Source organism: Theropithecus gelada, chromosome 6, assembly GCF_003255815.1.
Source record: "Theropithecus gelada isolate Dixy chromosome 6, Tgel_1.0, whole genome shotgun sequence".
NCBI classification, from domain to species: Eukaryota; Metazoa; Chordata; class Mammalia; order Primates; family Cercopithecidae; genus Theropithecus; species Theropithecus gelada.
This window is the reverse complement of record NC_037673.1, coordinates 154,348,571-154,492,749: the sequence shown is the minus strand read 5'-3', so window position 1 is coordinate 154,492,749 and position 144,179 is coordinate 154,348,571. Positions and strand designations below refer to the sequence as shown.

At 41.3% G+C, this 144,179-nt stretch overlaps 1 protein-coding gene, 1 non-coding gene and 1 pseudogene across 4 annotated transcripts; 2 read left to right on the top strand and 1 right to left on the bottom strand.

The window, feature by feature from the left end:
• Positions 1–1,761: 1,761 nt before the first annotated feature.
• Positions 1,762–2,115, top strand: LOC112626919 (annotated as a pseudogene).
• Positions 2,116–66,134: 64,019 nt separating this feature from the next.
• On the top strand, positions 66,135–140,508 carry CLINT1 (clathrin interactor 1). 3 transcript variants are annotated; one of them, XM_025387892.1, is made up of 12 exons: positions 66,135–66,357; positions 108,493–108,597; positions 109,209–109,305; positions 111,729–111,837; positions 112,798–112,962; positions 116,678–116,855; positions 120,346–120,592; positions 122,402–122,471; positions 131,422–131,496; positions 134,768–135,060; positions 137,214–137,418; positions 138,801–140,508. In XM_025387892.1, the coding sequence occupies exons 2-12, from the start codon at positions 108,506–108,508 to the stop codon at positions 139,145–139,147; spliced, it is 1,878 nt and encodes a 625-aa protein (XP_025243677.1). In that variant the 5' UTR covers positions 66,135–66,357; positions 108,493–108,505; the 3' UTR covers positions 139,148–140,508. The 3 variants fall into 3 exon arrangements, with proteins under 3 accessions (XP_025243677.1, XP_025243674.1, XP_025243675.1); XM_025387889.1 differs by having other exon boundaries at positions 66,135–66,380; XM_025387890.1 differs by having other exon boundaries at positions 66,135–66,380; positions 137,268–137,418; positions 138,801–140,497.
• Positions 117,284–117,390, bottom strand: LOC112627175. The gene has a single exon (XR_003120042.1). It is a non-coding gene; the product is annotated as a U6 spliceosomal RNA (small nuclear RNA).
• Positions 140,509–144,179: the final 3,671 nt, after the last annotated feature.

The following is a 144,179-nucleotide window of genomic DNA, read 5'->3' as shown; positions in this document are numbered from 1 at the left end:
GCTAATTGATCGCTCTTTGTTCCAGAACCCAGATGTGGTCTAAAAAGTTTTCTCTATGCATCAGTAAACTGTTACCAACAGATTGGGATGGGTACATAAGACAAAACCTGTTTTGCCACCCTGGTTCTAGCCCGGTATTTCATATTTAGAAGAAGAAATGAAGGGCCAGGTCGAGACTGTGACTTAACACAGGAACATACAGCAAGTTAGTTGTAAAGCCACAGCTCAAAAGCAGCCTCCTGCTGCCCAACCTAATGCTTCTTCCAGGGCATGACTATGTCCCGCTTCTTCCGCCACCACCAGAGGTGGCCCCTCATAGAACAGAATATGTGATAAGGTCCCTTACAAAGAGTAAATTATACATAAAAACATTTTAGTCACAACATATATGTCAACAGCATCCTAAGAGGGTTAAAGCTGGGTTAGGAAGGGGCCTTGTTGGGCAATCAATGGGAACACTAATCTGTAAGGGGCCCTGAAACACACTGACAAACATGAGGAAGTGGAGAACTTGTCTCAGGGAAAGCTCTGTATGGAATTAAGTGAAATATGGAATAAAGTGGTTGCAGAAGGAGTGAGGAAGAAGAGTTGCCTCAAGGAGCAGGTCCAGTACCAACACAGAGTCACTAAGCTGCTTGTCTGATGAACTTTTTTTTTTGGAGAGTGGAACAATAATACGTTATTGGGGGCCAGAAGCAGTGGCTCACACCTGCAATCCCAATACTTTGAGAGGCTGAGGCGGGAGGATCCCTTGAGGCCAGGAGTTTGAGACCAGCCCCGGAAACATTGTGAGACCCCCTCTCTACAAAAATTTTAAAAATTAGCTGGAAATAGTGACGCATGCCAGTAGTCATAGCTACTTGGGAACCTGAGGACTGCTTGATCCCAGGAGCTTGAGTTTACAGTGATCACAGCTTGAGCTGTGCACTGCAATGCACTCTAGCCTGGGTGACAGCATGAGACTCTGTCTCTTAAAAAATTAAATAAATAATTGGGAATAATAAAAGAGAAACTAAAGGTTGACAAAAGCTAGCCTCCTCCTTCATCCTTCCCCATGCTTGTACCACTTCTCCTCTAAACTAACAGTGACAAGTATCTAAGGACTATCAATTTAGAGTATCACCACATTATTAACCTACTCTGAGCACCAAATTGCTAGTTCTCAGAGGCACTGGCATGTCTCCAGCCAGCTTTATTTACTCCCACCCTAAACCCTTCCATCTTGTCTCCTCTAAAAAGGCTTCCTGCCTAGCGCTGTGGCTCACGCCTGTAATCCCAGCACTTTGGGAGGCCAAGGCGGGCAGATCACGAGGTCAGGAGTTCGAGACCAGCCTGGGCAACATAGTGAAACCCCGTCTCTACTAAAAATACAAAAGTTAGCCGGGTGTGGTGGTGCATGCCTGTAGTCCCAGCTACTCAGGAGGCTGAGGCAGTAGAATTGCTTGAACCCGGGGAGGCGGAGGTTACAGTGAGCCGAGATTGCGCCATTGCACTCCAGCCTAGGCGACAGAACGAAGCTCCGTCTCAGAAAAAAATAAAAATAAAAATAAAAATAAAGGCTTCCTGGGCCTGGCTGGGTGGCTCACACCTGTAATCCCAGCACTTCGGGAGGCCAAGGTGGGCAGATCACCTTAGGTCAGGAGTTCGAGACCAGCCTGGCCAACATGGTGAAACCCCATTTCTACTAAAAATACAAATATTGCTTTTCCTCCCTGACCACCGCCGAGGTCGCACGCATGAGGCCTCTCCACCGCCGCTGCAATGCAATACATTGCCTCCTACTTGCTGGCTGCCCTCGGGGTGGGGGGGGGGTAACCCCTCCCCAGCAACAAGGACATCAAGAAGATCCTGAACAGCGTGGGCATCGAGATAGACAACGACCAGCTCAGCAAGGTTATTAGTGAGCTGAATGGAAAAAACATTGAAGACGTCATTGCCCAGAGTGTTGGCAAGCTTGCCAGTGTACCTGCCAGTGGGGCTGTAGCCGTCTCTGCTGCCCCACGCTCTAAAGACGCCGCTGCTGATTCCACTCCCGCTGCAGCAGAGGAGAAACATGAGAAGAAGGAGGAGTCTGAAGAGTCAGACAAAGACAGGGGATTTGGCCTCTTTGATTAAATTCCTGCTCGCCTCCAAATAAAGCCTCTTACACATCTCTCAAGTTAAAAAAAAAAAAAAGCCCAGCATATAGCAGGTGCCTGTAATCCCGGCTACTCAGGAGGCTGAGTGGGGAGAATCACTTGAACCTGGGAGGCGGAGGTTGCAGTGAGCCGAGATCACGCCATTGCACTCCAGCCTGGGAGACAGAGGGAGACTCCGTCTCAAAAAAAAAAAAAAAGGCTTCCTGGACAGCTGCCCTGCCCTGCCCATGCTACCGATTTCTTTTCTTGCTTATCATCTGCACCCTGACTAGGCCCTGGGAACATGCCAGCTGTTATTGGCAAGCATCTCTCAATGGAAGTACAACCTCCTTCTTCACAGTCATAAACTGTGCCTTTTCCTCTTTCATATGTTACGCAGCACCTGGTTAACACAATCTTGCTCAAAAAGTATTCATTTATTAAATGGCAGAAAGAATATTATGGCAACTTATGGGCTTGACTTTCAAAGGATCCATGGAGACCTTGGAAGCAAGCTTCAAGGCCTATCTCATTGGCTCCTCTATTATCCATACAAGGATTCTGCTTAGAGAGGCGTTTTTTTGTTTTTTTGTCGCCCAAGCTAGAGTGCAGTGGGGCACTCTCAGCTCACTGCAATCTCTGCCTCCCAGGTTCAGGTGATTCTCATACCTCAGCCTCCCAAGTAGCTGTGATTATAGGCACACACCACCACGCCCAGCTAATTTTTATATTTTTTCGTAGAGACGGGGTTTCACCAGTGCTGGCGGGGCTGGTCTCGAACTCCTGACCTCAAGCCATTTGCCTGCCTCGGCCTCCCAAAGTGCTAGGATTACAGGCGTGAGCCACCACGCCCACGCAAGAGGCATCATTTTGAATTGCTGCTATGGTTTGACTGTGTTCCTCAAAGCTCATGTTTTAGAAACTAAATCCCCATTGCAGCAGTGCTGACAGGTGGAGACTTAGAGGTAATTAGATCATGAGAGCCCCTCATTAATGAATTAATGCTGATATTGTGGGAGTGGTTTCCTGATAAAAGGGTGAGTTTAGCCCCTTCCCCCCCCATGTCTCTCTCCCTATCATCTCCCTCCCTCTCCCTCCCTTCTTTCCCCCTCCCTCCCTCTCTTGCTCTTCTGCCACATGCCATGGAATGATGCCACAAGAAGAACCTCATCAGATGCCTGCACCTTGCTATTAGACTTCCCAGCCTTCAGAACTGAGAGATTTTTTTTTTTTTTTTTTTTGCCGAGACAGGGTCTCCTTCTGTCACCCAGCCTGGAATAACGTAGCGGGGCAATCATGGCTCACTGCAGCCTCAAGCTCCTGGGCTCAACTGATCTGCCCACCTCAGTCTCCTGAGCAGCTGGGAATACAGGCGTGTGCCACCATGCCCACCTAATTTTTGTATTTTTTTGTAGAGAGGGTGTTTCGCCATGTTGCCCAGATTGGTCTCAAACTCCTGGGCTCAAGTGATCCACCCCCTCAGCCTCTCAAAGTGCTGGGACTACAGGTGAGAGCCACCCCATGAAGAAATTTCATTTTTCTTTTTTTTTTTTTTGGAGACAGAGTCTTGCTCTGTCGCTCAGGCTGGAGTCCAGTGGCGCGATCTCGGCTCACTGCATCCTCCGCCTCCTGGATTCACATCATTCTCCTGCCTCGGCCTCCAGAGTAGCTGGGACTACAGGTGTCCGCCACCACGGCTGGTTAATTTTTTTGCATTTTTAGTAGAGACGGGGTTTCACCGTGTTAGCCAGGATGGTCTCGATCTCCTGACCTCGTGATCCGCCCACCTCGGCCTCCCAAAATGCTGGGATTACAGGCATGAGCCACCCCACACCAGGCCGAGAAATTTCTTTATAAATTATGCAGTCAGTGGTACTCTGCTGTAGCAACAAAAAATGCAGTAAAACAATCGCCTTAGTTGTTTTTATTTTGCAACTGATTCCCATTTAATCACAGGGTTATCGATATGTAACATGTACTTCTACCTCCCGTCATGCCTAAGGCTCACAGCAATTTGTGGTGAGGCCCACATGGAATTTATTTATCTTCTATCTTGAAGGTTGAAATAGGTGAGAAAGGTAGGAAAGAAAGAAAAGTGGGGCAGAAATAAGGGAAGGATGTGGTGAATGCTGATGTGAGTTCACTGATAGATGCTAAACTTTATTTAGAAGAGTGGCTCTGGCCAGGCAGTGGCTCATGCCTGTAATTCCAGCACTTTGGGAGGCCAAGGCAAATGGATCACAAGGTCAGGAGATCAAGACCATCCTAGCTAACACGGTGAAACCCTGTCTCTACTAAAAATACAAAAAATTAGCCAGGCATGGTGGCAGGCACCTGTAGTCCCAGCTACTCGAGAGGCTGAGGCAGGAGAATGGTGTGAACCTGGGAGGCGGAGCTTGCAGTGAGCTGAGATCGCGCCACTGCACTCCATCCTGGGCGACAGAGCAATACTCTGTCTCAAAAAAAAAAAAAAAAAAAGAGTGGCTCTTAACTGTGAGGAGATTTTGCACCCCCAAGTAGGTTGCCAAATTATAGGTAGTATACCCAGTTACATTGACACATACTAAAGATTGTTCAGGCTGGGCGCAGTGGCTCATGCCTGTAATTCCAGCACTTCAGGAGGCCAAGGCAGACAGATAACTTGAGGTCAGGAGTTCGAGACCAGCCTGGCCAACCTGTTGAAACCCCATCTCTACTAAAAATACAAAAATTAGCCGGGTGTGGTAGTGCACATCTGTAATACCAGCTACTAGGGAGGCTGAGGAAGGAGAATCGCTTGAACCCAGGAGGCGGAGGTTGCAGTGAGCGGAGATCACATCACTGCACTCCAGCATGGGAGATAGAGTGAGACTGTCTCAAAATTAAAAAAAAAAAAGTACTCATTATATCTCTAAAATTCAAATTTAAGTAGGCATCTTGAATTTTTATTTGCTAAATCTGGCAACCCTAACCCAGGGGACATGTGCCAATTTCTGAAGACATTATTTATTGTCACAACTTGGGAGTGCTGCTGGTATCTAGGAGGTAGAGGCCAAGAATGCCGCTAAACATTCTCCAATGCACAGGGCAGGCCCCTCACAACAAAGAATTATCTGGTCTAAAATGCTAATAGTGCCAGCATTTGACTTAGCCTGACTTATAGCCTCATTTAGAAGGATAACTTTATCACTACAAAGAACTTATTATCACTAAAATATCACAGAAGGAAAACAGTACACATGTATATATGTAGGCACATATATTCCCCCACCCCGCCCCCCGAAAACATGTTTTGTAAGTTTCTGTCTTTTAAATCTACAAGCTACTATGAATTGGAGTTTTATAACGGTTATTTCCACAACCCCAGGGAGATATGACAAAATTCAGATCACGTCTTGGGGGGAAAGAAACTCAGAAATATTAAGTGATTTTCCAGGATCCCACAGAGCCCTGAGGAAAATAGAATTAAAACTCACAACTGCTAAACACATTGCTCATTCCAATAAAGCCAGCCTGTCTGCACCTCCACTGCTCAGCTCTCACCACGCTTGGAATAGGGCAACTGCAAAAGGTTTTAGTTTTCAAGAGGAGATCAAAAGTTTTCACAACTGATTAGCATCCAGAAAGCACAGCCTCCTTTAACCTTGAGATGCAAATAGCCCAAGATTGTCAAGGGATCTGAGAGCTGGAGGATTTGATGGAAGATCAAATTCCTGACATTTCCAGGGCAATTAGTTTCACATGCAAAGTCACAGGAAGGTGCTGCCCATTCTCCACAAGCAGTAAAGCTGTAATAAGACTCAGCTTTACAAATTTGGACTAATTGGCCTGCACCCACCCAGCAGAGTTCATTATCATCATCCCCATTTCGTAGAACAGAGAAGGTGGGTAGAAATCTGTTTATTCCACTACTAGGCACAGGCCACTTTAATATTTCCCATTTCAGAGTCCTATACATAAATTCCAGGTACAGAAGGTTGGGATAACTCTGCTAATTATTCAGACCAGTGGGAAGGAAAGGTCTGGAATTAAGTCAAATCTCTTTGCTGGCGCCCCTTAAAATTTCACTTGAAGGTGAGTCTTGGCTTCAAAAAGGTTTAAAAAGGCTCAGCACTTTTATCTGATGGGTAAGGAAACCAGGGAGGAAGTTGCTGTCAATTCCAGCCAGGACTTTGGAGTCTGAGCTAAATTGATTTGGAAAGATTTGATCGCTGAACCACTTTTCTCTCACTGGCAGCCCAGGCTGGAGCCACGGCTGACTTCTCCGGACGTGCCATGGAGGTCAAATTCCAGCCAGGTGGCCAAGTGCATTTGGTAACTCAAATGTAGCCTGTTGTCACAATGGATTTTCTACTTGCAAGTATACAGTTGTACGTGTCTTTTGTCATTGCCCCAGCTCTCTGAAGGACACCACGTCAGCATCCTCTGGAGTCATTCAATGGCTTGGGACTCTTCCATCCGTCGGGAGGCTCTGTTTGACTGACAAGGTGTATGACAACCCCAGACTCTCCAGGGCTTTTGTCAGAGGCATTCGAACCAGAGTGACTCCATCTTGAATAGGGGCTGGGTAAAATAAGACTGAGACCTACTGGGCCACCTTCCCAGGAGGTCAGGCATTCTAAGTCACAGGGTAAGATACAGATTACAAAGACCTTGCTGACAAAACAATAAAACATGGTAAAGAAGCCAGCCAAAACCCACCAAAACCAAGATGGCAACGAAAGTGACCTCTGATCGTCCTCACTGCTCATTATACACTAATTATAATGCATTAGCATGCTAAAGGACTCCCACCAGTGCCATGACAGTTTACAGAAGCCATGGCAACATCAAGAAGTTACCCTATATGGTCAAAAAAGGGGAGGAACCCTCAGTTCCAGGAATTGCCCAGTCTTTTCCAGGAAAATTCATAAATAATCCACCCCTTATTTGGCATATAATCAAGAAATAAACGTAAAAATGGGCAACCAGCAGCCCTTGTGGCTGCTCTGCCTATAGAGTAGCCATTCTTTTCTTCCTTTACTTTCTTTTCTTTTTCTTTTTCTTTTTTTTTTTTTTTTGAGACGGACTCTCACTCTGTTGCCCAGGCTGGAGTGCAGTGGCACAAACTCAGCTCACTGCAACCTCCGGCTCCCGGGTTCAAGCGATTTTCCTGCCTCAGCCTCCTGAGTAGCTGGGACTACAGGCACCCGCCACCTCACCCAGCTAATTTTTGTGTTTTCTTAGTAGAGACAGGGTTTCACCACATTGGTCAGGCAGGTCTTGAACCCCTTACCTCATGATCCACCCACCTTGGCCTCCCAAAGTGCTGGTATTACAGGCGTCAGCCACTGCGCCCGGCCCTTACTTTCTTAATAAACTTGCTTTCACTTTACTCTATGGACTTGCCCCAAATTCTTTCTTGTGCCAGGTTCAAGAACCCTCTCTTTGGGTCCAGATCTGGACCCCTTTCCCATAACTTTCACCTTGATATTCCTCATTCTCTGGCACTGAGGAGGCTTTTTATTATGTGAACTGATAGCCTGCTTTGTCAAAGTGGGCGAAGGATACTGGTTGCAAAGCCTTGCCCTGAGGGAATGTGACCAGCTCAAGATGCTGGTGAAATCCTTGCCGGCAGGACCAGCTCCTGACAGAACAGCTCTGCACTGGGCTTCCCCACCCTTTTGGCCTTTCTCTAACCTTTCCTGGAAAAGGTGGGGCTGATAACAGGTAGTCCAAGCCCTACAAAGCTCTCTGCCCCCGTTTAAGTCTCTGGAGTCCTTGTAACAATAAGGTGTGGTGGTTGAGAATAAAGCTCTAGTCTCTGCCACTTTACTAGCTTTGTGTCCTCTCACAAAGTTATTTTTTAACCCCAGTTTCCTCATCTATGAAGGTGGGATCATGATACTTAGTGCAGAGTTGCAAGAAGCAATAAATGAGCCACTGGGACATGGTAAGGGATCAATAAATATGATACTTCAAAAGCAGTAGTGGTGTGGTTTCTCAAAAGCAGTTTCTCAAAGTCATGGGTGAATTCAAGCCCTCAGGCCTACTCTATGACACCCACAAAAATAAATACAAAAACAAAAAGAAAAGGAAATGATGAAAAAACAAACTGCAAATTGCCTCATTCTCTTATTTGCCCTTGGTTGCGTTCTAAAACCTCTATCTCCAGCAGGTTTCAGTGTCCTTTTGCTGCCCTGTTTTTATCAGAAATCTACACTATCCCATTGACCTTGGCTCAGAAGGCCCTCCCACATGCACCCTGGCACACAGCATTTAAATCCTGCCTCCCATTACATGAAACTCCCACTGTCTCTGTGGCTTTGGTCAGCAGACACATTGGACCGGCCCTGGGCACTGGCGGATCACACTGCTACCTTCAAAGGATGATTTGAGGAGGGCAAGAAGAACATGCACTTCCAAGGATCTCCCCCACTGGTCTGCTACAGAGCCTTTCTTTTGTCCTTACTGGCCTAAAATGCCCAGTGTGAAACCTCCAGTTCAAGCAACATTGTCCCCCATAAGCTACTATAGAGATGTTCATTTATCACATGGACAGCAAAGGAAAGCCACTTCCCTTACTAGGGAACCAGTAAGCCATCAATTCCCCAAAATTGGTCAGACTGGTGCATTGAAAAGGGAGCCAGGTGAAGGAACTGAGCTTTGGGATGGGGAAGTTTTGATGGGACCCCAGGGAGAAAACATTTTACTGCATGAAAATCAAGCAGCTCTCCAACCATAACTAGAGGGGGAAGAATGAGGGCTCAACAGCTAGGAGCTTAGAAAGTAAGATGCCCAAAGTTGTAGGGCAGAGCCAGGGAAGGTCAACTTCTCCCACTTCCCCTTCGTATTGCCCAGGCCCTGCCTTGCAGAACCAGAAGGCAGCAGCTGTCTGGCTGGATATGCATATTCATGGTTGCTGCAGACAGAAAGGCGTGAATATTTTAAACCTATGTTTTCTGTTTCTGTCATGAGCTTGAAATCTTTTGCAGCCACATTGTAGAAGGCAGGAAGTTCGAATGGAAAAATCATTACCTTCTTGGGCTTAAAGAGTCATAAACTTTTTTCATCTGCAGGGACTGTGGGGTAACTGATATCCAGGGAAAGGGGTAGGGAATACTCCAAGTGAGGTTTTTGTCATGCCCCTGTGGTGGGTCACCTTATATGGAAAAAGAAATAAGGGTAGAAAGAACAATAGTAAATGCAGACAGAACAGAACGACACAGGCTTTAAAAATTTTTCCAGTTCGTATATGTGTCTATGTATGTATATATGTGTGTGTGTGTGTGTGTATATATATATATATAAAATTTTTTTTTTTGAGATGGAGTCTTGCCCTTGTCACCCAGGCTGGAGTGCAGTGGCATGATCTCGGCTCACTGCAACCTCCATCTCCCAGGTTCAAGCGATTCTGCTGCCTCAGCCTCCTGAGTAGCTGGGATTACAGGCACCCGCCACCACGCCTAGCTAATGTTTGTACTTTTAGTAGAGACGAGGTTTCACCATGTTGGCCAGGCTGGTCTCAAACTCCTGACCTCAGGTGATCTGCCTACCTCGGCCTCCCAAAGTGCTGGGACTACAGGCATAAGCCACCGTGCCCGGCCTAAAGTTTCTCCAGTTCTAAAGTCATTACTTTATGTTAGCTGAAGCACTTGAATTATCAAACATAATTTTTATCGACTTCCACAAATGCCATTAACATTTGGCATATTCCTCCCCAATGCTTCCACACCTAAAAATAAAAAGAAAATAAGGCAGGTAGATATATTAGGATAACAACCCTCCTCAACTCCCAAAATCTCAGTGGCTTGAGAGATAAAAGTACCTCTGAAGGAAACTAAAATATTTTACCCCATCCGGACACGATGGCTCCTGCCTGTAATCTCAGCACTTTGGGAGGCTGAGGCAGAAGGATCACTTGAGCACAGGATTTCAAGACCAGACTGGGTAACATAGTGAGACCCCCGTCTCTACGAAAATATGTATATATAAGAAAAAACATTTTATGCCCAATTATATGTCTTTATTTTCTTTTGAGACAAAGTCTCGCTCTTGTCCCCCAGGCTGGAGTGCGATGGCATGATCTCGGCTCACTGCAACTTCCCCTTCCTGGGTTCAAGTGATTCTGCTGCCTCGGCCCTCCCAAATAGCTGGGATTACAGGCACCTGCCACCATGCCCAGCTAATTTTTGTATTTTTAGTAGAGATAGGGTTTCACCATGTTGGCCAGGCTGGTCTAGAACTCCTGACCTCAGGTGATCCACCTGCCTCGGCCTCCCAAAGTACTGGGATTACAGGTGTGAGCCACCACGCCTGGCCACCCAATTATATTTCTATGACATATTTTGAAATGGCTGTGGCTTGGCCATCCTGACAGAAGTGGCCTTTAAAAGCTGTCTTAAGTGGGGAAATTTTGAATCTGTATGGAGTCTCCAAGAATGAAGCCCATCCTCCCCTTTCTATCTGGATCTGGATCCCCAGATCCAGAAGAGATTGAGAGTCTGACACCTTTAAAGTCTAAAAGAAACCTTTACCATCTATTCTCTCTGAAGGAGGCTTCACTTGCATAGCAAGGCCACCTTTGCTAGCCAAGCCTCTACTCCCCCTCCTATAAACATTTTTTATCAGAACCTAAGCCCTTATTATTTCTGTAATCTCAAAATGGTATCTATGTTTCTGAAACTCATTGCAAACTTGGGTCTTCATTCTGAAGGCTCCTGTGTATACACATTAAATAAATTTGTATGCCTCTTCTCCTATTAACCAATCCACCTCATATCAGTGATTTTTACCAAACCTTTAGAGGGCCAAGAACCTATGGCTCCCACACTTCTCATTTCATCCAAGTCCAAGCGGGATGCCATCACTCCGGTGCTTGTATCCTTCCAGCAGATTCTCTATATGGAACCAGCCAATAAGGGAGAAAGAGGGAGCATAAAGAAGGCTCTTCTGCACTTAACCAGCTGTGACTCAACATTGAAACCACCTGAATAAAAATTACACCAGTGAGAGAATTATAGCGGGGTAGGGGGGGCTGTCATGTAGCCAAGTCCCCTCTTGCCTTTAGCCTTCAAGCTGCCCTTAATTATTCCTGGATTTAAGCCAACCTGACTTTGGGAGACATTTCATTTATAGTTTAAATGATAATAGCCCTTCCCCAAAACTCAACTGCCTTTGTAAAGTTAATGAGAGACTACCAGGCTAGGAGGATGCAGGAGCTTGAATTCTGCTAAGGTGTAAACATAAATGATTGCTGCTATTATTCCAGAGGTGAAAAGATAGGCAACTTCCCCAATTACTCCTGCAAATAACATCACTATTGTAGAACCTAAAATGGGACTTTTGAGATGTCTTTTCCAGGCCAGGTCCAGTGGTTCACTCTTGTAATCCCAGCATTTTGGGAGGCCGAGGCAAGGAGGATCATGAGGTCAGGAGTTTGAGACTCAGCCCAGCCAGCATGGTGAAACCCCATCTCTACTAAAAATAGCTGTCGTGGGAGGTAGAGGTTGCAGTGAGCTGAGACCACACCATTGCACCCCAACCTGGGTGTGGGACTCCCTTTCAAAAAAAGGAAAAGAACAAATGTCTTTTCCGGTTTTTTACATGTCTCACATCGATGGCTCCATCTGGATCTGCCAACCACTCCTGTGGCCCCACCCCAAAAGCAGCTCCGCACACAGGAGGACAATTTTCCACACCCCAATGATTGGATCCCCAATCAATCAGCAGCAAGCCCCAGTTGTCTAGTCACCCCCACCCCTTTCCCCAAACCACCTTTGAAAAACCTCTAACCTGGCAGAGAGTGGTGCCTCACGCCGGTGAAATCCCAGCACTTTGGGAGGCCGAGGCGGGTGGATCACCTGAGGTAAGGAGTTGAAGACCAGCCTGGCCAACATAGTGAAACCCCGTCTCTATTAAAAATATAAAAATTAGCCAGGAATGATGGCAGGTGCCTGTAATCCCAGCTACTCAGGAGGCTGAGGCGGGAGAATCACTTGAACCTTGGAGGTGGAAGTTGTAGTGAGACGAGATCGCGCCACTGCACTCCAGCCTGAGCGACTGAGCAAAACTCCGTCTCAAAAAAAGAAAAAGAAAAACCCCTAACCTCCAAACATTGGAGGAGACTGATTTGAATAATAATAAAACCTTGGTCTCCTGTTCAGCCAGCTCTGCATGAATTAAACTCTTTGTCCGTTGCAATTTCCCTGCCTTGATAAATCAGCTCCATCTGGGCAGCGGGCAAGAGGAACCCACTGAGCTGTTACATCATCATTGCAGCTTACATTACACTGTGGGTAACTGTGGCCCAAACTTAATGCAAAGGGGCTGGAAAAACATAATCCAGCTGTGTGCTGAAAATGGATTGGTGAAAAGAAAATGGATTGGCAAGCACCTAGTCTCTCCCACAGCAAGTGACATTAACTTTGGCAGCTAGTCAGTTTCACATTTGGTTTTTCTCTTCATTGGCACAATATATAATGCAGACATGGCTGGATTGAGCAAGATTGATGTTCGCAGAAGCCAGATAAATCATCTTCCTCTAGATTGACAGATATTTGGCAGTTGGCTGTCACTTCTTATTTCCTGACCATAGCAGTTACAGCTAATTAATCGTGACACTCCTTCCCTATAACTGCAGTCACAGTCACATAACCCTTCTCAGTATAGAGCTATGGACAGTCAGAACCAATGGATCAAAGTCAGCATACAATACAAACCTATTGGCATCTCGATTCTCTTTACCCCTTACACTTTATAGGTGAGGAAACTGAAACCTAAGGAAGTAAAATAATTTTATTATTGACAAAGTTATAGAGAGTTCCTACTATACACTAGACACTCTGCTATGCTCAGGCAATGTTACTTTAAACAAGATACAGGCCTTCCTTCAGGAAGTTAAGGGAGAGAAGGAAGTCAGATTGTTAGAGTAGGCAGTTAGGCAGATATGAGCAGGGCAGGAGAGTGCCCAGCCCCTCAACCATCACCACCAGGTGATGGCAGTTGTTAAACTGTTTCGCTAATGTCGTCATTAGTTGCAACTGGTGGCAGGGAACAGCAGTCTTGCAATACATAGAAAACACCTGAAGCTGGTGATCAGCAGCTTCCCCTGATAAGATCTCAGGAATTGGGTGAGTGGGCTCAAGTGTGTGCACTAAGAGGCAAAAGGGTGGAGTTTAACAGGTGTATGACCTTCCTCTAGCAACACTGGACTAGTAAGGAAGAATGCCCCAAGTGAGGAAGTACACCACTTCAGTAAACACACTGAGCATGCGGCCCCTCCCAAGTGCTGGCAGGCCACTGTGGATGCGGACAGCCCACCCCTGGGGAAGAATCAAAGAGACACAAGACCCCAGAAGCATGCCAGTATATAAAACCCCACGTCAAAGGTCAAACCATGGACTTGACTCCCTCAAGTCACTCGCTTGGCCCTCTTCCACGTGTACTTCACTTCCTTTTGTTCCTGCTCTAAAATTTTTTAATACGCTTTCATTCCTGTTCTAAAACTTGCCTCAGTTTCTCCCTCTGCCTTGTGCCCCTTGGTCAAATTCTGTCTTCTGAGGTATAGATTTGCTGCTGCTGACAAGATGCGTGGACAGGAAATTACAATACAGCATAACAAGTGGAAAGAAGAGATGAAGGTAAGATGCCACGAGAGAACCTTGAAACCGCCTTTGCGAAAATTGTAACGGTGAGAATATTATGACAGTCACAGAGATCTGACCTAACTGACTCCATCTTGCCTCTAATCGCCAAGCTGTCCTTGTTCATTCCTGGGCATGAACTTAGTTTATAGTTTAACTCTGAAACAAACATGATAATGGCCCTTTTCTGAAACAAACCCTCTTCTTGCCTGGGGACCAGACTGCCTTTGTAGGACAAACAAATTAGCCACAAGATTAGAAATTATGGTTTAGGAATTACGCAGCCAGAGGCCACAACATTCCAAACCTCCCTAATTGCTCCCAGGGATAACAGCACTATTGTAAAACCTAAGATCAGGGCTCTAGATACTTTTCAGACCCTGCATTTTGATGCAGCAGATGGCACCACCCAGACCAGTAAACCGACTCCTCTGGTCTTATGGCCTCTACTCAAAAACTGACTCAGCACAAGAGGACAGCCTCGACTTCCTATGAGTTTCTCTCCCACCCAAACAATCAGCGCTCCCCACTCCCTGGCTCCCTACCCACCACATTATCCTTTAAAATCCCCAGTCTCTGAATTGTCAGGGAGACTGATTTGAGTAATAATAAAACTCTGATCTCCCATTCAACCAGCTCTGTGTGAATTAAACTCTTTCTATATTGCAATTCCTGTCTTGATAAATTGTCTGTATCTGTCCAGTGGCAAATTAACCTGTTGGGTGGCTACGTGACAGTGGTAAATGAAAAGAATTATTTTGATCCTGATAAGGAACACTTTATTCAAAAGACTACTGTAATGGGGTTTTGCAGTAGGGGAGGGAGATTGGGCACAACTCCAAATACGACAAAAACAAAAGTGGCGATTTTGGCCAAGAAGCAGGGCAGAGGCATGAATGGATGGGAAATCACTAAGAGGGTAGGATAAGTCTTGCTAAATTAACCTAATGGGATTCTTGCTAAAGGCAGGCCAGGGTGATCAGATATCGAGGGTGAGGATTCTCTATAAACTTACTGTCTTAGTTCGTTTTGTGTTACTATAACAGAATACCACAGACTGGGTAAGTTATAAAGAAAAGAAATAGCTGGGTGCAGTGGCTCACACTTATAATCCCAGCACTTTGGGAAGCTGAGGCAGGAGGATTGCTTGAGCCTAAGAGTTCAAGATTAGCCTGGGCAACATAGTGGGACCTTGTCTCTACTAAAAATAAAAAATTAGCCAGGCATTGTGGCACACACCTGTGGTCCCAGCTACTCAGGGAGCTGAGGCAGGAGGATCGCTTGAGCCCAGGAGGTCAAGGCTGCAGTGAGCCATGATTATCCCACTGCACTCCAGCCTGGGTGACAGAGCAAGACCCTGTCTCAAAAAAATGTAAAAAAGAAAAGAAAATAAATATTTCTTACAGCACTGGAGGCTGGGAAGTCCAAGGTCAAGAGGTCCACATCTGGTGAGGGTCTTCTTGCTGCATCATCCCATGGCAGAAGGTGAAAAGGTAAGAGAAGAGGCTAAGCTCAATGTTTTTTTTTTTTTTGAGCCAGAGTCTTGCTCTGTCACCCAGGCTGGAGTACAGTAGTGCGATCGTGGCTCACTGCAACCTCCTCCTTCTGGGTTCAAGAAATTAACCTGCCTCGGCCTCTTGAGTAGCTGGGACTAGAGGCGCATACGGCCATGCCTGGCTAATTTGTGTGTGTGTGTGTGTGTGTGTATTTTAGTAGAGATGGGGTTTCACCATGTTGCCCAGGCTGGCCTGGAACTCCTGAGCTCAGGCAAACTGCCCACCTCAGCCTCCCAAAGTGCTAGGATTACAGGCATGAGCCACTGTACCCAGCCTGAGCTCACTTTTTAAATAAATTCATTCTCATGATAACAAAAGCACTCCTGTGATAACAGCATTAATCCATTCATGAGGGTGGAGCCCTCATGACAAAATCACCTCTTATTAGTCCCCATCTCCCAGCACTGCTGCATTGGGGATTAAGTGTTTCCAGCACATTAGCTTTTGAGGACACATTCAAACCACTGCACTGACTTAACAAGATTCTTGCTAAAACTCAGTGATGTGAGTCCAACAAAGATGGACTCTGAAGCTCAAGGCCTCCAGGATTTAGAGGAGCCTGACTAGAGTTAGGTCCAGGAGGGATCTTTTGCCAGTAGTGACAGCTAACCGAGTCATGATGAGAGAGAAGCAAAACTTGCTGGGAGAAGCAAAACACATCTATGCCAAATCATGAAACATGGATACACTTTAGCCAAGCAGAGTGTAAAATTGGAAGATAAGAGCATCTCAGCCAGAGGAACCCACCTGTTCAAAGGCCAAAAGTAAAAATAAGGATGGCACACACAGAAAACAGCAAGAGATATAGTCTGGCTAGAGCCCACGGTGTACAAAGATGGAATTAAGGGTGTACCAATTAGCTATTGCTGTATAACAATCCATGGCAAAACTCAGTGGCTTGAAATAATAATAGCATTATTGTTGCTCGTGAGTCTATGGGTCAGTTGAGCAGTTCTTATTTCAGTCAGGCTCATTCATGTATTGGCAGTCGGCTGAGAGCTGGGCAGGCGGCTCTCTCTTGCATGCCTAGGCATCAGCTAGCTGTAGACTGGTCTAGGATAGCCTTGGCTGTGACGACTGGGCTGTCTTCCAAATAAGCTCCCATTCTCCAGCAGACTAGCCTGGCATGTCCACATGGTGGTGGCAGGGTTCCAAGAGAGAGCAGAAGTACTCCAGACCTCTTGAGACCTAGGCCCAGAATTGACACAGGGCCACTTCCAGTGTATTAAAATCCAAAGCAAGTCACATAGCCAGCCTAGAGTCAAGGGGCAAGGAAATAGACTCCACCCCTTGATGAGAGAAGCTGCACAACCATTTTGCAAATCATGTGAACACAAGGAGGGAGAATTTGGTCTTTTTTTTTTTTTTTTTTTTGGTGCCTCCAAATCAATCTACTGTAGAGAGAGAGGAGTGGCAACAAGTCAACCAAGAGAGACGGACAGGCTCAAATCATGAAAAGTCTTGTTTGCCAGACTCAGGAGTTGGAGAGGAAATGGGGAGCCATGAAAGAGTGACATGATCAAATATGAACTCTAGACAGGTGTTGCTTTAACCCAAAAGGTAGTTGACCAGCTTGAACAACATAGTAAGATACCATCTCAATAAAAAATATAAATTAAAAAAATAGCCAGATGTGGTGGTGTGTACCAGTAATCCCAGCTACTCAGGATGCCAAAGCAAGGTAGGAGGATTGCTTGAGCCCAAGAGTTCGAGGTTGTAGCAAGCTAGTTAGTGCCACTGCATTTCAGTCTGGGTGACAGAACAAGACCTTGTCTCTAAAATAAAAAATAAAGACAGTTGATAAAGCCCTGGATAATGACAGGAGAGATGGAATTCAGTCATTAGATTCAAGAGAACCACAGATGTACTACCTGCTGTGAGGGTGAAATAGGGGAAACACCTAAGGTTGCATAGCTGGTGAGTAGCAGAGGGAGAGTAAAGCAAAGCTTAGCCGGGTGTGGTGGCACGCGCCTGTAATCCCAGCTACTTGGGAGGCTGAGGCAGGAGAATTGCTTGAACTTGGGAGACGGAGGTTGCAGTGAGCCGAGATTGTGCCATTGCACTGCAGCCTAGGCAACAAGAGCGAAACTCTATCTCTAAAATAAACAAAATAAAATAATAAAGCAGGCCGGGCGCGGTGGCTCAAGCCTGTAATCCCAGCACTTTGGGAGGCTGAGACGGGTGGATCACGAGGTCAGGAGTTCGAGACCATCCTGGCTAACACGGTGAAACCCCGTCTCTACTAAAAAATACAAAAAGCTAGCTGGGCGAGGTGGCTGGTGCCTGTAGTCCCAGCTACTCGGGAGGCTGAGGCAGGAGAATGGTGTAAACCCGGGAGGTGGAGCTTGCAGTGAGCTGAGATCCGGCCACTGCACTCCAGCTCGGGCGACAGAGCAAGACTCCGTCTCAAAAAATAATAATAATAATAATAATAATAAAGCAAAATCTTCTACATCCCAATCTGATATCACTGCCATTCCTCTTCTGGGTGCAGTATTTTAAGTTCAGGGATTTCTCCATCCCTCTCCTATCAGTTGCAGTGTTCCCTTGGCCATTGTCTGAATCTGTCACCCGGAAACAGACACACCAAGGCCATTCTAAGACATAAACCTCATGGAGATATAAAGTTCAGTTTATCACAGCTAACAGTCAGAGACCTAATGCCTTTAGAGATAAGGAAATAACAATAAACACTAATAACTAGCATGTCTACCTGGTGCGGCTTGGAGAATCATTAACCATTGTTAGATAAACAAATCTTGGCTGTTACCCACCTAGATCTATGCTTCTCAGGGTTGTTTATGTGAGAAGCAGCTCAGTTGCAAATCAACACCTGTCATTAGGAGCATCCATTCTTTGACTTTCAATTTGGGCCTCGTATTTGAGGCCAGTTTGTTCACTCTGCCCACAGCATCTTAATCCTTTGGCACCTCCTCCCAGCCAGCCAGCTGTGCGCCTCGGTTCAATTTCAACTGCTCTACTGAATGACTTCTCCAGAGTTCTTCACAGTGAATCGCATGTTTGCCAAATAAATATTGCCTGTGTTCTATCTGATCATTGCAAACACACCTTCCAAATCAGATTAAATCTACCTAATTGATTTTACACATCATGATGACAAACAAAAACTACTTCTGTTTATAGTAGAAATTTGTACCTCCACCTTAACTGCACAGCACTTTTCTGTAAAGTGGCTCAAAACACTTCGTGAACATTATTTCACTTAATATTACACCTTTGGAGCTAGGCACGAGCCAGATTTCACTACTCCTTTTTATTCAGGTCCAGTGTGTTAACTGATTTGCAAAGCTGGCCTCAGTAATTCCACGCAGCCCGAGTATATACACAGGCAGAATTTGTTTCCCCACCTCGTGAATCTGGCTTGGCCTCATCACCTGCTTGAAGCGATAGAATACGCCATAAGTGACATTGGGCAACTCAATAGGCTTTGCAGCTTCTGGTGTGGCTCCTCTGGAGCTGCTGCTGTGTTAATTAATGAGAACCTGCCAGACATCAATAACAGCCTGTCAAGCCGGCCTTCTGGAAAATTAAGTAAGAATGTGCCTGCTAAGCACCCGGCACATAGTAGGTGTTAGTTGCTTGCCTCACTTTCTGTAGCAATCATTTTTATCTAGAGAAGGCTGGAACTAAATTAATAACTTTTGTATATTTTTTTAAAGAGTAAGAGAATAGTTTTTTCCTTTTCTTTGCTCAGAAATTTAGAACCTGGTGTGATGATGGCCAGTTGAAGTGTGTCAAATATGATTACCATCTGAAGGACAGCAGCAGGGTTCTTCAAAAACCCTCTGCCCCTTACTGGGAGAAAGGGTTCACTTTGTAATACATTCGCAAGCAATGAGAACAGAGAGTACTTTGAGTTCTGAATACTAAGTATAGTTCAAAAATTCAACTCATTGGAAAGGAGAAAGGAAAATCACAGGTTTTACAACAAAGTCACTTTTCAGGTTCTCAGAATCACTTGAAAAGACCTATTTTACTGTTTGCCTGCCAAACTCGAGTTTTTTGTCCTATGGCTGCTAACCACATAGGTCTCCATGGGTCACCAGGGCCTCAGAAGCAGAGGGACTGTGTTGCCTTAGCAGGAAAAACCAGTCAAGCTGGTGGAGGGCAGTGCAGCAGGTGGCAACTTGCTTCCTCCTTGGAGTTTTTTGAGGCTTACAAGGAGAAACGGGTGTGATAGGTGGATGGGGTCGTGCAAAGGGTGCAGTGACATTCTCTTGTGAAGACTGGGTGTGTGACAGTAGCAGCAGCAGAGTTGATAACAGCCAAAAGTCTGGATAGCCATTAATAGAAACAGATATGGTGCCTGCTAAAACATCCGGACCACCATCAGGAAATGCAATCATCCAGGCTCAGCAGCCTTTCAAAGGCACCCAACCGAGACTCTCCTTTGTGTGTTCCATTCTCTGGGACCCTGCCAGTACATAGGGTACTCTCGGTACTAGGGACTGAGCGTAGACAAAGAAGGAAGTGACAAAGTCGGTAACACCCACAATCAGGTGTTTCAGCTAGGGCAGTGGGGTGGGGAAGGTTACTCCTATGCCAGTTTTCTTTGGCATATGACTAGGAGCTTGCCAATACTTGCACTATAATTTATAAATTGAAGTCTATATGAAAGTTACTTTAATGAGTAGGTGACTCAATACTTCAGGTTTGAGCAAGGTCATATGCTTTTATTTATTTATTTATTTATTTGAGACAGAGTTTCACTCTTGTCGCCCAGGCTGGAGTGCAGTGGCACCATCTCGGCTCACTGCAACCTCCGCCTCCCGGGTTCAAGTGATTCTCCTGTCTCTGCCTCCCGAGTGGCTGGGATTACAGGCACAAGCCACCATGCCCAGGTAATTTTCGTATTTTTTACTAGAGATGGAGTTTCACCATGTTGGCCAGGCTGGTCTTGAACTCCTGACCTCAGGTGATTCACTTGCCTCGGCCTCCCAAATTGCTGGGATTACAGGTGTGAGCCATCACACCTGGCTCTTTTTTTTTTTTCAGATGGAGTTTCACTTTTGTTGCCCAGGCTGGAGTGCAATGGCAGGATCTCGGCTCACTGCCATCTCCGTCTCCCAGGTTCAAGCGATTCTCTTGCCTCAGCCTCCCAAAGAGTTGGGACTGCAAGCTCCCACCACCATGCCCAGATAATTATTGTATTTTTAGTAGAGACAGGTTTTCACCATGTTGGCCAGGCTGGTCACGAACTCCTGACCTCAAATGATCTGCCCACTTCAGCCTCCCAAAGTGCTGGGATTACAGGTGGGAGCCACCGTGCCCGGCCCATGTTTTTATTTTTCTAAATCTACCTTACAGCCCCACACACTGAGGTCAGTGAGAATTGCTACCATGCTAATTGCTACCATGTCTGTGACTTTCTCTTTGAGCATGGGTGCTGATGCAGTCCGGGAGAAATGGAAGCGAGAGTTCTAGTCATCTGTCCCTCACTGTCATTACTATCACCACTGCTCCTTCTAACTCACACACCACGGTTGAGAGCTGCTCCCTCCATGTCTTGGTGCTGGCTGCTCTGTGTTCTCCTTCAGCCTTCCTCTCCCTAGTTCCTAGGCCACAGGAGCAACGACATTTTTCCCAAGTGTGCCATCTACACCACTGCCCTCTAGCCAAGGGACTGAAATGCTCTGTATGAGAAGCAGCCTAGATTTCGAACACCCTACAAAGAAATGCACTATCTCTATCCCTTCCCAGTATCTAGGAACGGACTTCAATACAGCCTTCCTCCTCTCATCTGCAAAATGAAGAAAATTGTTGGCCAGGCGCAGTGGCTCATGTCTGTAATCCCAACACTTTGGGAGGCGGAGGTAGACAAATCACTTGAAGCCAGGAGATCGAGACCAGCTTGGCCAATGATGAAACCCTGTATCTACCAAAAATATAAAAATTAGCCAGGCATGGTGGCATGCACCTATAATCCCAGCTACTTGGGAGGCTGAGGCACAAGAATCGCTTGAACCCAGGAGGCAGAAGTTGCAATGAGCTGAGATTGTCCCACTGCACTTCAGCCTGGGTGACAGAGCAAAGCCGTTTCAAAAAATAAAAGAAAGTCTCACACCTATAATCCCAGCACTTTGGGAGGCTGAGGCAGGTGGATCACGAGGTCAGGAGTTCAAGATCAGCCTGACTAACCTGACCATCTCTACTAAAAATACAAAAATTAGCCAGGCATTGTGGCATGCGCCTGTTATCCCAGCTACTCAGGGATACGCTGAGGCAGGCGAATCACTTGAACCCAGGAGGCGGAGGTTGCAGTGAGCCAAGATCACGCCACTGCACTCCAGCCTGGGTGACAGAGCAAGACTCTGTCTCAAAAAAAAAAAAAGAAAAAGAAAGTTGTTGGCCAGGCGTGGTGGGTCACACCTGTAATCCCAGCACTTTGGGAGGCTGAGGCAGGCAGATCACCTGAGGTCAGGAGTTCAAGACCAGCCTGACCAACATGGTGAAACCCATCTCTACTAAAAATACAAAAATCAGTCGGGCGTGATGGCACATGCCTGTAATCCCAGCTACTATGGAGGCTGAGGCAGGAGAATCACTTGAACCTGGGAGGCAGAGGTTGCAGTGAGCCAAGATCACGCCATTGCACTCCAACCTGGGCAATAGAGTGAGACTCTGTCTCAAAAAAAAAAAAAAAAAAAACACCCAAAAAAGTTGTCAATGTGTCATGCACCTATGGAGCAGAGGAACCCAAAACTCAAGGTTGCCTGCCCTACCTTAGAAATGGAAAATTTACCTATTTGTGCCTTGGTCCTGATTCTACCACAACGAGTAAAGCAAAGCAAAGCATAGGTTAAATAATTATTGACAGTCTGCCAGTCTGCCAGATACAGAAACATGGCTGTCTCTCCCTCCTTCCATATATTTGTCTGTTCTCACATCCCTATAACGACATATCCAAGACTGGGTAATTTTTAAAGAGAGATTTAATTGGCTCACAGTTCAGTATGGCTGGGGAGGCCTCAGGAAACTTACAGTCAGTGCAGAAGGCAAAAGAGAAGCAAGCACCTTCTTCACAAGGCAGCAGGAGGGAGAATGAATGCAGGAGGAACTATTAATGCCAAACAGTTATAAAACCATCAGATCTCATGAGAATTCACCTGGTATCAGGAGAACAGCATGGGGGAAACTGCCCCCCGTGATTCAATTTCCTCCACCTGGTCTCTCCCTTGACGTGTGGGGATTATGGGGCTTACAATTCAAGATGAGATTTTGGGTAGGGACACAGCTAAACCATATCATCCCACTTTTGGTAAATAACAGTAAATCTTTGTTGATAGGCATAGAAATGCAAAGTCGCTTACACAAGTTGTTCATGCTTTCTTTGCCCATGCCAACATGGCCTCTAAAATAGTAAATTCTCAAGGAATCACCATCACGTTTACTTTTTAGTATAATTACAATATGATACAAAGATAGGCTGTTGTTTATAATAACTAGTAACTATCATCATCATCTTATATTACCATTTATTGAGAGCCTATTTTGCAGTAAGCATTGTATCAAGATCTGTGCATGCGTTACCTTATTTATTCTCAACAACCCATCGAAGTAGGCATTTTTATCCCCATTTCCCAGTTGTAGACATACAATTCAGAGAGATTAAATTGCTCAAGATCATTAGCTAATATGTAAAAGAACTGGGGTCAAGAACATGTTGTCTGGCCAGCACAGTGGCTCATGCCTACAATCCAAGCACTTTGGGAGGCCAAGGCAGGTGGATCACCTGAGGTCATGAGTTCAAGACCAGCCTGGCCAACCTGGTGAAACCCCATTTCTACTAATAATTACAAAAATTAGCCAGGTGTGGTGGCAAAAATTACTAGTAATTACAAAAATAATTACAACAATTAGCCAGGTGTGGTGGCAAAAATTACTAGTAATTACAAAAATAATTACAAAAATTAGCTGAGCATGGTGGCACACACCTGTAATCCCAGCTACTCTGGAGGCTGAGGCAGAAGAATCACTTGATCCCAGGGAGGGGGAGGTGGCAGTGAACCAAGATCACGCCATTGCACTCCAGCCTGGGTAACAAGAGCAAAATTCCGTCTTAAAAAAAAAAAACATGTCCGATTCCAAAGCCCAAGCTTGGAACTTCTATGATACATAACACAGTCTTCCTGCCACATATAGGAGGTATCCAAATGTTCCTTACTAGGACCTAAGGGATCTAGCCCCTCCCGACCTCTGCAGACTATGTACTGTCACACATCATAGATGAGGTCCATCAAAGAACTTACAATGCCCTGAACATGCCCTGCTGTTTTACACCGCAGAGCCTTAGCATGTAGAGTCCCTCTACCATGATCACCTGTTCCCTACCCCTTTTGCTATGCAAATTATTCCCCTCACACAAATCAGCTGAGCCACGAGCTTCCCTAGGAAAGCTCCCCAATCCTTTCCCCAGGCTGCGTTTGTGTCCTCACTCTGTGGCCCCCTTGTACCCTAGGCATTCTTCAGTCATTGTCCTTACCACATTTTATTGTAGCATTATATTTCTTGTTTATTTATCTGTCCTCCTAGACTTTGAGAGCCTTCAAACACAAAATCACACACACACACATATATACATATACATATATATATAATCTCCAGCCCTTAGTATATCAAATGCATCACTATTACATGTTATCTACTCAATAAATACTTGCTGACTTGCATTACCGATGATGTGAAATATGTTTCCAATGTTTATGCTTATCTAAAAGTATCATCCACTGCTTTCAAACCATAGGTAAAAATGGTCACCATTTGACTTAACCAATATTTACTACCAAGTCACTAAGGGAGCAAGAAGGACACTTAGAGAAAATTTAGTTGATGAAGTATATAGATGAAAAACTTTGGGCCGGGCGCAGTGGCTCAAGCCTGTAATCCTAGCACTTTGGGAGGCCGAGACGGGCGGATCACTAGGTCAGAAGATCGAGACCATCCTGGCTAACACGGTGAAACCCCGTCTCTACTAAAAAATACAAAAAAAAACTAGCCGGGCAAGGTGGCGGGCGCCTGTAGTCCCAGCTACTCGGGAGGCTGAGGCAGGAGAATGGCGTAAACCCGGAAGGCGGAGCTTGCAGTGAGCTGAGATCGCGCCACTGCACTCCAGCCCGGGCGACAGAGCCAGACTCCGTCTCAAAAAAAAAAAAAAACCTTTGGATTGGGAAGCAAGGATCGGAGTTCAAGTCCCTCTTGGCTACTTTCCAGCTCAGGCAAACCTCCTGGTCTCTCCATGCTTTCTCTGGTTGGTTCATCTGTGAAACAGGGTTCATCATGTCTTTTCTACTACAAATGTTTAGTGTGAAGTTCGATTGAGATGATGTTTATGGATATTCTTTGCATACTGAAAACGTTATAAAAATAAATTTTTTTTCTTTTTGCTTTTCATAGAGTCTGGGACATAGTAAATGTTCAATAATTGCCATTAATATAAATTTATGATTATACTCTTCATTTCCTGGTTGAGCTATTGGAGAGCTGATTAAGTAACTTGCTTAAGATTCCTTATAACCATAAGACCCCAGTTAGCAAAAATTTTAATTTTTTTTTTTTTAGAGATGGGGTCTTACTATGTTGGCCAGTTTGGTCTTGAACTCCTGGCCTCAACCCATCATCCCATCTTGGCTTCCCAAAGTGCTAGGATTATAGGCATGAGCCACCATGCCCAGCCTTAAGCAAAAGCTTTTAATCCCCAGCACCAAACACAATGCCTGGCTCATGGTAGGTGCCCCATGAGTGTTTGTGGAAGGAAGAAAGCGATGGAGGGAAGAAAGAATATCATACATCTGGAAGTGATCGAAAGCCCAGGGTGCTGATTTCCTTGTCATAGGTTTTTCCTATGATCTCTGCATTTGGTGCTGTAGGTCAGTGGTTCTCAAAGTACGGTCCTGAACCAGCAGCAGCAGCATCACTTGGAAATTTGTTAGAGATGCAAATTCCAAGGCCTCACTCCAGATCTATTGAATCAGAAACTCTGGGGTGGAGCCCAGCAAGCAATATGTATTTTAATCAGACCCTAGTTGATTCTGATGAATGCAAAAGTTTGACAATTTTGCAGGAGGAGAAACTCTTCATTCTCTGCTTATATTTGATAATAAATGGACAGAAAAAATGTGAACTTATTAATAGCTTTTAAATAATTTATTACAAAAACCTAAAATATGTTAATTAGATTGTCATTTCCTGCTAACTCAAACGTTTATGATACAAGGGGGATACATTTCTGTAAAGATTGCCTCAATAATGCAGTATATTTTTGGTTAAAAAATAATATTTACTGAATTGTTTCCTAGGGATAGAAGACTACATTACATGTTCATTGCTAATAATATGGATAATACTAGAAATTTTAATGATACTTATATTGTGTGTACTATGTGCCTGGCACACTATTTTAGCACTTTTCCTGTTTTGTTTTTTTTGTGTGTGTTTTTTTTTTAGACTGAGTCTCACTCTATCATCCAGGCTGGAGTGATGTGGCACAATCTCAGCTCACTGCAACCTCTGCCTCCCGGGTTCCAGCAATTCTCATGTCTCAGCCTCCCAAGTAGGATTACAGGTGCCCACCAGCTGTCTAATTTTTGTATTTTTAGCAGAGATGGGGTTTCAGCATGTTGCCCAGGCTGGTCTCAAACTCCTTGACCTCAGGTGATCTGCCCACCTGGGCCTCCCAAAGTGCTGGGATTACAGGCATGAGCCACCACGCCTGGCCAGTTTTTCTGTTTGTTTGTTTGTTTGTTTGTTTTTTGAGACGGAGTCTGGCTCAGTCGCCCAGGCTGGAGTGCAGTGGTGCGATCTCGGCTCACTGCAAGCTCCGCCTCCCGGGTTCACATCATTCTCCTGCCTCAGCTGGGACTACAGGTGCCTGCTGCCACGCCCGGCTAATTTTTTGCATTTTTAGTAGAGACGGGGTTTCACCATGTTAGCCAGGATGGTCTCGATCTCCTGACCTTGTGATCTGCCCGCCTCGGCCTCCCAAAGTGCTGGGATTACAGGCGTGAGCCACCGCGCCCGGCCTCAGTTTTTCTGTTTTAACTAACTTATTACTCAAAACAATTCCAGAAGGTGGGTACAATTTTTTTTTTTTAGACAGAATTTCCCTCGTTGCCCAGGCTGGAGTGCAATGGCGTGATCTCGGCTCACTGCAACCTCCTCTCCCGAGTTCAAGAGATTCTCCTGCCCCAACCTCCTGAGTAGCTGGGATTACAGTCAGGCACCACCACACCTGGCTAATTTTGTATTTGTAGTAGAGATGGGGTTTCTCCATGTTGGTCAGGCTGATCTCGAACTCCTGACCTCAGGTGATCTGCCTGTCTCGGCCTCCCAAAATGCTGGGATTACAGGCAAAAGCCACCATGACTGGCCATGGTAGGTACAATTTTTGTCATCCCCATTGTGCAGAGAGGAAATTGAGGTATGTAGAGGTTATGAAATTTGAAAAAGGTCACAGAGCCAGCAAATGGTAGAACCAAGATTTGTATCCATGCAGGCCAGCTCCAGAGTCCTAAAGATAAACACTGATTACTATTATTTATGGAAAATTTATATTTTCTTTCATGTTGGTAAATATATACATATATAAACTATACGCTGGTAATTATTTTTATTTTCAATTTATTTATTTTAGGATGGTAATGGTGCCTCACACCTATAATCCCAGCACTTTGGGAGGTTAAGGCAGGGGGACTGCTTGAGCCCAGGAGTTCAAGACCAGCCTAGGCAATATAGCGAGACCCCCATCTCTAGCCATCCCCCTAAAAAACACACACACACAATGTATTTATTTTAGCGACAGGGTCTCATTCTGTCACCTAGGCTGGAATGCAATCACATGATCATAGCTCGCTGCAGCCTCCAACTTCTGGGCTTAAATGGTGCTCCTACCTCAGCCTCATGCGTAGCTGGGACTACAGACATGCACCACCGCACCCAGCTAATTTTTAAAATGTTTTGTAGAAACGCAGTCTCACTATGCTTCCTGAGCTGGTTTCAAACTCCTGGGCTCAAGTGATCCTCCAGCCTCAGCCTCCCAGAATGTTATGATTACAGGCGTGAACCACAGCACCTGGTCCACATGTAAATAATTTTTATACGGTTTTTACATTTTTACATATTTCTAACAAATATATTTATTTTTTATTATTTATTTGTATGATTTATTTATTTATTTATTTATTTATTTATTTATTTATTTATTGAGACAGAGTCGCCCTCTGTCACCCAGGCTGGAGTGTGGTAGAACGATCTCAGCTCACTGCAACCTCCGCCTCCGGAGGTCAAGCAATTCTTCTGCCTCAGCCTCTCGAGTAGCTGGGACTACAGGCGAGTGCCACCACGCCTGGCTAATTTTTGTATTTTTAGTAGAGACGAGGTTTCACCATATTGTCCAGGATGGTCTTGAACTCCTGACCTCGTGATCCGCCTGTCTCGGCCTCCCAAAGTGCTGGGATTACAGGCGTGAGCCACTGAGCCCAGCTATTTATAATTTTAAAAAGGAAATTGAATCATATGCTGCTGTAACTTAATTCTTTTATTTAATAATATAAGCCCATTCTAATATTATTGCAACTCTAAAATAATTGTAATAGCTCTAATGAATTCTCTTCTAATTTATTTAATCAGTTCTCTATTCAGATCATATTTAATTTTTTGCTTGGCAAATACCACCGTAATGAATATCTCTAAACTTAAAGTGTGCTTATTATGCACTTCATTTTTTTTTTTTTTAATTTTACTTTAAGTTCTAGGATACACGCGCAGAACATGCAGGTTTGGTACGTAGGTATACATGTGCCAAAGGTATACCTATACCTAAATAGGTGTTTGCTGCACCTATCAACCCATCATCTAGGTTTTAAGCCTCGCATGCATTAGGTATCTGTCCTAATGCTCTCCCTCCCCGTGCCCTCCACCCACTTTGCGCTTCATTTTTTGTTTTTGTTTTTGTTTCTGTTTTGAGACGGAGTTTCACTTTTGTCACCCAGGCTGGAGTGCAATGGCGTGATCTCGGCTCACTGCAGCCTTTACCTCCGGGGTTCAAGCAATTGTCCTGCCTCAGTCTCCCTAGTAGCTGGGATTACAGGCACCTACCACCACACCCAGCTAATTTTTTTGTATATTTAGTAGAGACGGGGTTTCACCATGTTGGCCAGGCTGGTCTCCAACTCCTGACCTCACGTAATCCACCCACGTCAGTTTCCCAAAGTGCTGGGATTACAGGTGTGAGCCACCACACCCGGCCTCATTTTTTAAACTCTCCATCATTTCTTAATATGGGCCAGCCAGACTCGATGGCTCATGCCTATAATCCCAGCACTTCGGGAGGCTGAGGCAGGACGATCACATGAGGCCAGGAGTTTGACAACAGCCTGGGCCATGCAGGGAGAACCCATCTCTAAAAATTTTTTTTTTTTTAATTACCTGGGGATGCTGGCATGCACCTGTAGTCCTAGCTACTTGGGAGGCTGAGGCGGGAGGATTGTTTGAGCCTGGAAGGTCAAGACATCAGTGAGCCGTGATTGTGCACTGCACTCTAGCCTGGGCAACAGAACAAGACCTCATCTAGAAAAATAAAAATAAAAAAAATAAAAGCCCACACAAGTAATGAAAAGTAATTCTTTCCAGATAGAACATGCAGGGTATAAACTTTCTCACTTCAATACTTTATGACAACGAAACCAAATTATACCCCACTGCCCAACAGCAGTGCTATCTTATAATTACACAGGTCATTTAAAAATGCTTTGACAATTTTATTAGCTTCATATTAAGGAAACCACTGGTACTATATTATCAGAGATTCAGAGATGTAGCAATGGAAGAACTGACTAGCAATAAAATGTCAAAATATTTATGAAGGAAAGCAAAAGCTCTCCTTGAATGCAGATTCATCTCATGGGCTAGACAGTATCTAGAACGTTGCAAATGTCCTGTGAGTGAATGACTATCCAGGCCCAGATAAACAGATAAAAGATAAACAGGTAAATGACTATTCAGGCCCAGAGAAACAGATAAAAATGTGAGGGAAACCAGGGAAAGGGAGAAAAAGGCTCTTTTCTAACTTTGCTGAAAAAGGCTATTCATTCCATTGTGGCAAATAACTTGAATATGATTCACATATTAACACTAGAGAGAAGAAATAGCAGAGTAATTTATTTGTACACTACCACATTCCTGAAGCAGCCTTCCAGGTGCCTTAGCATGTTTGGATCTGGCCTGTGTGTCTCCTAAATACATCTCCTGGAGAACTTAGTGGAAACCAAAATGTCTACGCCAAATTGGAGGGGCCCATGATGTCCGCAGTAAACTAAAAACAATAGGATCTCTGTGTCCATACCCATCACAGTGGGAAGCAGAGGTGTGACTCTAATACTCCAGACCCAACCAGAGTGTCAGTGCTTGGAAAAATGTTTGAGGGAGGAGATGGGTTGGTGGTGCCAAAAATTTCAAGCAACGCCCTCTTTCTCTGTGTGCTGTGTATATGGGGAATCTGGAAAATGACCCACCCAACAACTCCGAAAGCCAAAAGACACTACAGTACCTAAGTGGGGTCTTATATTCTGCATCGATGTTATACACGAAATTGGAGAAGAAAAAAATAATTGTTAAAATAGATGTATACTCCTGGGAGCAACCAGGTCCTTTTAAGTCAGGATCTAAGGAGAATTCTTGCCGTAATTATCTCATTCCCTTTCTTGCCAAAAGAAGATTTCATATTGCAGAGACAGATTCTTCTGGCATAACTAATCCTTCTGGATTCTGTAACTAAACTGAAAGGCATTTAAGTTGACTTAAATGCTTGAGAAGCCTAAGGTGCTGAAGTTGAAAGGACTTTAAGGCTTAAAAAATCTTACTCTAGTATTTCTCAGTCGAGGAGATTAAGGCCCAAAGAGATGAAGTGATTTTCCAGAATCTCCAGAGCAAGTTAGCAAGTTAGTGGCAAAGCCAGGACAGGGGCCACAGTCTCGGATTCTCACCCCTGCCCTCCAGCCATCCCTGTCTAGTGAATGGCACTGCCTAGACCTGCTGTCCCATGTCTGTGGCCTCATCTGCAGTAAAATTGTCTCCTTCAGACATTAGCCAACAAATATTATTTTACTCAAATGCTGCTAAATTCTTTAATTGAATTTAATTTATTTAGTTTTTGTAAAGACAAGGTCTCACTATATTGCCCAGGTATTGCTGGTATTGCAGGTATTTTGCTGGTCTCCAATCCCTGGGCTCAAGGGATGCTCCTGCTCGGCCTCTGAAAGTGCTGAGATTACAGGCATGAGCTACCATGCCCAGCTTTAATTGCTTTCCATTCCTTTACTTAACATGTATTTTGCTGGGCACTCTCTACCTGTCAATATTCTAAACACAGGTAAGAAAGTAATTAGCAAGATAGGTGCTTGCCTTCAGGGAGGAGAGGGTGAAGGTCAGGGGGAGAACAGCCTTGAAGCAAGAAACACACATACAAGATAAATTCAAGTAGTGCTGGATGCTGTGAAGGCAATACAACAGCATGATGTAGCAAGGAGTGTGTGGGTTTAAGAAGGCCACTTTAAGGAGGGCGGTCAAGAAAGGATTCTCCGGGCAGGTGACATTTGAGGTAAAACTTGAAATATGAGTAGGAGTTTGACAATCAATGATCTATGTGAAAATTATTTCAAGCCGGGAAGAAAATAAGTGCAAAATCCCTGAGGCAGCAGTTCCTGTTCCAGGTAAGACCGTGTAAGCACATTCCATCCTGTCTCTCCCCATGAATGTAACTATAAAACCTAGGCAGAAAGCATGGAGCTTTCTTTTTTTTTTTTTTTTTTTTTTTTTTTTTGGGGGGTGAGACGGAGTCTCGCTGTGTCACCCAGGCTGGAGTGCAGTGGCGCGATCTCGGCTCACTGCAAGCTCCGCCTCCCGGGTTTATGCCATTCTCCTGCCTCAGCCTCCGAGTAGCTGGGACTACAGGCGCCCACCACCACGCCCGGCTAGTTTTTTGTATTTTTAGTAGAGACGGGGTTTCACCATGTTAGCCAGGATGGTCTTGATCTCCTGACCTCGTGATCCACCCGCCTCGGCCTCCCAAAGTGCTGGGATTACAGGGTTGAGCCACCGCGCCCGGCCAAGCATGGAGCTTTCTTAATTTAAGCACCAGAAGGCAGATTGGAGAAGACCGTAACCTGAAATACCACTGAACCAGCTGTGGATTTCCCTTTTTTTTTGTTGTTCTGATTTCAAGACATCCTGATGGCCAGAGTTGGGCACTGGGCACTCAGAGGCAGGAGAGCCCCTCTAGTTTCAGCTTCAGGAGAGAGAAAGGAATGCCTAATGCTAAGTAGAATTAAGATTCTTCTTTTCATGACTGGGCGCAGTGGCTGATATCTGTAATCCCAGCACTTTCAAAGGCCAAGGTGGGTGGATCATGAGGGCAGGAGTTCAGGACCAGCTAGCTAACATGGTGAAACCCTGTCTCTACTAAAAATACAAAAATTAGCCGGGTGAGGTGGCACGCACTTGTAATTCCAGCTACTTGGGATGCTGAGGCAGGAGGATCACTTGAGCCCAGGAGGCATAGGTTGCAGTGCGCTGAGATTGTTCCACTGCCCTCCAGCCTGGATGACACAGCGAGACTCCGTCTCAAAAAAAAAAAAAAAAAAAAAAGATTTGTCTTTTCTTTTCTCTGTTCTCTCATATGCCAGCCCAAGGCAACCCGATGGTCACAACAGTTGCAATGATAGCCACAGTAACAGCAGCAGAGGCGCCCGGGGCCTAACCTTCTGAAGAGGTGAACCGCCCTCTCCAATCAGAGGGGCTGTAGTCCCAACAACGTGGGGAGAACACCCGCTGCTTTTGTTTATCTTGCTGTGCTCCCACCACCTGGTCTGCGAGGACAATAGCACAGTTGCAGGAAGTACACAGCTGAGTGTTGTTCTAAAGGCCTAAGGACTGAACAGGATGGCAGCAGGGACCTGAGAGGCCTGGAGATCACAGAAAGGAGCAGCCAGGAAAGGCGTCCACCACAGTTGTTAATGATGGACCCCAGTTTGCTGATCATTCACAAAGAAAGAGCTAAATATAGAGAAAAGACCAACCCTATAGCAAAATAGATGAGAGACAAGAACACAGGTTATAAAAAAGAGAAATGTGAATGACTTTTTTTTTTTTTTTTTTTTTTTTTGAGACGGAGTCTCGCTCTGTCGCCCGGGCTGGAGTGCAGTGGCCGGATCTCAGCTCACTGCAAGCTCCGCCTCCCGGGTTCACGCCATTCTCCTGCCTCAGCCTCCCAAGTAGCTGGGACTACAGGCGCCGCCACCTCGCCCGGCTAGTTTTTTGTACTTTTTAGTAGAGACGGGGTTTCACTGTGTTAGCCAGGATGGTCTCGATCTCCTGACCTCGTGATCCGCCCGTCTCGGCCTCCCAAAGTGCTGGGATTACAGGCTTGAGCCACCGCGCCCGGCCGTGAATGACTTTTAAACACATGAAAAAATCAATCTTGCTCATAAGGAGAGAAATGTGGTGTGAAGCCATGATAAGATACCATTTCTCATCTATTGGATGGCCAAAAAAAATCCAAAAGATTGATAACATGTTCTGTGGTGGCATTCTGAAAGAGATCTTTTCATTTGTCGATGGCAGGAAGGCAAAAGGGTACAATTCCTATAGAAGATAATTGGCAAGATTTGTAAGTTTCCTTTGCAGCTGGGTGTGGTGGTTCACACCTGTAACCTAGCACTTTGGGAGGGCAAGGTGGGCAGATCAATTGTGACCAGAAATTTGAGACCATTCTGGCCAAAATGATGAAACCCTGTCTCTACTAAAAATACAAAAATTAGCTGGACACGGTAAAACCCCATCTCTACTAAAAATAAAAGAATTAGCTGGGCATGGTGGCACATGCCTGTAGTCCCAGCTATTCAGGAGGCTGAGGCACAAGAATCTCTTGAACCTGGGAGGGACTCCAGCCTGGGTAACACGGTGAGACTCAAAAAAAAAAAAAAAAAAAAAAAAAAAAAAAAAGTTTTTTCCTTTGCATTTTTTCTTTGACCCAGAAACCCACGTATCTGTCCCCAAAATACACTTACAGAAATATGAAAAGCTGCACATATACTATGCCAAGTATAAGCTGGCATTAATAAGAATAGCAAAAGACTGGAAACTGTATAAACTTGACTGAATAAATAATAGCACATGCCTGCAATGGAGTTGTAAAAATGCTGTGAAGTGATATCTAAGGTATAACAACGAATGAGAAAGCAAAGCAGAGACAAATATTTTAATAAGCTACTGTTTAGATACATATGCACTTGGCAGGGCGTGGTGGATCATGCCTGTAATCCCAGCACTTTGAAAGGCCAAGATGGGCAGATCACCTGAGGTCAGAAGCTCAAGACTAGCCTGGCCAGCATGGTGAAACCTCATCTCTACTAAAAATACAAAAATTAGCTGAGTGCAGCGGCACATGTCTGTAATCCTAGTTACTTTGGAGGCTGAGACAGGAGAATCACTTTAATCTGGGAGGTGGAAGTTGCAGTGAGATGAGATCACACCTTTGCACTCCAGCCTGGGCAACAAGAGTGAAACTGTCTCAAAAAAAAAAAAAAAAAAAAAAAAGATATGCTTGCAAATATGTACGTACTTGTAAGTATTTTACATGAACCTACACACACATGTGTATAATATGCTTATATATATTTGAAACAGAGTTTTACTCATTGAGGAAGAAGGGATAAGTTTTACTCATTGAGGTAGAAGGGATAAGGTGAGAAACTAGTCTTCTTAATATAACTTATTTCATAGATTTGACTTTCAACCGTATTGTTTAAGTGATTAGCTAATAAATATAGAAGTACTCCCTTTTATTTCACAAAACTATTAGTTTACAAAAACTAACAGCACTTTGAAAGGAATTATTTCACATGGCTTTAGTAATCTGACTACATATCCCAGTGGAATATCTCAAAGGAGAGAAAAAACTACAAAAATAATCTTAAACTATTTTCAGTAATTACATTGTTAGGAGTAATTTTGCTATTATTATTCTGAAGCTGTTATGCTCATTGTAGGATAAAGCAAGTATGTCATTTTTGTTTGTTTGTTTTCTGGGTTTAAAAAAATTTTTTTTGCTCTGTTGTCTAGGCTGGAGTTCAGTGGCTTGATCATAGTTCACTGCAACCTCCCCCTCTCAGGCTCAAATGATTTTCCCATCTCAGCCACCCAAGTAGCTGCCACTACAGGTGTGCACCACCATACCCAGCTAATTTTTGTATGTTTTGTAGAGAAGGAGTCTTGTCATGTTACCCAGGCTAGTCTCGAACTCCTGTGCTCAAGCGATCCTCCCCGTTCAGGCTCCAAAAGTGCTGAGATTACAGGTGTGAGCCACTGTGCCCAGCCATAAGCCACTGTTAATATTAAGAATCAAGATTTTCAGAATAGGAGAAAAAAATACAAATAAAAAATCAAAGAATTAATACCCTGTAATGATAAATTTTGAATTATTACAAACTCTTGCCTTTCCTCTTAAAAATAAAAAGTATTTCCAAGCTCCGTCAATGAAAAAGTCCTAGAAGTAATACTAAACCCAATGGAAATGAGCACTGCTAATACTCAGATTGTGGCATTTAAATACGATTTCCTTAGAGAAATTTTTGACTCAGCCGGGTGTGGTGGCTCATACCTGTAATTCCAGCACTTTGGGAGGCTGAGGGGGGCGGATCACCCGAGGTCAGTAGTTTGAGACCAGCCTGGCCAACATGGTGAAACTCCCACTAAAAATACAAAAATTAAGGCCAGACGCTGTGGCTCATGCCTGTAATCCCAGCACTTTGGGAGGCCGAGGCAGGAGGGTTACCTGAGGTCAGGAGTTTGAGACCAGCCTGGGCAACATAGTGAAATCCCAGCTACTCGGGAGGCTGAGGCAAGAGAATTGCTTGAACCTGGGAGGCAGAGGTTGCAGTGAGCCAAGATGGTGCCACTGCACTCTAGCCTGGGCAACAGAGTGAGATTCCATCTCAAAAAAAAAAACAAACAAACAAAATGTAAACAAAAATTAGCCAGGTGTGGCAGTGTGCACCTGTAGTCCCAGCTACTCAGGAGGCTGAGGCAGAAGAATTGCTTGAACCTGGGGGGCGGAGATTGCAGCGAGCCAAGATTGCACCATTGCACCATTGCACTACAGCTTGCACAAAAGAGCAAGAATCTGTCTCAAGAAAAAAAAAGAAGATTGACTAATGTTGGGGCCTGCCCAAAATGAAGATAACCCTGGATATCATGTTGTAATAAAAAGCAAGGAAGCCATATATATATATGTATATATATGTTGCTGTTGTTTGTTTGTTTGTTTTGAGACAGAGTTTCACTCTTGTTGCCCAGGTTGGAGTGAAATAGTGAGATCTAGGCTCACCGAAACCTCTGTCTCCTAGGTTCAAGCGATTCTCCCGCCTCAGCCTCCCAAGCAGCTGGGATTACAGGCATGTGCTACCAAGCCCAGCTAATTTTGCATTTTTACCAGAGACAGGGTTTCTGCATGTTGGTCAGGTTGGTCTTGAACTCCTGACCTCAGGTGATCCACCCATCTCAGCCTCCCAAAGTGCTGGGATTACAGGCGTGAGCCACCCGCCTGGTCTAAGGAAGCAGTATTAAAGAAGACTTGTGTTGTATCAGAAGAACTTAGCAGCTATGGTGAAAAAGCTCCCATGGCAAAAACTGGGATAATGTAAATATCAAAAAGAGCAATAACTAATTGATTGAAACAGGTCAAATGTATTAAACATCATGAGTTCATTAAAAAAAAAAAAAACAACACTACTCACTTTTGAAAGATACTAGGGAACCAACTCATTATTCTGAATACCTGTAAATAGACAGAATCAAGTATTTATCCTTGTTCTCAGAATTTCTAAATAATTGATGATGGAAAAAATCATCTTTAGAAAAGAATTCCAGTTAAAAGATATGAAAAGGAATGATAGATTTAGAGCATGACCGGCCGGGCATAGTGGCTGATGCCTGTGGTCCCAGCACTTTGGGAGGCTGAGGCAGGCCAATCACTGGAGCCCAGGAGTTTAAGACCAGCCTGGCCAGCACGGCAAAACTCCATCTCTATCAAAAATAAAAAAATTAGCCAGGGACCGTGGCATGTGCCTGTAGTCCCAGCTACTCCAGAGGCTGAGGTGGGAGAATCGCTTGAGTCCAAAAGGCAGAGGTTGCAGTGAGCTGAGATCAGGCCACTGCACTCCAGCCTGGGTAACAGAGTGAGACTTTGTCTCAAAAAATGTATATTATAATAATAATAATAGAATTAGAACCTGACCACTTTTGCAAACTCCAAATGAGATAATGGATCTAGGAAACAATGATCAATGGCAGCTAATATTACCATAGAAAGAGACATCCCACACTACGTGCCTCCTAATGGACATTCCCATCACCACCTGTACTAGTTTCTAGGGCTGCTGTAACACAGTGCCACAGACTGGGTGGCTTAAACAACAGAAATTCATTTTCTCCAGTTCTAGACGCTAAAAGTCCAAGATCAAGGCACAGGCAGGGTTGATTTCTTCTGAGGCCTCTGCCCTTGGCTTACAGATGGTCATCTTCTCTCTGTGTCTTCATGCGGCCTTTCCTTTGTAACTGTCTGTGTCCAGATTTCCTCTTCTGAAAAGCACACCAGTCATATGGGAGTAGGACCTATCCTAATGACTACATTTTAATCAAATTACCTCTTAAAAAACCTCATCTTCAAATACAGTCACAGTCCAAGGTACTGTGGGATAGAACCTCTACATATGAATTTTGCAGGGGTACAATTCAGCCCATAACACCACCCACAAAATAGTCTTGTCAAAAACTAGAATGTGAGGCCGGGTGCGGTGGCTCAGGCCTGTAATCCTAGCACTTTGGGAGGCCGAGGTGGGTGGATCATGAGGTCAGGAGTTCGAGACCAGCCTGGCCAACATGATGAAATCCCGTCTCTACTAAAAATACAAAAGTTAGCCGGGTGTGGTGGTGGGTACCTGTAATACCAGCTAGTCAGGAGGCTGAGGCAGGAGAATCACTTGAACCCAGGAGGCGGAGGTTGCAATGAGCCAAGATCCTGCCATTGCACTCCAGCCTGGATGACAAGAGCAAGCCTCTGTCTCAAAAAATAAAAATAAAATAAAAAACTAGAATGTGAGGCCGGGTATGGTGGCTCTTGCCTGTAATCCCAGCACTTTGGGAGGCTGAGGCAGGCAGATTGCCTGAGGTCGGGAGTTTGAGACCAGCATGGCCAACATGGTGAAACCCCCTCTCTACTAAAAATACAAAAATTAGCCAGGCATAATGGCGGGCGCCGGTATTCCAGCTGCTCAGGAGACTGAGGCGGGAGAATCACTTGAACTGGGGAGGTGGAGGTTGCAGTGAGCCAAGACTGTGCAATAGCACTCTAGCCTGGGTAACAGAATGAGATTCTGTCAAAAAAAGCAAACAAACAAAACCAAGAGTGTGAATCAAATCAAGCATTCAGAACTAAATACCAGTTTACAGAGAATATAGAGGGAAGAAAAACATGTTAAACAACACAAAGGGAATGCAATCAGCAAAATTCAGAATTTGAAAAACTCTTCCTGACAATTGACCTTTTTCTATAAAAAGTAAACTGCAAGGACAGAAAAAAAGGGCCAGGCATGGTGGCTCACGCCTGTAATCCCAGCACTTTGGCAGGCAGAGGTGGATGGATCATTTGAGGCCAAGAATTTGAGACCAGCCTGGCCAACATGGTGAAACCCTGTCTCTACTAAAAATACAAAAATTAGCTGGACTTGGTCATGCATGCCTGTAATCCCAGCTACTCTGGAGGCTGAGGCAAGAGAATCGCTTGAACCCAAGAGGTGGAGGTTGCAGTGAGCCAAGATGGCACCACCGCACTCCAGCCTAGGTGATGAGGTTAAACTGTGAAAGAAACAAAGAAAGAAAGAGAGAGAGAGGGGGAGAGAGAGAGAGAGAGAGAGAAAGGGAGGGAAGAAAGAGAGAGAGAGAGAGAAAGAAAGAGAAAGAAAGAAAGAAAGAAAGAAAGAGAGAGAGAGAGAAAGAGAAAGAAGAAAAGAGAGGTCGGAGGGTGCCTGTAGATCACCAGAGATTTAAGAACTATATAAACCAAATGCTAGATGTGGGCCTTGTGCGAATCCCAATTAAAACAAATACTTTTTTTTTTTTTTTTGGACAGTTTTTTTTTTTTTTTTTTTTTTTTTTGAGGCATAGTTTTGCTCTTGTTGCCCGGGCTAAAGTGCAATGGTGTGATCTCGGCTGACCGCAACCTCCGCCTCCGAGGTTCAAGCGATTCTCCTGCCTCAGCCTCCCAAGTAGCTGGGATTACAAGCCTGCACCACCACACCTGGCTTTTTTTTTTTTTTTTTTTTTGAGACGGAGTTTTGCTCTTGTTGCCCAGGCTGGAGTGCAATGGTGCCATCTCGGCTCACTGCAACCTCCGCCTCCCGGGTTCAAGCGATTCTTCTGCCTCAGCCTCCCGAGTAGCTGGGATTACAGGCATGCGCCACTATGCCCGGATAATTCTTTTTTTTTGCATTTTTAGTAGAGATGGGGTTTCTCCATATTGGTCAGGCTGGTCTTGAACTCCCGACCTCAGGTGATCCGCCTGTCTCAGCCTCCCAAAGTGCTGGGATTACAGGCGTGAGCCACCACACCCGGAAAAACAAATACTTTTTAAAAAGATACGCTATGAGACAATTGGGAAATCTGAGCGTTAACCGATTCTGAATTGTTTTACAATACTAAGGAATTATTGTTATTTTTAGATTGATAATGGCATTGTGGTTACGTTTTTTAAACCAGTCGTGGTCTTTTAGAGATACATATTGATACATTTACATGGATGATTTGATGTCTGGAATCTATTTCAAAGTAATTCAGTACGGGAGGAGACAGAGGGAGTATAGGTGAAATAAAAGCAGCAATGAGTCAGTGGTTGTATCTGGGTGATGGGTACCTCGGGGTCTGTTATACCATTCTCTCTACCTTTATGTTTATGTAAAATTTTCCACGATAAAATGGTTATAAATGAATAAATGAACAGAAGGATAGATGGATGATTATGTCATGCATCCCTTTGGGCAAAGGCAAAAACATTGAGATGAAAATAGGGAAGACTAATGTACTAAAGGAGCAAAATTGGAAATAAAGCATGGCTAACAAGTAATAGAAGTTACCCTTTGTAGAGAACCAGCGAGGTTCCAGGGCGGGCCCTAGGCAACATTATCCGTCTATATTTATAGTTAAAAATCTCTATTGCATTTCATTTTTATAACTTTCCTGGAGCAGGGGAAAATGGGTCATCCACATTTTACATATAGGAAATCTAAGACTCAGATGCCTAAAACTACAAGCTGGTGAGGACCTGAGATAGACCAGCACCTAAGATTTTGGTCTACAACGTGTATGTCCTTTCCCTTACCCCTTTCTGCATCTGGAGCCCAAAAAAGAATGAAATAATGGCAGATCCTTGAGTCAAGAGACAGCCTCAATCTGGAAAAAAACCTCCAGTTTTCTTTCTTTGTTTTAGTAGCTTACTTTGCCTTGTCTTCTGTTAGTGCTTTATTTATTTATTTATTTAATTTTTTATTTATTTGAGGCGGGGTCTCATTCTATCACCCAGGTTGGAGTGGAGTAGTCTGATCTCCACTCACTGCAACCTCTGCCTCCCAGGCTCAAGCAATCCTCACATCTCAGTCTCCCAACGAGTAGCTGGGTCCACAGGTGTGAGCCTCTCGACTCACTGCTACCTTCACCTCACCTCCTAGGTTCAAGTGATCCTCGTACCTCAGCCTCCTGAATAGCTGGGATAATAGGCATGCACCACCACAACTGGCTAATTTTTTGGGGTATATTTTGTAGAGACTGGGTTTGGCCATGTTGCCTAGGCTCGTCTTGAACTCCTGAGTTCAAGCTATCTGCCCACCTCAACCTCCCAAAGTCCTAGGATTACAAGTGTGAGCCCTGGCCGGTGCTCTTTATTTTTGAAAGACAAAAAACAAAAACAAAAACAAAAAACAACAAACAAACAAAAAAACCCACTTAAGAATGGCCCTCATCCAATAGAAGTGTTTACAGTCACATTTATTCTGCAGGTTTGTTTTTATAGCAATGAATACTAAACCTTCTCTATCCTCAAGATGACAAATGTTGAGTTATGATACTGACATGAAAATATGAAGGAAGCACAGAGCGGGAAAATATGTGTGCATTCTTACCTTTCGCTTTGTTTCTAGATGCTCCTCTACGTCAAATGAAACTACTCAGACATGATTCACCTGCACATGGTATCTCGAATAGAATATCAATCGTTTTCATTTGGAGAGTATGCTTTGGTTCTGTTTTTTTATTTTCACTACGCTCTTTTTAATAATACAGGGAAGTAGCTCCATTTTAGAAAGATTTCCATCAAAACAGATAAAAATGAAAGCTTCAGTCCAGGAAACTCAAGTTCAGCTCTCCTGAAATATTCCACAACCAGGCATTACTCAAACTACTAGAATGTCAGTATTTCTACCCCTCCAGATTGTTACCTTCCTCATGAATATTAGGAAAGGAGTTTGCCCTTTCCAGAATCATCTTGACACTGCCCCTTCAAGCTGCTTATTCTCTGGCCACTCCTCCATCTACAAATGTGGTGTGGAGGGGTCTGAGGAGTAGGGCCTCTGATTTCCCTTTATCAATCTGTGTGGAGGGGTGCAAAAGAGTTTCGGCCAGAAGCAGTGGCTCACACCTGTAATTCCAGCACTTTGGGAGGTCGAGGTGAGTGGCATGCACATGTAGTTCCAGCTACTCAGGAGGCTGAGGTGGGAGGATCCCTTAAGCCCAGGAGTTCTAGGCTGTGGTGAGCTATGATTGTTCCCCTGAAATCCAGCCTGGGCAACAGAGAGAGACTCTGTCTCAGAAAACAAACAAACAAACAAACAAACAAACACAAAACAAAAAAAACATGCAACTAATTCATGAAAAGACTAAAAAGTTCCCTTTAAAGTTATTTCCAAGCTGGGTGCAGGGGCTCATGCCTGTAATCTCAACACTTTGGGAGGCCGAGAAGGCGAATCACTTGAGGTCAGGAGTTCAAGACTAGCCTGGTTAGTATGATGAAACCCCATCTCTACTAAAAATACAAAAATTAGCTGGTCATGGTGGCGCACACCTGTAACCCCAGCTACTCCGGAGGCTAAGGCAGGAGAATTGCTTGAACCCAGGAGGCAGAGGTTGCAGTGAGCAGAGATCATGCCACTGCACTCCAACCTGGGTGATAGAGTGAGACTCCATCTCAGAAATAATAAAAATAATAATAAATTTAAAACAAATAAATGAATAAAAAAAAAAGTTATTTCCAAAGGAGGTCATATACAAAGATAGAAAGCCTGACAGAACTGGAAGATGTTGATGTTTAGCTTTAAGGTTGTATCTAATCCCTGAGCTACAGTGTTCAGAGTACGCAATTTGTATGCTGTGTAAATACCCTGCAAATAGCACAGTTTTATTTATTGCTTGTATCTTTTTGTGTTGCAAAGTATTAATTTGCTATATGTAAATTTTTTTTTTTTTTTTTTTTTTTTTTAAGCTCTGTCACCAGGCTGGAGTGCAGTGGTGCAATCTTGGCTCACTGCAACCTCCGCCTCCCCGGTTCAAGTGATTGTCCTGCCTCAGCCTCCTGAGTAGCTGGGACTACAGGCGCATGCCACAGCACCCAGATAATTTTTGTATTTTGAGTAGAGACAGGGTTTCACCATGTTGGCCAGGATGGTCTCGATCTCTTGACCTCATGATTCGCCCACCTCAGCCTTCCAAAGTGCTGGGATTATAGGCGTGAGCCACTAAGCCTGGCCTATGTAAATATTTTTAAAGCATACCACAATATTTTGAAGTCTTATTTTGTAATTTCCTTATTTTTTCTTACAAGTAGCCTCAAAAAATGAAAGTGGCCCTGGCTTCTCTCAATATCTGAAAGGCCTTGAGGAAGATACCCGAAGATAGCTCAATATCGGAAAGACCTTCCTGAAGAGGAAGAAGAGGAGAAGGTGTTGTGGTTAACAGCTGCAACAACAGTTAGCACACACTGAGCACTTCTCTGTGCCAGGCACCGGCAAGTGTCCTAACTTAATTCACATTTATTAGCATATTTAACATGCAGTAATTCATCAAATCCTCAGGACAACCTTATTTAGGCAGGAGAATAAAGGGTCTGGAGGCAGGGAACCTAAGGCCTATTCGAACTGACTTCCTAGAACTGAATCAAAAGGAAAACCCCACCTTTCTTCATCTAAGAATCCTCATATTCTGATATGAGAGCACTGCCTTCCTCTCTGCAAAATTCCACCCTTCTTCACAAGAGATTTTCTTGCCCCAGGCCAGCCCTCTTCCTCCACCAGGTGAAATGTGTTCCCCACAGGGGAAAAATAGCCAAGTGTGAGTTAGTCTAGAATAGCACTGAGAAAACTGGCAGCGGGAATTGTTGGTATTCCAGTTGTCCGGTCCTCTTTGGTGTCTCTCTAACATGGTAGTCTCAAGTCACAAAAGGATCAGAGGCTACTCCTTTTGCACTGCCTTGCAGATGAAAAATGGAAAGTACCTCTGACTGGTCCCCTCCTGCAACCAATCAGACTGGTTGCAGGTCCAGTCTTCATTTGCGTAGGGGTGTAACTTTGTAACTGCAATTCAGCCTCTGATGATCACTTTCCACAAACCATCAGACTGCTCACAGGCCAGTACTTCATTTACACTGGGTATAAACCAAGTAACCAGTGGGAAACCTCTAGAGGGTATTTAAACCCCAGAAAATTCTGTAATCAGTGCTCTTGAGCTGCTAGATCATTCCCACTCAGTGCAGTGTACTTTCATTTCAATAAATCTGTGTTTCCATTGCTTCATTCTTTGTTCTGTTTGTGCATTTTGTTCAATTCTTTGTTCAAAATGCCAAGAACCTGGATGATGACTTGTAGTCAAAACCCTCCACTGGTAACACTATGAAGAAGATATCTCCAGTTTACAGATAAAGAAACTGGAAACTGAGGCACAGCTAGTAAGCAGCTGTGTATCACATTTTACTGAGAGGTTGTTGGAGGAAATTAAGGGGAATTGCAGACTATGGGGAAATACTTTAAAACTATATAGAAAGTATAACTTTACAGGGAAAGCACCTAAAAGTTTAAACAAAGGGAGTTTCCTTTTGGGGGCTCTAAGATCTTAACCTTATTTCTTGATCCTCATATTCTTTTATTTATTTATTTCATTTTCTCTCCTTTTTTTTTTTTTGAGACGGAGTTTCACTCTTGTTGCCCAGGATGGAGTGCAATGGCTCGATCTCGGTTCACTGCAACCTCTGCCTCCCAGGTTCAAGTGATTCTCCTGCCTCAGCCTCTTGAGTAGCTGGGATTAGAGGCATGTGCCACCCACGCCCAGCTAATTTTATATTTTTAGTAGAGACAGGGTTTCTTCATGTTGGTCAGGCTGGCCTCGAACTCCCGACCTCAAGTGATTCACCCGCCTCGGCCTCCTAAAGTGCTGGAATTACAGGCATGAGCCAGCCACTGTGCCCAGCAATCCTCATATTCTGATATGAGAGCACTGCCTTCCTCTCTGCAAAATTCCACCCTTCTTCACAAGAGATTTTCTTGCCCCAGGCCAGCCCTCTTCCTCCACCAGGTGAAATGTGTTCCCCACAGGGGAAAAATAGCCGGGTGTGAGTTAGTCTAGAATAGCACTGAGAAAATTGGCAGCGGGAATTGTTGGTATTCCAGTTGTCCGGTCCTCTTTGGTGTCTCTCTAACATGGTGGGTGACAGTTAAAGATCTTTATTCTATCATGGCCTGTCAATATTTGTTGGGTCATACTTGCATCTCCCAAATATTAATTGTCAGAGGCAGTTTCGTCTTAACCAACCCACAAGGATGTCAAGAAAGGTCCTTAAATACTTCATAATTTGCAAATGTATCTTCCTCAACAATGGAGTAGGTGCCATGGACTACTATGGTTAGTTTATTTGATTCACTGTCCTCTTCCCTTCAAATTAGGATTCCCTTGAGCAGACTGTCTTCCTCCCCATGACTGCCTGGGGTGGGAGGTGGGGTGGTCTTCCAACTCCACCACCATGTGAATAAGGTCATCTGAGATAATTTTTTTCTAACATACTTTCTCTACATTGTAACTGACCAATAAAAGAAAGACTCTGGTTAATATTCTTCCTGGTCACATTCTATCCCAGCACCAAAACTATTTATTAATAGAGAGTTCCCTGAGGGCCTGGTTGTTATTAAACCCTGCATAAATACTTTATTTGAGCCAAGTATCAGGCTCTGGTCCTTACCCAGGTAAAAGGTGAAAAATTTCATGTTAATGTTTTATTGTGGTAAACATTACTTGGGACTGGCCCCAAGGAAAGTAATCAATCCAGCACTATAAACAATTCAAAGGCAATTTTTAGAATGAAAGCAAGCAATTCTCTATGAATCCTTTACAATGCCCAGAATAACAAGTTAAGTGTTCCAAACCACTTTTACACCTACTACATTGCTTCAATCTCACAATAACCCAGAAAGGTCATTAGACTTGGCATCATTACCTACATTAAATAGACCAGGAAATTGAGACTGGGAGAGTTTCAGTGATTACACAAGGTTACCCAGCTAATTAATCACAAAGCAAAGCTTGCTTTCGACATCCTAGTCCAACTTTTGCCAAAGCATTGAAGTTTGCCTTCTTTATATCTGTAAAACATTTTACAATTATTCCCTCTAATGCATAGTTCTATTGACAACCTTTTAAATTCCTTTAGTCCTCACAACCACCCGGTGGGCAAGTATTCTTTTTTTTTTTTTTGAGATGGAGTCTCGCTCTTGTTGCCCAGGCTGGAATGCAATGGCACAATCTCGGCTCACTGCAACCTCTGCCTCCCAGGTTCAAGCGATTCTCCTGTATCAGCCTCCCAAGTAGCTGAGAATATAGGTGCATGCCACCATGCCCAGCTAATTTTTGTATGTTTAGTAGAGACAGGGTTTTATCATATTGGTCAAGCTGGTCTTGAACTCCCGACCTCAGGTGATCCTCCCACCTTGATCTCCCAATGTGCTGGGATTACAGGTGTGAGCTACCATGCCCAGCCAAGTATTCTTATTATCCCCATTTTATAGATTAGGAAAGCTTACAAAGTTATTCACCCACACACCCTTATATAATCACACTTGGAGTGCCCTTCTGGCACCTTAGGGTGTTCAGTGTTGTGTTAATCAAGATTACAAATTTGAGATCCTGGAATGATCTCTGAAACAAATGTGCTCGAAGGGAAAGGAGCAAAGGTTCTTAATATAAACCAGGAGCCAGCAAAAATTCTAGTGATTATTATTAACATTAGGAATAACTCCTGAGAGTTATCAATTACTTTTTAACCAAGTACCAAAATAATTCATTGGAAAAAGAATAGTCTACTCAAGGGCCGGGCGCGGTGGCTCAAGCCTGTAATCCCAGCACTTTGGGAGGCCGAGGCGGGCGGATCACGAGGTCAGGAGATGGAGACCATCCTGGCTAACACGGTGAAACCCCGTCTCTACTAAAAAAAAATACAAAAAACTAGCCGGGCGCGGTGGCGGGCGCCTGTAGTCCCAGATACACAGGAGGCTGAGGCAGGAGAATGGCGTGAACCCGGGAGGCGGAGCTTGCAGTGAGCTGAGATCCGGCCACTGCACTCCAGCCTGGGCGGCAGAGCGAGACTCCGTCTCAAAAAAAAAAAAAAAAAAAAAAGAATAGTCTACTCAAGAAGTGGTGCAGGAACAACTGGATGTCTACATGCAAAAGAATGGAGTTGGGTCCCTACTTCACAGCATATATAAATATTAGTTCAAAATGGATCAAAGAACTTAATATAAGAACTAAAACTACAAAACTCTTAAAAGAAATGTAGGGCCGGGCGCAGTGGTTCACGCCTGTAATCTTAGCACTTTGAGAGACCAAGGCAGATGGATTGCCTGAGCTCAGGAGTCCAAGACCAGCCTGGCCAACTTAGTGAAACCCCGTCTTTACTGAAAATACAAAAATTTGCTGGGTGTGGTGGTGTCCATCTGTAGTTTCAGCTACTTGGGAAGCTGAGGCAGAAGAATTGCTTGAACTCGGGAGGCAGAGGTTGCAGTGAGCCAAGATCTCATCACTGCACTCCAGGCTGGGCAAAAGAGCAGGACTCTGTCTCATAAATATATGAATAAATAAATAAGGCAGGGTGCATGATGGCTCATGCCTGTAATTCCTGCACTTTGGGAGGCTGAGGCGGTCAGATCACCTGAGGTTGGGAGTTTGAGACCAACCTGACCAAAATGGAGAAACCCCATCTCTACTAAAAATATAAAATTAGCTGGGCATCGTGGTGGGCGCCTGTAATCCCAGCTTCTTGAGGGGCTGAGGCAGGAGAATCACTTGAACCTGGGAGGCAGAGGTTGCGGTGAGCTGAGATCACACCATTGCACTCCAGTCTAGGCAACAAGAGCAGGGAAAAAAAAAAAAAAAGTACAAATGGCAAATAAGCACACAAAAAGATATTCAACATCACTAACCATCAGGGAAACATGAAAACCACAATGAGATACTACTTCATATCTACCAATAAAAAAGACAGATGATAGTAAGTTCTCTTTTCTCTTTTTTTTTTTTTTTTTTTTTTTTAACCTCATGATGCAACAGTAGATAATATGTTGTAACCAGGATGTGGAGAAATTAAAACCCTCATACGTTACTGGGAAGAATGTAAAATGTTAATGCCACTTTGTAAATCAGTCTGGCAGCTACTCAAAAACTTAAATATAGACTCCAGAGGCTGAGGTAGGAGGATTGCTTGAACCCAGGAGTTTGAGGCCAGCCTGGACAACATAGCAAGCCCTTGTCTCTAAAACACAAACAAGCAAAAACACAGAGTTACCATGTGACCTATCCGTTCCATTTGTAGGTATACACTCAAGAGAACTGAAACCATTTCTGCAGAAAAATTTGTACACAAATGTTCAGAGAAGCATTATTCATAGTAGCCAAAAAGTAGAACCCAAAAGTATATCAATGGCTGCATGGGCTGGGTATGGTGGCTCGTGCCTATAATCCCAGCACTTGGGAGGCTGAGGCAAGAGGATTGCTTGAGGTCAGGAGTTCAAGACCAGCTTAGGCAACATAGCTAGAATATTTTTTAGAGATCTTGTTTCTTTCTTTTTTTTTTTTTTTTTTTTTTTTTGAGATGGAGTCTCGCTCTGTCCTCCAGGCTGGAGTGCAGTGGCCGGATCTCAGCTCACTGCAAGCTCCGCCTCCCGGGTTCACGCCATTCTCCTGCCTCAGCCTCCTGTGTATCTGGGACTACAGGCGCCCGGCTAATTTTTGTATTTTTTTAGTAGAGACGGGGTTTCACCATGTTAGCCAGGATTGTTTCGATCTCCTGACCTCGTGATCCGCCCGTCTCGGCCTCCCAAAGTGCTGGGAGTACAGGCTTGAGCCACCGCACCCGGCCTAGAGATCTTGTTTCTAAAAAAAAAAAAAAAAAAAAAAAATTTTACTTAGCCAGGTGTGGTGGTGGTGTGGGCCTGTAGTCCTAGGAGTACTGGGAAGTTGAGGTGGCAGGATTGCTTGAGTCCAGGATTTTGAAGCTGCAGTGAGCTATGATTGCACCACTTACTCCAGCCTGGGTGACAGAGCTAGACCTTGTCTCTAAAAAAATTTTTTTAATGAAATAAAATAAACACTGATGCATGGGACAGGGCACAGTGGCTCATGCCTATAATCCCAACACTTTGGGAGGTCAAGGTGGTAGATCACTTGAGATCAGGAGTTTGAGACCAGGCTGGGCAACACGGCAAAACCCTGTCTCTACTACAAATACCAAAAAATAAAAAAATTAACCGGGCACAGTGGCACAGGTCTGTAGTCCCAGCTACTTGGGAGGCTGAGGCAGGAGAGTTGCTTGAACCCAGGAGGTGGAGTCTGCAGTGAGCCGAGACTGCACCACTGCACTGCAGCCTGGGTGATGGAGTGAGACTCCATCTCAAAAAAAAAAAAAAAAAAGATTCACGGATTAAACAAAGTATGGATTTCATACAATGGAATAATAATAATCATACACAAAAGAGAAATGAAGCACTGATACACACTACAGCATGCATGAATCTTGAAAACATCACCCTTAGTGAAAGCCAGCCACAAAATACCACATATTATATAATTCCATTTATATAAACTGTCCAGAATAGGCACATCTATAGAGATAGAAAGTATACTAATGGTTGCTAGGTGTTGGGGGGAAAAGGGAAGGGAGGTAACTGCTAATGGATATTGGTTTTGAAGGGAAGGTCATGATAATGTTCTGGAATTAGATAATGAAGTGGTTTCATACCTCGTGAATACACTAAAAAACAATCACGGAATTGTCACAAGAGTGAATTTTATCATATGTGAATTATGTCTCAATTTCTGTAAAAGTAATTTCTGGCTTCTCACAGGTGCTACATTAAGGAAAACAAATCATTAATTCAGGGCATCTAAGCTCATCATCAGAGACCCAAGTAAGGAAAGAACAATGCTCAGCAAATCATCAGGGAGACCAGATTGGTTCTTTCAACTCTAGAAGCATTCTAATAGCATCCATGCCAATCTCTAGTGAGTACGCATTTACACTTTATACAATGACTAGCCCCAAAGTGACACTGTGGCTGAAATCTAGCTTCAGGACCAACCAATTCTCTTCCTCACTAATCTTCCTACTTCAGTCTTTCAGGCATTTCCTCTGCAGCATCAGAAAGAAGAAAGGTCAAGTTTATGATTCATTCACAGATAAGTGAACTTAATTCTGCATATTTTACTATTTTACTGAGCACTTGGGAAGTGCTGGACATTTGCTAGACACTAGGGAATCAGCTGTAATCAGCATGGTCATGCCTTTGCCTTCAAGGAGCTTATATTCTTATATGAAAGACAAAAACTATAGTAGGCTGGGCACAGTGGCTAGTGTCTGTAATCCCAGCACTTTGGGAGGCTGAGGCAGCTGGGTCGTTTGAGTCCAGAAGTTCAAGACCAGCCTAGGCAACATGGCAAAACCCAGTCTCTACAAAAAATACAAAAAATTAGCTGGGCATGGTGGTGCGTGCCTGTAGTCCCAGTTCCTCAGGAGGCTGAGGTGGGAGGAGCACTTGAGCCTAGGAGGTGAAGGTTGCATAAGGCCTAGCCAGGTATTTGTTTTTCAAAGTCATTAGGTTTTGGGATGGTCTCTTTCACAACAATAGATAACTGAAACAGGAGGTAATGGCATCACAAGTGCCTCCACATCCTTGATAATACCCTTAACCCTAACCTTGCCTCCACAAATAGTTCCTTCCCTTCATTCTGTTCAATAAAACCCTTTTGAGTTCTGTTTTCTGCTGTGGCCCTGCCTAATATAAGCAAATTAATAAATTAATTATATAATCACAGATATCTGTTGGTACCAGGATGAAAATACACTAGGCTACTGTGACAGGGAATGACAGAGAAAACCAACCTCAGGCAGAATAGCTAGGGAAGACCTTTCTGATTCACTCTGTCAGAGCCAGTTTACATCTACAGCAAAGAGGCAGACGGAAACACAGTGCTAGAGTGAGCAAGGTGGTGGCAATCTCACTGGAGGAACCCACTTGCGATGTAAGTCACTCTTTTTCTTTTTGGTGTCTCTGCCACGGGCCACTAAACTAGGGTCTGCGACTGCTTTCGGATCTCTGGGTGTATCATTCATTTCATTCTATTAGGCAAAGTATTTGAAGCAGAAGAAAAACAATGGGAATGACTCCTTCCCTGGATGCCTGCCTTCCATCTCCCAGTGCACCTAAAAGTGCAGTTTCGACAGGTCTGAGCTATCCTGACCAAGAAGAAATAGAACTGAAAAACAGGAGCGATATTAAAAGGGATTTCTACAGAAGGCATAAAAACACAGGTTTGCCTCAACTATAAACACTTTGAAATCAAAGCAACTTATTTTTATCAATCCAGTTGGCAAGCATTCCAAAGAGCAATGGCATCCAGTGCTCGTGAGGATGTGACAAAACAGGCTCTTCAATGTGTTGCTTGCTGAGAGTGAGAACTGCCCTATTACTTCTCTGGTATACGCTCTGCCAATATCCAATTAAATAAACACAAATCTTCCCCATACCCTCTTTCAAGAATCTATTCTAAATACCATACGTAAAGATGAAAGTAGAAACATCCTTTTTTTTTTTTTTTTTTTTTGAGATGGAGTCTCATTCTGTCGCTCAGGCTGGAGTGCGGTGGTGCGATCTCGGCTCACTGCAACCTCCACCTCCCAGGTTCAAGCCATTCTCCTTCCTCAGTCTCCTGAAGTAGCTGTGATTACAGGCATGTGGCACCATGCCCAGATAATTTTTGTATTTTTAGTAGGGACAGTGTTTCACCATGTTGCCCAGGCTGGTCTTGAATCCCTGACCTCAGATGATCCACCCATCTTGGCCTCCCAAAGTGCTGGGATTACAGGTGTGAGCCATTGCAACTGGCCAAGAAATATTTATTTTATTGCAACATTATTTACCATAGCAAAGCCAAAAAATAGAAATAATCTGACGTGGCCAGGCAAGGGTACTCATACCTGTAATCCCAGCACTTTGGGAGGCCTGGGTGGGCAGATCACCTAAGCCCAGGAATTCGAGACAAACATAGCAAGACTCCATCTCTATTTTTTTCATTTTTAATAAATAAATACATGATCTGACTATCCATTAATAGGAGAATTGTTCAATAAATTATGGTACATTCATATTAAGGTATTACACCATTATTGAGATATGAGAAAAAGAATGAGTTACATCTATATTTATCAAACTGGCGGCAGATCCATGATAAACTATCAAGTTTTTTTTTTTTTTTTTTTTGAGACGGAGTCTCGCTCTGTCACCAGGCTGGAGTGCAGTGGCACCATCTTGGCTCACTGCAAGCTCCGCCTCCTGGGTTCATGCCATTCTCCTGCCTCAGCCTCCGAGTAGCTGGGACTACAGGCGCCCGCCACCTCGCCCAGCTAATTTTTTGTATTTTTGGTAGAGACGGGGTTTCACCGTGTTAGCTAGGATGGTCTCGATCTCCTGACCTCGTGATCCACCCGCCTCGGCCTCCCAAAGTGCTGGGATTACAGGCGTGAGCCACCGCGCCCGGCAACTATCAAGTATTTTTAAAAGCAAACACCATAACCTGATCCCAAAACAAAATTTACATATGTGCATGTATTATTGTTTATATCTGTCTGAGCATGGATGGAGTGTGAAAAAAAAATACTGAGATTTTAACAAAATTACCATATTAAATTTTTCTTTATACAGCTTTGGATTGTTTCGCTGTTAAAATGGATGTATATTACTTCTATTTATTTGTTTATTTTTGAGACAGGATTCCACTATGTTGTTCAGGCTGGTCTCAAACTCCCAGGCTTAAGAAATCCTCCTGCCTCAGCCTCCCAAGTAGCTAAGACTACAGGCTCATGCCACTATTCCTGCTCTACTTTTACTTTTTTTTTTTGAGACGAAGTCTCGCTCTGTAGCCCAGGCTGGAGTGTAGTCGCGTAATCTCAGCTCACTGCAACCTCCATCTCCCAGGTTCAAGTGATTTTCCTGCCTTTCCCCCCTGAATAGCTGGGACTACAGGTGCATGCCACCACGCCCAGCTAATTTTTGTATTTTTAGTAGAGATGGGGTTTCACCACGTTGACCAGGCTGGTCTTGAACTCCTGACCTCAGGTGATCTGCCCACCTAGGCCTCCCCAAGTGCTGGGATTACAGGCATGAGCCACCGCACCCAGCCTACTTTTAATTCTCTTGTTCTCACTGCTCCATCTATCTCAAGCAAACATGGTTGTAATTTTTTTTTTTTTTTTTTTTACCTTGCATTGGTTTTTCCAGTTCTAGAATTGTACATAACTGGAGCCATAGCTTTTTGTGTCCAACTCTTTGCTCACTTTTTTTTTTTTTTTTTTGAGATGGAGTCTGTCTTTTGTTGCCCAGGCTGGAGTGCAGTGGCTCGATCTCATTGCTACCTCCACCTCCCAGGTTCAAGTGATTCTCCTGCCTCAGTCTCCCAAGTAGCTGGGATTACAGGCCTGCCACCACACCCGGCTAATTTTTGGTTTTAGTTTGTTTGTTTGTTTGTTCTCGTTGTTGTTGTTTTGAGACAGAGTCTTGCTCTGTCACCAAGGCTGGAGTGCAGTGGCGCAGTCTCAGCTCACTGCAACCTCCGCCTCCTAGGTTCAAGTGATTCTCATGCCTGGGGGCCTCCTGAGTGGCTAGGGTTACAGGTGCATGTACCACAATGCCCAGCTAATTTTTGTATTTTTGTAGAGATGGGGTTTCACCATGTTGGCCAGGCTGGTTTTGTACTCCTGACCTCAAGTGATCCGCCCACCTCAGCCCCCAAAGTGCTAGGATGACAGAGCCACCACACCCAGCTTCTTTACTCACTTTTATCTGTGAGATTCATCCAGGTTGTGGTATATATCAGTCATTCATTCCTTTTTGTTGGTGAGTCATATTCCATTCCATTGATATTCCACAAAATTTGTTTATCCATACCCTGTTGATGGACATTTGGATCATTTCTGGTTTTTGGCTATTGTGAAAAAAACTGCTGTGGAACATTCTTACATGAGAATTTTGATATAGCTTTTTATTTCTCTTGGATAAATACCTAAGGGTTGAATTGCTACATCAAAGGGTAGATAGACGAGGATGTATGACCATATTTTATTTTTGTAATTAAAAAAACTAATAAAAACATTTCAAAGAAAAAATTTGAAGAAACTGAATAAATCTGTTTTAAAAATGATACCACTACTACTTGCTATCTTGCTTTCCACTCCCTCCCCTCCCCATAGGTATTTGAATCTGTCAGATGTTGGATTTCAATCAGTGACCCACCACTTTTCAGGATGAATCATCAAAAACGGGGAAATTCTAATAAACCTTCCCAAGAGGAACTAGGTTTGAATACTACCCACCAGAGGCCATAAGACGCAAGTGATAATCCCAGAGAACTGCCAGCACACAGGAAAATCAGTTTCCAGGGGCAGGCACCACTTGCAAACAAAGCAAAACAAAAGTCATGACACTTGTATTCTCTAATAACAGGGTGTCACCAGAACAGATACGTAGCATTAAAAAGAAGAAAAAAGTATGTTCTGAAATTAGTCAAATTAACACAGCAAAGAATGAGAATATCAAGAAGTAAGCTCACTGCAGGGAGGGCTTGTAAACGAATTGTGAACCAAACCTTGGTGACTTCCAAATCTAAACAGAAAGTCTAAAGTGCTACAAAAATTCCGTCAATACCCTGAAGACCGATTCTCAGGAAGGATTGGCTAGAACATAAATATGATATAAAAGAGAATGTACAGAAGTCCCTTCTTATCCACAGTTTTGCTTTCCATACTTTCAGTTACCCACGCTCAACTGCACTCTGAAAATATTAAATGGGAAATTCCGGAAAGAAGCAATACATAAATTTTAAATTGCTCAATGTTCCGAGCAGCCATTCTGAGTAGCATGATGAAATCTCCTGCCATCCAGTTCCATCCCGCCTGGAATGTGAATCGTTCCTTTGGCCAGTGGATCCACATTGTCTACCACTGCCCATTAGTCGTGGAGAGTGTCTGCTCCTGACATCCAACCATGGATATTGTCGTGGCTGGATGATCCAGGATCACCTGAAACAGACACTCCTCCTTCTGATGATTCATCAGAAGGTCAGTACTAGCCTAATACTACCCCACAAGGCCTATGACATTCACCTAACTTCATTTCATCATGTAGGCATTGTATTATCTCACATCATCACAAGGAGGGTGAGTATGGTACAACAGGATCTTTTTCTTAATTTAGTTTTTTTGCTTTTTTTTTTTAGAGACAGGGTCTCGGTATGTTGCTCAGGCTGGTGTCAACTTCCTAGGTTCAAGCAATCCTGGCATTGTCCTCCTAAAGTGCTGAGATTACAGACATGAGCCACCATACCCAGCCAACAATAGAATATTTTGACGGGGAGAGAGAGAGAGAGAGAGAGAGACTATATTTACATAACTTTTATTACAGTATATTGTTACAATTGTTCCCTTTTATGATTCAAATTTTTTGAGACAGGGTCTCATTCTGTCGCCCAGGCTCAAGTGCAGTGGCACAGTCTTGGCTCACTGCAACCTCTGCCTCCCAGTCTTAATCTATTCTCCCACCTCAGCCTCCCAAGTAGCTGGGACTACAGGAATGTGCCATCATGCCGGGCTAATTTTTTGTATTTTTTTGTAGAGACGGGGTTTCACCACATTGCCCAGGTTGGTCTCAAACTCCTGGGCTCAAGCCATCTTCCTGCCTCAACCTTCTCAAGTGCTGGGATTACAGGAATAAGCCACGACACCTAGTCAGTTGTTCTATTTATTATTGTTGTTGTTAATCTCTTACTGCATGTATTAGTTCATTTTCTTTCTTTCTTTTTTTTTTTTGGAGATGGAATTTCACTCTTGTTGCCCAGGCTGGAGTGCAATGGCACGATCTCAGCTCACCGCAACCTCTGCTTCCCAGGTTCAAGTGATGCTCCGGCCTCAGCCTCCCGAGTAGCTGGGATTACAGGCATGTGCCACCATGCCCATCTAATTTTGTATTTTTTTTTTTTTTTTTTTTTTTTTTTTTGAGACTGAGTCTGGCTCTGTCGCCCAGGCTGGAGTGCAGTGGCCGGATCTCAGCTCACTGCAAGCTCCGCCTCCCGGGTTCACGCCATTCTCCTGCCTCAGCCTCCCGAGTAGCTGGGACCACAGGCGCCCGCCACTTCGCCCGGCTAGTTTTTGTATTTTTTTAGTAGAGACGGGGTTTCACCGTGTTAGCCAGGATGGTCTCGATCTCCTGACCTCGTGATCCGCCCGTCTCGGCCTCCCAAAGTGCTGGGATTACAGGCTTGAGCCACTAATTTTGTATTTTTAGTAGAGATGGGGTTTCTCCATGTTGGTCAGGCTGGTCTCGAACTCCCGATCGTAGTTGATCTGCCCACTTCAGCCTCCCAAAGTGCTGGGATTACAGGTGTGAGCCACTGCGCCTGACCAAGTCCATTTTCATACCATGAAGAAGTACCCAAGACTGGGTATTCATAAAGAAAAAGACATGTTTGTTTGTTTGTTTGTTTTCTGAGACAGAGTCTCGCTCTGTCACCCAGGCTAGAGTACAGTGGCGCCATCTTGGCTCACCGCAACCTCCGTCTCCCAGGTTCAAGGTATTCTCATGCCTCAGCCTCCCAAGCAGCTGGGCTTGTGGGTGCCTGCCACGACACCTGGATACTTTTTGTATTTTTAGTAGAGACAGGGTTTCACCATGTTGGTCAGGCTGGTCTTGAACTCCTGACCTCAAGTGATCTGTCCACCTCAGCCTCCCAAAGTGCCAGGATTACAAGTGTGAGCCACTGTGCCTGGCCTGAAAAAGAGGTTTAATGGACTTACAGTTCCACATGGCTGGGAGGCCTCACAATCATGGTGGAAGGCAAAGGAGGAGCAAAGGCATGTCTTACATGGCAGCAGGCAAGGGAGTGTCTGCAGGGGAACTGCCCTTTTTAAAACCATCAGATCTTCTAAAACTTACTCACTATCACAAGAACAGCACAGGAAAAACCCACCCCCATGATTCAACTACCTCCCACTGGGTCCCTCTCAAAACACATGGGGATTATGGGAGCTACAGTTCAAGAAGAGATTTGGGTAGGGACATAGCCAAACCATATCACTGTGTTTAATTTATAAATTAAACTTTATCATAGGTATGTATGCATAGGAAAAAACATAGTATATAGAGGGGTTGGTACTATCTGCAGTTTCAGGCATCTCTTGGAATATATCCTCTCAGGATAGTGGGGAATACGGTACTGCCACACTGTTAATGACCAATTTTTCAGGTAACTGCTGAGCCTATGGCCACCACCCCCCCTCTTTCTGGGAACTGGCCTTGAGTCCCAATCCACAAGGGGTCACAGTATCAGGTATAGACACCTGGTAGATCAAGTTTGGATTCCAAGTGCCATGGGGAGCCATGGAAGTATTTTGTGCAGATAGTAACGTGGTCGAATTTGTGATTCAAAAGGCTTTTGGAGTCCAGGTGCAGTGGTTCACGCCTGTAATCCCAGCACTTTGGGAGTCCGAGGTGGGCAGATCACTTGAGGTCAGGAGTTCGAGACTGGCCTGGTCAACATGGTGAAACCCCATTTCTACTAAAAAACACAAAAATTAGCCAGGCGTGGTGGTGGGTGCCTGTAATCCCAGCTACCTGGGAGGCTGAGGCAGGAGAATCGCTTGAACCCAGGAGGCAGAGGTTGCAGTGAGCCGATTGTATGGCTGCACTCCAGCCTGGGCGACAGAGCGAGACTCTGTCTAAAAAACAAAACAAAACAAAACAAAAAAACGATTTTTGGAGAGACAAGTACAGGTATTTGCAATAGTTCAGGTACCTAGAGAGATGATTGTGGTTGACACTGGCAGCAAAGAAGGAGAAAAGTAAGCCATAGACACCCCACCCTACCAATATCTAGAAGCTGGGAGAGAAAAAAGGAAAGTTTTCCAAGGAGCCTGAAATACAAGAAGAACCAGAAGATTCTGGGGCCATGAAAGCTAAGAGAGGAGTTTTGAGAAGGAAGAAGTGGTCAACTGTAGCTTAGGAAGTAATGAAGAGAATGGCGGGTTCACGCCATTCTCCTGCCTCAGCGCTCGCCACCATGCCTGTTTGTGAAGAGGACAGTCTTCTGTTACAGGGAGCAGAGAAATGGGGCTACAGCTGGGAGAAGATAAAGGGACGCGGAAGTGGCTATAGCATGTCTGTAGCTTCCTGTTTCACCTAAAATAATCTAAGAAGGCTGTGTCCTTAACTTGACGTACAAGTCCCTCCATGTTGTGACCCCTTATGTTAGTCAGCGTCCCAGCAGGAAACACTGGCATTCTCAAGAGTGTAGCCAAAGACCCCGTAGTGAAGAGACAGTTTACTGCAGTGCCAGCAGGGTGAGGAAACCAACAGCATTTGGGGAAGCATTCAGGGGTTCGCATCACGGTGAAGACATTGCCACCCAAAGCCTGAAGAAACAAGGGAAGGAAACTTAGAAGGGGAGCTGCCTGATACCAGCAGTGGCCACAGAGGGCCCAATGCCAGAAGCATGTGACAAAGCAGCTGTGCAGGGGAAGAAGTACCATGACTTCTCTTTCTTCCATCTTTGGATCCCCTCACAAAATTGGCAGAACCCTCTGGAAGCCAGAAGCCATGAGAATGCAGGTCATGGAGCTCTTAGAGGTCAGAAGGGCAAGGGGCAGAACAGAGGATAGAGAAGGGATTGCCCAGGCAAGTAACCAGCAGGTCCAAGCTAACCTTCCGGGCTCATTTCTGCCCATCTCCCCACCCCCAGCCTCAGGGGCCTTCCTTCAGGTTCCAGAACATACCGAGCTGCATCCTCCCTGAGGCGTTGGTGCAGGCTGGTCTGTCTATCTGGAACGTTCTTTACCTCATCAACTCAAAATTATCCTTCCACTCTCATCTTAAATGTCACTTTCTCAGATAGGCCTTTCCTGGGTCATGCCCCTCCCCAATCTACATAAAATATCACTGTTATAGTCTCTCATAGCACCTTGTTCTTTTCTTCTATAGCATTCATCATGGTTTGCGATGATAGATTTATCATGGCATTATTTGTTTAATATCCATCTCCTCTATTAGACTGCAAACCCCATGAGAACAGGAATTATGTCTGTTTTTCACAGCACAATTCTTAGCAATGGGCAAGTGCCCAAACATATATATTTATTGAAATACTTAACGAACCTGCTCTAACACTCTCTCCCACGTTGCTGACATCTCTGGATACAAACAGTTGAGCAGTAATGGATCTTTATTAGTCCCTGTTATACTCCAGGTGCTATGCTAGAAATTTATGTCATCTCATTCACTTCTCACAATAATCCAATGCAACAGGGACTCTTACTAGCCCCATTTTTCCGATGGGGGAGCTGAGACCTGAAAGGTCAAGTTCACACTTGACCAAGGTCACACAGCTCTGTGGTAGAGCCTGGGTTTGAATCAAAGTCCTGCTGACACCAAAGCTAGTGTTCTGAACTCCTCCCCACACACTGCACTGCCTCCTTAAATATCTTACTGTCGTTTGGGTTTGCTTATATGACTATCTTCCATATTAGACTGTGTGGGGACCCATGTGGCCCCCCAGAGTTGGTATACAGATTATTTTAAGCTGAAGACATTTGAGATTCAACAGATGCAGAAAGAAGCCTTCTTGGAGCTTCTCTTGTCTGACTCAAGGCAGAAACTCTATGCACCTTGCACGTATAAACGAATTCTTCCTTGCTCATTGGTTATTTGTCTGAGTAATGAAGACTGCCGTAAATTCTTTTTCTGGGGCAGCTTCTACCCCTAGGAGAGAGACCAAGAATAAATCTACCAGAAAGCCCTTCTCTGGGAAGTTTCATGGCCCTAAAGGAGACAGAAAGACTATTCATATCTATATAGAAAAACATGGTCGGATGTGTTGGTTCACGTCTGTAATCCCAGCACTTTGAGAGACTGAGGCAGGAGGATTGCTTGAGCCCCGGAGTTCAAAACCAGCCTGGGCAACATAGTGAGAGCTGAACATAGTGAGAACTCATCTCTACCAAAAAAAAAAAAAAAATATATATATATATATATATATTTCCATCTACATATGTTTTTTATATACATATATTTGTCTCTACAAAAAAATTTATATTTGTACTTAAAGAAAAACATGATCACAAACTTTCTTATCTCCCATTTGTTCTCCAAAAAAACCTATTTGTGTTTCTGGGAGAAACCTACTTCTTCTTCCCATAGGAATCTTTTCTCCCTGCTCCTCTTCCCCTACTAAATTAGGTATCTAAGCCTCACATTCTAACCACTGCTTTGAGTTACTCAAGTTACTCATCACTGAGCACTCCCTCTTGTATGCACACTGTACACATAAATGAATTCTTTTTTTTTTTTTTGAGGCGGAGTCTCGCTCTGTGGCCCAGGCTGGAGTGCAGTGGCTGGATCTCAGCTCACTGCAAGCTCCGCCTCCCGGGTTTACGCTATTCTCCTACCTCAGCCTCCCGAGTAGCTGGGACTACAGGCGCCCGCCACCTCGCCCAGCTAGTTTTTTCTGTATTTTTTAGTAGAGACGGGGTTTCACCGGGTTAGCCAGGATGGTCTCGATCTCCTGACCTCGTGATCCGCCCGTCTCGGCCTCCCAAAGTGCTGGGATTACAGGTTTGAGCCACCGCGCCCGGCCATAAACGAATTCTTTCCTGGTAATCTGTTGTTTGTCAGTTAAATTCACAGGCCCCAGATACAAATATGAAAGGGTAGAGGAAAAGTTTTTCCTCCCCTACAACCATAAGTTCCTTGGGTAACAAGTGTTAGTTATCTCTTTAACCCCAATGCACATTGCAAGTGCTCAATAAATGTTAAATATTGACTCCCCCCAACAGAGTATGGCTATGCTGACTGACCTCCCCACCCCACCCAAGTCTTTAGCCACACATATTCTGTTTACCAAAGAGCAGTGGTCTGTGCATCAGTCTCTTTTGAGCTCCATTTTAGTAAGCTCTTTCTCTACAGCACAGTTCTTTTCTTACTTATATATTTTTTAAATATTGTGTTTTCTTTTTTCTTTTTTTTTCTTTTGAGACGGAGTCTCGCTCTGTCGCCCAGGCTGAGTGCAGCGGTACTGTCTCGGCTCACTGCAACCTCCGCCTCCTGGGTTTTCGCCATTCTCCTGCCTCAGCCTCCTGAGGTACCTGGGACTACAGGCGCCCGCCACCATGCCCGGATAATTTTTTATATTTTTAGTAAAGATGGGGTTTCACCGTGTTAACCAGGATGGTCTCGATCTCCTGACCTTGTGATCTGCCTCCCTCGGCCTCCCAAAGTGCTGGGGTTACATGTGTGAGCCACTGTGCCCGGCCTAGAGCACAGTTCTTTTGATGAACTGATAGAGTTCAGGTTCTATTGGAGCTTCAGTGTGAACTTGGACACTTAGGAGTTTTCTGACCTTGTCCAGAAAGACCCTGCCTCAAAAACCAGCCAGCCCATCCTTTCTGACATCCACCCCACTCACCCCTGACTCTGACTTGACCACGCTGGATAAACTCCCACAGTCACAAGCGGCCTAGTTGCTTCACTGCTGGCACTTTCCTGTGAGTGGCATTTTCAGAGGCCTAGACTCTAGGAACAGCACATCCACTCCAGGCTCGCCTGTTTCAGGAGACAGAAGACAGAGCACCCAGGAGGCAGGGAAATGATTCTAAGAACATTTCTGCCTCTATCTCTCCTCCTGCTGGAGCGTGCCCATTCTCACAGAAGGAATGCAAACATGTTAGCCCTTTAGAGCATCTATCAAGCTTTCTGAATAGGCCCACCTGAACCCCACTGACAGCCCTGGAAGGGGACTGAATGTCAGCCAAGAAGAGCCCAACTGTCGGCAGAACAGGAAGAAAGGCATGCTTCATCATCAGTCTACCTGCTGCAGAATGCCAGCTGTGCCACAGCAGCCTCAGCACCACAGTAGCCTCAGACCACTTCACTCCTTCCTTCTGCGTTGCTTCCTTTTCTTTTATGCTGTTCCTATTAGAGTTTTTTCTTTTTGTTCTTTCTTTCTTTTTTTGAGACAGAGTCTTACTTTGTTGCTTAGGCTGGAGTGCAATGGCACAATCTCGTCTCACTGCAACCTCTGCCTCCCGGGTTCAAGTGATTCTCGGGCCTCAGTCTCCCAAGTAGCTGGGACTACAGGCATGTGCCACCATGCCCTGCTAATTTTTGTATTTTTTGTACAGATGGGGTTTCACCACGTTGGTCAGGCTGGTCTCGAACTCCTGACCTCAGGTGATCTGCCCTCCTTGGCCTCCCAAAGTGCTGGGATTACAGGTGTGAGGTACCACACCTGGCCTCCCCATGGTAGTCTTCTCTGTTTTGATCTTCCCAACCCAGCTACTTTTGTGGAATTCCAAGAGCTGGGAAGGACCTGTGTCATCTAGCCCAGGGCATCACAAACCTTGGCAAAATCACTTAGAAGGTTTTTTCAAAGTACAATTCCCAGACCCCACCTTACATTCAACAGTTAACAACTCTTGCTTTTGTCTGCCAGAGCATGACTCTCTTCAGAGTTCCTTCAGAGAAGTCTTCTTTCCCCACTCCATGTGGTTCTACTAGAGCTACCAATTCTGCAAGGCAGGCCTCTCTAGAGGTGATAGGACGCAAGATAGGCACATAGTCCAAACTGGGCCAATCAGAGTTATGTTCTGAGATGTCTGAGTCAGTGTATGAAAGACCAAAGTGCCTCTTCCCCCTTGGATGCCTAATAGAAAATGTGGTTACAGCTGGGTGCAGTGGCTCATGCCTGTAATCCCAGCACTTTGGGAGACCGAGGCAGGTGGATCACCTGAGGTCAGGAGTTCAAGGCCAGCCTGACCAACATGGTGAAATCCTGTCTTTACTAAAAATACAAAAAAAATTGTCCAGGAGTGGTGGCTCACACCTGTAATCCCAGCACTTTGGGAGGCCAAGACAGGTGGATAACCTGAGGTCAGGAGTTCGAGACCAGCCTGACCAACATAGTGAAACCCTGTCTCTACTAAAGATGCAAAAAACTAGCTGGGCTTGGTGGCAGACGCCTGTAATCCCAGCTACTCGGGAGGCTGAGACAGGAGAATCGCTTGAATCCAGGAGGCGGAGGGTGCAGTGAGCCGAGATTGCACCATTGCACTCCAGCCTGGAAGACAGAGCGAGACTCCATCTCAAGAAAAGAAAAGAAAAGAAAAGAAAAGAAAAGAAAAGAAAAGAAAAGAAAAGAAAAGAAAAGAAAAGAAAAGAAACGAAACCAAGTATTCTGACCTCTGGAGATGAGCAGTCAGGTAGTCAGGTGTGATCAAAAACAAGACTCATGAGTTCAATACTGAAACCAAGGTGCAAATGTTCACCTGCTGTGTCAGTTTGGGTACTACAGGAAACAGGAGCCAAGAAGGAATTAGAAGTGTAAGATTTATTAGGGGAAATGCCTATGAAGGAAAAAGGGAAGTGAGAGCAAGAGCAGGTGGGGATGGTCTGAGACCACAGGGAAGTTCTGACACCTGTCAAGGAAGAGAAGGAAGGAAGGAAGATTGGGTAGGAAGAGTATCCGATTGCAGCAAAGCTTTGAGGAAATCTGGACCAAGTCGACGGAAAGCCCAGGTCAATGATTGCCCAGTGAAGGAGTCCAGCACTGGGCACAAATGGCCTGGCTCCAGCACACCTTTCTCAGTAATTGCTGGGAATAGCCCCACAGAGAGTCTGCCCTTGGCATAAATGATCCCAGAGGAAGACAGCAGGAAGCTGTCAATCAACCACACTCCTTGCAACTGGTTCTCTTGAAAGTAGGTCTGGATGGTGCTTTTCCATGGCTGCCATACCCATGTACCATGAATTAAACTCCCCCGAGGAAACTCTAGGGAGGTGACCACATGAGATAAGCAGTCAGTGTCCATTGTCTACACTGCTTTTCACAATACACATCATTAACGTAACTGAGTATATATATATATATATAGAGAGAGAGACGGAGTTTCGCACATGTTGCCCAGGCTGGCAAGCAATGGCACAATCTCAGCTCACTGCAACCTCCGCCTCTCAGGTTCAAGTGATTCTCCTGCCTCTGCCTCCCGAATAGCTGGGATTACAGGCATGTGCCACCATGCCCAGCTAATTTTGTATTTTTAGTAGAGATGGGGTTTCTCCATGTTGGTCAGGCTGGTCTCGAACTCCCGACCTCAGGTGATCCACCTGCCTTGGCCTCCCAAAGTGCTGGGATTACAGGCGTGAGCCACTGCATCCGGCCTTTTTTTTTTTTTTTCCTTCAAAACATGTATTGGTTTGGCCTTACTAAAAGTGTCAGCTCATTTAGTAAAAAATATATGCTATCCTGAAGAGGAGTGGGTGGAGCATTTTCTCATTTATTTTTCTACCATGAACATACTTGAATTGCCACAAAGAAGTTACTATGGAAACTGCTCTCGAACTTGCAAGATAAAAGGTAAAAATGGAACACTTTGTTGACATGCAAATAGTCCCTGGAGACCACTTTTTAACAAACTCTCCTGGTCTGATTTTTCTGAATCTTTTAAAGGCTCTCTTGAAGTAAAAGTGGACAGGTAGATTTTTTGGTGTTACATTCCAGATGGCTCCAGCTGACTATGCAAATGTCACAGGTGACAACCCTAGGATGGGTCTAGACATACACAAACTTGGTTTTGGAATGAGCAAAGAGGCTGACAGTGTCCTGCTGTGAACACCCAAACAGGCCCAGGGGAGGGAAGGTGGCTGTTTTTGGGCCAGGCCCGGTCTGCAGGTGTACTCTGGACTCATTTGTTTGAAAGTTAACTTGCTGAGCTCTTATTTATGCAAAGTAGTTTCTCTTTCTTATCTCCTCTGGCCACATTCCATCTCTCGGATCTTGAGCTGGATAGTCTTTTCAACAAAACAACACAAACTTCTTATTTGAAAGCCCTGAAGCCGGGCGCGGTGGCTCAAGCCTGTAATCCCAGCACTTTGGGAGGCCGAGACGGGCGGATCACAAGGTCAGGAGATCGAGACCATCCTGGCTAATACGGTGAAACCCCGTCTCCACTAAAAAATACAAAAAACTAGCCGGGCAAGGTGGCGGACGCCTGTAGTCCCAGCTACTCGGGAGGCTGAGGCAGGAGAATGGCGTGAACCCAGGAGGCGGAGCTTGCAGTGAGCTGAGATCCGGCCACTGCACTCCAGCCCGGGCAACAGAGCGAGACTCCGTCTCAAAAAAAAAAAAAAAAAAAAGCCCTATTCCTCTACCCATCTCTGCTCATCTTTTACCTGCCTCTCCCCATCCACCTCCATTTACTTTGTATCAGCCCAAGTACTCCTATCATTACAAAGCTCTGAGATAACTTTGGATTTCTGCTTGTTGTACTTTTCTGCCTATCAATTCCTTCAACCTTGCTTCTTTCTCTTGGGGCCTCAATCCGAAAGCCTTACTGAAACCTTTTTCAAAGCTGCTTTTGGTAATTAAGTGAATGCAACTTGGAGAGGGTTTCCTGTAGTCTCAGCTACTTGAGAGACTGAGGTGGGAGGATTGCTTGAGCCCAGGAGTGTCAGACCAGCTGGGGCAACAGAGTGAGACCTCCAACTCAAAAAAACAAACAAAAAAAAGAGGTGGTTTGACTTGAGGGACCTGGGTCAGAGGTTGTTTATTTGGGATTATTGTCACCTAGCTTCATGACTAGCAACTGTCAATTTCACTTCTTTGTGAATCGGAGTCTTTATCTGATCCTTTCTAGGGATCCTCCCATTTCAGCCTCCCAAGTAGCTGGCCTCACAGTTGTGTGTCCCAACGCCTGGTTATTATTATTATTTTTTTTGTAAAGACGGGGTCTCACTTTGTTGCCCAGGCTGGTCTTGAACTCCTGGGCTCAAGTGATCCTCCTGCCTCGGCCTCCCAGCCTCCCAAAATGCTGGGATAACAGGCGTGAGACACTGTGCCCAGCCTGTAATGAACTACCGTAGAACCTAAGATTAGCCTTCAGGCTTTTGCATTTCTGACAAACGGATGGCCCCACCCAGACCAGCCACTCCTCTGCTGGTCCTCCACCCAGAAGCCGACTCAGCAAAGGAGAACCATTTTCCACACTCCTCTCTGATTGCATCCCCAACCAATCAGCAGCACCCATGCCCTAACCCTCTGCCCACCAAACTATCTTTGAAAACCCTAGCCTCCAAATTTTCAGGAAGATTAATTTGAGTAACAACTCTGTCTCTCAAGTGGCATGGCCAGCCGCATGTCAAACTCTTCACTGCAATGGCTTGGACGCAGTGAATTGATTTTATCTGTAAAGCCGGCAGAAAGAACCCGCTAAGCAATTACCCTATATGCAATTACCTTAAATGTTTCCTTGATTATTATATGTTTCTTCCAATTACCTTTAAATTCCAAGAGAGCCTGTTCTCTAATTGTATTCCCCACTTCTGGAACATACAAGATGCCCAATAAATATTTGTAGAATGAAAAGAACTGTAAAATTTCATCAGACGGATCAAAGGAAACTTAAAGTTGCTTGAAGCTTTAACAGGAGCATTGATAAAAATGAGTAAGTGGAGAAGGAAGTGATGACAAGCATTGCAACAAAGCAATGAAAGCAACGTGCATATTTATCCTTAAAAAAACACAAACCAGTCACATATATGCGTATGTGTGCGTGTATATATAATGTTGGCTTTTTAGTTTCCCGTGGAGTGTGAACTGAGTTTCTGAGGTTTATAATAAAGTATTTAACAAGGATTTCAGGTAGTTGTCTAAATATAAAACATTGTATCATAGAATTAGAGCAGAAAAGGATTTAGAATACAAGTTCTTCAATTTTACAGGGGTGGAAACTAAGCCTAGGGATCTAAGTGTACATTGGGAAATAAATACAGCGATGTGTCTGTCGATGAGGAATACATATGCCAATCATACTTCTGTATAATCATTACTAATAACATAGCAATACTGCCTTACATTTGAAAAGTGTTTGAGTGTGACTAGATCCTGCACCAGTGGTTCTGAAACTTGAGCGTGATCAGAATCACCTGGAGGATTTGCAAAAGCACAGATCGCTGGGCCTCACCTCCAAAATTTCCAGCTCGGTAGGTCTGGTGCAGGGGACTGGGAAAGTTTGAGAAAAATCATCCCAACTCCTCTCAGCTCTCGCGACTGAACCGGCCCCGCTCGGCACTCAGGGAAAACTACAAGTCCCGGCGTGCCCCGCGCTCAGCGGCGGAAAGTCGGGCACTTCCGCTCCACGCAGCGCCTCTGCTGCCGCGTCTCGACGTGTCACCGGCGGCGCCGCTGCTGTGGCAAAGGAAGGAGCTGACTGGGGGAGTTCGAGGCGGTGGGCGGCGGTGACCCCGGCCTGGAACTGCCCCGGTACGGAAGTGTTCCAGGGTCCGTGGGGAGCAGGAGAGGGAGGCGGCGGCCCGTCCCGCGCGGGACACGATGTTGAACATGTGGAAGGTGCGCGAGCTGGTGGACAAAGCGTGAGTATCGGGGGGCAGTTGTGGCCGAGGCCCACGTGGGGGAGGGGGTAGGGGGAGACGGAGCTGGCCTTGGGCTAGGGGTTGCCCACGTCACGCCCCCCGGCTCTGCCAGTCCCATCATGGCGGCGACCCGCTCCTTCCCGGCCCCGGGCCTCATCCCCGCTGGCGAGGCTGGGGAGGGACCCTCCCTCGTTTTAAAAAACATCATCTTGGCCACCCTTCTCTCCTTTCCAGGCCTTCTTGTCCCTTCCCCTATTCCAACCCCTGGGTGCCGACGCTTTGGTCATAAGGGGCGCGTTGTTTGACGCTGGGTCACTGCCCTGGCCAGAGGGCTGTCTTGGCCCCAGGCTGTGGGCTTTGCCTCCTGGGGAGCAGGGAAGGTTTGGGGTTGGGGGGCACAATGCACTGGTTCTCTGTGTCCCTCAGGGTGTAGTACGGAGAGACCTTAGACCTGGTTGGATTGTGTCTTTTACCTTCTTGGCCTCCTCTTAATTCCTAATGAACCTGAAGTGTTGGAGTGGGTGTTCGTAGTGTAACAAGTGGCTATTGTGGTCAGCCTGAAGTTACTCAAAAAGAGACTCATCCTTTGCTTTTCTAACACTAGTGAAAGTAGATCACTGTATAACTTCTTGCGATTTTTTCTTCTGTTTCTTTTTCCACTACACATCATTTTTGGTGTGCTACTTGTTCCATTCGATTAAATTAAGAGGTCATTAAGAAATTTCCCCTTAAGAAAAAAACAACGCAGGTTTATATCCTGTTGATCTGCTTTTAAAAGCAGGTAAAACGACCAGTACGTAGTTGATTTCCTTTAAGACTGAAATAACTTCAGTCTCTTACTTGCACAAGGAAAACCTTAACTTTTAAAATGAGTATAATCAGATATAACAGTGGTTAAGTAAGGTCTTCTAGGCCAGCAGGAAATAAAGTTTAAGAATTTAGGCAGTCCTCTTCCTTTTGGGTTTTAATGATTATGCAGTAAGTGTGGTGAGAAAAACAGTTCATTTGTGCCACCCACCTAACCTAAAATCAGGAAGTGTAGATAACAAACTGTTTTCTTGACACCAGGAAACAAAGTAATTTCCAGTGCCTTGTCTGATGCATGAGATAGAACTTAGAGCTTGATCGTATTTTTATATTTTCTGTGCTACCAAGAAGGCAATAGAGTGCCCAAGAAGCATAGGTTTCAGAACCTGCAAAGCTGGGTTCAAGCTTTGTAACCTTAGGGAAGTTACTTATCCTCACAGTGCCCTAGTTTTTTCTGGTGCAAAATGAAAATGCAACAATACCTACCTTAGAATGTTGTTGTGAGGGTTAAGGGATTGTATTGCATATAAAGCCCTTAACGTGTGTTTAGATCAGTGTACTTTTGAAACTAGCAAATGTTTTGCATTTAGAGATAAATCTCTTTAAGAGAGAAGCTTCAAGTTTGAAAAGTGATTTGCTTTAATAATTTTCCTTTATAACAACTCATTTGGCTATTAAGGCTTTAGCTGTTTATTTTGGACTATTTAGCTATTTATATATTCTTTGCTTTTGCTTACCAAAGATGAAATAAACTAATAGTTCTTTTCCAGATCCAGATTCATTGGCTTTTTTTTAGTATATTGTGTAAAAATTAGGATATCAACTTAAATAGTTTTTTAAAGGCCGAAAGAAGACTAAAAGCTGCCTTTTTTTTTTTTTTTAAATTTTGATGGGGTCTCATTCTTTCGTGTGATCATAACTCACTGCACTCTCCAACTCCTGGGCTCAAGTGATCCTCCCGCCTCAGCCTCCCAAGTGGCCAGGACTACAGGCATACACCACCGTGCCTGGCACTGCCTCTTTATTTCTAAGTCAGAGGTCAGCAGAATAAAACCATTAAGAAACACCTTGTTCTCTTAGAGGTCTAAATTTGTGGTACTCAAAAATTTGAAGAGGCTGTACATTGTTTGTAAGACAGAAATTGAGGCAATATTCCTACTATTGTTGTACCTTTCATATTTGCTTATCACACTTGTTACTAATCTTCATGTGCTTTAGATTAAATTTACCATGTAAGTAGTTATGTAAAGGAAAAGCTATTGTTGAAAAATATTATCTGTCTTTTTACTACCCAATTTAGGATGTAGACTTCAACCAGATTATTCAAGAACATAGAAGAATGTTGCCACCAAAAACTTTTTAAGGCTTTTGTGGGTGTCTGACACATTAAGATTAGAACATGAGGTTAATTTACTGATGAGTACTCGGGATTTTAATTTTCATCTTTCACTGGCAAGAAGAGAAGAAATTCTTCCCCCCAAATGTAAGCATCTTACAGAACTGTGGATCTGTTAGACTGTGCACCTTATAATGCCATAATAGATGTGCAGCAGATCCATAGAATGGCTGGTCTGATTATCAAAGATTTAAAATGATGAAGGAACTTGCAAATGAAGAAACAGTGAAGCGATTAAGGACTATTCAAATAGGTAGATCAATAGAATGAGGGCTTATATGAGAGAAAGGTTAGGGGGTTTAACTATCTGGTTCATATTCTGGCATTACCTTTTTAATTAGCTGTATGTATGATTTGAAGCAGAATCATATGAATCTCCAGATGTTGCATTCCTTATCTGTAAAATGAGGGGACCTGGCTAGAGTAAGACTTTTTCCACCTTTAATGGCTATTGGAGAAATGCGTTTCCATCAAGGAAAAGTAGTTGGAACTAGTTTTTACAATAGCAGATAACTTTTGTAGCCATTATCCTCTGTAGGCAATTTAGGCTGAAAAGGGAAATTTTCTTAAAAAGTGGTAATAAGTGTTATACTTAAATATTTTATGCAGTAAATACACACCATGACTCAGGAAGACTAGGACTTTTAGTGTGTATTGATACCCAGTGAGGTTTTACTTCAGAAAAAAAAAAATGTACTCTTTGAAAAATGTGTTTCCTGGAGCCACTCTTAGATTCAGTATGGTAGCGGCTCTTAAGTATGATGATATATTTATTTTATCTTATCTTATTTTTTTTGAGACCGAGTCTCGCTCTGTCGCCCAAGCTGGAGTGCAGTGGTGCGATCTTGGCTCACTGCAACCTCTGCCTCCCGGGTTTAAGCGATTCTCCTGTCTCGCCCTCCCAAGTAGCTGGAACTACAGGCGTGTGCCCCCAGACCTGGCTGATTTTTTTTATTTTTAGTAGAGATGGGGGTTTCACCATGTTAGCCAGAATGGTCTCGATCTACTGACCTCGTGATCCATCCGCCTCAACCTCCCAAAGTGCTGGGATTACAGGTATGAGCCACTGCATCTGGCTCTTTTTTTTTTCTTTGAGATGGGGTTTCGCTCTTGTTGCCTGGGCTGAAGTGCAGTGGTGTGATTTCGGCTCACTGTTGCCTCCACCTCTGGGGTTCAAGTGATTCTCCTGCCTCAGCCTCCCTAGTAGCTGGAATTACAGGTGCCTGCCACCACAGCCATCTAATTTGTGTATTTTTAGTAGAGACAGGGTTTTGCCATGTTAGCCAGGCTGGTCTCGAACTCCTGACCTCAGGTGATCCACCCATCTCAGCCACCCAAAGTGTTAATGATCTATTTCAAACATTGGCTTTTGAGACCTTGAAGACTTTCTGGAAGTGGGGGGACATTTTCCACAATCGCTGCACCTCCTAGTGGCAGTAGAGGGATTTGTTTTGCACAACATTGTGGAACTGAGGGGAAGCAGATAAAACCATAGGCCTGCCAGAGCTCGGGATGCCAGTATCTTCCCACTCGTCAAGTTGCATAAAAGGCAATGTGGCAGGAAAGGATAAGTGGCACCATTCCCACCAACTAGGAGCACTAGCTTAACCACTGTCGTCCTATGACCTGTCTATCTTTACTTGTGGCTGTAATAAAATTGGACGTGTTTATATTTTGTCATCCTATACATGGTAAAATTGAAAGTTGCTGCAGTTCTGTTTTCTCTCCAGATTTGAGGAATGTAATGAAGATGATACTTCATTACATAGTAATGGTAGTGGTAGATTAAAACTGCTACTTACTTGGTTAAGCTCAGCGAATCCTTCTCTTTCCTTGCAAGGAGTAATATTAGTGGTAAATCTATTTCATCAGTGGCCCGCCCCCCCTTTTTTTTCCGGAGACAGTCTCACTCTATCCCCCAGGCTGAAGTGCAGTGGCATGATTTCGGCTCGCTGCAGTCTCTTGTCTCCTGGGTTCAAATGATTATCCTGCCTCAGCCTCCCGAGCAGCTGGGATTATAGGTGTCTACCTCCATGCCTGGCTAATTTTTGTATTTTTAATAGAGATGAGCTTTTTCCATGTTGGCCAGGCTGGTCTCAAACTCGTGACCTCAGGTGATCCACCCACCTCGGCCTCCGAAAGTGCTGGGATTACAGGCATGAGCCACCTTGCCCAGCCTCAGTGGCCGTTTTTATGATAGTGATTCAGACAGCTCTGGCTTAGGTCCTAAGGCAACAGCTATAGGTAGTCCATTTTAAGTTATTCTCCTAAGCATAGCTTGCATATTCCCTCATAAGTTGATTTTTATTAATGTATATTTGCTTGGTTTTAGTTCCTAAATGTTTAGATAATGTAATAGAGTTGTAGAAACTACTGTTCTAGTCTCCTGCCTCCAGAGGGAGAAACTTTTGCTTTTATAAAGAATAGTACATTCATTTATTTTAACAGACAATACATTTATTATTTACTGGATTAGTACTCTAGTTTCTTTTTATTTTTCATTTTTGAGACAGGGTCACATTCAGTTGTCCAGGCTGAAGCACGGTGATGCAAACCTGCACACTGCAGCTGGGACCACAGCCGCGCCTCCATGCTTGGCTAATTTTTTTTTTTTTTTTTTTGAGACGGAGTCTTGCTCTGTCGCCCAGGCTGGAGTGCAGTGGCTGGATCTCAGCTCACTGCAAGCTCCGCCTCCCGGGTTCACGCCATTCTCCTGCCTCAGCCTCCCGAGTAGCTGGGACTACAGGCGCCCGCCACATCGCCCGGCTAGTTTTTTGTATTTTTTTTTAGTAGAGACGGGGTTTCACCGTGTTAGCCAGGATGGTCTCGATCTCCTGACCTCGTGATCCGCCCGTCTCGGCCTCCCAAAGTGCTGGGATTACAGGCTTGAGCCACCGCGCCCGGCCTGCTTGGCTAATTTTTAAAAATTTTTTTGTAGAGAAGGGTTCTTGCTGTGTTGCCCAGGCTGGTCTTGAACTCCTGGGTTCAGGCAGTCTGCCTGCCTCAGCATCCTGAAGTGCAGGGATTACAGGCGGGAGCCATTGCGCCTGGTCTAGTACTCTATTTTCTGAACTTGAAACATTCAATACCTGCCTTAAAGAACCTTGCCACTATGGATATGCTACAACTTGAACGGATTATTTGTTTTTCTTTTCTTTCAGTCTTCAAATGTCATCCCCTTTATTTTCCTTATCTTACCAGTAAATCTCTGTTCAGTTTGCTTCTTGGAATTTGAAAGCAGAGATGGTAAGATAGTTGTCAGCTTTCTAGTCTTCCCATGTCAACTTTTCTTTGAACCAACTGTAAGTAATTGTTATTGCTGAAATAATGAATTAATTATTCTCCTTTTCTAGTAACTGGACACAAGTAGATATTAAGAATTTAATTCCAAAGAAAGATGAGTTTGGTTTATTTCTGTTAGTATTTCTTAGGGGTAATTGTCTGTAGTTAAATCTATTTACTACTACTGTCAGGGTGCTTTTAAAAAGTACTTAACTGCCTCTTAACATTTTCTTGCACGCTTTAGTTTTAGTTTACAAGCAGGTTTTCTTTTTTTTCTTTCTTTCTTTTTTTTTTTTTTTTTTTTTTTTTTTTTGAGAAGGAGTCTCGCTCTTTTTGCCCAGGCTGGAGTACAATGGCGTGATACCGGCTCGCTGCAACCTCTGCCTCCTGGATTCAAGCAATTCTCCTGCCTCAACCTCCTGAGTAGCTGGGATTACAGGCACATGCTACCATGTCCGGCTGATTTTTGTACTTTTAGTAGAGACGAGATTTTGTCATGTTGGCCAGACTGGTCTTGAACTCTTGACCTCAGTTGATCCGCCCGCCTCAGCCTCCCAAAGTGCTGGGATTACAGGCATGAGCCACCGCGCCCGGCCTACAAGGCAGTTTTTCATCTGTTTACTGATAGGTCCATTGACAGTACTTAGCCTTTTTTATTTTGAGTGCCATTAGCTAGTACTCAAGGTTTCACAGTATGGCTCCACAGTTGAATCTTTTTCTGTACTTTTTTTTTCTTGAGATGGTGTCTTGTTCTGTCACCCAGGCTGGAGTGCAGTGGTGTGATCTCAGCTCACTGCGACTGGCCTCCGCCTCCCGGGTTCCAGTGATTCTCCTGCCTTAGCCTCCCGAGTAGCTGAGATTACAGGCATGCGCCACCATGCCCAGCTAATTTTTGTAGAGTTGGTGTTTTGCTATGTTGGCCAGGCTGGTCTCAAACTCGTGACTTCATGTGATCCGCCTGCCTTGGCCTCCCAGAGAGCTGGGATTACAGGTGTGAGCCATTGTCCCTGGCCTTCTGTATTCTTATGTTATTTTCCTACTTGTTTCCAATGTTTGTTTTAGTGAAGATCACTTTACAGATTCAAAGTACATTTTTAGTACTTTTGAAGGTTCTTATATACAGTTAACTTTTTAGTCTCAGCTACCTTTGGTGACAACATATTTTACTGTTTAGTCTTCTCTGTTTTTCAAGTTAGCACTTCATGTGAGCTTTTCTTGTTTGGCTTAATTTTGTGTTTGTCCATCTATGTATTTTTATAATAATTTGCTAGCCAAACACACTTTGCCACTATACTTAGGTACCTCCAGATGGTGATTAATAAATCTGGGACTAGCTAGTGGTTCAGAGGTGAGAACTGGATTGAAATCTTAGTTCTTCTACTAGAAACGGTGATCTTATGTGTTGGAATGGTATCTTTATTTCTCTGTAAAATGGAGATGATATTTTACAGGATTGTGAAGATTAAATGTGAAACAGTATAGTACTTGACATACAGTGAACTCTTGAAACATCTATTACTATTATTACTGTTACACACAGAACAGTATAATAGAAAAATCAAAGGAATACAGTGTTTGAGAAAATAAAGATATTGTTGGCAGACTAGGTTATTTACAAGTATGTAGGAACTGTATCTTCATCCATGAAGTCATTATTTTCAGTGAGTACTCTCTCTTAAGACTCAGTGTAGCCTACACATAGGACAGCTTATTTAAATACCTCTGTTGTTTGTGTCTTGTATTATTTTTGCTAAATCATAAGTGGCTTCCACTTTAATATTGCAAAGCATATTGCAGAAATACCCTTTCAAAAGACATGTTGAGGAATAAAGTCTTTAGAAAGACACATTGTGAATTACATCTGCCAATTCTTAATATTTTGTTCAGCTTGTTTTGTGTATTCTCAAGATTTTAAAGTAACTGTTAATGTAAAACATTTCTAAAACCTAAAAAGATTCATTTTATAAATGCACATTGAAGCAGACAATTTATTCTTGAGACTGAACAATATCAAGAAAAAGAATCCTCTAAAATATGTGATACCAAATTCATGGTGTTTGACAATGGGCGAACAGTATATACAAGGAAAGCACACTGGAGAAAGGGCCTTCCGGTTATTCAACCCCTCTTCCAAATTGGCAAGAAATTATTTTGGCTTACCAGGGCTCTTTTGCCTGAAAATTAAGTACAGGTAAAGGAACATAACATATTCCCATGTTAGAGCCAATTTATAGCTATTTATTACTCGTGGATAGATTTAGCTAACAAATTATTAAATGCGAGTGATTTTGTTAATGTGCAACAGTGCACATGAATGGTTTGTACTTCATTTAAGAAGAGTCTAGTTAGCCAATTTTAGAATATTTCATTTCTGTTTTTTTTTTTTTTGTTTTTTTTTTTGAGACTGTGTCTTGCTCTGTCACCCAGGCTGGAGTGTAGTGGTGCCATCTCAGCTTCAGCCTCCCAAGTTTAAGCGATCCTCCCAAGTAGTTTAAATGATCCTCCCAAGTAGCTGAGACAATAGACACACGCCACAATGCCCAGCTAATTTTCATATTTTTGGTAGAAATGGAGTTTTGCCACATTTCCCAGGCTGGTCTCTAACTCCTAAGCTCAAGCAGTCTACCCACCTTGGCCTCCCAAAATGCTGGAATTGCAGGCATGAGCCACTGTGCCTGGCCTAGGATACTTGTTTTGACATGAATTTTATTTAGCTTCTCAATTCTTAGGACAGTGTTTAAGTTCTAGATAACTTTAATATAAATAATCTTTTATAATTTTGCACGCAATCACCATTATGTGGTAAATATGCATGTATGCTTTTTCAACAATTATTGAATGAAGTGTTTCAAGAATTCTTATTCAAATAGCCTATATTTTTATAGTAGAAAAAAAGGCATGCATTGAAAATTCAATTTTGTTGTTTTTTGTTTTTGTTTTTTCCATTTGTTTTCATACATTTTTAGTAAATCAGTAAAGAACAGTGCAAGGCCAGGTGCCGTGGCTCACGCCTGTAATCCTAACACTTTGGGAGGCCGAGGAGGGAAGATCTCTTGAGCCCAGGAGTTCAAGACTAGCCTGGACAACACAGTCTTTGTCTCTACAAAAAAATTTAAAAATTAGCCGGACATGGTGGTGCATGCCTATAGTCGCAGCTATGTGGGAGGCTGAAATGGGAGGATCACTCGAACACAGGAGTTGAAGGCTACAGTGAGCTGTGATCGTGCCACTACACTCTAGCGTAGGCAACAGTGAAACTTTGTCTCTCAAAATTTTTTTTTAATATTAAAAGAAAGAACAATGCAAATAAGCATACTGAGCCTTTTTCTATTAATTTTTCTCATACTCATTTTTCATTTGTCACTTTTTAAAGTGACTTAGGTTATACGGATGAAATTACATGTCTTAATTTGTAGTTAAACTCCACGGTTAAATAATCCTTTTTTTTTTTTTTTGAAACAGGGTCTCACTTGTCACCCAGGCTGGAGTGCAGTGGCACGCATGCTCTTGGCTTCTGCAGCCTTGACCTCCTGGGCTCAATCCATCCTCTCGCCTTAGTCCCCCAAGTAACTGGAACTACAGGTGCGCACCACCATGCCCGGCTAATTTTTTGTAGAGAAGGGGTTTCACCATGCTTCCGAGCCCGGGCTCAAACTCCTGAGCTCAGGCAGTCCGCCCGCCTAAGCCTCCCAAAGTGCTAGGATTATAGGCGTGAGCCACTGCACCCAGCCAGTAATATCCTTAGTTTGATGTATTTGTCTTATAAGTTCAGTACTGAACGGGCTTTGAAGGATGGCCTGTTTCTCACGAAACCATGTAAAATGTTTAGCCCCATAGTCTGCTGTCCACTCAGCAGCGAGAGGGATTCTTTAAAAATACTAAGTCAAATGGGTTCAGAACTCTCCAGTGGCTTCTCATCTCATTGTTTACTGGTCTGTACAGATCTGGCTCTTTGCTGCCCCTCTCTGATCTCTTCTCCCACCACTGTCCCTCACTTTCTCTGTTCTGTTCAGCGGACCTCCTATATTACATAGTATGCACTCACACTCGTGACTTTTTTTTCTGTGCTTGCCTTCCTCTGTTACACATATTCATCTGCTGCCTCTGATATGCAAGTTCCTTGAGGGCAGGAATTTTGTTTTGTTTACTGCTGTATTACTAACTCTTAAAACAATTATGACACAGTAAGTGCTCAAATATTTTTGAATGAATACATAACATTTGGTAAGTTGATATTTGTTACAGAGGATATCCTTTAAATCCAGATATTTCTTTTTTTTTTTTTTTTTTTTGAGACAGAGACTTGCTCTGTCGCCCGGGCTGGAGTCCAGTGGCCGGGCTGGAGTGCAGTGGCTGGGCTGGAGTGCAGTGGCCGGATCTCAGCTCACTGCAAGCTCCGCCTCCTGGGTTTACACTGCCTCAGCCTCCGGAGTAGCTGGGACTACAGGCGCCCGCCTAGTTTTTTGTATTTTTTTAGTAGAGACGGGGTTTCACCGTGTTAGCCAGGATGGTCTCGATCTGACCTCGTGATCCGCCCGTCTCGGCCTCCCAAAGTGCTGGGATTACAGGCTTGAGCCACCGCGCCCGGCCAAATCCAGATATTTCTAATAATTAAAGCTAATAGTTATTGAGCATTTGCCATGTGCCAAGAACAAAGGTGACAACATTGTTATGTTCAATTTTCTGGTGAGGAAACTGAGCACAGACTGCCAAGAGCGTGCCACAGATAACATATCTAGAAAATAGTCTAGATTTAAATCTAGATGATGTACTTTCAGAATACATATTTAACAGTTTATGCTAATCTTTTACAAGACATCATGTAAACAAAAAATTGTTGTACAGGCATACCTCAGAGATATTACAGGTTTAATTCCAAACCACTGCACTAAAGTGAATATTGGAATAAAGCAAGTCATACAAATTTTTAGTTTCCCAGTTCATATAAAAGTTATGTTTCCGGCTGGGCCTGGTGGCTCACGCCTGTAATCCCAGCACTCTGAGGAGTTCAAGACCAGCCTGACCAACATGGTGAAACCCTGCCTCTACTAAAAATACAGAAATTAACCAGGTGCAGTGGCGTGCACCTGTAATCCCAGCTACTCTGGAGGCTGAGGCAGGAGAATCGCTTGAACGCAGGAGGCAGAGATTGCGGTGAGCCAAGATCAGGCCACTGCACTCCAGCCTGGGCAACAGAGCAAGACTCTGTTTCAAAAAAAAAAAAAAGTTATGTTTCCACTATATGGTAGTCTATCAAATGCAGAATGGTATTATATTTAAAAATATTTTATTGCTAAAAACTACAGCCATCTGAGCTTTCAGCAGATATTTATCATTCTGCTGCTGGAAAACCTTGCCTCCATGCTGATGGCCGCTGACTTATCAGGGTTGTGGGATTGCTGGTTTGGAGTGGCTGTGGCAATTTCTTAAAATAACAATGAAGTTTTCTGCATCATAGATTCTTCATTTCACAGATGATTTCTCTGTAGTGTGCAATGCTGCTCGATAGCATTTTACCTAAAGTAGAACTTCTTTTATAATTGGAGTCAGGCTGGGCACGGTGGCTCACGCTTGTAATCCCAGCACTTTGGGAGGTCAAAGTGGGAAAATCACTTGAGGTCAGGAGTTTGAGACCAGCCTGGCCAGCATGGCAAAATCCTGTCTCTACTAAAAATACAAAAATTAGGCCAGGAGCCGTAGTTCACGCCTGTAATCCCAGCACTTTGGGAGTCCGAGGTGGGTGGATTACTTGAAGTTAGGAGTTCGAGACCAACTTGGCCAATGTGGTGAAACCCCATCTCTACTAAAAATACAAAAATTAGCTGGGTGTGGTGGCGGGCGCCTGTGATCCCTGCTACTCAGGAGGTTGAGGCAGGACAATCACTTGAACCCTGGAGGCAGAGGTTGTAGTGAGCCAAGATCCTGCCACTGCACTCCAGCCTGGGGGACAGAGTGAGACTCCACCTCCAAAAAAAAAAAGAAAAAAGAAAAAAATTGGAGTCAGTCCGCTGAAGCTCTGCTACTGCTTTATCAGCTTAGTTGCCCACTGCAGCCTGGGCAACAGAGCGAGACTGCATCTCAAAAAAAAAAAATTCTCAGGCCTTGGTGCAGTGGCTCACGCCTGTAATCCCAGCACTTTGTGAGGGAGGGGGGAGCGGATTGCTTGATTGCTTGAGCCTGGGAGTTCAAAACCAGTCTGGCCAATATGGTGAAACCCCATCTCTACTAAAAATATAAAAATTAGTCAGGAGTAATGGTGGGCCCCTGTAGTCCCAGCTACCCGGGAGGCCAAGGCAGAATTGCTTCAATCTGGAAAGTGGTGGTTGCAGTGAGCCAAGATTGTGCCATTCCAGCCTGGGGGACAGAGCGAAACTCCATCTCAAAAAAAAAAAAAATTTTTTTTTTGGCAGGTTGTGTTGGCTCACACCTGTAATCCCAGTACTTTGGGAGTTTCAAGGCATGTGGATCCCTTGAGCCCAGGAGTTGAAGACCAACCTGGGCAATGTGGTGAAACCCCATCTCTGCTAAAAATACAAAAATTAGCCAGGTGTGGTGGCGTGTACCTGTAGTCTCAGCTACTCAAGAGGCTGAGGTAGGAGGATTATTTGAGCTTAGGAAGTAAAGGCTGCAGTGAACAGTGATGGTGCCACTGTACTCTGGCCTGGGCAGTGGAGCGAGACGTCGTCTCAAGAAAAAAAAAAAAAGTCTCTCGTCATTTCAACAATGTCCTTCACTGGGAGTAGAGTCCATCTCAAGAAACCACTTATTTTGCTCATCCAGAAGAAGCAACTCATCATTCAAGCTTTATCATGAGATTGCAGCAATTCAGTCACATCTTCAGGCTCCACTTCTAGTTCTAGTTTTCTTGCTGTTTTCACCACATCTACAGTGACTTCACTGAAGTCTTGAACCCCTCAAAGTGATCCATGAGGTTTGGAATCAACTTCCAGACTCCTGTAAATGTTGATATTTTGACCATGAATCACAATTTTTTTTTTTTTTTTTTTGAGATGGAGTCTTGCTCTGTAGCCCAGGCTGAAGTGCAGTGGCCGGATCTCAGCTCACTGCAAGCTCCGCCTCCCGGGTTCACGCCATTCTCCGGCCTCAGCCTCCCGAGTAGCTGGGACTACAGGCGCCCGCCACCTCGCCCGGCTAGTTTTTTGTTATTTCTTAGTAGAGACGGGGTTTCACCGTGTTAGCCAGGATGGTCTCGATCTCCTGACCTCGTGATCCACCCATCTCGGCCTCCCAAAGTGCTGGGATTACAGGCTTGAGCCACCGCGCCTGGCCTTTTTTTTTTTTTTTGAGACGAGGTCTCGCTCTGTCACTTCTCTTTTGCCCTGGCTCAGGCTGGAATGCAGTGGCACTATCAGCTCACTGCAGCCTCCACCTCCTGGGCTCAAGTGACCCTCTGGCCTCAGTCTCTTGAGTAGCTGGGATGACAGGCATGTGCGCCACCACACCCGGCACCCGGCTACGTTTTTAGTTTTCTGTAGAGACAAGGTTTCGATATGTTGCTGAGGCTAGCCTTGAACTCCTGAGCTTAAGCAGTCCTCCCGCCTTGGCCTCCCAAAGTGCTAGGATTACAGGTGTGAGCTGTGCCCAGCCACTAATATTCTTAATGGCAAAACTAGTATGGTGAATTCTTTCCAGAAGGTTTTCAATTTGCTTTTCCCAGATCCATCAGAGGAATCACTAGCTAGGCAGTTACAGCCTTATGGAATGTATTTTCTTAAATAATAAGACTTGAAAGTCAAAATGACTTACTGATCCATGGAGTACAAAACGAACGTTGTGTTAGCAGACATGAAAACACTCATCTCTGTACATCTCCATCAGAGCTCCTTGGTGACTCCTCGTCCATGTGAAATAATATTTTTTTTTTTTTTTTTTTTTTTTTTTGAGACGGAGTCTCACTCTGTCGCCCAGGCTGGAGTGCAGTGGCCGGATCTCAGCTCACTGCAAGCTCCGCCTCCCGGGTTCACGCCATTCTGCCTCAGCCTCCAGAGTAGCTGGGACTACAGGCACCCGCCACCTCGCCCGGCTAGTTTTTTTTTTGTATTTTTTAGTAGAGACGGGGTTTCACCGGGTTGGCCAGGATGGTCTCGATCTCCTGACCTTGTGATCCGCCCGTCTCGGCCTCCCAAAGTGCTGGGATTACAGGCTTGAGCCACCGCGCCCGGCCGTGAAATAATATTTTGAAAATAATCTTTTTTTCTGAGCAGTAGATCTCAACAGTGAACTTAAAATAATCAGTAAACTGTGTTGTAAACAGATGTGCCATCATTCAGGTTTTGTTGTTCCATTTCTATAGCACATGCAGAGTAGATTTAGCATAATTCTTAAGGGCCCCAGGATTTCCTTTTTTTTTTTTGAGATGGAGTCTCGCTCTGTCACCCAGGCTGGAGTGCAGTGGCCGGATCTCAGCTCACTGCAAGCTCCACCTCCTGGGTTTACGCCATTCTCCTGCCTCAGCCTCCCGAGTAGCTGGGACTACAGGCGCCCGCCACCTCGCCCGGCTAAGTTTTTGTATAGGGCCCCAGGATTTTAATAATGTACAGTGAGCACTGGCTTACAGCTGTGTTAGCCCATAACAAGAGAGTGAGCCTGTCCTTTGAAGCTTTGAAGCCAGGCACTGACCTCTCTTGCTATATGTCCTGGATGGCGTCTTCCACTGGAAGGCTATTTCATCTCCATTGAAAATCTGTTTAGTGTAGCTACCTTCATTAGATGATCTTAGCTAGACCTTCTGGATAACTTGCCGTAGCTTCTATATCAGCACTTGCTGTTTCACCGTACATTTTTCTCTTGTGGAGGTGGCTTCTTTTCTTTTTTTTTTTTTTTTTTTTTTTGAGACGGAGTCTGGCTCTGTCACCCAGGCTGGAGTGCAGTGGCCGGATCTCAGCTCACTGCAAGCTCCGCCTCCCGGGTTCACGCCATTCTCCTGCCTCAGCCTCCCGAGTAGCTGGGACTACAGGCGCCTGCCACCTCGCCCGGCTAAGTTTTTGTATTTTTAGTAGAGACGGGGTTTCACTGTGTTAGCCAGGATGGTCTCGATCTCCTGACCTCGTGATCCGCCCGTCTCGGCCTCCCAAAGTGCTGGGATTACAGGCTTGAGCCACCGCGCCCGGCCGGCTTCTTTTCTTAAACCTCATAAACCTCTGCTAGCTTCAGCTTCTCTTCTGCAGCATCCTCACCTCTCTCAGCCTTGATAGAACTGAACAGAGTTAGGGCCTTACTCTGGATTGGGCTCTGGCTTAAGGGAATGTTGTGGCTAGTTTGATGTTCTATTCAAACCCCTCAAATTTTCTTCATATCAGCAGTGAAACTGTTTCATTTATCATTCTTGTGTTCACTAGAGTAGCACTTTAGATTTCCTTTGAGAACATTTCCTTTGCATTCACAACCTAACTTTTTGGCACAAGAAGCATAACTTTTAGCCTGTCTCAGCTTTCAACATACCTTCCTAAGCTTAATCATTTCTAGCTTTTGATTGAAAGTAGGAGGTGTGCGGCTCTTCCTTTCACTTTAACACTTAGAGGTCATTTTAGGGTTATTAATTGACCTAATTTCAATATTGTGTCTAAGGGAATAGAGATACCCGAGGAAAGGGAGAGCAGCAGGAATGGCCAGTCAGTGGAGCAGTCAGGACACATTAAACGTATTACCAGTTAACAGCACGGTTCATTCTATCCCCAAACAATTAAAATAGTAACATCAAAGATCACTGATTACAGACTGCTATAACAGAAAGAATAATGAAAAAGTTGGAAATATTGTAAGAATTACTGAAATGCTTAATGCAGGGTTGCCACAAACCTTAAATATGTGTGAAGCACAGTAAAGCAAAGCACAGTAAAATTAGGTGTGTCCGTATTTCACTATCAGAAAGGTGAATTACTGGTATATACCTCATGCAAATTAAAAATTACTTGGTAAAAATTTATAGTACTTATTTTTTATTTTATTTTATTATCATTATTTTGAGATAGAGCCTTACTCTGCCGCCCAGGCTGGAGTGCAGTGGCACGATCTCGGCTCACTGCAACCTCCGCCTCCCAGGTTCAAGTGATTCTCCTGCCTCAGCCTCCTAAGTAGCTGGGATTACAAACGTGCGCCACCTTGTCTGGCTATTTTTTGTATTTTAGTAGAGACAGAGTTTTGCCGTGTTGGCCAGGCTGGTCTCGAACTTCTGACCGCAAGTGATTCGCCTGCCTTGGCCTCCCAAAGTGCTGGTTTACAGGCGTGAGCCACCACACCCAGCCTACAGTACTTAAGATTCTGAACCAAATTTAGTTAGTGTGTGTTCTGTTTTCCACATATGCACCTATCATAAAAGGAAATTGTTCTGGCCTCTTGCAGTATTCTGAATAATGTCTGTGAGGTCAATGACCCTTAATGAGAGGGAAGCAAATAGATGTTTCCATAGGTGAAAAAGAAAATCTTCATTGTTGTTACAAAGGTGTTCTCTATAAGCAACTGTAAAAAATATTTTTACATTTGTTGAGCTGTATTATGTGCTTTAGAATCAGTAGTCCTCTGTGACCAACTTTTAAAAGTTTCATAACCCTGTGATCTTTATGTTGTGGTCAGTTTGACATGCCTCAGTGTGTGCTGTGTCATATGAATTGGATTTTATGCACAACTTTTTCCAATTTTTCTTATGTTCAGAGTGGATAATTTGGAATAATGTTCTTTAATCGCTTATGTACCATCTCAGTACCATATTTCTGGCATAGGGTGTAAACATCTAGACATTATACAATAACTCAAAATACATTATTGATATGTTTACTAATCTTGGCAGACCTTGTAAGGTCCTTCACTGAGTGCTTATTAAATAGCAACCTTGAGCCCTGTAGAGTACTATAAGACATGTGACAGATCGTAGGGTTCCAGTAGGCAGCTTACAGTTCTGTAAGGCATATGCACATGAAAACTGCATGAAAAAGAAATACAAAATGACTCAAGATGGCGTATCAGTGAGTGCTTTCTTAGAAGCTAGTTCTGTTGTAAAAGAAAGAAGGTCCCTGTTATACCCTAATCAAATAGTCCGAAATAAATAATTTGAAATATAAATGTGTCTTTTTTGAGAACTTGAGGGGAAAATACACTATAAAGGTCTTCAAAATTTCAGTAGACAGGTTCTAGAAACAGTTCCTTCATGTCAGAAAAGTCAAGTCTAGTTTTTGAGATTGGATAATACATCTAAATTTAATCACTGGTGAAAAATGAAAAAAACTACAGCCTACTTAATTTAAACAGAATATCGAGTATTTGAGTTTACAAAGAGATGGTATCACTCTTACCACTGTTGAGATACAGGATTTTTCATTTTATCATTTTGTTAAGATTTTTAAGAGTTACATACTTTTGATTAGCATCTGATATTTGGCAATACATATGAATTTAATCAAGCAGGAGAAAATCTATAGATGATATAATGAGACTGTACAATATCAAGCCTGTGTCTGCAAAGACGTAATTTTCACATATTGTGCCAGTGCAGGATGTCTTATATTATCATTCTCTTAGAAGGATTTTATGCCTTTTTTAAAAGTTAACTGATTTTACTACTTTTTTTAGGTGTTGTCCTGAGGAGCAAGATAATATGATTCATAAAATTACCTTAGTAGAGTGTTTTAAGTGGAGCACCACCTATTTAAAGATAACTGGTTGTGAGTGTGCCACAGTTGATCAGATTCCTTTGGGTTTTAGTTTTGTTTTTAAATGAAGAGTGGGAAGGGTAAGTGGAGGAGGGACGTGAGTCAAGATACTTCCTCTACTACTGTATAAAATGAGGATGAGGGTCTACCTTCCAGGGCTGTTAAGAGAATTAAATAAGCTAATATGTTGTGAAAACATTTACCATTGTATTGTCAGTAAATTATTATTCTTTACTTTTGTTTTATTTCCTTAGTTTTGTCATTGTGAGGCATTTTCTGAAGTTGTTAAAAAGTTTAAAATGTAGATGAACAAAGGCCATTTTTAGGTTCTAATTAATAGGAATTAAGTTGGGAAATAAATTTTTATAAAATTTAAACCCCTTTAACAGAAAAATTTTTACTCTTAAAATTATTTTAGTGACTATCTTATACCTGTGAAAACTAGAGTTGGAATCTAAAATACAAATAAAACTTAGGCTCTACTCATTTTTGAGTACCTTGGATATTTGATCTTCTTGTGAAACCAGTCTAACATATGATACCTCTTAGCAAGAAAACCACCTCACTGTCCTTGCTTTTATAAAAAAAAATCGACGAACTTTAAAGAGCAAATAATCTGTGCAAGTGGCCTTAAGCAACTGCCAGCAATAGGAAAAAATATTTCACAGTTAAACTTACACACAAAACAAGGTGAGTCTGAAGTTGCTATAAGTACAAAATAGGAGTGTTTTGCTTGTTAAATAGAGATAGTATTTCTATACTTGGTTTCTGTAAATAGACCCTGGGAGCTTAAACTTTTAGAATTTATTGGATATTGCATTTGAGGAACTTGTACTGGAATAGATAATGTGTTCCACAAGATAGGCAGTTGAATTTGTAATGGCTAGTATTTGCAAAGCAACTTTCAAATAAATATTTTATGGTAAATATTTAATGAAGTTTTTCTAGCAAGTGGGGATGGATATTCTAGTTATTTAGAGTCATAAATAGTCTTTTACCATCATATCCAAATATAACATTTCGCTAGTGTTTATTAACTTCTGTCATTAACTAGAACAATTATAAGAGCTTTTTAAAAGTGTCCTGGAGTCTCGCTCTGTCACCCAGGCTGGAGTGCAGTGGCGTGATCTCGGCTCACTGCAAGCTCCGCCTCCTGGGTTCTCGCCATTCTCCTGCCTCAGCCCCTGGAGGGAATTTTTGCATATTGTTGAGTAAAATGGCTTTTAAGATTTTTGACTCGGCCGGGCGCGGTGGCTCAAGCCTGTAATCCCAGCACTTTGGGAGGCCGAGACGGGCGGATCATGAGGTCAGGAGATCGAGACCATCCTGGCTAATACGGTGAAACCCCGTCTCTACTAAAAAATACAAAAAAATAGCCGGGCGAGGTGGCAGGCGCCTGTGGTCCCAGCTACTCGGGAGGCTGAGGCAGGAGAATGGCATAGACCCGGGAGTCAGAGCTTGCAGTGAGCTGAGATCCGGCCACTGCACTCCAGCCTGGGCAACAGAGCAAGACTCCGTCTCAAAAAAAAAAAAAAAAAAAAAAAAAAAAAAAAAAAAAAAGATTTTTGACTCATAAGTACTTAAGGCTGCTTGACATACTGACATGGCTTTGGAATATTTTTTATCCATATTCATCCGTTTTTAAGATTTTGCCACCTTTGCTTGTCATTCTCCCTACCCCACCCCCATGTTTTTCTGTTCACATACACACACACACTGTCTCTTCCCTCATCCATTTGAAAGTAGGTTATGTACATCATGCTCCCTTTGCTTCAGTGCTTCAGTGTGCATTTCCTGAGAATAGGGATTATTCTCTTAGCCACAGTATAGTTTTAAAAAATACAGAAAATTTAACATTAAAACAATAGTTTTACCTCTTCCATATCCCAGTTTTGTCAGTTGTCCCATTCCAGGATTTCGTTTAGTAGCATGTGTTGTATTTAATTGTCATGATTCTCTAGTCTCTTTTAATGAAGAATTTCTTAACCTTTCTTTGTCTTTCACAACAGGCATTTTGGAAACTACAGACCAGTTTGTTTTTTTTAAAAAATAGAATATTCCTCAGTTCTTCCTCTCTTTTTTCTTTCTTTTTTTTTTTTTTTTGAGACAGTCTCACTCTGTTGCCCAGGCTGGAGTGCGGTGGCACAATCTCTGCTCACTACAACCTCTGCCTTGTAGGTTCAAGCAATTCTCCTGCCTCAACCTCCTGAGTAGCTGGTACTATAGGCCCACCATGCCCAGCTAATTTTTTGTGTATTTTTAGTAGAAACGGGGTTTCACCATTTGCCCAGCCTGGTCTCGAACTGCTGAGCTCAGGCAATCTGCCCGCCTTGTCTTCCCAAAGTGCTAGGATTACAGACATGAGCCATGGTGTCTGACCTCCTCTTTTTTCTTTTGAGCACCCTTAGCTTCTGATACAAAGATGTTTTAGGCTTATCCTGTACTTTGACTGCTTCAGCCCTGGAATCAGCCATTTCTTTGAGGACCCCTGGTTTTGGTTCCACTTAGTGGTAAAGCATATTTTTAAAATAGAGATTATACTGTTGATTATATGTACATATAGATAGATAGATAGATAGATAGATAGATAGATAGATAGATAGATTTTTGTCGTAATTAGAAGATTACTAGAACTTCTTGGTATGCAGGATCACGTGTAATTCAGAGTTGGCACATGGGACAAAGTTCTTTTTTTTTTTTTTTTTTTTAAGACTGAGTCTTGCTCTGTCACCCAGGCTGGAGTGCAGTGCACGATCTCGGCTCGCTGCAACCTCTGCCTCCCAGGTTCAAACGATTCTCCTGCCTCAGCCTCCTGAGTAGCTGGGATTACAGGTGCCTGCCACCATGCCCAGCTAATTTTTGTATTTTTAGTAGAGATGGGGTTTCACCGTGTTAGCCAAGCTGGTCCCGAACTCCCGATTTCAAGTTATCCATTGACCTCGGCCTCCCAAAGTGTTGAGATTATAGGCGTGAGCCACTGCACCTGGCCTGGACGAAGTTCTTTGAAAGTGTGGTGATGATACTTTTCTTTTGAGTAAAGCTTAAGGTTTTATTTTCATTTTTTGACTGTTTTGTTTTGAGGCAGGGTCTCCCTCTGTCACCCAGGCTGGAGTGCAGTGGGACAATCATGGCCCACTATAGCCTTGACCTCCTGGGCTCAGGTGATCCTCCCACCTCAGCCTCCCTGGTACCTGGGACTGCAGGTGTATGCCACCGCATCTGGCCAATTTTTGTACTTTTTGTAGAGGTGGGGTTTTGCCATGTTGCCCAGGATAATCTCGAACTCCTGGGCTCAAGCAATCTGCCCACCTCCCAAAGTGCTGGGATTGTAGGCATGAGCCAGCACACCTGGTCTGTTTTCATTTTATTAAGTCTAAAGAGAATAAGAGTTATGAAGAGCACTACATTTCTGTTCTTTCTATTCTCACTACTTCTAGCAATGCTATTTGGTTTTGTAAAATTAGTTAAGTATGAATAGACAAAAAGCATATGCAACACAAGTGTATGTATTGTAGATAATGGTGGTGATTATGGCAATAACATGCTCCCATAGAATGTATTCTTCCTAACAGTATTTCTTGTTACAGCCTTTCACCCGTAATTCATAGTTCTGTTATATTGCAACTGCTTTTGGCTTTTGAATTGTTTATACCAGCAACTGATTACTGAGTAATTTAAGAGTCTGGCTTAATTATGGCAGCACTATTCTAATTAGATGTTGGCACTTTATTTTGCAAATAGAAGTGTCAAGTATCCACATTTGCAAAATTTGTAGAAAAAAGTATTGAGAATTTATAGATAATCTTAAGATGTACATATTAAGCATATAATTAGGCTGGCTTTACTCACAGAGTAAATATATAATTCATTTGAAAATATGAAATCCTTGACTTAGGCTGGGCGTTGTGACTCACACCTGTAATGCCAGCACTCTGGGAGACCGAGGCAGGCAGATGACTTGAGGTCAGGAGCTTGAGACCAGTCTGGCCAACGTGGCAAAACCCAGACACTACTAAAAATACACAGATTAACTGGGCGTGGTTGTGGGCACCTGCAATCCCAGCTGTTTGGGAGGCTGAGGCAAGAGAATTGCTTGAACCTGGGAGGCAGAGGTTGCAGTGACCCGAGATCGTGCCATTGCACTCCAACCCCTGGGCAACAGAGCAAGACTCCATCTCAGAAAAAAAAAAAAAAAAAGAAATCTTCGACTTAAATTGGATTAAATTGGCCATTTGTTAAAAGTGGCATTTTTCCAGCAGTTAAGAAAAAATTTATACAAAGCTGAAAAATTACATAATTTTAAGTAGAACAAATAATATGTTCTTAATTTGAACATTAAGAGGTAAAAGAACTCGGCTGGGCACAGTGGCTTACGCAATGGCTGGGATTACAGGGTGCCTATAATCCCAGCACTTTGGGAGGCGGAGGCCAGCGGATGATGAGGTCAGGAGATTGAGACCATCCTGGCCAACATGGTGAAACCCTGTCTCTACTAAAAATACAAAAGCTAGCAGGGCATGGTGGCACGTGTTTGTAGTCCCAGCTGCTCGGGAAGCCGAGGCAGGAGAATCGCTTGAACTCGGGAGGCAGAGGTTGCAGTGAGCCAAGATTGCGCCACTGTACTCCAGCCTGGGGACAGTGTAAGACTCTGTCTCAAAAAGAAAAAGAGATTAAAAGAGCTTGAGAAATTTGCTGGTGAGACAACATGGATTTTGAATTTAATGTAAGTAGTATCCTTGTAGCCTTTTTCAGATTTTATAAGGAGTAATTGGAAAATAACACATAATTGACATTTCTTTTAGACCGATTGCATTTCTCAAGTATGAGTTTTTAGAATACATGATGATAAACATCTTTTAGTTAGTTATAGTGTGTGTGTGCGTGCGTGTGTGCGTGCGTGTGTATATATTCCATCCATCCTTCCTTTCCTTCCTTCTTTGGACAGGGTCTCACTCTGCCATCCAGACTGGAGTGCAGTGGCACAGTCTAGCCCACTGCGGCCTTGACCTCAACCTCCCATGTAGCTGAGACCACAGGTGTGGGCCACCATGGCTGGCTAATTTTTTTATTCTTTGTAGAGGCAGGGTCTCTCCATATTTCCCAGGCTGGTCTTAAACTCCTGAGCTCAAGCAGTCCTCCCACCTCAGCCTCCCAAAGTGCTGGGATTACAGGTGTGAGCCACCACACCTGGCTTCCAGTATATTCTTAATGCTTACATAATCTCTGATAAAGAAGACTCAAATAATAGGTATGCATCTCATGTCAGATACTCATATCCCAAGGGGAATAAAGTGTTATAACCAGAAGTAACAGGAAGCCACAGGATAACCTGGCTTTTTAATATAGCGAGGATTTATTGATCATCTGCAACTCTTGCAGGTACTTGAAAATACAACTGTAAACAAGTTTTGGTAGAGAGCGGTAAATAAAAAGAACAAGTAAACAAAATAATTTTACGTTCTGTGTTACGAAGAAAAGAGACTGCAGTTGAGAATGATGAGTGGAATTATTTTAGATAGAGTGGCCAGAGGAGGCCTTTCTGAGGATGTAGCACCTACATTAAGACTGAAAAGCAGAGTGAATAAAGTCAAGGAAAGTGTTCCAGGGAGAGGATATTTTAGAATGAGCAAGGTCCTGGATAGAGAAAGAGCTGGTGAGAAAGTGGCAGTGCAGTGTGGCAAGAACATGGAAGAGGAGGGGTAGCTTCAGAGGTTTGTAAGTCACTGTGTGGAGTTTGGGTTTATTCTAAGGGTCATAAGCAGCTGATGAGGAATTTTGATAAGGGAGCGAAATGACACCACTTAATGTAACTTACTCTTGATGCTGAGTTGGATAGTGGATGGGAAGGGAGAACAAGAGTAGAAGGGGATAGTGGCTGAAATCATGATTATAACACAACAATTAACAGCATGGTCTCTGGACCTTCATCTGTGGAATCAGGCTGCCTAGGTTCATGTTTTGACACTTAATGGTTACATGACCTCTAGTGAGATACTTAACCTCTTTGTGCCTCAGTTTTCTCATCTGTAAAATGGGGATAGTGATAGTAGATGCCTCATAGAGTTGTTAGGAGGATTAAATGAATTGTCACTGGCTTAGGACAGTGCCTGGCCCTTTAGAGTTATGTGTATTAAAAACCAATAACCAAACAAATATGGCTGTATTATGGAAGACAGTGTGAAGTATGAGAAAAGTGTCCTATACAAGAAGTCTTGGCTTTGTACAGTTCTTCTGTGGTAACAGATTGTGCAAAAGAAGGAGAGGGTTCCAGTGTGTACAAGTTTCAGTTGACAACCTGCCAGAAAAGTGGACATTGCTTATGTAAAAGAATTGCTACATCTATAGAAATGAAATTTGTGATGGCTCCCAAATCCATAGTTTACACTCACCCTGGGTAAGAGGAGTTTTTATGTTTTTGAAGTATGTTTTTTAACCTTAGGTTTCATTTAGTTCTTCACATCTTTCTGTGGGACACAGAAGACTTGTGGCAAGTTATCTTAACATTTTAAGTCTTGGCAACGGATCAGTGAGTTAATTTCAGGGGATATAGTAAATTAATAAATCTTTCTAGTCATGCCCCCAAAAGACCTGACTTTGTGTGTTTGTTGAGTAGAGGGTGTTTATTTTAGTTCCCTTGTTCATATCTTGGCCTCAGCTCCCCTTTCTTCCTTTCTGCCTCTCTCTTCTCTGTTCCCAAGATATCATGGAGTTCACTTATATATTCATTAGTCAGTTTTTCACAACCCATTTTTTGTCAGACATTCATTGTTAGGCACCAAGAGGGAAAGAAAACTGCATAAGATATAGTGTAGTCAGTTCTCGTTATTTGAGGTAGCTATGTTTTATAAAGTCACCTTGAACAGAACCATTGCTCCTAGGGGAAAAGACAGGGGGAGGTTCCTGTGAGCCTCTGGTGACAACATTTTCTTTAGCCAGTCCATACATCACTTTGTTTTTTATGTGTGTTTTTGTTTAAAGACATCTTTTTTTTTTTTTTTTTTTTGGAGATGCAGTCTTGCTGTCTCCAGGCTGGAGTGCAGTGGCGCTATCTCGGCTCACTGCAAGCTCCGCCCCCCGGGTTCATGCCATTGTCCCGTCTCAGCCTCCCGAGTAGCTGGGACTACAGGTACCTGCCATCGCGCCTGGCTAATTTTTTGTATTTTGAGTAGAGACGGGGTTTCACCGTGTTAGCCAGGATGGTCTCAAATTCCTGACCTCGTGATCCACCTGCCTCAGCCTCCCAAAGTGCTGGGATTACAGGCGTGAGTCACCGTGCCCGGCCATCTTTCTTAATATATATTTAAAAATTGCTGATTTATTAACATTGAACTCACTGCCAACAACACTATAACTTATGCCTGAACAAAGCTTATCTCGCACACATTTGTTTTTTCTGTTAGGTATATCACAATCTTCCTGAGCTTAGGAGCACTTGAACACTATGCTCAGGGCCATTTTAAACAGTGAAATTGCCAATACAAAGCATAAAAATGTGAAATACATTGCACCAAATAGTTTGTAGAAAGGACACTTGTTTATGGTTTGAGAACTGAAACAAGAAGGCAAAGTGTCACCTTGTTTGATCGCGGACGGGAATGTGTGCTCTGGACCCCTCAGGTTTTTTGCTCCTCTGCTTATGTTCATGAACATGAAAGCACCATGAATACAGATTTTGAGGTTACATTTTAGTGAGTAGGCAAATTTGCGTATATGGAGTCCATAAATTATGAGGATCAACTCTATTTGCTTTTTAAAAAGTGACAGTATATTAAGGTAATTAAGATAAATTCATACATAGCCGTTGTACGGGCAGAATATAATGCATATGAGTTTAAAAATGTAATGTTGGATTTGATCAAAGGAAGGGCAAATTATGGGTTGGAAAGAACAGGAAGGCTTCATTTTTGCATCTTTGTTGAAAACTAGGTTTAAAAAGAGGTGGGGATTCTGGAAGCACATAGAGTCACTGAGATAAGAAAATAAAGGGCGTGTTATTAATGCAGTAATGCTAATCAGCTAGTAAAGCAGTATAATTATGCCACAAAGGAAATGAAACAGAAGGAATGAGAGAAAAGGCTAGATAGGTAAGTTAAGGCCAGATCATGCAGGTTCTGATTACCAGTTCAATCAGAACTTTTTTTTATAGTCCTAAAGAAGCTATTTAAGAATTTTTGTCCTTTTGTTCTTTTACCCAGTAAATACTCATTGAACATCTGCTGTCACCAAGACTAATCCAGGAACTGGAGATTTTTTTTTTTTTTTTCAATCACTCTGTTGCCCAGGCTGGAGTGCAGTGGCGCAGTCTTGGCTTACTGCAACCTCTGCCTCCCGGTTCAAGCAATTCTCCTACCTCTGCCTCCTGAGTAGCTGGGACTATAGGTGCACACTGCCATGCATGGCTAATTTTTTTTTTTATTTTAGTAGAGACAGGGTTTCACCATGTTGTCCAGGCTGGTCTCAAACTCCTGAACTGAGCTCAGGCAATCCTCCTGCCTTGGCCTCCCAAAGTGCTAGGATTACAGGCGTTAGCCTCCGTGCCTGGCCGGAACTGGAGATCTTTAAGAGAGCAAGATTATTTTGTGTCCCCAGGTGTATGGAATCCAGAGGCGGAGACGGGCAAATAAACAGACATGCATGTTACAATACACTGTTTTTGAGGCAGGGTCTCACTTTGTCACCCAGGCTGAAGTGCAGTGGCGTGATCACAACTCACTACAGCCTTGACTTCCCTGTGTTCAAGTGATCCTGCCCCCTCAGCCTCCTGAATAGCTGGGACTGCAGGTGCACATCACCTTGCCTGAATAATTTTTGTGTTTTTTTGTAGAGACGAGGATTCACCATGTTGCCCAGGCTGGCTTGGAACTCGTGAGGCTCGAGTGATCCACCTCAGCCTCCCAAAGTGCTGGGATTGCAGGTGTGAGCTGCCACACCAGTCTAATACACTGGTTTTAGTTGTATTTCTAGCTAGTAGAAAGCAAAGGGTGCTATGAAGAGTGTGTACACAGACTCCCAACTGTTTTGGGAGTTAAGGAAGGTTTTTTGGAGGAAGTGACATTCAAGCTAAGACCTGATGATCAGGTGGAGTTAGCTGCAGAGCAGGGACAGAGATAACAGCCTGTGCAAAAGGCCTGTTCTTCAGGTGAGAATGACACATGAATGGGACTGAAGAAGTAAACTGGTATCTCACATGAAGGATTTTTTGTATCTTGTTAAGGATTTTGGACTTCCTCTCTTTTTTTTCTTTTCTTTTTTTTTTTTTTTTTTTTAGGCAGAGTTTCTCTATGTCACCCAGGCTGGAGTGCAGTGGCGTGATCTCGGCTCACAGCAGCTTCCACCTCCCAAGTTCAAGCTATTCTCCTGCCTCAGCTTCCCAAGTAGCTGGGATTACAGGCATGCGCCACCATGCCTGGCTGATTTTTGTATTTTAAATAGAGACAGAATTTCACCATGTTGGCCAGGCTGGTCTCGATTTCCTGACCTCAAGTGATCTGCCTGCCTTAGCCTGCCCAAGTGCTGGAATTACAGTAGTGAGCCACTGCGCCTGGCCTGGACTTCTGCTTAAAGGCAATAAGGAAACCTTTACTAGATTTAAAATAGGAGCTCAATTAGTTAGGATTTATCTTTCATCAAGAGCTCCCTTTGGCCCTAGTCTGGTAGAAGATGAGTCGAAGCAGAGAGTCGAAGCAGAGTTACAAAGTTGTTCTCAATAATCCAGGTGAAAAATAGTGGTGACCCTAGATTAAGGTAGTGTTGGTGTGGGTAGGGAGAAGTGGATGGTCATATTTGAGAGGTACCTAGGGAATAGAATTGCAAAGACCTGGGAGTAGATTGGATATTCAGTGGGAGGAAGGGAGAGGAGTAATCTCTCAAGTGATGCTCAAGCCATAACCTTGGATGGTACTGTCCACTGATACAGTAGGAGGAAAATGAGGGAAAGTGGTGATGAATTTGTGGTGCACTAACATGGCCAACACTAAATATTAGGAAGATTAATGTGGTCATGGTTTAGAAGATGAATGAAAAGAAGATGCCCCAGAAGTGGAGAGAGAGTTAAATGGCTTTTGTAGCAATCTCAGCTAGAAGTAAGGGTCTGTATTCTTAGTGCAGAACTAACAGGTTTGGGAAAGTAATGGGAGGTAAACACCAAGCAAATAGTTCCCCAAAGATGGTATCAAATATCCCAGTGATGGCTTGCAGCCTGCTCAGCTTTATGATATGCCCCTGAGATCATTTTTCAGGACGAAAAGTAGTGAAACTACCTTTATATGTTACTTCTCAAATATACATAGAAAGTAATGTTTAAAAAGCAGCTCTGGCTGAGCCCGGTGGCTCAAGCCTATAATCCCAGCACTTTGGGAGGCTGAGGCGGGTGGATGACTTGAGGTCAAGAGTTGAAGACCATCCTGGCCAACATGGCAAAACTCCATCTCTACTAAAAATACAAAAATTAGCATGGCAGCACGTGCCTGTAACCGCAGCTACTGTGGAAGCTGAGGTATGAGAGTCGCTTGAATTTGGGAGGTGGAGACTGCAGTGAGCCGAGATCCTACCACTGCACTCTAGCTTGAGGGGACAGTGTGAGACTCTGGCTTTAAAAAAGTGGCCTGGTGCAGTGGCTCACACCTGTAATCTCAGCGCTTTGGGAGGCCAAGGCGGGCGGGGGCAGATCACAAGGTCAGGAGATCAAGACCATCCTGGCCAACATGGTTGGCCCGTCTCTACTAAAAATACAAAAATTAGCTGGGCATGGTGGTGTACGCCTGTAGTCCCAGCTACTGGGGAGGCTGAGACGGGGTAGGCTGAGATGGGAATCTCTTGAACCTGGGAGGTAGAGGTTGCAGTGAGCTGAGATCGCACCACTGCACTCCAGCCTGGTGATAGAGTAAGACTGTCTAGAATAGAATAGTATAGAATAGAATAGAATAGAATAGAATAAAAATTTTCACCCTTGGGACTTGATAAAGCTAGTTTCTTTTGATTATCTCCTATACATATTTAATTGGCCTCTATGAACAATGTTACCTCTTTATGAGGGGACCCGAAGAAGTAGCTGCTGGTGTGAGAGTGAGAGATCATCCGTCTTTTCTATTGTGCTTTTTGCTGTTTCTTTGTCCTGCTATGTGTTATAAGTAAGGCAGGGCGCAGTGGCTCATGCTTATAATCCCAGCACTTAGGGAGGCCGAGGCCAGAACCCTGAGGTCAAGAGTTGAAGACCAGCCTGGCCAACATGGTGAAACCTCGTCTCTACTAAAAATATAAAAAAATTAGCTGGGTGGGGTGGCATGCGCCTGTAGTCTCAGCTACTCGGGGAGGCTGAGGCAGGAGAATCGTTTGAACCCAGGAGGCAGAAGTTGCAGTGAGCCGAGATCCTGCCACTGCACTCCAGCCTGGGCGACAGAGGGAGTTGCCATCTCCAAAAAAAAAAAAAACTAAAACATGAAGAAAAAAGAAAACTGTTTAACATAAGGTTATTAAATGAGGATTATTAAGAAATTAAAACTTAAAGCTAAAAACAGGTGAGAATTTTGAAAGGATTGCAATAAAGTTTAAACTTTTTTTTTTTTTTTTGAGACAGGGTCTTGTTCTGTCGTCTAGTCTGGAGTGTAGTGGAACTATCATGTTTCACTGCAGCCTCAACTTCCCAGGCCCAAGCAGTCTTTCCTCCTCAGCCCCACCCTCCACCCTCACCTCCAGTAGCTGGGACTACAGGTGTGTCCTACCATGCCTGGCTAATTTTTTAAAATCTTTTGTAAAGATGGAGGTCTCACTCTGTTGCCCAGGCTTAAATGTGTGTGTATGTGTATGTATATATAGAGAGAAAGAGAGAGAGAGAGAGAGAGAGAGAGAGAGTGTGTGTGTGTGTGTGTGTGTGTGCGCGTGCAGAGACAAGTTCTCTCTATGTTGCCCAGGCTGGTCTTGAACACCTGGACTCAAGCAGTCATCCCACCTTAGCCTCCCAAAGTGCTGGGATTATAGCCATGAACCATCTTGCCAGCCCGTAGGTATTTTGTTTAAACCCAACGAAAACCCATGTTTTTGAAGTACCGTGTTTTTAAAAAGCAATGTGAAGCATTTACTCTTACAAAAATAATAAAGCAGATGACGTTTAAAATAAGCAAAGTAGGAAACTAAGATTTACAGTAAAAAACAAGAGTTTCAAAAAATGAGATTTAAAGCAAAAGGCAGAAAGCTAGCTAACAAGAATATAAAAACATAAAAATAAAAGACTAAAGGAAAACCTATTCATAAAAATAAAAAATAAAAAGAAATAACAGATACCAGAAACAAGAATGGCAAGATGAAAGTATAAACTAAAAATATTTTTGGAAGTTTGAAGAAAAGGACAACTGGTTGCAGTGGCTCATGCCTGTAATCCCAACACTTTGGAAGGCAGAGGTGGTTGGGTCAGTTGAGCCCAGGAGTTCGAGACCAGCCTAGGCAACATGGTGAAACCCCCGTCTCTACAAAAAATACAAAAACTAGCTGGTGTGGTGGCATGCACCTGTAGTCCCAGCTACTTGGAAGGCTGATGTGAGAGGATCGCTTTAGCCTGGGAGGCCGAGACTGTAGTCAGGCATGATCGTACCACTGCACTCCGGCCTGGGTGACAGCAGGACCCTGTCTCTAAAGAAAGAAGAAAAGGGTAATTTTTTAGAATAGCATATACCAAAATGAGTTTCTTGGGATACTAACAAGATAGTAACAGGAAAAGGATAAATTGTCACAAAAGTTTTAGAAATGTTTAATATTGGCGGGGGCACAGTGGCTCCTGCCTGTAATCCCAGCATTTTGGGAGGCTGAGGTGGGCAGATCACTTGAGTCCAGGAGTTTGAGACCAGCCTAGGCAACATGACAAAACCCTGTCTCTACTAAAAATTACAAAAAAAAAAATAGCTGGGGGTGTTGGCGTGCACCTATAGTCGCAGGTACTTGGGAGGCTGAGGTGGCAGAATCTCCTGAGCCCAGGGAGGTCGAGGCTGTAGTGAGCTGAAAAATCACACCACTGCACTCCAGAATCTCCTGAGCCCAGGGAGGTCGAGGCTGTAGTGAGCTGAAAAATCACACCACTGCACTCCAGCCTGGGCAATCGGAATGAGACTCTGTCTCAAAAAAAAAAAAAAAAAAAAAAAAAAAAAGTATTATCTCTGTTGGAGACTCACAATGCACCATTAAAGTAATAGTCTCTGAGAATTGTTACATGAATAAAGTTGCCTTTGTTTAAACATTTTCTGAAACCCTTCCCTGAAACCCTTTTTTGACATAGCACCTATTATATCTTCCAGCAGAGTACTTTTTACAAAACATCATTTAGACTACTGTTATAAAAAAAATAAAAATGGAAATCTTGGAAGTTTTAAAGAAACATGCTAAGAGAAATCAGCTGGAAATAGAAATAGTTTGAGTTGGGACTGTCATTTCCAGTCTTTCCTGTTGAGGGCACAGTGTTCCACAGCTAGCCTAGGGGCAGAGAGCAACTTGACACCCTTACCTTCTGGCCCCTCCTCCACCCAAAGCTGTCTTTTTAGTTTAGTTTTGTGTGTTTTTTTTTGAGGCGGAATCTCGCGGCGATGCCCAGGCTGGAGTGCAATGGTGTGATCTCCACAGCCTCCCGGCTTTAACCGATTCTCCTGCCTCAGCCCCCTGAGTAGCTGGGACTACAGGAGCACTCCACTATGCCTGGCAAATTTTTTTTTTTTTTTTTAAATAGAGACAGAGTTTCACCATATTGACCAGGCTGGGCTTGAACTCCTGATCTCAAGTGATCCGCCTGCTTCGGCCTCCCAAAGTGCTGCGATTACAAGCGTGAGCCACCGCCCTTTTTAGTTTTTATCTGTGCAGGTGGTGCAGTGATAGAATATAGACTGCTGAGTCAGAGGAGTTAGGGGTGATCCCCAGCAAAATTAAATCAGCCCAGGGATACTTCCTTAGCAATTTGAGAGAAGTTTTACTACAAGTGCTTATTTAGTTTTCTTTTAAAAAGTCAGTTTTAAAAATTGTATAAATAAAAAATATTTTTAAATTTTTAAACAGATGCTCCCCCTTCACCCCACTCTAGTTATTACCACTCTAACACAGGTGTTTTCATATGGTTTTCTTGGTTCTTCCAGGCTTTGCTCACATGTACATGTGTTTTTATATAGTTGTTAGAGTTCATATACTTTTGTGTTATGAGGCCTCTTTTTCTATGGCCATGGAAGGAAAGGAATTTTCTAGTGGTGACTGTCTCTGCCTGCTCTGTTGCTTACATTGTTCCAAGTACCATTGCTGCCACATTTTGGAAGCTATTTTTCATCCTACTTCCCTTAATGTCACAGTTTGTTCTTCACTTTTGCCAGCCACAAAACAGCCCCTCCTGCAGTCTTACTGGTGCCAGAGTGCCTCTCTGGAAAACAAAAACGACTTAGCATTGTGGGACTAGCCTGTCTTAAGACAGTTTTTCTGTAAGCCTGTCATCTGCCCAGGTCATAATAGCAGGAGCACCTGTGCTAGAGAGGGAGTAGAAGGGCTTCCATATGCAACATAATAAATAATAACAAAACTAAATGCTTTACACATGTCATTTCATTTAATCTCCGTAATGGTAATAATACATAGGGGCCATTCAGCTGAGGAAGCCGAGGCACACAGTGGTTGATGTGTCCAGGGATCAGGTAGTGTATGCCAGAGACAAAATTCAGGCCCCAATAATCACTCAAAAAATTATTGATTAACTAATATACAATATTACTTTGCATTTGCCACAAAAATAGCCATAAAAGATGAAGCAGTTTATGAAAAATACGTAAGTGTGCAATATTTTCCTTTAGCATGGCCTTGTCTTTTGAAACAGTTTCTGGGGTCTAGGTTCATTTTAATATCTGAAAATGGGCAAAATCTGAAAATTTGGTATGGGTAACCATTGAAGTTGTAAGGAAGGGGAAATGGTTTTATAGTTTCTTCCTTCCACAGGTCATAATTTAGTTATGGACATTAGGATGTTTTTCTTGGCTTATCTCATTCATGTAGTTTTCTTTGCACATCTGTTACATAAATTACTAAACTATTTCCTTGAAAAGTTGCCAGTTTAAGTCATGTTTAATAGCAATCAAGAGTTGTTGCTTTTGGGGAAGAAGAATTAAATGACAGACTTTAAGGGGCAGAAATCCCACCACTCTCCTGGTTTAATTTTTTTTTTTTTTTTTTTTGGATCAATCCCTGTATTTTTTGAGGCATTAAAATAATTGTGTGGTTTTGGGTGTTTCCCAAAAGACTTTATGTTGGACTATAAACATTTAATGACCTTTTATATAAAATGAGTTATTTTAGTCCTTGCTTCTATAAGTTCCTATCTTTTCAGTTATCCTCTTATATAGACATTTTGATCTGACAAATTGTCGTTTGAAACTAAACTTGAAGGATTGAATTCTTTAGTGATTGTTCATATTACGTAATCTTTTCTGACCTTGAATTTTTCATAAAATAATTATTTTCTGTGGCTTGCTTTTAGAAAAAAATTTTCAGATTTATTCTTCTAGTTATATTTTAGGACAAACATACTGGTTGTTGGAAATCTCAGAAATTTAAAAGTGAGTTTGGTTAATTTTACCCCATCCAAACTGATAATTGAATGAATGCTGGAAATTTTCCTGGAATGTTAGGTAAACTCTTCTGTAAGCAAGGTACCATGTATTTCCTAAATGTACAGTTTGCAGTTGTCAGGATTTGGAAACTGGTTTTTAAGCTTGAAATTTTTAGATAAAGACTATTTGTAATACTGATAATCTGTATTGGGTATTTTTAGAGATTAGAAGAGCAAGTATGGTATAAAATAGGTTAATGTCAGCTACTCATCAGATTGCTCAGATTAAATTTCTTGCGTTACATTTCCTGCTATGAAACCATTCTTTGTGAAATGCAGTAAGTTTTTGGTAGATTTTTCTGTACAAAGTTTTGACTTTTTAAAACATCTGGAAGGATTGTCACAGGAAATTTATAATTATGTTATGATCTCACATGCATGTATGGAAACATGTCACTTGGCTAAACCAGTCCCTGACATCCACCTCACAACTTAGCTTTGTTCTCCAGCTTTGAGGCTGTGGTACCAAATTATTTCTGTATTTAAAAAAAAAAAAAAAAGTGACTCAAAGCCAGCCTCTTGTGCTGGTAGTTAATGTGATAGGGTCTAAGAAAATGATAATTCATGGGCAGAAAATAAATACTTTACATATATTTGAGGAACACATCGAGTTTGGCAATAACTTGGATTGATGACACAGTCAAATCTATGTGGAATCAGTACATTTATGAAGTGTTCTGCTATGCAAAAGTTTCTTACCTGAGAAATAAGACTTTGGTGACAATGTGTATTCGTTACTCAGTGGTGAGGATAAGCACAGGATCTTTAGTTTATGGATGAATGTGGGAGATTGTTAACAGTCTGTACAGACATTTCCATTTTCATAATTTTGAAGATACACACAAAGGTCTTTAATCTTCCTTGAATGTTAGGAGTTCTTACAGCTTTTTGAATTTTCCTACTTGCAGAATATTGCTCCGTGTTTCACTTGCTCCCCCTCCTCCTCTCCCCTCTTCCTCAAACTGAAAAATACTTACGTATAAAACAGTTCTATAATATTTATCTATTTTATCTATAAGTAGTACAAATGCAGTCTAAAAATTTGAATTACGATTACAAGAATATTGAGCCATATAAATCAGCAGTGTTCAGTGGTATTAAAACACCAAGAGTGATTAAAATTCTGTGGTTCATTTCTCTGCCTTCATAATACTGGACTCAACGATTATTGAAATTGAGGGCCAGCATTAGTCAGAATGAAACAAAGAATTTGGTAGTAGAATTGATGTAAGAGTAGGATTGGTTTAAAAAAAAATACAGTCCTTAATTTTCTGGCTACTTAAAACAATTATAATTTTAAAAATAGTTGTACCAGTTTCTATGGTCTTACATCATGTGGGGAGGAAACAATTGGAAGTGATGTTTTTGAACATTAAGACAACATTTTCTGTAATTTTAATCTCATACAGACAGGCAGCTAGAGTTTAGACTTAGGCAGTTTGCCATGTTTTAAAGTTGTATTAGGTACTCAAGTAACTATCTTGATCTTTCTTTGAGTATCCAGAATTATTTTAAATAGGTATAAAAAGTATTATGGGACTCCTTCAAAGCCTGGTAGTAAGTTGTTCTTTACTTATTTGATCGTAATTTTTTTTTTGACTGAGAAAGCTAAATGCTAAAAGATGGGATATAATATTTTTGTGCAAATTCCTGATGGTTACTTTTAAAAGCAAAGTTTTGTGTTTCAGCATTTAGGAATTTAGTGTTCCCTCTTGAAAAGTAAGAGGAAACAGAAGATGCATAATCCAGCGTAGTCTTTTGTGTACATAGTTGAAGCCATAAATAATATGCATCCCATATACATATGATATCATTGGATTGAATAGGTTATATGTTTTCAGTATTGATAACTAGGTGTACTCTTTTCTGAAATCCAGAATGGGTGAAAGAGCTTCAGATTTTAGATGTCTCTCATTTCAGTTTTTCCCTAATCAAACTGGTATTTTCTTTACTTTTAAGAGTACATGTATAAGAGGGGAGACATAGGTTTCCTCCCTTTCAATTAGATGGTTTGTTTTTAATATTTACTAAAACCAAAGAAAATGGGATTTCCGTGACTGAGAATATATCTTTTTAAATATTTATTCAGCATATAGCTCCTTTGTAGGATAATTTGTGATGCTGCATTTGATGTCATCTTAGACCAGAATATATTCTATGATTACAGGACAGTGTGACGTAATAGAAAATGGGCTTTGGAGTGAAAAGACCTAATAGTTTTTAAATCTGCCATTTACTAGCTATGGGATTTCGAGTGAGTTTATTTAGAGGAAGCGCCCAGGATTGTGATATTTGTTTCTTCTGTACTTTTCCATACTTTATTTTATTGGAATTCTTGCAATATGAAGGGAGTACTATGGTTTCTTATTGCTTTAACAGTATGCCTATTTTATAACATGTTTACTATAGCAAAATTATCTCTTCTACTGAACCATGTTGTCATTTGTGTTAAGACTTTTCATTGCATTGTATTTCATTTGCATTTTCAGATCAATGAGAGGCTTTTTTTTTTTTTAATGGGTGGTGAATATCCCACCATGTGGACGAATCAATTTTTCCACCTCCCCACATCATTTCTGTAGAGCCCCAGATATTCTGTTAACAATGAAAGTAATCTACCGATTGAATTTAGGAATAGTAGACTTCTTGGCCGTTGACAGTACATTTGATACTCTTCACAGGACTGTAATGAGATATAACTTGGTATTAAAATATGAACATTGAACCTATAAAATGTTCAACTTGCAAATAAGGGTAATGTGGTGGAGGCTGTCTCCGCTGACAAAAAATAAATATCACAAGGTTCATTATCTAGCTTCTAGAGTTATTCTTAAGACAATTTCTGTAATGTTATGGATGGAAACATAAAAAAAAGAGCAAATGTTTCTGGCTTAAGACTTTTGTTACTTGAGGAAACTGTCTTCTATAGCAGTGGTCTCCAACCTTTTTGGCACCAGGGATCAGTTTTGTGGAAGACAATTTTTCCACAGACCAGGGCTTGGGGAGGATAGTTTCCAGATGAAACTGTTCCATCTCAGACCATCAGGCATTAGATTCTCATTAGGAGCACACAACCTAGGTCCCTCATTCACAACAGGGTTCACGCTTCTGTGAGAATCTGATGCCACCGCTGCTCTGACAGGAGGCAGAGCTCAGGCAGTGATGCTGGCTTGCCGCTACTCACGTCCAGCTGTGCAGCCCCATTCCCAACAGGCCGGTCCGCAGCTCTGGGGGTTGGGGACCCCTATTCTACAATGTTAATTTTATGGGTGTTTTATGGTTAAAAAAATTATCAAGAAGATTGATACTTAATAAGAGCATAACTGTTCTACAACACTTAATTTATAAAAGTATCTTTTCTGAAACCTTTGTGGCATTGAGGTAAAAGGTGACTTTTAAATACAGGTTTTGTTGTCAAGAATTATTCATCCCTAATACAGTTTTTAAAAATCATATTAATTCCAAAATTGGGTACTTAAATTGTTCTCTGTGGTTTTGCATACATAGCACTTGGTGTACATATTTTAATGTGTATGCATATATTTTAGTTACTGTTTGCTGCACTTATTAACCTGATAAAACAAGATGTTGGAAGTACAAATAATATTCATGTGGTCTACTATGATGTTTACTTGCCTATAAATAGTTAAAAATGTAGCTAATGATGATACAGTACTTGTATTTTTAGTGGCCTTTAGTAGTTTAACCTTGGTTACAATATAATACTTTGAAAAAAATTGGAAAATACAGGAAAATATTAATATAAAGAAAAAAAATACCATTATTTAAAACTGTTGCTTGGAACTAAGTTATGTTTATTTCTGTCTCCAGATGTTTCTGTCTCTTATTATCTTAGTATGAGTGTGTGTATGCATGCATACATCAAAACACATTTAGAGGTCTCAAATAAAAGACTGCCTGATCTCAGGGTGAGTGAAGTCTTGACAATAAGCTTAAAACAAAGAAGAAACCATATTAAAAATATAGATTCCTTTGACTTCAGTTTTTTAAAAAGGAATGAAATTTAAAAGGCAAACTGGGAAAAATACTTCTCAATCTGTTTCAGTTTCCTCCTTATTCCTTTGTTAGCAGTTAGTACCACATTATACCTATACTTTACCTTTTCCCTTGGTGTATAGTTCTGTTTTAGCAAAGCATATTCTTGAACTTTTAAGAGGAAAAAATATCAATAAGGACTGCTCAAGTTCTTGTTAACTATTTTACCGATGATTCTTAATGTAGATAAGAAGTATTGACTATCAGTAAGTAAAAGCCTCGTTGTAGCTTTTAACCAATTATACCTCTAAAAACTGGACTGAAACTTACCAAGTAAAATAATTTTATATTATATGAGTGTCAAGTAGTCAAATAAGTAGAAAATGGGGAATAAAGAGGAGGGCTACAATGAACACTAATAATTTACGAACTGAATAGTTGACCCTTGACTAACTGAATATTGGCTGTGTTTACATAGCTGTGGAAGCATATGTTAGTCCATTTTCATGCTGCTGATAAAGACATACCCAAGTCTGGGAAGGAAAAGAGGTTTAATTGGACTTACAGTTCCACATGGCTGGGGAGGCCCCAGAGTCATGACAGGAGGTGAAAGGCACTTTTTACATGGCAGCGGCAAGAGAAAATGAGGAAGAAGCAAAAGTGGAAACCCCTGATAAGACCATCAGATCTCGTGAGACTTATTCACTACCACGAACAGTATGAGGGAAAATGCCCTCATGATTCAAATTATCTCCCACTTGGTCCCTCCCACAACACGTGGGAATTATGGGAGTACAATTCAATATGAGATTTGGGTGGAGACACGGAGCCAAACCATATCAAAGCGTGTGTGCAAAAGTTGAGGACGGTAGCTTCTCACAGTTGGCACTAAAGATCTAGTGAGTCAGTGTTGCTGAGTTGTACAGAGTTAAGTTGCTGGAGTGTTCTGAGAAGCAAATGTGAAAGTGGGTAAAAGACTGTGGAAACAACAAACAGTTTTATAAATATAAACAATAATGATTGTGTCTATGGATTTTATTCTTGTATTCTTCATTCTTTGGTGATTCCATCTTTCATTCTCTCTGTTAACTTTCTTTTTGGCCTAATATTAGAGTCCATTAAGATTTGGTATTGTTAACCAGTTATACTGCTGAACTACCCAGTAGTTGTAACTGTTAAATTTAAACAGTGTGATCCTAATAATTACCTATCTTTATCAGGACAGAGAAACCTACTTTTCAGGTCACTCATTTTCAAGACTTTTGTTTTAAGCAAAGAGAAAGTTAATATATTGAGTAAGCCTAGATAGAACACATGTGAGAAGGGCTCGTTTTGTACTTTCTGGTGACTGTTAGATTGTTCTCAAAATTACAGATACTTTTTAATACTGGTGAAGAAATGTCAAAATTACAGCAACATTTTTTTTTCCTGGTTTACATTCTCTTGTGAAACAGCAGCATTTCTTAAAAGTTATTTTTCTTCTTTTACTTTCCCTCCATTATTACATTCTCATGTCTGTTTATGTTTGCAGAGATTAAATACAGACAAAAATCTGGAGATAAAAGGTTATTGATGGCGACAGCAGAAATGTTAAAAATCGTTAGATATTTTGTGGGTCAAGTTTTCTTTTGATAATATTGTCAAACTGGTTTAAAATAATATACAGAAAAATTTTTTGGTGTTATCAAAGTATTCTTGGTTACTTTTTTAAGTGTTAGAATGATAATTACATGAAAGGAAATGTAAGTAGAAAAGCCTGTATCCAAAGACTTTTACCCTTCAACAGAAGGTCATAATAATGGCCTACACTTTAAAAAAAAAAACAAGAACTGAGTATAAAGAGATAACTTTTTAAAATTTCAAGTTAGGAATCTCAATTTAGGGTTGGTGAAAATCCATAAGTCACTTGTTTGACTGTAGTGTTAGTTTAAATGGTATGAAATTTATTGGGAAGGGGGGTGTCTTTTTCTGTAATTTTGTTTGCCGTTCAAATTCTAGACCTTTGTCTGGAGGATTGTTTGTGTGTGTGTTTAAGAAACCGTTGAGAGTGCCCCCTCTAGCGTCTGTGATATATTCTTAAAACATCTGTGTCAGAAGTTTGCAGAATTAAAAAGCTGTTTTTTTCCTTTCAAATCTGGACATAAATTTTTATTTTTATTTTTAGCACGGAAGAATTGTTTTTTTAAAAAAGGTCACTGGAATTATGGGTAGGGCATAGATTGAGGGCAGTAGAAAACATGAGAAAGGAAGGATCAAAATGCCATTTCTACCTTTTTAGAAATAGTTATTTTTAAATGACCTGGAATAAGGCCAAACCATACAGTGTTGTTTTTAGTTTACGTTTGTTTCTGAATTAATTGAAGCTTAAAATACTTCGTTTTGGAATTCTTTATGCCATCAGATCTCATCTTGAGGGGGGTTCTTTGCAGTTTCTGAAAGCAACAGCTTCATTGGAAGATAGCTTTTTTCTGGGGAGGGGAGTAGGAGACAGGGTCTCGTTCTCTTTCGCCTCAACCTCCTGGGCTCATGCAGTCCTCCCACCTCAGTGTCCTGAGAAGCTGGGACCACAGGTAGATGCTACCACGCCTGGCAAATTTTTGTATTTTTTGTAGTGACGGAGTTTTGCCATGTTGGCCAGGCTGGTAAGTGAACTTCTAGACACAAGTGAACCACCTGCCTCATCCTCCCAAAGCGCTGGGGTTTACAGGTAGGAGCCACTGCACCTGGCCTGGAAAATAACTTTAAAATAGATCTGGATTCTTCGTGTAAGCGTTCTGTTATTTTTTTGTTTTATATTTGCCATATCCTTCTGTGGATATACTTAATAACTGTATTGTGAGTATGTGCTGATGGCTCCCATTGTTTTTCAACCAAAGAAATGAGATTCTTAGATTATTGGCTCTCTGCCACCTCTCCCTCTAAACACAGCGCTTACACAAGCCTTCAGCTAAGAATCTTGTGAAGGGTTACGGAAACAGAACCTTTCTTATTTGACCCATGGGCCTTTGTCGGTTGAACAAGGAAAGTAGTGTTCTGAAAGCTACAACATTTATGAAGGCTCTGGTAAAAATATTTCATGTACATGGACTGGAGATTAACTTCTTTCATCTTGTTCTCCAACAAATTAAACAATGCAAAGAGATTTCAAGTGCATTCTTGGTAATGAAATGCTTGGGTGAATTATAATCCTAATTGCCATTGTTCATTTTCACAGCTGCATTTTGACACTTTTAACTGCCTAAGCCATGCATTCTTCAGCCACCAGGATAAACAAAAGCATTCTGAAATTCATCTTTTTGTGGCATCTTAAATTGTGAATCTGTTATTGGCCACCTTAGTTTTATTTTGGTTCCATGGTTAATAAAATTAGGAGGAAACTTATTCTTCTACATTTATACATAAAACTGTTGTAATAGAACCATTACTGGATTTTAACGAAAATGTTATTCCTTAGTGGTCTTAACATTTTTAAGTGGGGGTGGGCATTGGAGATCATGAATTTATTTTAGTCCTGGGGAAGGAATTTGTATTTATTTTATCACATTAATTGGTATCTCAGGAGGCAGTTTTCTCCAAGATTTGAAAGAAAATAATAGGATTTTGCTTTTCTTCCATAGAAGAACAGTGTCCTGAATTTAAATCTGAAAGCCAGATTGATTCAGTTTTTTGGCAAGTCACACTTATATGCATAATGGTTCCTTTAAAATTTGACCCAAACCTGTTTGTTGGTCTGTTCTTTAAACATGAAGACATTGAAGTGTTTGCAATAAATTTGAAATTTATATTTAAGAGATTTGAGTGCCAATTTCGACCAAACCTTCCTTCTTCTAAAAATAGAACTTTTTGATGACTGAAAAACCATATAGCAAAAGTGGGGTATATGTATGTAATAGTTACCAAATTCTGATTTTTCACTATTTCTAAGACTTAATGCTAAGTGCAGGAATTGAATTACTATATTCACAGACACCTGTTATAACAATTGTTTGGTAATAATTGGAGCTTTCGATGTCAAATGAATACTACTACAGGATGTCACAGTTTTGCAGTATTTCTTTATTCTCAAAATGTCTTTGAATCCTTAAATTCATATAAGCATGAGAAATTCCATTTTGACGACCAAACATTTTTTAAGACCATCTCATATCTTAATCTTATTTTTTCCAAAGTAAATTCTTTCATATAAAAATATTACGTGATGTTTTGAAATTCTCCTAATAGATGGTTATTTTATATTATATTACCTTTTGTGTTTTGGAGACAGGGTCTTGCTCTGCTGCTCAGGCTGGAGTACAGTGGGTGGTCATGGCTCCCTGAAGCCTTGACCTCCTGGGATCAAGCAATCTTCCCACCTCAGCCTCCCTAGTAGCTGGGACTACAGGTGCACGCCAACACGTCTGGCTAATTTTTAATTTTTTCTTTTTGTTTTTAGAGACCAGGTTTCACTGTGTTGCCCAGGCTGGTGTTGGTTATTATATTTAATATAATAATAGCTAACATTTACTGAGTACTTCCTGTATGTCAGACACTGTGCTAAATAAACGCAATTTGCTGTGCTAGCCTTTGAGGTAGTATGCTTATTTATTCCCATTTTATGGTTGAGGAAACTGAGATTAAGATAATTAAAATAATTTTGCCAAAGGTCACATAGTAAGTGACTGGAATCAGATCTTTCTGACTCCTGAGGCCCAGATCATTGCCGAAGTCCTAAGGGAAAGTTAAGTGTGCATCATACAATCTCCTGATGGAATATTATGCAGCCAGTAAAAGTGAGGGTTACAGTGAATATATGACATAGAAGTGCACATGACAGAGTAAACGAAAAAAGACTAAGAGATTATAGTTAAACATTTATAGTGGTTCTAAACATCTGTAGGTATCTTTGATTTATTCTTTTTAAAAAATGTGATATAGATACTGTTTAGCTGTTACATAATTTTGCCTAATTTATAGGATTTCTGTAAGCAGGAAACATAAGCTTGCATTGCATGTAAACCAGATCTGGTCAAGAAACTGACAACTTAGTTTTATAATAGACTCTAGCATGTTCATTTTTTTTTTTTTTAATTTGACCCTCAGCCATTTTTTACTGGACTTATGCCAGCTCTAATGCAGTCTCTCATCTGTATTCTTGAAGACTAATGGAATAGTAAAATCTGCTTAAAGATAACTTAAGTGTGTTACATAGTGTCCTTGGGGTAGCTTGTGCACAAAAGATGTTTTCTCTCCCACCCTGTAGAGGTAGCTCATTAAGACACCCCGTAGTGTCATTATTAAGTTTTCATGTGTTTCTCAGTTTTGATGCTAATCTTTGTGCGTATGTGCGTGCATTTTTTTCCTCTGCAGCACCAATGTGGTTATGAATTATTCAGAGATCGAGTCTAAGGTTCGAGAGGCAACGAACGATGATCCTTGGGGACCTTCTGGGCAACTCATGGGAGAGATTGCCAAGTAAGTGATAATTTGACTCAGCAGTGCAGAAAAAAATCAAAGTATCTTAACACAGAAATGTGAAATTTGCTTTCAGATTTAAACTGTTTGGCTGCCAGAATATAAATTTTGCATAATCATTCAGATAGTAATGTAGAAAGTTTCAGATAGTAATATGGAAAGTTTTATGCAGTCCATTTCCCTTAAAAATTTGGCTCAAAAAAGAAACCCACAATGTATCTTTTTCAATTAAGTTTTGAGATAATGCTGTAGCTCACCATGTAAAATTTTGACAAATACATATAAAATAACTTGAAGTGCAAGTTAGAAAAATTTTTTTCTGTGAACATCTGGGACACCGTACCAGTGAATGAAGAGCTTGCAAAATATGATATTAATTAAATTATTAATTGCAAAGTATTGATTAATTAGCAGGACTTACATATGTGCCAGGTAGTGTATAAAACATAGCGAAAACATTTTCAAGGAAGTACATAATCTTCTAAATTTTTTGAATTATGTTTATTAATTTTTAAAAACGCTTCAGGGAAACACCAAATTAGAACAAGTCTGCCATCTACTGTCAAAATTAATATATTGCAGACTCTTAAAGAAAATGATTCTTTTTTCAGGGCTACATTTATGTATGAACAATTTCCAGAACTTATGAACATGCTTTGGTCACGAATGTTAAAAGACAACAAAAAGAATTGGAGAAGAGTTTATAAGGTATGAAAACAAATCTGCTTTAATTGCTTGACATGTTGAAAACACATACTGGAAATTTAAAGTGTATATACATAGGTGGTTTTAAAGTATATTAAATCCTAGAATAGAATAATCGAAAACACATGAAAGAAGTAGATTTGTTATTTGTGTTCTATTTTCTAGTCATCATGAACAACTGTTCTGAATGAGAAATTCTTAATACTTCTAAATGTTGATTATTTCTTAAAATTTTTCCTACTAAAATGTTTATGCATGTCAAAAATAATGCATCTATAGTAGTGTGCATGTTTAGTGTATGAGCAATTAAGATGAATACTACAGTCTGAATGGTTTGTCATCTACGTAGACATTTACCTAATTTATGGTAGTATTCTCACAGTATTCTGTATCACAAATGTTCAAAATGTAATTCTAATTTTAAATTTGTGAATATGAACTTTTTATCAGATTCCTTTTGTTCTGATCTCATATAATGCAGAATTCTTTAGTAATATAGTCGTCTGTGCTTCTATACCTACCATATTTTCTTACTTCTTCAGAATGTTTTTCTTTGCTATCCAAAATGACATAATTTGGCTTTTAGGATTGAAAATCTATGTGTTAGTTTCATGTTTTTTTATGTTATTCTTTCTGAAAACATTCAGTGTCATTCCCTTAGGTTGCATGGTAGGTGTGATGAAATAATTGAAATATTGTAAATTAAATTTGCTTTTAGTTTTTTGGTTTTTTTTTAATTCTTGAGTAAACTCCTTTTTTAAAGAATATAGTCATATATACCACATAAGGACATTTTAGTCAGTGATGGTCTGCTTATTTGACAGTGGTCCCATTGGATTATAATACTCTATTTTTTCTGTACTCTTTCTATGTTTAGATACAAAAATACTCAGCATTGTGTTACAGCTGCCTATAGTAGTCATTACAGTAACAATGTCGCACAGGTTTGTAGCCGAGGAGCAATAGGTTGTCCCATAGATCCTCAGTGTGTAGCAGGCCATACCATCTAGGTTTGTGTAAGTACGCTCTGTGATATTAGTACAGTGATGAAATTTCCTAATGGCACATTACACGAACATATCCCCATCGTTAAGTGACACATGGCTGTAAATTACTGGTAGGAGGAGGTTTTGTGTCCCTCAGTTTTACCAACCTAACTAGATTTGTTTTGTTTTTGCCGCCCCCTCCTCTCTGCCTAACTAGATTTTCATATACCTAATCAAGTGAGGTTTGTTCCAAGCAATGTTAAGTTCAAAATGTACAATTTATTATATAGTATATTCACAAAGTTTTGTAGGAGTAACTACTATCTAATTCCAGAACATTTTTGTCACCCTATAAAGAAACCCTATACCCATTAGCAGTCATTCTAAATTTACATTTTAACAAAATTTACTTTGGGGCTAGGGGTTGGTTGTTGGTTGGTTGTTTTTGAGACAGTCTGGCTTTGTCACCCAAGCCAGAATGCAGTGGCATAACCTTGGCTCACTGCAGTGGTGACCTCCTGGGCTCAAGAGATCCTCCTGCCTCAATCCCCTAAGTACCTGGGACTACAGGCGTGTGCCTCAATCAATACCCAGCTATTTTTTTGTTTTGTTTTGTTTTGTTTTTTGTAAAGACATCTCACTATTTTGCAAAATTTTCTACAGGTTTTATTATCATCATTATTATTATTATTATTTGGTAACAACTTTTTTTTTTTTTTTGGAGACAGTCTCTCTGTCGCCGAGGCTGGAGTGCAGTGGTGCGGGCTCAGCTCACTGCAACCTCCACCTTCTGGGTTCGAGTGATTTTTGTGCCTCATCCACCTGAGTAGCTGGGATTACAGGCGTGGGCCACTGTGCCCAGCTAATTTTTGTATTTTTAGTAGAGACGAGGTTTCACCATGTTGCCCAGTCTGGTCTCAAATTCCTGACCTCAAGTCATCTGCCCACCTTGGCCTCCCAGAAAGTGCTGGGGTTACAGGCATGAGCCACTGAGCCTGGCCACAACCTTTTAAAACAAAAGCCACATAATTAACCTCAAAATTAAATTTTATCTGGGGAAAATACTATAGGATTGCTTAATTACCAAATAATTTCTGGCAATTCAGTTCCATAATGCTCAGATAAAAGTAAAAACTGAGTCAGCTTTCTAAAACCTTATTGTCTATTTATATCATACATTCAGATATTTTGAACAACAGAGTTTAAGTCTTTGACACATAGTATCCAGATGATTTATAATTATTTACTATGCTTAATATAAGAGGAACTTCAAATTGATCATGTAAGTTCTAGATTATGTGTTTAGAGTCTAATGTAAGGAAACCTCACCACCAGCATGAAGATTCTTTATTTGCTATGTTAGAATTATTTTTTTAACCATTCACCAAAGCTCTACTGACTTTATTTCATTAAATCATTTAGTGCTTTGTATTTTTACAGTCGTTGCTGCTCCTAGCTTACCTCATAAGGAATGGATCAGAGCGTGTTGTTACAAGTGCCAGAGAACACATTTATGATTTACGATCCCTGGAAAATTACCACTTTGTAGGTGAGCAATAGAAAAACCTTATAAGCAAATTAAAACAGTAGTTGGAGTTGTCAGTCACCTGAACCAGCTTAGAAGCTTCTCTGCTCTAATTAGAATGTGACTGTTGCTGGTTGTGTGACGAGTGCAGAATCCAAGACGCGGGGCCCTAGAGTATTAATTAGTGAAGACAAGAACTTGCAGAAAAGACTGGCTAATAACAACAGAACCAACACAACATGAGTGTTCGGGTTTATATTAAAATATGCACTGGAGACTGGTCCCCTGTGGTGTCCATAAAGGAATAGCTTTAATCATATGGGAAGAAAAGGTTAGAGCTCCAAAACACACACATCTGTTTGAAGCTGGGTTTTTTTTCCCTCCCACCAAATAATATTTACTGTGCAAAGGCAGCAAGGCCACAGTGTGTTTTGAATGTGAAAGAGGCTGGAGAATGAAGCACATTTCATTTTGTAGCATACCCCAGTTGTAAGCACTTTAAAAATTCAGTTTTTGAGCTACACTAAAACCTGATAATTAGTGTTCCAGACTTGTACTGGAGAAACCAAGACATTTGTATGCTTTTCAGTTATTAACATGCTAAAGTGATTCTTCCTTTGGTTTGTTTTCTTAAAATATGATAGAAAAACACAATAGCACTTATGGATATGTCTATTTTGTGTGGTCATCATCAGTAATCCTTTTTAGTGAATCTTTAATTGACCTTGCATAGTACCGTTATCTGTGGTCCTTTTTAGTTCATCTTTACATGCTCTTATAAGCCAAAATTCCATTTTAGAACTTATAATTTGCTGAGAAGGAAATGACAAAGTTAAATAGCACAACTTGCTTCTTTTTATTGTTTTTTAAATATTGAAGTTGGTTTCTTATGTTGAAGTTTTTATGTCTGTTTTTTTATCTTAAAGAGCTTGATACATATTAAGTGAATTCTTAGGTTTTGCTTCTCTCTTACCATACTCTTAGATGAGCATGGCAAGGATCAAGGTATAAATATTCGACAGAAGGTGAAGGAACTGGTTGAATTTGCCCAGGATGACGATAGACTTCGTGAAGAGCGAAAGAAAGCAAAGAAGAACAAAGACAAGTATGTTGGGGTTTCCTCAGACAGTGTTGGAGGATTCAGATACAGTGAGTATCAAAGACAAGCTGACACCTAAGCATCAGCTTAACTTCTTGAGTATATTTTAAGAATCAGTGAAATACCAAAGACCAAAATGCTAATTTTCTTTTCTAGGAATACATAGAATACTAAAATACACACAGTACTAATTTTGGCTTCTACTATCACATGAATCTTCCTAGTTTTTAACTTGTGGGTTTGGCAATAGGATTTTAACCGTTAATGGCTAATTAAATGACTGCGTACTTTGTGGTGATATACAGAGATTAAAACAGATGTATACCCTTCCCTCTTAGGATTACCATTCTTTTAAAAAGAAGGGGGAAGAAAGTTTCTATAACTTAGATTTTAGAGTATAAAAATATAAAGTTTGATCAGGAGATTCATCTTTCTAATTTGAAACCCCAATCTAGCTGTATTTTTGGCCCAAACCAGATAAGCTTCCTGTCAGTCATTCCAGCCTCAGTCTCTCTTTCCTTATTTAAGCATTGCATAATTTGACATATAAAAGATGACTGACAGTACTCTCAGATTTTCATCTAGGCCTATTGCTTTGTTTATTCTTCCCAATACATTTAAGAGCAGCTAGAACATTCATCTTTCATGTTTATTTTTAATGTAATAATGTAGTTTCTCTAAAATAGGGCATAGGTGCTTGAAGCAGATACACAAAATCAGAACTGTCTTTCACGGCATGTCCCTTTGGACTTGTTCTGTCTTCTGTGAGCTCTGACAATCTCTTGGTCATTTTGTGTGTATGCAGACAGGCCAGTGCTGTGTTTCTTAGCAGCTGTTCACTGAGGCTCTCCAGCTCCTCCCAACTATATATGTTTATATTTGGATTATATTGAGGTCTCGTATCCCCTTCAGTGGAACCAAGTAAAAATCCTAACATATAAAATATACTTACTAATTTGTTCCTCTGCTTTCCGCTCTCAAAAAATACTGCATTTAGTTAGCTGTTTAAGGATGTTTCTAACAGTAGAAAAATTCCCTTTTTTATATTGAAACATCATATGCAAGTCAGGTTTTTCTTTTTCTTTCTTTTTTTTTTTGACAGGGCTAATTCATAGGCAGTGCCACCAGAGTCAGCCACAAGTCAGTTTTTGAATTGGGCGAAAGTATTTCTCCTAAAGCGTATAAATAATGTTTTGGAGTTTCTATTTGGGGAAGTCTGAAGTTTTTGGATTATTTACCCAAGTAGTAATTTTATTCTTTAGCTTTTTGAAAGTAGTTATAGCAACTTAATGTGTTTTTAATAGAAATTGCTATTTGAAACTTATTTCCACACTATTCTTGCTTGTATCTTTCTTTTTGCCAGTATGATATATAATTATATCAGCTAAACTTAGAAAATTGAATACATTTTCAAACTCAAGTCACAATGCACTAACTGCAGTATCTGTATTAAAGGTAGAGTTGGATATCCTGTGTGTTTGCATCACATTCTTTTGCTAAGTTATTGTTCATGGTTTATATTATTCAGACTTAACTAATCACTATTAGCAGTTTTGTGTTTTTTCTTTTCTTTTTTTTTCTTTTTGAGATGGAGTCTCGCTCTGTCATCCAGGCTGGAATGCAGTGGCACCATTTCAGCTCACTGCAAGCTCTGCCTCCCAGGTTCACACCATTCTCCTGCCTCAGCCTCCCGAGTAGCTGGGATTACAGGCACCCACCACCACGCCCAGCTAATTTTTTGTATTTTTAGTAGAGATGGGGTTTCACCATGTTGGCCAGGATGGTCTCGATCTCCTGACCTTGTGATCCGCCCGCCTCAGCCTCCCAAAGTGCTGGGATTATAGGCGTGAGCAACTGTGCCCGGCCTGTCTTCCTTCCTTCCTTCCTTCCTTCCTTCCTTCCTTCCTTCTTTCCTCTCTCTCTCTCCTTCTCTCTCTTTCTTTCTCTCTCCCTCCCTCCCTCCCTCCCTCCTGTCCTTCCTTCCTTCCTTCCTTCCTTCCTTCCTTCCTTCCCTCCCTCCCTCCCTCCCTCCCTTTCTTTCTTCTCGATCTGTCACCCAGGCTGGAGTGCAGTGGTGCAATCTCAGCTCACTGCAACCTCCGCCTCCCAGGTTCAAGTGATTCTCCTGCCTCATCCTCCTGAGAAGCTGGGACTACAGGCGGGAGCCACCATGCCTTGCCAATTTTTGTATTTTTAGTAGAGACAGGGTTTCGCCATGTCAGCCAGGCTGGTCTCAAACTCCTGACTTCAAGTGATCTGCCCACCTCAGCCTCCCAAAATGCTGGGATTAGAGGCGTGAGCCACCATGTCCGGCCAGTTTTGTGTTTTTTCATTCTGACATTAGATAATGTCTTGCCAGTATCCAGTATCTTTAGCACTAATTCAGTATGATACTGACCATGCTAATCAGTTTGGTTTTCATCCACTTCCATTTTTTGCGCAAATGTGTTTCTTTCCAAAGTCTAGTTCATCACACTGTTGTTGAAATGTACATACACATGGTTGGAAAATCACTTATTTTTTAAAAATCATCCTGTTTTAAATTTTGTCTAGAAAACTTCATTTTGTCGTGTTTTCTTTAAGTTGGTGGTCACTTCCAGATTCAGTAAATATGTTAAAATCCTTAAACACTTACAGAAAATTTTAGCCTTGCAATTTTAGCAGGCAATTCAGCAGAATGATTTTGTTCAATCTCCAAAGGCTGTGTATCGTATCCTTTTAGATCCTAAAAGCAAAAGTTCAACACAAAAGCTTCATTAGCCACTTTTCAGTTATTTTGTTGTTCCTCATTGTCCTTCTTTTCTTCCAACCTGCCTTAATTTTGAATGTTTTCTTTTTTTAAAAAACCTCGCGTGCTCTCTGTACCTTCTACTCTTGCTTCTTAAGTTGAATTTGGACATGGAAAGAAAAGAATTTCATTTTGTGTCCGTAATTCCTATGTCTCCTTCAGGGCCCTAAGGGCAAAGACTAAAACAAATCTTGACATTTTGGGTTTTTTGTTTACTGCCAGGATCTATTCTCTGCATTCGCAAATTCACACAGAGGCTCTAGGTTTCGCCAGTCTCTGCATATGTTTGGAATGGATGTTTGAATTGGTTGACACTGTTCTGGACTACTGTTTGAGCATACTTCCTGATTCTAGCGTGTGTAGTTTTTGGTAGTTAGAGTAATCCTTTCTTTGTACAGTGATGACGGAATGCTTTCCCATCCTTTGAAAATTCATTGAATTATTATTTTAGTTTGATACTGAGGAATGACAGTTATTGAGACCGTTTAGGTTACTGGGACATGTGGCATTCAGAGTGGAGTTCCCTCAGATTGTATTTTTTAAGACACTGTTGCTATCCAATACTTTTCTGAAAATTGGGAAACCATTAAGGGACAGGAATAAAATATAACATATTAAGTGGCTTTTGTAAAAACAGAAAGATTTTCATTTCTCTTTTGCTTATATAGCTTGTGTTGGTTTTGTGTTTTCCACTGCTCCTTTCAGTAGCCTTTAAGAATTTCCTGATATGCCGTGCTGTGCATTAAGGTTGTGTAAGTATTCATAAACAAAAGCTTTTGAATCTGCATTCCTGCCACTTAATGACTGGCATTACATGCTATGCCTTGCTGTAATTGTGTTGATTCAGCACTGTGGGAGCTTTCTGTTTTCCTTTGAAAATGATTTTATTATGAGGAAAAGCCTGAGAAATAAGGACTTGTAGATACCTTTTGAATTTAATGTCCTTAGAGTTGCTTGTTTTTTAATGCTCTATATAGGTGAAAGATATGATCCTGAGCCCAAATCAAAATGGGATGAGGAGTGGGATAAAAACAAGAGTGCTTTTCCATTCAGTGATAAATTAGGTGAGCTGAGTGATAAAATTGGAAGCACAATTGATGACACCATCAGCAAGTTCCGGAGGAAAGATAGAGAAGACTCTCCAGAAAGATGCAGGTATTTTAACACTTTGTCTCCCAGGTCTCTTAGAAAGAGTCCTAAATTTATGCCACTGGGTTTTTGGTTTTTTGTTGGTTTTGTTTGGGGTATTAACATTATCTGAAATTGGGCCTTTTTTTTTTTTTTTTTAAATAGACTTCATTTGTTTTTAGAGCAATTTAAGCTCACAGAAAAATTGTGCATAAAGTACAGAGAGTTGCCGTATGCCCATTTCCCCTTCATAACAGGTTCTGTGAACATCTTGCATTACTATGGTGCATTTGTTGACAATTGAAAAGTCAGTATTGATACACTTATTAACTAAAGTCTGTAGTTTACATTGGGGTTTCCTATATTGTACACTTCTATGGGTTTTGACAAATGCATAATATTTCTCATTACTGTGTCTTATAGAATAGTTTCACTGCCCTAAATATGCCCTGTGCAGAAATGTGGAACAAGTCTTAAATGTGCAAGTCATCCTTGCACAGGGGGCTTGCTAATCTTCCCTGTATTGTTCTGGTTTTAGTATGTGTGCTGTCGAAGCAAGCACTGTGTAACTATTTTTAAGATGCTAGGTTATACACTACTTGCAATTAGTATTGACATACTTTCCATGTTGCCAGTGTCTACTTATTTTTGAAGTTGATCCTGTGTATTTTTATTCAGGCTGGTAGTCTTCCCTTGGATATTTTTTCCCCGGTAAAAACTTGTATAGATTATTTTGCATTTGGACCTTAGATGATCCAGGGACCTAAGATGTTGAGGGATAATGAAGTTTATATATTAAGTTTAATTAAACATAAGTTAAAGGATTTGAAATTTAGTGCTTCCTTGACATTTCATTATGATTCTGTGTCAGTGTGTACCAGAAAAACAATCCAAATGGATTTTGAACTGGTTTTTGAGAGCAGATCTGTATTTTTATAAACTACATTTTCTGATGGTAGGGCATTCGTATTTCATTTTACATGGAACAATACTTTGAACTTTGCAGCAGTCCCTTTTGTTCTTACCTACCAATATAGTTATAAACCAATTTTTCTGACAATATAAAGGGTAATGCATATAGCACTTAATTTACAAAGCAAATTTTACTTTGTAAATTTGACCCTTATCATTTGTGCCTCACAATATCTACTAGAGTAGCATAAGAATTTTGCCTTTATTGTTTATAAGTAAAACCTAAGATCCAGTCACACTGTGTGGAATTGCCTAAGTAACACAGTTAGTGATGGAACCAAGCCTTCAAGTGAGTTCTCATAACTAAATACCATCTCTTTTTTTTTTTTACCTTGTGCCAAAAATCTTAATAATTCAGAATTAGGGATCATTAAAAAGAGGCCCAAACAAAAATACAATCTAATTAGTGTATTTTTAGGATATTTTCCTATCTTTTAAATCCCTGGAATGTCTCTTCAGGAAATACCAACAGAATAATGACCATAATTTCAATAACGTTTTCCAAACCAAGCCAAAACTTATACAGGCCACAAAAACATTAATGAAGAAAACAACTCCATATATTTGAAATGGGCACCATTTCCCTCCCAGTGTTTAGTGTTTATAATTATCATATGCATACTTTTTCAGTATAAAAAAGCTAGATATATAGTTGTAAAATAGTTTTATTAAAAGTGCTAAAAATAAGTTCTGGCTCTTCAAAGATCACATTCCAGTTTTTCAAACAGTCTTGAAAAAGAGGCATTCCAGGGCAGGCTCAGTTCCATCACTAACTGTGTTACTTCAGGCAGGTCCACACAGTCTGATTGGGTCTTAGATTTTACTTATAAACAATAAGGCTGTGTAGGCTGGTTAGAAATCTCTGTGGGTTCTGTATTGTTACTTTCTCTCCTTTGCCCTTCTATCCTTAGTTTTTTTCTTTCTTTGTCTCCCTTCTTTTATTTCTGTTTCTCCCATGATTTTTATTTTTTATGTTGCCTCTAAGACAGGATCTCCTAGAGCTTCTAAATCTTTAATGAGTATTTAGGTTTAAAAGAGTGAAAATGCAGGGAACATGATTTATCATGATAATGATAGGACACACCAGGAACTTTTGATCTTAAAGTATGTGTGAAAGAAGAGTAGATTTTTTGACAAAGTTGCATGTGACCTCAATCTCAATGGCACGTCACCTGAATTTCATACTTACTGGTTCACTATTACATTCAGGAATTCTTGAACATTGATCAGATATGGAGCTTCCATTTATTTCATTGTGTGCTAGTCAGATTTATATTTTCAACTTGTAAACAAATTATTTTGCACTGAAATAAAATTGGGCACCAAAAAAGTAAGAAATTTCAGTTTTACTTATAGGACTGATGGGAATCTTCAGGTCATTTGTTGTTGAGAAATTAGTAAGGGCTTTTGAATGCGTATCAGAACTTGTAGGTTCCTATTTAACCTCTTTGCTCTGTGTGGGAAGTCATTCTTGTTGATCTTTCATTTATACAAGTTCCAAGTTAGTTTATATTTAAGTACAAGTTGCTGTGGTTCAGTCTGAGGTAAATTGTATCAGCAGTAGTCATAGTTTAAAGGAGAATTTTAAATATTATATTCCAGGATATTTATAAATTAAACCACCTGCTCTAAAATTAAGTAGTATAGGTAATGGAACTTGTTTCAAGTAATTTTTTTCTTTCTGTCTCCTACTTATATCATAAAAAAACCCAATGACTTGTTCCTGGAGAACAGATTAGGGCTGATATTTTCATTCCTAGCATATGAAAAACCCAGCTTTTACTCTTTAGTTTTTAAAATCTTTTTCACTATTAAAGAAAAAGGAAAGAAAATTTTTTTGAATGTGGCTGAAGGATAATTATCTTTAAAATATTTTAAATATAGTTGTTTTCTATAAAGCATTTTCCATAGTTATGTAAAAGTTTGATCTCCTGATACCATAGTAAAATAGCACAGTTGTAAAGTGCATTCCCTTATATTTTCATGCATTTACAGATAAGAGTTTAATTATTTGAATTAAGACGTATGACTTTTTTTAGCATCCATTGAAATTTTAATATTATGTACATATATTAGTCTTTGAGAGTTGATGCAGAATTGTGTTATAAAAGTGGAACTATAGCTATTTGCACACAATCCATGTCAAGAAAATAATCATCAAATTCAAGTGTTTGAACTCTCAGGGTCTTATCGTGGATTCTGATACCATATCCTGCTATTTTATTTTTAAATTAAGCTTAAATCTGTAATAAACAAAAACTTGAGTTATTTTGACATTTTTTATTTATGCACATTTATGTAAATACTTTTTTGTAGCAGTGTTTTAGACTTATATAGGATATTCTCTGTGTTCCCACTTCCCCTCCCCAGCACACACATATCATTATTCAGACAGCTTAGATAACATTCTGTTGATCCCTGTCAAATAGTCAAAGTTTGAAATTTTGGAGTTACTGCATTTGAAATTCTTTAGCTCAGATCACTAAGGGACCCATTTTAAAATAATCCCATCTTATTATTTTGCTTCATTTTTAATATCTTTTAGCGACAGCGATGAGGAAAAGAAAGCGAGAAGAGGCAGATCTCCCAAAGGTGAATTCAAAGATGAAGAGGAGACTGTGACGACAAAGCATATTCATATCACACAGGCCACAGAGACCACCACAACCAGACACAAGCGCACAGCAAATCCTTCCAAAACCATTGATCTTGGAGCAGCAGCACATTACACAGGGGACAAAGCAAGTCCAGATCAGAATGCTTCAACCCACACACCTCAGTCTTCAGTTAAGGTGGGAATGGCGGTAGTTTACACATTATACATGGTTTTATTTTTATAAACCGCTCTTAGAATTTCTGCATTAGTAGGCTTGGGCATTTCTAGGCAATCATATTAATTATATATTATCTGGCATGTATTACCCAGAGACATTAATAATAAGAAATCTCTTTGAGGGAAGAAACCTGTCCAATTGCTGAATAATTGTCTGGGTACTTTCTATGAAAGTAGATATGGCACTTTTGGTACATTTGGGGAAGGTTGTGAATCAGAATGTAGTGCATCTGTTCCCTTCTAGACAACACTGGTTACCAACCACAAATAGATTCACTAAAGAAAACATTGGAAGTATTTGGAAGTTTTAAGAAATGACAAACGAGGGAGTAAGAAGAGATATATAGGAGCAAGTTATCTCATTTAATGTAGAAACACTGCCTATAAAGGGAGGTGTGTTTGCCTCACAGTCATTACTGATTGGCACCAGAAGAAGCACTGCCTCTTGTACCATCTCCGTTTGTTTTTATTTACCATAGACATGAAATCCACCTACTAGGCCAAACCCTAGTCTTTTCAGCAGAAATCTGCCAAAGGGGGAGATTTGCCTCAAAAGACTAAATTATTGTTTTTATCACTTTCCCCCACTACTGTTTCCCCAGTTTGTGTCTTTGCAAGAGAAATAACTACAAGCTGGGAAAAACAATTTTCTAATGTATCCAGCAAATTGTAGGTGACTCTAAAAATAAAACCAGGCCTACTTAGTTGCAATAACAAATACCATGTCAGCTTTTGCCAGATATCTGTATAATTTTTTTAATAATAGATTGAGACTTTTATCACGTATCTTAAAGGATTTTAAATAAGTTTGTAGTATAGCCTGAATATATGACACTGTGCAATAAATATTTTATATTTGTAGTACAAGCTTCTTTTTTGTTTTCATTTACCCTTCTCCCCCACCAAAATGTCTAGAAGGTTGAAGTTACTCAACTCATTTGAATCTCTTTTTAAAGGTGTTTTGGAATCACAGTATATAGTATTTTAATCTTCCAAGTTCAGATCAACATGCCTAGGATCTTAGTGTTTCCCCATTGCCTAATAATTGAGTTCTAATTTAGCATGTATGTATCGAACATACAGGACATAGGTATTTTGGTATCAGGGTGCTTATTAGCTCTGTGGAGAAGACAAAAATAGTATTACAGGTATAGGCCTCACAGTTTAGTTTGGGAACTAAATATGAAACAGATTCCAGAATATATCAGATAACATAGAATTACACTAACTTGTGTGATACACAAACAATAAGTATTGCTAAGATTCATAGAAATTTAGAGCTGTTTAGGATCTTGACCTCTAATCCAGTGGATCTCAAGCCTTGGAATTATCTAGAGAGCTTTCTTGTAAACAGGCCAAGGTCTTGGCCTTTTTATTTTATACCTGGGCAATTGTGACTCAATATATTGTATGGGACTGGTACATATGCTAGGGTATTTTTTTTTTTTTTTTAATGAACTGATACATAGCATTAAGATTTGAGTGGGATCTGGCACTTAACGTTTTCCACAGTGAAATGCAGTCAGAAAAGTGAGGTAGGAAACAAAGTGTCGATGTTAAGAGACTTTTCACTGCTGGGAATGGAGTTACTTAAAGGTGCTTACTGCCTCTCCATAAGGATTCAGGGTCAGTACTCTTTCTCCAGAAAACCCTACCCTTATTAAGCTAATTACAGGTATTTATGTCTAAATTGAGAATTAGAGATGGATAGAGCTGATTTTAGAAAAACAATCTTTTCTAAGCTCCTGAGTTATGTGTGTGTTTTCAGACTTCAGTGCCTAGCAGCAAGTCATCTGGTGACCTTGTTGATCTGTTTGATGGCACCAGCCAGTCAGCAGGTAAGCTTCTACATTGGCCTTTTCTTTTTGGTAACCTTGGTTCGAGAGTCATTTTTTAAAATGCCAAATAAAAGATAGATTGAAAAATGAAATTATTTATTTGCATTGGGTTCATTTTTTATGTGAAATTAGTCTTGAGCATTACTTGGAATTATTGTGTTGTTACTTTTGCTTATCTTTTTATATGTACACCCATTTCTCTAAGTTATCCCTAATTTATACCTTTTTCTGACTGACCCTTAGACTAGCAAAACTTTATTTGTGGTCAATACTTATTGGTGGTTAGTAATAGTATCCTCAATTCATTATCATACTTACATTTTAATGACTCCTCATAACCTGATGTAGTGCATCTTCCCTAATTAATAATAAATAATATTTCAAGGCATCATGTACTTTTCTGAAATTTTTCATCAAAGATTTTGGAATCTGTAGTTTCCATTTTTACTTTTTTAAGATTAACTTGGAGGAACAAAAAAATTGCATTTAAGCTGTTGCCTTTACTTTCTTTATAAGCAAAATGTACTGCTCTGCACATTTTACCATCTTTCCCTAAATTTTAATTGCGGCTGCCTTGGGCATGCCTAGAGATCATTTAACTTTTTGTTCTTTTAATTCAACAAATATTTGTGGAACCAGACACTGATCTGAGTGCTTGTAAATGTTAAAACAGAGTAGTTGTTCTCATGCAAAGGTCAAGTGGAGAAAATAATTATTAATCAGTTACAAATAGTTATCTAGTGATAAACAATGGCAAGTGCTTCAGTCAGAGGAATGACGTTCTCTGAAAGTATATAATTACCAAACATATTTAAAGAGGGCGGCTAGGCGCGGTGGCTCAAGCCTGTAATCCCAGCACTTTAGGAGTCCGAGGCGGGTGGATCACCTGAGATCAGAGTTCAAGACCAGTCTGGCCAACATGGTGAAACCCATCTCTACTAAAAATACAAAAATTAGCCGGGCATGTGGCAGGCACCTGTAATCCCAGCTACTTGGGAGGCTGAGGCAGGAGAATTGCTTGAACCCGGGAGGCGGATGTTGCAGTGAGCAGAGATCGCGCCATTGCATTCCAGCCTGGGTGACAACTGCGAAAAGCTCCATCTCAAAAAAAAAAAAAAAAAGGGATACAGCAAAAGAACTGTTTACCTTGAATTCTCATAGATGGGAAATCATCAATCCCATCTATGGTTTGGGATTTCTTCAGTTTGATTTCTAGTGTGTGCTAGATTTTGAGTCATTTCTGATCAGTTGTTTTCAAGAAAATTGGTATTTTTAGGGTTGCATTGGATGATTATGGAGTTTTAATGAACTATTGTGTGACATGTCAGAACAGCTTAACAAATACAACTTCTGTTTAAAGACAGTCTTTTCCAAGCCTAAGTTCATTTCGCATTAAAATGTAGACAGTAAGATTGGAGTATGACTAATGTGCAAAGTAAATTTATTATTCCCAGTTGTGTGTAATGATTTTTCAAAGCCAAATTGTGGCTCTGCACAGTGGCTCACACCTGTAATCCCAGCACTTTGGGAGACTGAGGCAGGCAGATCGCCTGAGGTCAGGAGTTTGAGACCAGCATGGCCTACATGGTGAAATCCTGTCTCTACTAAAACTACAAAAATTAGCTGGGCGTGGTGATGGGCACCTGTAATCCCAGCTACTCAGGAGACTAAGGCAGGAGAATCGCTTGAACCTGGGAGGTGGAGTTTGCAGTGAGCTGAGATCACGCCACTGCATTCCAGCTAGGGCGACAGAGCAAGACTCTGTCTCAAAAAAAAAAAAAAAACTTTAAATTAACATTTAAGTGTAAGTCTATGATGGAAATGACTTTTCATTGATAGTTTAGTATAATTAATATAATATAAAGCCCCCTGTTATTTCCTCCTCCTCACATACTATGTTAAAATATTGGATTAGGCATGAACTTTATTCAAGCAATTCTCCTGCCTCAGCCTCTCGAGTAGCTGGGTTTACAGTCACCTGCCACTGTGCCTGGCTAATTTTTGTATATTTAGTAGCATTTCACCGTGTTGGCCAGGCTGGTCTCGAACTCCTGACCTCAGATGATCTGCCTGCCTCAGCCTCCCGAAGTGCTGAGATTACAGGCGTGAGCCACTGCACCTGGCCCAGATATCTGGTTTGACCCCTCCCCTCCCCTCCCATCCCCACAACCTCTGCCTCCCAGCTTCAAGCGATTCTCCTGCCTCAGCCTCCTGAGTAGCTGGAATTACAGGCATGCGCCACCACGCCTGGCTGATTTTTGTATTTTTAGTAGAGACAGGGTTTCTCCATATTGGCCAGCCTAGTCTCGAACTCCTGACCTCAGGTGATCCACCTGTTTCAGCCTCCCAAAGTGCTGGGATTACAGGCATGAGCCCCTGCGCCCGGCTGGCCTACTTTCTGAAATTCTTCAATTCCCTTTCCCTTTTTTCTGTAACTGCCAACTGTTCCTAAAATTATTCTTTAAACTTGATTGGACTGTAATGCCCAAGGTTACAGACAGCTACATTAGTCGTTTAACAATTTATGTGATATATTTTTATATGTTTAAGATTTGAACTGTAGAATTAACTGGTAGTTAGCATGTAGTCATATAATACAGATATAGTGTCACAGAATATCAACTATTTTGGACTTCCTGGTGTGAAATATTTAAAGGGCCCCTTTCATGCATCTGTAGAAAGTTTTAATGGAGCAATCAGAGAAGAATTAACTAGGAAGGTCAGATGGGTGGATATAACTTTTCCTCCCTGACATCAAGATTGCTTTGAACAGAGAGAATTATTAAATACCAACATGCTTCCTTTACTTGGCAAGGAACCTTTGAGTGGTTTTTCTTCTCTAGTGCAAACAGTAGTTTGACTAATTAAATAGAAGTAGCGATTAATATTAATATAGTAACTGAGAAAGTTTGAATGAAATCTAGAAGGTTTCTTGCCTTTATTTTGTCTTAATAAAAAGCAACTAATAAGATTAATATTAGAAGGATTTTTAAAAATTAAAGTTATCTCCTATTTGAAACCATATGTTTAACCAGTTTGTGCAGTTCCCTCTTAAATCACTACATAAATTTAGTTACTCCCAATCTCTATTTAAATATTTTAATAATATCTTTTAAATTGAATTCAGCAGTGAAAGGAAATTGGACATTAAATCTTTAGCACTTACACATGAGAAGGTATAAGAATCTACCATATTAACATTGGTATTTGGTTTGTCATTTGGGTGTCATTTACCAGATGTGCCCATATTTATAATAGTACCATCATGCGAGTAATGTGGGCACTAACTGTAAAGCTAAGCAGATATGGCATCTGTACCACTCACCAGATAAATATATCCTCTGAGAAAATGCTTAGATTTTCCTGTGTGTGTCTGTGTGTGTGATTACATGTTCTTAGCATTCTCAAAAGTATATATGGTAAAATCATTGTAGAATATCTTACCAAGTTTAAAAATATATATGTAAAACCTATCAAGATTTACTTGAGACTATCTTATATCTCAATAAATATCCCATTGTGGTGATATTTTTAAAAAATCTGTACTCAAATAGTGTTTCAGTGGCTTTTACATAAAGTACCTTTCTAAGTAAACATTCTAAGAAATGAAAAATAATTTAAAGTATAGTCATGGACTGCATAGTATGTGACCATGGTTCCATATACAATACTATATTTCTACCATACCTTTCTTATGTTTAGATGTATGAACACTTTCTATTGTGTTATAGTTGCCTACAGTATCCAGTATAGTGACATGATGTACAGATTTGAAGTCAAGGAGTGATAGGCTATACCTTATAACCTAGGTATGTAGTAGGCTAAGTAGGTTTGTGTAAGTACACTCTATGATGTTTGCACAATGACAAAATTGCCTAATGCCCTAATGCAGTCTGTCATTAAGAAATGTGTGACTATATTTAGAAAATAAGCCAATTGGAAATAGAATGCCAAAAACTGTGCCATTTCTTTTTTTAGTTGATCTCACCTCTTTAAAAAGAAGTCCAACTTGTCCCTTTTGTCCTTTTGTAATTAAGAAATTTAGGTCTTGATTAACATACTGTTACACAAGATATTTCTAGTACAATAAATGAGGTTGAAGAGAAAATTCAGCATAATCAATACAGATAGAACTTAAATGACTTGCAGTATGTCTTGATTTTTTTTAAGTTAAAAAGAAACATTTGAAAGGATTAAGGTATATCAAATCCAAAATGTGTATTACATTTACATTTGAACCAGCTACTTTGTACCCAGTAATCACTAGTTAGTTGAAGACATTTACATGAACATGTAAATACTCACCTTGTTCCACTCTTAGTACACCAACTTATCATTTGGGTAGTGTTGTCTCTGGTTTTAAACTAAGTTTACTGAAAATAAAATTTTTTCAGTATATTCTCTTTTTCACTGATTATCAAAAGTAATGCATGCTCAATTTGGTGGAAAACAAGTGATTTGCCATAATTTAGACACATCAAGTATTAATCTGCTGAATATCTTTTTAAAATACATTTTCTACATATTCTATGAATGTAGTTACTTAAGCATTTATTATGTGGCCAATCTTTTTCAGGTTTTTAGATATGACTTCATTTGTTTGGATTTTTCTGGGTTTTATTCATTTCTTTATGTATGTTGATAAACTGCTTTTCACCTAAGATCTCACGACCATTTTCTTATGATAGTTGGTATTCTTTTATAACGCTTTTCATTGCTTTATAATCTTACATTGGGTGGCTGTATTATAATTTAGCCAGTTAGTCCCTTGTTTTCTAGACGTTCTTTTTTTATTTTTTCAAAATTTTGTAGCACAATAGCATCTTTTAAAGCTTTTTCAGTTTGGTAAGAGAAAACAATATTTCATTTTATTTTGCATTGATGATTGAGTTTGAACACTTCATATTTTTATAGGCCAGTTGTTACTATCTGTTCATGTTCTTTGTTTATTAGGAGTATTCATCCTTATTGATATTCTAAAACTGTGCATTATAGATAATAACTCTTTGTCATGTATTTACATATTTTATTGTACTTTGCCATTGCTTTGATGTTGTGTGTATTAGAATTCTTCATGCAAAAGTTTGTCTTAATGTGATCTAGATTAAATTTTTTTGTCAAAGAAAATTTCCATTTGTTGTTTAAGTACTGTCTAGTTTAGCTGTATTTTCTTGTTCACAGTATTGCTTTGGGAAATAACATGTTCCCAGCTGGTGACTGTAAATAACCTCCTTGCTGCCCTGAAAAGGCAGATGGAAATGGCTCATTTATAATGACAGTTCTCATGTGGGAATCTTGAAGGATAGCTTGTTGTGAAAATCAGCAGTCTTCCACATGCAGCAATTTTTGGTAGAGTCTTATTTATATTCCTTTAGAATATAAATTTAGATAGAAGTTATCTGGGAAAATGCTTAACTATAGAAAATGAATGTGGAATTTGGTATGAGTATCATACATATAGATATGGATAGTCCTAGGAGAGAGAAACATTTTCTAAATAAAGAGATTTTTAATTTTTGAGACAGTTTTCAAAGTTGAAGATCACATTTCTTTTTTTTTCTTTCTTTTTTTTTTTTTTGTGAGACAGAGTTTCGCTCTGTCGCCCAGGCTGGAGTGCAGTGGCCAGATCTCAGCTCACTGCAAGCTCTGCCTCCCGGGTTTACGCCATTCTCCTGCCTCAGCCTCCCGAGTAGCTGGGACTACAGGCACCCGCCACCGCGCCCGGCTAGTTTTTTGTATTTTTTAGTAGAGATGGGTGGGGTTTCACCATGTTAGCCAGGATGGTCTTGATCTCCTGACCTCGTGATCCACCCGTCTCGGCCTCCCAAAGTGCGGGGATTATAGGCTTGAGCCACCGCGCCCGGCCGAAGATCACATTTCTTAAAGTACCAGTAAAAGCATAGTATGTGGCACTTTAAAAGATTAGAGAGAAAAAACATTTTCAGAGAAAGACAACTTCTATTTGTAAAACAGTTACATGCATCTTTCCATTCTTTGCTCCCAGTATTCTTAAGCTACTCATGTTGAAATCAAAATCCCTGTAATATGGATGGAGAGGAATACTATTTGCGATAGATAAGTTATGAACATCATATATAATTTCTGTTTTGGTGATAGAAGGAGGATAATTATCTGAATTACTAAATACAGGATATGTCAAAAATAACATTTCTTACCAGTTTGAAGTTATGATCTACAGCTTTTATCCTCAACGTGTATTTTCTTTGTAGCCTAGACTGAATAAGATTTGAAAATCCCTAACACCGCCAGGCACGGTGGTTCATCCCTGTAATCCCAGCACTTTGGGAGGCTGAGGCAGGCAGATCACCTGAGGTCGGGAGCTCGAGACCAGCCTGGCGAACATGGCAAAACCCCATCTCTATTAAAAATAAAAAAAATTAACTGGGCATGGTGGCGGGCGCCTGTAATCCCAGCTACTCGGGAGGCAGAGGGTGGAGAATCGCTTGAACCTGGGAGGCGGAGGTTGCAGTGAGCTGAGAGCGTGCCATTGCACTCTAGCCTGGATGACAAGAGTGGAACTCCGTCTCAAAAAAGAAAAAAAGAAAAGAAAATCCTTAACTCCTAACTTGTTTGGTATAATAAGTTATATATCGATGTTTATTTACTGCTTAAATGAAGCAAATTAAAATAATCTTTAATTTTTAAATCCCTTAATGTTGTATTAATTGATTGATTATCATTCTGTTACCCAACAGTATACTTGACCAATGTTTTTAACATGAAGGAACTTTACAGAAAACAAACTTATGAATACTAAGCAGCAACTGTTTGAAGCATTCATTTACTTGCTAGATTTTATTAATATGTGTGCTTGTTTAAATGGTTTAAACATATAACTCATTGAACTTTTGTGTTCCTTGTCACATTTTATCACAATGTTTGTAACTTTAAGGAAGAGAAAACCAGATCACTGTGATACTCTCTTTTAGATGAAGTAAAAATTAGACTAAGCTGTAGTGTTGATAGAATTGAAGCACCTTCACTTTGGTTGGCATTAGTCAACTGGTGAGGGAGGATATATATATGTGTGTGTGTATGAGCATGTACATCTGTGCTGAAGCAATGAGGAATTAGTTATGCCTGCTGATAGTTACCTACAGTAAATGTGCATTAAACAGAAATACCAAGTACACACATATCAGAAACTGATTTGTTCCTTTTATTACTGTTGGCCATATATTAGGAAGGGGAGATGGTTCTAGTTTAATTAACCCAGTTGAGTGTAGCAGATGGAGCAGAATGTCTTGCAGCGATAAGACAATTCAGAAATGGCACCAGATGTTGGAAGCTGTCCCTGGTGGTGTTTGAGTGCAGCCCAGATGTTCCAGTCCCACCTGGCTAGTTTCTAAGCACTGCAGGCTAAGCAGCTGTGATGTAACCTGTATAATGTTCACATAACACTAAAAGCACCATAATTGAACTGCTGTAGACTTCTAAGGTTGTGACTATTAAGAGGTGAAATCTTTAAGGACAGACAAAAGTAAGGACAACTATTTAAAGTTTCAGATATTGGGCTATTTCACTACCTAAACTGAGAAAAAAAGGAGTATTACTTGAAATAATGTTATAATTGAAATTATAGGTAAAAGTAAATATTCTTACCCATGTAGTATTTACAAATATAATTTTATGTCAGAATGTAATGTTACACACACAGAGGTTGATTTGCAGACTTACAATTTGGGTCTTACCCTTTTAAAAACACCTATCTAGAAGTAGCAAAAAAGCTATTTTTTTTTTCCATGCATTAAAATTACAAAACACAAGTATTTACTCTTTTATGGAGTAAACACTACGGGGGGAAAACATCCACCAAAACTATTGTATTGATATTTCTCCCTCTCTCTGCTTAAAATAATTTTTTTGTTTTGTTTTGTTTTTTGTTTTTTTGAGACAGTGTCTCACTGTGTCACCCAGTCTGGAGTGCAGCAATCTCGGCTCACTGCAGCCGCTGCCTCCTGGGCTCAAGCAATCCTCCCACCTCAGCCTCCTGAGTAGCTGGGGCTACAAGCACGTGCCACCATGCTCAATTTAATATTTTAAGGTTTTGTAGAGACGAGGTCTCACTATATTGCCCAGGCTGATCTCTCAACTCCTGGGCTCAAGCAATTCCCCCGCCTCATCGTCCCAAAGTGCTGGGATTTACAGACATGAGCCACCACACCAGACTCTAAAATGATTTTATACAAGTGGACTTTATCTTTCTAACTTTTTATTTTTAAAAATTCCAAACGTACAGAAAATTTGCCCCATTTTCTTTATCTCTCTCTCTGGTTCTTTTTTATTTGTTTGTTGTGTACTGTTTGTTTCATCCATATCATTTGAGAGGAAGTCGCAATCATGACATTTTGCCCCTAAAATACTTCAACCTATATTTCTTTACAAGGACATTCTCCTTTACGATCGTGATATAATCATACTTGGGATTTAACATTAAAACAGTATTAATGCTAATATACAGACCACATTCAGATTTCCCCAGTGTCTCAATTCTGTCATTTCAGGATAGCAATTAGAAAAAAATTTGGGGTCCAATCAAAGATCCTGCATTTTATTTACTTGTTTTGTGAATATCTTATTCCCCAGCAGCATTTTACTCAGGTTTTAGAATCCATCGAAGACTCTTATAAAGAGCATAATTGGCTGGATAAGTTGTATTCTTTCTACATTATGCTCGTGAAATATTAGATAATTTTAACCACAGATACAGTGTCATTTATCTTACTAGATACGGGACTGAGGAACAGAAAACAGTCTATGGTAGCTCATAGGGAACATAGTGACATGAAAATCTAGGTCAACAGACTAGCTTTTATGAGGCATCTGGGCCTCTAATATTAGGTACTTTTTGTGGCACTAAAATGGCCTCCAGAAATTATTTACAATTGTTCTCTAGTTCTAACAGTTTTACCTTTTTCTTAACTTCTAGGAGGATCAGCTGATTTATTCGGAGGATTTGCTGACTTTGGCTCAGCTGCTGCATCAGGCAGTTTCCCTTCCCAAGGTATGATTCTATTTGATTGGCCAGAAGTCTGGGGTGGTAAAAAGGTTATTAAAAACAACTCCCATTCCCCCCAAGTCAGCTTCTTTCTGTCATTTTTCTACTTGTAGTATTCATAATTCATAATTCCTAAAGAACTTATTCACAAGGTGTTTTATTGGGCAGATGCCTTAAATGTGCCAAATGAATTATTTTGGTCACAGACTACCCCAGTACATCTAAAGAAAATTGCCCGTATTCATAGGTGACTCTTGTTTAGCTTTTTTGAAAGGGAAAGGAGGATGTGAGTATCTCTAACTAATCTCATTTTGTTTAATAGCAGCAAGAATATCATGGTTTATGTTTAGTTTAGCTTATGATTTTCATGAATGAAAGTTAGGGACATGGGGATCAGACCAACTATCTTACTGAAATGTATTCCTTTTTTAATTTAGATATGTTAAAAGTATTTATGTGAAAAATAACCGAACTTCGTTTTGACATATCCTAAAATAATGAGCAGTTGAACCTCAGGCAAAACTTTCTCATTCTTTATTAGAATAGAATTTTAAAACAAAAAGCAGCATTCAAACAGGATATGGACTTAAACATCAAGGATTGAGGTGAAAGGCCTGTTTCTTTTTTTAATTAATATTTTTATCTTATTACCTACCCCTGCCATATGGTAACTGTTTAACTTTACGAAAGCCTCTGAACTTTCAACTTTTTAAAACTAGGAACTGTGTTACTTGTCTTGGTTCTTTTTGAGGATAGTGTCTATAGAGGTATGTATTAGGTTGGTGCAATTATCGCAGTTACTCTTGCACCAACCTAATAAAATAGGGGCTACATTCATTAAGTGTCTTTTTAATTTTTTTTAAGGTTGTGAACTGAAGAGGTTGTGTTATTTGTTTTATAAAATCTGGTCAGTCTGAAGTTTGAGAGAGAATATTTTTAAAATTTAGCTATGAGAATCTTTTTTTTTTTTTTTTTTTTTTTTTTTTGAGACGGAGTCTCGCGCTGTGTCACCCAGGCTGGAGTGCAATGGCGCGATCTCGGCTCACTGCAAGCTCCGCCTCCCAGGTTCACGCCATTCTCCTGCCTCAGCCTCCGAGTAGCTGGGACTACAGGCGCCCGCCACCACGCCCGGCTAGTTTTTTGTATTTTTAGTAGAGACGGGGTTTCACCATGTTAGCCAGGATGGTCTCGATCTCCTGACCTCGTGATCCACCCGCCTCGGCCTCCCAAAGTGCTGGGATTACAGGCTTGAGCCACCGCGCCCGGCCTAGCTATGAGAATCTTAAACATGAGGTGAGGCAGGGAGAAAAGATGTAATTTAACTGAGCTAGTGTTGTTACTGATCACAAGTCAAATATTGCCGTTATATTAAACTGGATTAAAATTTATATTTAGTAATATTTAGTAATATCTGGTTAGGTTTGTGAGGAGTTAGGAAAAAAGATACATAGCTTGTAAAATGGTTTGGGGTTATTTTGACAACTTATTTTTGTAAATTCCAAGTATTTTCCAGAAACTAGAATTGTTGAGTGATTTTCTGCTTCATTTTTAAAGTGTGATTATGCCCTCTAAGGGTTGACGCCTTACTTTAAGGCAAACCAAAGTGGAAGGTAAACATTACCCTTATTTTACAGCTTCCCTGTCTAATTCTCAAAGTTTTTATGTATATAAAGTTGCCTACTTTGCAAATAATTTGAATATGTTAATGTTGCCTAAGTGATACATCTCTTCATCTGTATGCATGTGATTAATATGACCTGACCACCATTATGCAGGGGGCTGAAACCATTGCAACAATGATTAATCATTTCTGAACAATACATGCCCCACTAGAAATCTTTTCCTCCCGTGATTAATCATTTCAGATATGAAGTTTTCAGGTGGGGCAACACATTTTGCCCCAGTTTCCATTCATATTCTGCATTATAGATCAAACAAATAGAAAATCAGCATAAAGTTTACATTGATCCAACAGCCTTACTTAGTTTAAATTGTTTAATATCTAGAACTAATTGTAAAACTCTTAATGCGGTCTCTTTAAAAAAAAAAATAAAAAAAGAAGATCAAAGACATGTATTAGTAAAACCCTGAGGTAAAGAATATTAGTCCAATTCTTATATTAAATTGTTAGTAGAACTTGGAGTTTCTAAGTGAATTATTTTCTCTTTCAAGGGTGCTTACATTTTAATGTGGTAATGGAAGAATGTATTTTTAAAGACTTCACATTATTATTCTCTTGATATTTAGCATAATGAGACATGATATTGTAGTGGTTGGTCACTTTTTAGGCTAGACAAAATGTATTTCCAAGTTGTAAATGAACATGGAGTGCAAAGAGATGGTGTTAATTAACTTGGAAGGTACATACTTACTATTTGCTTTCAGATGACAGTTTTTATGTAGCTCTTTCTTCACCTTTTGCTTTTTCAAATTCCATTTATTCATATTTATCTATTTGTTCCTTTCAATATAAGAATTGATTAGAGGTTAATTGATAAGACTATAGCGATTAAGAGTATGGATTTTAGGCATTCAACCTTACACTTGCAAAGTATAGTGATAGGGTTTTGCTTGTTTCTGGCTTGGTTGTGTTTTTTAATATTACATGAGTTTTCTTCCTCTCTTTTATTGTAAATAAACAGTCCCAGTTGAAGCAGGCAATGTGCTAAGGTTATAGCCCTTGTGTTGTCAGTAGAAGTATGGCCAAATAAGTGAGAAATTCTTTTTTTTTCTTAGACGGAGTCTTGCTCTGTCACCCAGGCTGGAGTGCAGTGGCACAATCACTGCAGCCTCCACCTCCTGGGTTCAACCAATTCTCGTGCCTGAGCCTCCCGAGTAGCTGGGACTACAGGCGCGTGTCACAATTCCCAGCTAATTTTTTTGTATTTTTAGTAGATACTGGGTTTCACCGCGCTAGCCAGGATGGTCTCAATCTCCTGACCTTGTGATCTACCTGCTCGGCCTCCCAAAGTCCTAGGATTACAGGCGTGAGCCACCAGGCCTGGCCATTTTTTGTGTGGTAAATTCAGTATGTCACCTATAGAGCTGCCAAGAGATGGATTTTCCTTTATATTTGGAAGGATTTTTTTTTCTTTGCCACCTTGTTAACTCTCATGTAATATTCATGAGGAAGAATACTGTCTAGATGGAGATGGTACCTGCAGATGTTAATCTGGGTGGACTCAGATCAGCTCTAATTTGTTTCAGTTCATAGATTGTTATATTCGTTCTGTGCATTTCATGAAGTTTCTTACCCTTAGAGTTATTTCTGTCTTAGTAACAGCAGCAAGTGGGAATGGAGACTTTGGTGACTGGAGTGCCTTCAACCAAGCCCCATCAGGCCCTGTTGCTTCCAGTGGCGAGTTCTTTGGCAGTGCCTCACAGCCAGCGGTAGAACTCGTTAGTGGCTCACAATCAGCTCTAGGCCCACCTCCTGCTGCCTCGAATTCTTCAGACCTGTTTGATCTTATGGGTTCATCCCAGGCAACCATGACATCTTCCCAGAGTATGAATTTCTCTATGATGAGCACTAATACTGTGGGACTTGGTTTGCCTATGTCAAGATCACAGGTAAGTTGTCTGGTTCCCTTGGAAGTTGTTACTTATCATCTTTGAGATGCTCTAACTCATCTAATAATAGATTAGTGTAAAACAGAAAAATAGGCAAGTCCTTTTTATGTGTATGAATATGTGTCTGTGTGTATGTATATATATACATGCATCTGCACATTTCATTTACCTTAAACTCTTTCCCCTAGCATAGTCATTTGCATTCTGGAAGGCAAGACCTTCTCCCCCATCTTGTAGTCACTGTAAAGCCAAGCATGGTGCCTTTGTACAGAGGAGGAACATGACAAAAATTTATTCTTATAACAAATTGGTATTTGATAGTTTTTTTAAATTGTCTTTAAGAAAAAGAAATAGGCCAGGTGCAGTGGTTCACCCCTATAATCCCAGCACTTTGAAAGGCTGAGGTGGGTGGATCACGAGGTCGGGAGATCAAGACCATCCTGGCTAACACAGCAAAACCCCGTCTCTACTAAAAATACAAAAAATTAGCCAGGTGTGGTGGCGGGCACCTGTAGTCCCAGCTACTCAGGAGGCTGAGTCAGGAGAATGGCGTGAACCTGGGAGGCAGAGCTTGCATTGAGCCAAGATCGCACCACTGCACTTCAGCTTGGGTGACAGAGTGAGACTCTGTCTCATTTAAAAAAAAAAAAAAGGAAAAGACATAGAGATATTGTTTCACTCATGGCAAGTATCTGTTTAGTAAAATTTCTGGTCATGTCCCTAAAGAAATATCACTGATTGGTTGTAAATAATCAGTGCTAATATGGAAAATTATTCTGTCAAATGGTGAATGTTCTTCCCAATTCTGGACCTGCTGTACATTATGTAAGTGTTTTATAGGCTCATCTTTCAACTTTCATTTTCATAAAGAAAACTAAAATGGGAGCTTCTTAATTCACTATTTTATTTATAGTTAAATCCAGATTACCTAGTACTAGCTTAGAATTCAAACAAGTGCAGGCTTGGAAAATATGTGTCTGAGTGGTACCAGGAACTTGCTATTTTTGACTCAAACTATTGAGAATATGTGTTTATGATGCTAATTACTCATTTTAATGTGTAGATTCTTGTCTTTGGGGTATTAGGATGAAGGAAAAGAAGAAAGAAGCAGAAAGGTGACTGCTCTGTGTGTAACAGAAATAAGACCTAATGTATGAGTTAAGCATAAAGCCAGTCTACTTTATTTGCAGTCTTAATTGTAACTGTCGTAATTCTTTGCATTGGTACATTTTTAATTATTCTTCCTCTTCTTGTTCCTTTTTTCTGTCCTTTTTACAGTTATCCTCAGTAACCATTAGGAACCTCTGCTTCTTTCTCCTGAATTTCTTCTTTCTCCTACATTGGTCCATATACATCAAGTTCATTTAGTGTTGCTCACTTTAGGTAGTAAAAGTATACACAGAGCAGGGAAATGTCAGTCAGGATATGTGAAATATAAATTGCTTTTTCACGGTTTTGCCTTATATCCTTGTATAATGTGAGATGTCACATCCTGAATTCTCTGTTGTGTTGTGTTGTTTTGAAACAGAGTCTTACTCTGTCGCCCAGGCTGGAGTGCAGTGGCACGATCTCTGCTCACTGCAACCTCCACCTCCTCGGTTCAAGCGATTCTCCTGCCTTAGCCTCCCAAGTAACTGGGACTACAGGCGTGTGCCACCATGCCTGGCTAATTTTGTATTTTTAGTAGAGATGGGGTTTCATCCTGTTGGCCACGCTGGTCTTGAACTTCTGACCTCAGGTGATCCGCCCACCTTAGTCTCCCAAAGTGCTGGGATTACAGGTGTAAATCACCGCGCCTGGCCTCTGAATTCTGTTTTGAAAGGATAAATTTCCACTTGTGTATCTCCTTAAAGCTATACTAACCTAAAGTTGGTAGTTCCCCTGGGCATTTGCCAGGAATGGTGGCTTCTAGACTTTGAGTGTTGGGAGAATAATTGTTAGTGTAGGTAAATTGTTGGTTTTATCCACCTCAAATCTGATTGGGACTTCAGAGGAACCTCTTTGGCAAGCTAATGATTCAGGGTATTGAAGGCATTAGGATAGAACATTTGTGGTTCTCTTTGTTTCAGAAGGGCATTGTTGTGATTAAATTGCCATCTGATAATTTTTATAGAACAGATGCTTAATTTTTAGAGCACTTTTCTATTTTCCAGCCTTTGCAAAATGTTAGCACAGTGCTGCAGAAGCCTAATCCTCTCTATAATCAGAATACAGATATGGTCCAGAAATCAGTCAGCAAAACCTTGCCCTCCACTTGGTCTGACCCCAGTGTAAACATCAGCTTAGACAACTTACTACCTGGCATGCAGCCTTCCAAACCCCAGCAGCCGTCACTGAATACAATGATTCAGCAACAGAGTAAGTTACCTTAAGACGTCCCACTTCTTTGTGTACTTGCAGTCTTTTGCCTTAATGCCAGGACTACTACAAACTATGAAATAAAAATACATCACATAAATTGTAACTAACAGCTAACCAAATGCCTGTTCACTTAAGATATTTTCACATAATATTTACTGGATATTCCTCCTGGCACATTGAATTACTTTATATTCTATTCTTGGCCTGATAACATTTATTGTATTGTGGAGAGTTTTGAGGACCTGATCACTAAAACAAAAATTTGCTATACAGATTTTTTTAAAAAAATATAGGCAAATATGATGGACAAACAAAAATCGTCTGATTCTGCCATTGAGGGGTAATCACCATTCATACATATTTCTATCTTTTCTTTTTTCTTTTTTTTTGAGATGGAGTTTTGCTCTGTCGCCCAGACTGGAGTGCAGTGGCGCAATCTTGGCTCACTGCAGCGTCCACCTCCCAGCTTTAAGCGATTCCTTGCCTCAGCCTTCTGAGCAGCCAGGATTACAGGACATGTGCCACCACACCCAGCTAATTTTTGTATTTTTAGTAGAGACAGGGTTTCACCATGTTGGCCGGGCTGGTCTTGAACTCTTGACCTCAAGTGATCCACCTGCCTTGGCCTCCCAAAGTGCTGGGATTACAGGTGTGAGGCACCACGCCCAGCCGCTTTCCATCTTTTCTAAGCATATTTTTAATACTTAGGATCATTCTCTCTATGTTGGTTTGTTTCTTGCTGTTCTTATTCAACATTAAGTCATCATTTTCCCTGTGTGAAGTAATATTCTTAGGAAAAATGATTGTTAGCGCTTGATAGTTATCATATTAGTGTATGATTTCCCTTGCTAATTATTTCAGTTGTTTCCAGCTATTTGTTATTATAAATCAAGATTTTATATAAATCTTCATACTTCGGTTTTTTTCCTTAATAGAATGTTCTAAAAATAAGTCAATGGATATAAACTTTTAAAACATTTTTGTATAAATCTTCATACTTCTGATTTTTTTAATAGAATGTTCTAAAAATAGAATATGTCAAAGGATATAAACTTTTTTAAGATTTTTGATACACACTAGTTCTTGACAACTTGTTAAGTAGGATTTAACAGAAGGTTTTGTAGGAATGTTTTTAAGTTGGCTGTTTTTCCCCAGTCTACTCTTACTGTTTCTACATCTCTGGGGAACCACAGCCAATAGTCACTGAATATATTTCTCAAGAGGAACCAGTGCAGAGTAATTGACTTCTAATAAAATCACTGTAAAGGAATTTTAATGGGGCTAAAGAAGTACAGATGCTCAAGAAGTTATTAGTTCTCTGCTCTGTGAACCTAAGAATTTATTGTGGTAAAGTTCTTCTGTCTGTTTTCTTCCGGTAGATATGCAGCAGCCTATGAATGTGATGACTCAAAGTTTTGGAGCCGTGAACCTCAGTTCTCCATCGAACATGCTTCCTGTCCGACCCCAAACTAACACTTTGATAGGGGGACCCATGCCTATGAGCATGCCCAATGTGGTGACTGGCCCCATGGGAATGGCCCCTCTTGGAAATACTCCAATGATGAACCAGAGCATGATGGGCATGAACATGAACATAGGGATGTCCGCTGCTGGGATGGGCCTGACGGGCACAATGGGAATGGGCATGCCCAACATAGCCATGACTTCTGGAACTGTGCAACCCAAGCAAGATGCCTTTGCAAATTTCGCCAATTTTAGCAAATAAGAGATTGTAAAAGAAGCAGATTGAAGAATTTTTAGCTGTGGAGATAGGTGATGTCGGGATGGAAAATGCTAATCAACTACCCTTTCTTTTATCAATTAATTAAAATCTACATAAAGAACCAAAAAGGCTGTTTTATAAAAGTGAAATATCCAGTATTTCAGAGGGCCAGGCAAGAGCACTTCAGATGAGGCAGTCAGAATCATTTTTTTTTCCAGTGAGGATAGACCACAAGTGGGTGGTGAGGCCATTGAAAGCCTTTATCAACTGAGGAGCCCATTTAACAGCATAATTTGTGGGAAGATTGGAATAGGGCTGAATAAATGTGTTTGAATCTCTAATTTTATACTTTCTTTTCCTGAGGAACTTGATTTTTCTGTCCCTGGATCGCCTTGTCATAATTGGGTCTGTTCCTTTTACTACCACTCTTGAGTCCATATATGAAATCATTAAAGTTGGATGATCAGTTTTTTATAAAAATATATATTTTTGTCCAAAAAAGGCATACATATGTGATTATGGCTAAATCAAAGGTAACTGGAATGTATATACTTTTGCTAATGTTCCAGCAACACTGCTATTATACTATCCAAATTTTTATTGTAACGAAACCTCTTTAAGCAATTGGTGATCGCTATGGGACTTTTCCCACATCTTCTGCTGTAATTATCCTGTGCAGAACTAGGAAAATTTTTTTTTCAGGACTGCTCTATGGTTTCCTTTAAAAGAAAAAAAACTTCTGTTTGTTTTTAGTTGTCATTATTTACAATTTGCAGTGATTAACTTGGCAAGGCTTCCTTCCGTGTTTATCCCTGTAGCCATCATTTAAGTCAGGAACACTCAAAAGAGAAAAATATTTATTTTTTGGGGGGAGTGTCTGAAAAGGTAAAAATCCATTAAAACCTTAAGTTAAATATAAATGTTACAACTCAAATGTTTGCTTTTAGATTTTATACAGTATTTGTTTCGTTTTGGTTTTGAGTGTATATAATACAGCATTAGCAGTATGGTTCCAGTAGAGGAGTTAAATATATATTATTAAAGGAGACCTGTAGCAGTCAAAGATTTTATTGATTTAACGACAAAGGAAATTAATTAAAATGTTTTCATTTTTCTGCTGTAATTCTGCATTAAGCTCACATGAAAATCATGATTCTAGAGTTTGGAATGCAAAATTAATTGTTTTACCCTCAAGCTGGGAATATTTTTCAAAATAAATACTATAATATAGATATCAAATTATTGCCTCCCCATGTTATGTTGAAAATTTTTTTATTAAATTGATAAAACTTTATTTCCATTATATTCATAATGGTCTGTTATACATAACATTAAAATGTTCATTAAAATCAATGTTGAACTGCTTTTTCTTTCATTCTGTTAGACATTTGAGACCATTGTATAATTTGGGCAAAGTAATTTTTATAAATAATTTAAAATTATTTAATGACTTCTCTATTCTTTCCTATCAGAGTCTACTGTTAGGAATTAAAAATGAAGCAGCAAAGATATCCTGACCTGCTCCATTCTTGCTAATGTTCCATCTACAACATTTCTAATTAGGCAGAAATTCATGTACTTCAGCTAAGTGGTAATGAAAAGTGATTCATTTGCTGAATAAGAGATGAGAGAGAGTGTAATTAGCTGACTGCGGTTTTTAATCTTTCAGCAATTCAATGTGTTTAACTTAGTTTGAAAGAATAGGAGCTTTCAAGTGTTGTTACTTCAGAGCAATCAAGCCACCCTCTGGTGGCAGCAGTAGAATATGGTCCCTGATGTTTAAAACCTAGAATCTTAAGTAAATTTTTTCTTTAAGAAGTGTATCTTCACTTTCTCAAATATGTGGCAAATTCTTAGACGAAGTAAATGTTTATCTGAACCTTTGTGTTTTAATTCTTTTTCTAATCAGATTGACCTCTAAAGCATTTCCTGTATCATGCCCTCCTATGTTATCTTTTTTCTTGAACGTCAACTTAGAGTTTCTTATCAATATTTTTCTTTCAGAGCCCATGAAAGAGAAAAACAACGGTTGTTTCACTGTCTGTCTGTCCAGTGTAATGATTTGTCTCCGAAGGGGTTACTAAGTTATACTTGAAGAAAGGCATAAATACCCCTAAATCATTTGGAGTTGGGAAGAAAATACTCTTCCTTTCTTTCACTATTGGGTTTCCTTCAGCCCATCCTCTATACCCTTTCCTTCTTCAACCAAAGTTTTTCTGCTTGTATCAACTTTTTATTCTGCCTAATGGTGTGAGGGGAAAGTTAATACTGTTCCAGCAATTTTTGTATGGTGAGTCTACACAGCCACTCCAGATTTATTTTTGTCTCCTTCCCTCTAGGGTTTTTTTTTCCCCTCCACTTCTCTGATGTCTTCAAGAACCACATACACTGTTTTTAAATAGTACTTTGGTTAGATGTTTCCTTTTTTTTTTTTTTTTTTTTTTTGAATTGCCTGAATGATAACCATAATACTATTGGTTTGAGGGTAATCACTAGCTCACTAGCGAGTTGAGGCCTATAGTTACGTTTGGAGGGAAGGGTTTGTACTTTTTTTCCCTCAAATATTTATGAAACAGTTTTTCTTTTTGGCAGATGAATTAAAGAATTTGCCATCTTTCTGAACTTTGCACTGTCTCATTTTGAAGATAAAGCATGGTGGTATAGTTTCCTAGCTGAGATATTAGGAAATACAGCTAAATCTATATACTAAGCATGGAGCACACCTTATATTAAGTGGATTTCTGAGGTAAATGCTGTGTGTTTCAGCTCTCCTGGAAGACAGCACTGACTGCATTGTGGAAAGACCATGTGCTGGGAATCTCATTTTAATCACCCACCATCTGTGTGACCTTGATAATTTACCAGACCTCTCTGGGCCCTCATTTTTTCCAAAATGAACTTAAGTCTTGAAATGTGGGATAATTAAATAAATGATGAGATCCACCAGCACTGACATATGTGCAGTACATGTTTTCCTGCCTCCCATTCTTTGTTTATGTAAATGCTTACATATCAACAACTTTCTTTGTGCCAGTCACTGTGCTAAACACTTCACGTGTCAGTTTACACAGCAGATTCAAAAGTTCGTATTCCTGTTTTATTCCTAAAAGCAAAGTATAGTAAAGAAAGCCTGAGAGACTTGTAAGTTGGTTTCTAATTAAGGGGTTTTACTAGCTGCATGAATTTAACTCCACTTTTTTTTTTTTTTAACTGTCAAGGAAATTGTAAATGAATTGTTCTGTGAATGTTTTGAGTCATTTCTTGCCACATTGGTTTAGATATGAGGCAGAGAGCTATTAAAGTGGTCTCCTGGTATAGGATTTGCCACACAATTCTCATTAGAATGTTCTCCACTTTTACAAGCTTTAGAGATCAGTTTTTTAATTGATCAACGTGCAGTTTTGTTGACTAGGATCTTGCTATTCTTCTAATACCCAGATGAGCAATCAGATAAAAAGACTAAATGAAATCCATGAAAGGATTTTTTGTTTAACTCACTATGACCTTAATTCCTTTTTTTGTTGTTGAAACAGGGTCTTGCTTTATCACCCAGGCTGGAGTGCAGTGGCACAATCATGGCTCATTGCAACCCCAACCTCTTGGGCGCAAGCAGTCCTCACGCATGAGCCTCCCAAGTAGCTGGGACTACCAGTGTGTGCCACACACCTGGCTAATTTTTTAATTTTAGTAGAGATGGGGTCTCCCTATTTTGCCCAGGCTGGCCTTGAACATATGGGCTCAAGCAATTCGTCCGCCTCAGCCTCCCGAAGTGCTGGGATTACAGGTGTGAGCCATCCTGCCCAGCCTATGACCATAATTCTTGTGTCTTCCTTCTTTGTTAAATGACAGCCTTGCCTAATACATTGTTCCCGGGCAGCCATGAGTAGCTACTGCAGCCCTTTCCTCTGGGCTGCTTACCCCTGTGGGCGGCAAATCAGCACATGGCCAATTCAAGGCTTACCTTCCCAGGGATTTGAAGCTCCGAAGGGCAAAAGTGGGTTTTGTTTCCTGTTCTTTAAATGTCATTTTAAATAACTGAATTACGAACTATGAAATCCTAGTTTTCCTCTCCCTTTGATTTTTCTTTATTTTTTTAATAGGAACAAAGTCCCACCATGTTGCCCAAGCTGGTCTCGAACTCCTGAGCTCAAGTGATCCTGCCGCCTTGGCCTCCCAAAGTGTTAGGATTACAAACATGAGTCACCACACCTGGCCTGATTTTTCTTCACTGTACATCCTGCAGTTGTGGTCTTTAAATGCTCCAAGCACACTTTTTTCTACTTTGTAATGAAGTAAGAGTGCTTACAGTTGGTATACGGAGCATTTTGGTCTCAGATCCCTCTTTACACCCTTAAAAACTGAGGACTTCAAGGAGCTGCTGTTTATGTGGGTTGCATCTATCAGTATTTACTGTATTTGAAATATAAAGTGCAAAGCTTTGAAAGTATTAATTGGTTTCACAATAACCCATACGTGTTAACAAACTGCAACTTTATATGCTATATTTTCCAAAATAAAAATTTCTGAGAACAGCGGCATGGTTTTACATTATTGCGAATCTCTTTCATACCTGACATAATGCCAGGTTGGTGCAAAAGTAATTGTGGTTTTTGGCATTTCAATGGCAAAACTGCATATACTTTTGCACCAACATAATAGAATGTAGCTGGGCTCTTGTTTCTGCATTCAATCTGCTGTGATAGGTTATTTTGGAGGAAGTTTGTGAAACAAGTCTGGTCTCAGGTAGGTGGCTGGAAAAGATGGGAACTTGCAACTTCTGGGAATGGTCTCAGGGCCCCTCAGTGGTCCCTAGCCTGGGCTTGGCAACTGCAACTATGAAGAATTATCAGATAAGATGATTCCCTAGTATACTATATATCATTTACTTGATTTTTTTCTGGTTATAAGATGACCTGCTTGAGGTACAAAGAATTTAGCTTTGCCTTTCACCAGTCATCAGCAAAATGCCTGTCACATGAGATTTGCCCTCTTGGATTCTGAATATGAAAAATTGGTGACATAATCTTTGTTCAGT

Bases quoted from the DNA above. Each gene is read 5' to 3' on its own strand.
- CLINT1 (XM_025387889.1), top strand. From the start codon at position 66,340: ATGTTGAACATGTGGAAGGTGCGCGAGCTGGTGGACAAAGC. The intron at 120,593-122,401 runs GTGGGAATGGCG...GTGTGTTTTCAG, and splicing joins CACCTCAGTCTTCAGTTAAG to ACTTCAGTGCCTAGCAGCAA. The intron at 131,497-134,767 runs GTATGATTCTAT...TTTCTGTCTTAG, and splicing joins AGGCAGTTTCCCTTCCCAAG to TAACAGCAGCAAGTGGGAAT.